The sequence below is a fragment of the Dermacentor andersoni genome, chromosome 1 (assembly GCF_023375885.2).
Source record: "Dermacentor andersoni chromosome 1, qqDerAnde1_hic_scaffold, whole genome shotgun sequence".
Taxonomy (NCBI): domain Eukaryota; kingdom Metazoa; phylum Arthropoda; class Arachnida; order Ixodida; family Ixodidae; genus Dermacentor; species Dermacentor andersoni.
This window is the reverse complement of record NC_092814.1, coordinates 278,825,568-278,936,275: the sequence shown is the minus strand read 5'-3', so window position 1 is coordinate 278,936,275 and position 110,708 is coordinate 278,825,568. Positions and strand designations below refer to the sequence as shown.

Sequence of the window (110,708 nt, the reverse complement as noted above, 5' to 3'; positions counted from 1 at the left end):
ACAGGTAACGGTATAGGCCGATCGCTACAACAATATATGCTGAACTGTAATCTGATAGAAAACAAGAAGAAAAAAAAACGGTGAACACGAAAACGAGACGAAAAAGACGGCGGGACAGGTTGGAACTATCCAATGAGAATTATGGCGGAAGAAGGACAAATATACCTTCCGGCAAAGCACCACAAATTGTACATCAGTCAAGCTTCTGAAATCGCACCGCTCAGGAAACTCGTCTCTTTAATAGTGAGGCTCGGAGAATTAAGTGCCACATGACGTTCTTCTGCCTAATTATGTGGAAGACCTCAGTAATCTCCCTCTCTCTCCTCGCTTTGCCGCTGCCTATAGGACGCTTGCATGTATTATCAAACGCAGGACGGCTAGAATTCTAGCCACCCTATATCTGTGTATTAAATTATGTGGTTTTACGTGCCAAAACCACTTTCTGATTATGAGGCACGCCGTAGTGGAGGACTGCGGAATTTTGGACCACCTGGGGTTCTTTAACGTGCACATAAATCTAGGTGCACGGGTGTTTTCGCATTTCGCCCTCATTGAAATGCGGCCGCCGTGGCCGGGATTCGATCCCGCGACCTCGTGCTCAGCAGCCTAACACCATAGCCACTGAGCAACCACGGCGGGCCCGGTTAGCTTTGTATCTGTGTACAGCGCAGTAACTGTGCACAGTACAGTCCACAGTACAGTCCACAGTATAGTCACCTATATACTGTGTACAGTGATTTGGCAGGTGAGCTCCGTCAGTCGTGGAACGGAAAGCCTTCTGTTCCACGAGGCGATCATGGATACACCTGAAGATTTTGGCCGGTGCTATTTGCTACGTTTGGCTATCTTTATTTCCTGTCTGCTTGCTAACATATGTACCAACTGGGGCGGTATGCCAATGAGCGAGCACTGAAAGTGAAATCTCCGAAAGTGATCGTCCGAGAATACGTTCCCTGGCCCAGCTCACCACTTTGATATTCGAGTATGTGTTTTGTTTGCTGGATTTATTGTATCGTAAGTTGGTGGTTTTTGTGTTTGCAAGGATACTTATGGAAACTGAGCGGATCGGTCTTTTACATGCATGTTCTTTAAAGTTTTACTGAATTTCTGGCTGGATCAATTTCTCGCGGATTGTACTGGAGATTTTCGCCTGCGCATCTGAATCGTTGAGCGAGAGAGAGGAAAAAAAAGAAGAAAAAGGGAAGAGAAAATGCACGCAGACAGTGCTCTGCATGTAGCCGAACTATAATGAAGTCTGCGAAGGCTGTCATTTAATATAGCTCTCTACGCGCTTAGGAATGCCACAACGGATACTCTGCTGCTGAAATTTACTGCTTTCTGATGTAGCGCCACCGGCGCACTGTTTTTTAATCATGCGTAACTTTTTTTCTTGATCGTGCAGTCAGGTATAGTGCGCGACAACCCGCCTGTCATCGTTCGATGCGAGAGCGTTTACACGGCTCAATACGATACAGCTTGAACCGCTCGGCTAACATTTCATGCGCCGAGGGACAGCAGAGACCTTTGCAAAACGACGAAGAAACGAAGGGGACGCATCCACGCTTATCGGCTCTGCACAGGAGCGAGGTCAGCGTTGTTGCTTCCCGCTGCCGGCTTGGGCGCGCGTTCTCGTCGATCGGCTGTGTGCTGAGCGGACTGCAAACGCTCAGCTAATGAGAGCGCTCTTACACATTCCACGAAATAAGTAAGGTTGAAAATTTTTCTGAGCTTTCACGGCACGACACGTTCAACTATAGCCTTCTGAGTCGTGCAGCTTGGGTAAAAATAAAACGAGTGCACGGATGCCAGTGATTTTGGCAAACGTCTCGAACATGAGAAACCTGCGACACGAAGCCCGTGACGTCCTTGTGCGCGCCACTTATCCGTTTTCACCTGCGCAGCCTCACAATTTGCCCTCCCCCCTCTTTTTCCTATGCTCTTCTAAGGGGAAGGGGTTGAGTGGGTGTTGGCCGTTTTCTCTTTTTAATCATTATTGCCAGGTTTTAGAAGATTATGGGGTTTTACGGGCCAAAACCACGATCTGATTATGAGGCACGCCGTAGTGGGGGACTCCGGATTAATTTCGACCACCTGGGGTTCTTTAACGTGCACCTAAATCTAAGTACACGGGTGTTTTCGCATTTCGCCCCCTTCGAAAGGCGGCCACCGTGGCCGCGATTTCTGATCCCGTGACCTCGTGCTTAATATTTTTTTTTAATTATGGGGTTTTACGTGCCAAAACCACTTTCTGATTATGAGGCACGCCGTAGCGGAGGACTCCGGAAATTTCGACCACCTGGGGTTCTTTAACGTGCACCTAAATCTAAGTACACGGGTGTTTTCGCACTTCGCCCCCATCGAAATGCGGCCGCCGAGGCCGGGATTCGCTCCCGCGACCTAGTGCTCAGCAGCCCAACACCATAGCCACTGAGCAACCACGGCGGGTTCCTCGTGCTTAGCAGTGCAATACCAAAGCCACTAAGCGACTACGGCGGGTTAAGGAGTTGGACGGTGAATAAAGCTTTATTTTCTAGATTATCTTTTCCCCCCGTTCAATGCCCAGATGTTACAGTCGCTTTTCTTCGCCTCAGCTGTGATGAGGCTTAAGAAATCGCACTTTCGTCCGAAAGAGGTAGCAATGTGTTAGACAACACGAAGTAAGGTTCGTAGTTTTTTCGGGCGTATACATTGCAGTAAACATTCGCTTATTACTTAATTAACAAGCGTGGCGTCATGCGTCCACAGGCAAACGCGAACAGATCCCACGCGATGACCGCGAACACGCTGTCACAACGCTGCCAATATGAAGAGCGCAAGCATATATATATATATATATATATATAGGCTGCCAGCGCTTAGTGCTGCCTCTAGTTTCGAACGCTCCTCCGAAACTTGAGATTGCTACACGGGAAGACAGCGCACGTGAAGCCAGCAGCCGTCTCGGCACGCCCAAGCTCTGCACCTTCCAAGATATATGGCGCACGGGCCGCTCTGCCGCGCGGACAGCCACGACCGGGCTGGGGGAGCAGACGCTCACCCTGACCATATATATGTTTATTTAATATATAATAAATTCGACAGGGGGAAAAACATTGAGGCCATGCACTGGAACACCTGCGACAAATGTACCTTGTCGTCGTTTCCTTCCCCGTACATTCTTTTCGACTTTGATGCTCGGTGCAAGCCCGGACGAAGGCAGCAGCGTCACTCGGCTGCCCGGCACTCGGTGCGGCTGCCGGGACTGTCACCTACCCCTTGCCCCGTCCTCGCCTCTTTCGCTTGCCACTCCCTCCTATGCACATTTTGTATAGTGAATGGGAATTAATTTCTGAGGGCAACGCTCCTATATTATTGCCTATAATTCGGCATTTATTTCTATAAAATGAAGAAATGACAATATGGCGAGTTTTACGTGTCACATTTCGTGAACGCCCTATAAGTTGTGCCACTGCAGACTCGATCTGAGCCCACAGTTAGCATGCAGCAAAAATGTTATACACTAAAATGACACAACGTAAACAATGCCCTGCACGATCTATGCTTACACCAAAATATAATTACTATTCCTTATAACCAGAGCCGCTGCTCAGCGGGCTGCACCCGGGGCAATTCATCCCCTCATTCAACCCACTTGCTAATTCCCCCCCCCCTCCCTACACACACACACACGCGCGCGCGCACAAGCGACACCGCTGCATGAAGGTAACCAAACAAAGTGGCATATAATCACATAATGACTTTAAACATTTTTCGAAGTTTCACTCTTCGCATTAGTTTTCATCGATCATTTGAAGAACAGCGCGTCTTATTCTTAGCCGCACCACAATTTTAAAGCTTGGCTGTGGCAGATAGCACAATTCTAACCCTTGAACTAAGTTACTCGATGGCGTGGTCCGGGCCATTACATGTACGAGAAATCGAAAAGCTTAATTGCATGAGTATCACAATTACAGTAACATTTTTTTGTTACTTACATTACGGCACATATTTCAATGTACAAATTGGAATTCGCAAGGCGTATCCACTTGGAACGAATTCTCAGGACTACGCCAGTTTCGAGATATTCATTTTCAAGGTGCCCGACAAAATGCGTTGGCGTTCCAGTTACTTTTGTGCTTCAAGACATTTAAACAGCGTTTTCTTCAAAAAGTAAGCGGAACAGCAGTGCATCTTTACCGCAAGTTTGACGGCGCATATCTCGAAACCGGTGCCATCCTCAGAATCCGTTGTTCCAAGTCGATATGCTATGGATCATACGTATGCCTTGCATACTGACTAGCTGCAGTTATCTGATTGAAATATGTGCAGTAAAGTAATTAATTAAAATATAATTAGCGTGATTCTGTTAATTATTGACTTATGCATTTCGATTTCTCGTAGAACTATAATGGCCCGGCCCCTCATCCAGTCCAGATAAAGGGTTAGAATTGTGCTATCTGCCACGTGCAATATTTAAACATGTGGTACAGATAAGAGTCCCTCCCTACGGCGCACCTCATAATCAAATCGTGATTTTGGCACGTAAGACCCCGGGATTTAATCTAATTTTTCAATTAAGAAAGCACCCTGTATATAGAAAATCGTCAGCAGCGTTGTTCACGACGAGCTGCGGCTGCTCAGCAAGTTCATATTTAGTTGGATGATGTTTAATTTTCGTTTATGCATCGTTCGAGGCAAAGACCTGTCGAACAGTGGGAAGAGGAGGGAGAGGTGTCAGTGATGCTTCAGACGTGTTTAGGTGCGTGTGCTCTAAAAAACGTCGGTGCGCTCGCCGGGTGCGTTTCATAAACAGTCATCTGGGCCTGCTTGAAGTGGCGGGCGTTGCGTTTTACGAGAAATCGCAAGGCACAACTTGATGATTCACAAATGTCCGCAAGGTTTAGACCTTACGGCCATACAGTGCAATTGCACAACCGAAGTCGTTAATTGTTTTGTAGAGGAGACCTAAGGTCAGAACCGGTTTCGCGGTATGCGTTTCCAAAATGAGGCGCAAATACATATTTGTCGTTACACATGTATAATATTCCAGCGGTGCCCTCCCGACGACTGGCCGCAGTAACTCTGATGAGGTCGCGGGACGATTGCCGGACGTGGCCACACGCATTCCGAGTTGAGCGGAATACAAAAAAAAAAAAAAAAAAAAAAACACGCTCGTGAATGTTGAGGAGCTCCAGGTAATCAAAATCAATCCTAGCCCGCTATGGCGTCTCTCATATAGCCCGGGCCATGTATCACTCTGTGACGTAATTATAACCTAAGAAATCATCCTGACCCACTGCGGGACTACTACAGATTAACACGTCAGTCAGTGTATCTCCTGGCACACTTTGACCACGAATACGTATCAAAACTTGATCTCAGGACTCATACTATATGCTGTTCCCTGAATAACCTATTTTAATATTAATTGGTGTATTTCTGCTTATTATCTATCTGCAAGTCGCGCTTCACTTGTAGTGCAAGTAACGTCCACCTTCGCGTAATGAAGCTGTAGAGCGACAAAAAAAAAAAAAAAAAAAAAAGAAGAAGAAGAAGAAGAAAGAAAAAGAAAGGAAAAGAAAAGAGAAAACATTAAAAAAGCAAACTTTATAGCATTTTAAAAAACAAACAGTGATTGCGAAAATGGAACGATAGTGCACGACATAGGCGGCTGTGGTCTACATGAAATGAAATGACAGCTGTTTGCCTTCATGGCAATGGCCTAGACCCGCGGCCGTAGCCTAGTGGCTATGGCGTACGTTGCGCTGCTGCAGAGCTCGAGGTGGCGGGATGTAATTGTGATTTACTTTGCACAAGAGCGAGTCTGCGCTCGGTGGTGCGCCAGACAAAACAGATAGGCAAGAACCCTTGCGCGTGAGCGCCTGTAAGCCTGCTATACAGCGCAGAAAAAAAACACATTAAAACAATTGAACGTATACATAATGTCAGGAGTGAGTGAGTATGCGATGAGTAAGTTCAATACCGGCCCCGGCGGTGGCATTCCGATGCGGGCGGTATGAAATTAAAAAAGAAAGAAAGAAAAAACCGCTCGTGTACCGTGCATGACGGTGCACGTTGAAGAACCCCAGGTGATCAAAATTAATCCGGAGTGCTTTCAAGTGCTTGAGCGTGGAGCTCCTGGGAAAGAATGGAATAAGGGCGCATTGCGCTGCGCTGTTCCGCTCTCATGCGCACGACTGCATATGAGCGTGGCTGCGCTGACAGCGCTTTGATGGCATGTATGACACACAGGCACACAGCTAAGTTCTCTCAATATTGCTTGCTTCGCCCAGATTACCACTGTGGTCAATATACCTATAAGGGGGCGTTTAAATGAACTATCTGTACGTTCTTACACGATATTTTTTTTCTTGAGAAATATTTACATGAGAGACACACAGAGACGTGTTGTACGTGTACATCATCACACCATTCATACACGCGAACTATTTGCTTTAGTATAACGAGCGGCGAACGAACAACAACAACAAACAAACGAACAAACAACACTATGAAAATGAAGAAACTGGGTCGAATCGGTGGGTCGGCCAGCGCAGGAGAAAGAACTAAAGTGCGGAAGGGGAAATAAATTCCCTACCAGTACGTGCAAGCGGAGCAACCAACGGCTAACTGCGCACACCGGTTATCTGCCCTTGTCTTGCGCCTGCTCTATTCGGCCGAGTGTGGTTCGAAACCCGAGATACGTACAATCGCTGAGAACGTTGATACTAAAACGTTTCCCGGGAGGCGGTGGTGTACCACGTGCTATGAGATCATTGCGTTACTTGTATTGATCCTCTCTCCCAGTGACGTCTACTTCGCCTGAAGCGCGCATGCGCGGGTTTGCCACAGCCATTTTGATTTCGGCTTCAGCTGCCGTCACGGCGAAGTCAAGTGAGGGTATCTGTGATGCCTGTGCGGTGCGAGTTTTGCTGAGGGCTCGAACTACCTTTTCATCTGGGGGCCGTGTTCGAAAATGAGCGGCAACGACGGCATGGAAAGCCTAATTCCTATCGTAAACAGGCTGCAAGACGCCTACACTCAACTTGGAGCGAGCCTCACGCTAGACTTGCCTCAGATCGCCGTGGTCGGCGGACAGAGCGCAGGAAAAAGCAGTGTGCTGGAGAATTTCGTTGGCAGGTAGGTTAAGCACTGATTATTTCAGTCTTCCACTCCTCCGTCGATCTCCTATGGGATGCTTGCAACGCAATGTAGGTTTTGTTCCACTGGATGCCCCTGCGAGACAACGGTCAAGCGACCGCGTCGGCGTCGTCGGGCGGCCGCGAAGCGGGTAGTGGAAGGGTGGTCTGTTACTGCGTTGAGTGCATTTTTCGAGAAGAGTTGTATATGTGAACGATATTCCCCTGCAAAGCGATCGGACGCACCCCGCCTTTGCCGCAGTCATACCCGTGAAGCGAACCGTCACTGGCATGATGTTGACAGCGGAGGCGGTGGTTGCGCCGATGTTCCGACGCGAGAAACAAATAGGCCTACTACTTAAAGTGAACAGTAATCGATTTTAATTACTTTCGGAACGCCAGTCTATTGTACTTAATGTGTTTTTGGGCATTGTGCAGCGCATCTGATGCTACTACTCAGTAGAATTTGATGGTAGTGAGTCTTAAACCTGTAGTTGAATTCCGGTTTCGGTAGAGGTGGGTCCGAGTAGCCGATTATGAGGTTTTTCCTGGAAACACCCCCAAGGCTGCGTAAGCTGGTCGTATTGGAACAAAAATATTTGTCTAGCACAGTTGTTTTGATGTGAGTGCTGATACTTTCTCAATATTGTGTACCGCCTTGAAAGTGCTCCTTACACACTTTATTCGCTGAAGCGGCTTACTGTAGCGCTGCCGGCGTGATAATGCTTGTCAAGTTCGGAGGCAGCCTTTGTCCTAAAGGTATTGCGATAACGGTGAAAGTCGCAGAGTGAACAAACCTTGAACGGTATATCGATGTCAGGGGCGTATTATTGCGGCATACATGATCGAGAGCAGCGACTATCGGCATTTGCGGAACTTGCGTAACGATGTAAGAGCGCAAAACGCTTCACTTCGGACGGCTCACTTGTTTCCTTAATTATAATGGCTAAGCATGTGCCGTCGTTTCCAATAATACTAATAGAACTTTAGAAGATCGCTTAAGTACAGATGGCTGGTTGGCAGCGAACCTCTGAATTAGGCAAACTTTTCACATTCTCCTGTTTCATAAGGTTTTGGTCAGGAGGAAAGAGTTTGCATTCTTCATAAAAAAGGTGAAAAGTATTCGTTTAGACCTTGTTTTCGTACTTCAAAAGTCATCTTTGAAGGGCAACTGCTATGCATTCATTTGGCACTTGTCCTTACCTTTAAGGTAGTTCGGAAATCGCATGTTCTATTACTTTGGTAGGATTCAGACAGTCAAGAGGTCCAAGGTAATATGCTAAGTTCATTGTAACTCATCATTGGTGCGCATGCTTTTGATGTAGAACCTTAAACATAGGTACTCAGTAGTTGGAGCGAGCTTGCGAAATACCATGTCACTTTTTCAGCTCTAAGTATTGTCAGAAGCACCAGTTTGGAGGTGGGTTTTTGTTTAGCATTGTAACTGCTTATTACATGTAACAAAATAATCATGAGTGTTGAATCTTGTCTCAGAAAGATGGTTGGGGTTTTACTCCCCTGAGCAAAAGTATACGGAAAGGGTATTCTGCGATGAAGCCATTTTTTTTCTCTGCATATGAATGTAATTTGAAATTGAGGACTGCAGTCGAAACCTGACATTGTGAACTTTCCAGTGCACTCGCCAATTTCAGTTTGTGCGTTTGAATTACGAATAAATTACGTTTTTACGACAAGCCTGTGGTTCGTATACTATTGCTTGCAGCTGTACATATTTGTTTACTATACAACATCAAAGAACCCTCTGAAGATAGCACAGGAATATGTGTTCAGTCGCAACAGTCATGAGTTTCGAGCTTATGACTGTATGAGTGAATAAAGAAATGTTGAATGGGGGATACATGGGAATATTGTTTGTATTAACTTGTATTGCTACACACATGCTATACAGTGAAGTATCTGCTGATCACACATCACTTGAAGATTTTGCAGATGAACTGACAAAATTTCACGTGCTAATAGCAAACCCATTCACTTATGTTTCACTTGAATGAAGAACTAACACATTCTTGAGGTTCCTTTAAATTCCAAGTTTTACTGTATTGAGCGCCACAAGGGAGGCAATACACATCAATTGCCTGAAGACGGAATATCGTAATCTATCTAGATCAATGCAGTTGAAACGAAGAAACCTTTATTTAATCATCGGTATTGGTGATAATTGGTGCCATATTGGAGGTGACTATGGGAGGCTCCGGGGCCCGAGCTCTCTTAGTTTTCCAGGAGGGGGCAGAGCAACCCCCCTCCCCCCCCTGAAATGCCAAAGCCTACCCCCTCCCCACCACCACCTAAAGTGTCATCACTAGAGCTTTGTCACCCACGTCATTAGACGTTTCTTTTGAGTTGCCTCTACCTTTTCACTTAAAATTTTATTGTGGCTAAAAGCTTTTTGCATCATTGTTGGTGGGGAGGTGCATGGCTTTTAATTCATACTTTCGCTTTATTTCTGCAAATCCTGACAATAGGAGAAGCACATTAGAAGCACCAGCAGTGGCTACTTCATCTGTATTTTTTCACTAACATAAAAAAAAAAAAAAATCTACTGTAAACACCATGCACAGACACAGTACATTTAAATATATATGCAGGACAAAGTTAATATTTTTTTTAGATGGAGGTAGTCAACTAAAAATTACTTCTAATGGGATGTATACCCTATGCCTAGAGAATGAATATGTTGCATGGTCACCTCGCTTCAAATTGCTTTGCGTGATTTTTTGACACTTAAATGACTCCTTCGGCAGAGTCCTTTATCAACGACATAGGAAATGCATGTGAATGATACATATCAATATTGCTTCTCTTTCCAATAGTAAATGCTCAGTTGCATGCAGAGGTCATAAATATTTGATTCTCAGTAACCAAACTGAGGCCAAGCCGGATTCACTCAAGATCAGAATCAATAGCAGTCAAGCGCAACAGTGCTTAGATGGGGACTCGCAGTAAAAAAGAAAGAGAGGCTGCACTTTTGCTAGAAAGGCGAAGCAGTGTTAGCAATAGCAAAGGAAGATTACACCGCCAAGAGACGCCAGGTTCCTTGTGGTGCGAGGGGAATCGGGCTATGAAATTGAACTGGCTCCTACTATGAGGTCTTGTAAATAACTCGTATAAGGCCATCACTTCGGTGCACAATTCTTCTAGGTCACACGAAGTTTCTTCAAATGCAACTGTTATTTAAGGTAATACATATCTATAAGTGGCGTTCGGAAAGCTGGTTGGGCCCCAGCACCCTCCCCCCCACCGCTGGAAAAATGAAACCTTTCCGCCTATGATTGAAGGTTTTCGTCATTGCAAAACAAATTCACTTGGCGCAACATGTACATTTGTCATGGCTTGCATTCATTGCAAAGTGGTGTTCTCCTGGAAACACTAGCCAAAGACACTGCTCTGTTCTTTGGCAATATTAACTTCATTATGACTGTCTCTTTAGATTTGTTGTTAGTTTCTATAGTACTGTACCGTTGTGATACTCCACTAGAAATTTTCAGGACTACTTGTAGTGAGTGCTTCACATTAATTTATGTCAGTGCATTGCAGTGGCCTCGGCATTCAGCTAGCTGCTGAGCACGAGGTTGAGGTTCATTCTTGGCTGCGGTAGCCACGTCCTGATGGGGGTGGAATGCAAAAATGCTCGCATACTGAGCACTGAATGCACATTATAAATGACTTCCACTGGGCCAAAATTACTTCAAAGCCCTCCTTTTTACATCTCTCGCAGTTGCTGTGTCATTTTGAGATGCTGTTCTCAATTCCCAGCTTGTTAAAATTTATTACCTCTGTTATGGTACCTGCTGTGGTTGCTCAGTGGCTATATAGTGTTGGGCTGCTGAGCACTAGGTCGCAGGATCGAATCCCAGCCACGGCGGCCGCATTTCGATGGGGGCAAAATGCGAAAACACCCGTGTAGTTAGATTTAGGTGCACGTTAAAGAACCCCAGGTGGTCGAAATTTCCGGAGTCCTCCACTACGGCGTGCCTCATAATCAGAAAGTGGTTTTGCCACGTAAAACCCCATAATTTAATTAATTTTAATTAACCTCCATTATGGTGTTTGCACGGCCCAGTGACAGCTTCAGGATATAAAGGTCAGCCAGAATTTAGTTTCCTTTAGAACATGGAGTAAATCAATAGTAATGTTGTACTTGCCATTGTAACCTAATATGTTCAACCTATGGCTGAAGATAATAGGAACTATAATGGTGTGAAGTTTATGTTTATTCTCATTACAGTACATGGAAAGGGACCTTAGAACAAGAAAGATGCGAAATGGGGCTTGAAAGTATTTGAGGCCAGACAACAGGCACAGCAAATGGCAGCACAGCATTAAGTGTACCAGCACTCATGAAAAAAAAGAGAGTTGGCTCTGTATCATCACACAAATGAGGGCACAGATGGCATCTTACAGGCAAAATAGACAAACTATATGCAGACAGCTTATACAGACAAGGAAGACACTTGTATATTTCAACATTAATTGTTAGGCATTTGATGTTGCAGAAAGGAGAGAAAAAACTACAGAGTTGCATGGCTAGTACTAACGAAATATTATAGAAAATTGCACTGCATGGCACAAGTTTTGCTACAGTGTGAAAAAAAAAAAGTTTAAAGTGCTTTCGGGGCAATGTGAGAATGCTTGTAGGCTCCTAGAATAGAATAAGTCTTCTATTGAAGCATTATCTGCTCCAAAGTTGATACCATAAGTCATATTTGTGTTTTACTTCATTTGTACACATGCATACAATTATTGTTTTTACTAATTTGGGGTTGGGACATCGGAAGTTATTTTTTATGCCTTATGCCCGTTCTAATAGGAATTTTGACACCTTAGTATGTAATTTCTCTTTCAATGCTGGAAATCTTGACCAGCAGTTTTCTGGCAGGATTTCATTGTCTGTTGAAAGAACAGTTCTGAATTAGGGTGTATCACATTATTTCTACTTTGAAATGAGCATTGAAAAGCTGCTGTGCACAGATCTTTTCTGTGGCCTAACCGAGTACAACAGGGGTCTCATACCATGGGACTGCTGTCAGCCTGCAAAGCCATTCGGTGTGGCATGGTCAGTCCCTGAGCTTTCGGCCTTCATACTTTAATTACCTAATACCCCTGACACAAAGGAAAACTAAAGTCCTTTGAATGAAACCCTTTTTTTATACTCTGAAGCATCCCTTACCAAAGGCAGTTTTACTGGCGGCACACAGGATGGTGCCCTTAAAATGATTCTATATGCTATACAGGACAAAACAGTGGCGCTGCTTGTTTAAACGGAATTTTGATAGAAGTCCTTAAAATTTAATTGCGTGTCTGGTCAAAGCAAAGTATAAAGAAAAAGGGTGAATTGTATTTTAAAGACTCGTTGCAGCATTACAATATGCTTATTTGTGAAATGTTGTCGCTTTCCATTTGTGTGTTGGTGTGTTATCAGTCATGGGGCACTGCCGCTGCCAGATATGGTGTGTTTATGATGCACAGGAATCCATGATGCACAGGCATCTGCTTACATGAAGGGGGAGCTAAAACTAGACCACGTTAATCGCATTGCCCTGGCAGAGTCGTACTTGTAAGGAGCCACAAAGTGATGAAGCTGCCAGAGGGCAATTTGGAAGTGTGGCAGTGACTACAGTGGCGGCAACTACAGTGGTGTCTGTTGCTCGTGTTTGAAAGTAGCTGCAGCAAAAGTTTCACTGCCAGACAAATTGCTTGACTACTAACTATTGAAACATTTTTAATATTTACAAGCAATATAATTGTCAAATAAGGCACCATTATGTTTCATCATGTTATCTGTTGAACTGCACAAGAGGTTACCCCTTTACTCATAAAGGAGTTTGAACGTATCCCCTTCTGCAAAGGGCCCCCACCAAAAAAGAGGTACTCCCTGCATTAATGCCTTTCTAGTAGATGTGCCTAGTCCCATGTGATGTAGTCCACGTAGTGTCTATGTGACGGGGTATAGGCAATTATCATGGTTCCTCCTCTGTGCGTGTGACACTGTAGCTTGTGGGGAGTAATGTACAAAGGCCTGATGCGAGTTAGAGAAGTGTCTGGTACAGTCTTAGGTAGGAAGTTCAATTTGTGCATGCCTCCTGATAGAACATTCTCATGTGGTTAATTTTAAAGTTGTTAGTAAAAGTTGTGAACTATGAACATGCTCCTTGTGACACTGTTAATTTTGAGTGTCAGACATGCACAGCTCTTAAGTATTCTTTTCTCCATTAAATATGCAAGCAAAATGGGCAGTAGCTGCTAATCTGTAGCAATATGTAAATAGGGGCCTTCGCTTGTGGCTTGTATGTTTTTTATAATTTGGGGTGGGGGGTGGTAAAAATCTAATGTTATTTTAAGGAGTCAAACCGAGGAGAAATCAGGCTCTTTGTTGTCTGGCAGGGAAATCGGAGGTTTTGTTGTCTGGGAGCCTGATGTTTGAGATTTTCCCATAACCTTTACAAATGATCAACACAAGCAGTGGTCTCCTTTCGGACACAAACATTCTGCTTAAACAAGTGAAATCACTCGCAGGAACGTGTAATGGCAAATAAAGGTGATCACAAATGATGCGACGATCTTACCTCTACAAACCCTCATTGTCAGGCATTATTACTACATTTAAAGGAACCCACATTAAAGAAAGCAACAAATAGTGACTGGTCTGGTGATCCCTTCTTTACTCTTTTCCTCTGCACTTTTTTGACAAAGGAAAAAAGTACAAAAAGTAGTGTACACGGGCATGCTTCACAGGAGGTGTGATGCTTTTCCTTATGTTTTGCAAGCCCTTGGATACATACACTATCATATGTATTGAGAGAATTTCTGTGTCCTTCCTAGACCTGTCGAGCTTTTCGTCCTTGCATGTTGTCATCCTGTTTTACTGGTTCCCAATATATGCTCTTGCAACAAAACTAATATAATTACCCTTCTTTGAACGTAATGTAGTTGGGTAAACATCTTCATGTCACGGCTACAGTCTGTAATGCAGTGAATTACTGCCCTTTACATGTATGTGACGTGCAAGAAGTGTGTTGCAATGCGTCATTGTCGTAGTCAATTGGACACAGATACTAAAAAAAGCAACAAGCTTTCGTTCGCTCAATGTTCGTAGATGCTGAATATATTATATTTTTATATATGCTGGTTATTGCTTGAGTGTTACGCGAGAATGAGGCATACACATTATTTATTAATGTTATAATATTACAATACATTCAAACTACTTGTTCACAAGAGGTGGGCAGTGCTCATGACTTTAACACTTGCATTTATTATTATTATTATTATTATTATTATTATTATTATTATTATTATTTAAAGAAGGGCAAACTTCGAGGAGGAATTGTGTTTAGCCCGATTTTCATAAATTTTGTTTGGGGTGCAAAAATCTGTCCTTATCGGGTTTTCTCTGTAAACAAAGGAGCCTAAATATAAATTATTAATGCATACTTCAATTTTCACAATGCATGGTGATCAGGTTGACTGAGCATGATTGCTAGCTTATAATTAGCAGCATTACATTGGGAAGCATGTGATAACTATAGTGTAGCAAATATGACAGTGCTGTGTAAAATATTGTATTAACTTTGCGGAGGAATTCAGCGACGGGCCCTAACCAGGATTTTCATATCTTTAAGTGCAAATTAAGAAGGACGCTGAAAAAGAAGCAGTACCTGTGAAATTGGTGGTCACCACAATTGATTTGAACTGTCAAAACTTGTTTATCACAGAAATGAGTGGGAGTACCGATGTGGCACTGGAAGCATCAATTTGTGTAGTGGGACAAATTTACAGTGCACGTCCTTGAGGTGCATGGTCCTCGGCACACCACTTCACTGTGTTCACCTGGGCATGTCTGTGTTCGACATCAACAGCTGGGCTTGGGCAAAGTGGTCTATTAAAAACGATTTAAAAAAAATTGGGGATAATAGCACACAAAACTTGCTGCAGGTCTCAAGTGTCATTTGCTTCTTCAGAGATTGTCCACATCTGAAATGTTCTGATTGGCGATCCAAGCAAGCGTATTATGCTGATGTTAATGCTTTCTGTGCTTGAGGGGTCTTAACACCTTTAGTACAAATGATATGAAAAGTGAGATCAGTACAGTAGACATCCATTAATTCGATTCCGGTTAATTTGATTTTCAGGTTAATTCTGTTTTGACTGAAGATCCCGGCTGGTGCCCATGCATTTTTGTGGGCCCAAACTTCAGTTATCTTGATCCTAAAATTGGCCTTTGCTAAATAATTTGAACTTGACATGGCGGCATGAACGTGCCTGACCCCTTTGGTGTGGCGGCATCTGTCTCGGTGGAGTTTAGGAGACAGTGAGTGCATTGAACACACGTCATCTCCTGTCGAAAATGCCTATTTTCTGCCCTAAGAAGATTTTCAAGCAATAACCGAAGCTCGCTGTATCTCGTTATGATATTTACCTGATTCTAACGCATACCTTTATTTTTTGAAGAAAATTGGGCCGGAAATTGTCGGCACGGTGCAAACGGATACGAAACCAAAACCCCCTTCCCGGCTTTTGTATGCTTTACTGCATAACTGGTGTATTGCGGCAAAATTGACTTGAAAATATGCGAGGATATACGCGCACTTTATATAAGTTGTGAATTAAACACCGCTGAGTGGCCCTTTGGGTTAGGAACTCCTTGCGGGCAAGCGAGCATGTTGAGACGCTTGGCATATTTTGATTTGGCCTTTCCGAGGCGCAGTTAGAACACAGGCGAGAGCTTGCATGGACAAGGAACGTGCAGATAACACAGGCTTCTGAGAGCGAGGGTGACGTGGCGTCACGACGATGCCCTCTCCCCTCATGCGACACTTTGCATGCTACTGCGGTAGCAGGTGTACCCTTTTGCAGCGCGCTCATGCCATGGCGTCCCAGCCAATGGGAACTCCATCGCGGCCGGCTCGTCACGTGGTGGCGCAGCCAAAGGGGATTTAGGTGCCATTTCGCAGCTACAGATGCTGGCTTTTTTGCTCAATTAGACATTTGAAACTTTTGCATCAAGAACTTTGCATGAAAACTGACTTTTAAGAAAACAGCCGCCATTGTGGAACACAAATTAGACCCACGCCCATTTTTCTTGCTAAAAAAATTGGGTGCATGTTAGATTTCTAAATTGTCTAGGAGCTTTAATGCAATTTCTACATTAGTTTTCTGCTTTGGACACATAGAAAGTGGGTGCACGTTTGATTCGGGAGCAGTTTAGTTTCGGGCAAATGTGGCCAAATGAATCGGCAGTGTGTTTTGGCATTTTGTTTTGAATCTTGTTTAATTCGACCTGCCAGATAATTAGATTGCTTTTGTCAGTTCCATCAGGGTCGAATTAACAGAAGTCGACTGTACAAGGTGCGCACACCACTATGTAGTTTTCAGCCAGGTTGACTGCTGTATGGGGGGGGCTTCAGGTGCCATGTGCACATTTATACACATAGTTAGGTTGCCCCACCTACGGCTTTCACCAATGTATCACAAAAATGTTACACCTGAAATGAGCCTGAACAGTAATCTTGAGCTGCAAGGTATGTGCTTCAGCCATGATGCACCTCAAGAAACAGAGCTTGCAAAGCACTTAATGCACTAATGCATAAAATGTGCAGGTATCCATAGTTTCTGCCTTTTTCTGCTATAACTTGCCGCACAAAGGCTAAACTGCACCAATGATCACCAAAGGACTGAATGTACAAATGTGGCAATTGTGTCTTGGAACCACTGGTAGGTATGAAGAGTGAAGAGTAAAGGCATAAAAAGTTGCAAGTACAGTTGTGCACATAGCCACTGGATGGGATGCATTGCTGCCATTCTTAAGGTTTACTCTACTGTGTTGTTTCATATTGGTCACTATATATATAGAATTGTGACGAAGTTAATATTGTGTGCACCATTCCTAGGGACTTCTTGCCAAGAGGATCTGGAATTGTCACTCGTCGACCACTGGTGCTACAACTGATTAACTGCAATACAGGTAACAAACAGTCATAGTAATATTTCAATTTTCTTGCCTGCAATGTTGTAATTGTAACAAGTTTTTCAGATGTCACTGCCGTTTGCTAGATACTGACTGATTCTCTTCTCTCTCTTTTCAGAGTATGGAGAGTTCCTGCACTGCCGTGGCAAGAAATTCACAGATTTCGATGCAATCCGTAAGGAAATCGAGGATGAAACAGATCGGGTGACAGGCAGCAACAAGGGCATTTCAAGCGTGCCAATCAATCTCAGGGTCTACTCACCGCTTGGTAAGAAAGTGGATAGATTTTGTGTGAAGTTTCTTGAATAAGAACAAAGAGCATAATCGGCAATGTTAACTGCTAACACATGTGGAGCTAGTCAATACAGAAGATCCTTATAGGGCACCTACAAGAGCATTTTAGTGGCTCATGTAATTGTAGGAGCTTTCGTTCTAGTTGACCCGCCGCAGTTGCTTAGTGGCTATGGTGTTGGGCTACTAAGCATGAGGTCGCGGGATCAAATCCTGGCCACAGCAGCCGCATTTCGTTAGGGGCAAAATGCGAAAACACCCGTGTACTTAGATTTATGTGCACGTTAAAGAAACCCAGGTGGTCCACATTTCTGGAGCCCCCACTGCGGCATGCCTCATAATCGGGATTGTGGTTTTGGCACGTAAAACCCCATAATTCAATTTTTTTCATTCAAGTTGTACATGTGGCAGATGTCTAATTTTTTGTCTTTTGATGCAATGAATGTCAGCAAGAAAATTTTAAGACTTGGCTTGTGTTAAGACCCATATCGAACATTAGGTTAGTATATGACCCTTGCGTTTTAGACTTGTATGAAGCTGCTGTAATGCTACTTTCCATAAAACCAAATGGTTATTGCTTTACCTTAGTTGCGAGTGAAATTATGTTCCTCATTGAGACATATTTCTGCTTTTAGGAATTTCATTGCTTGTCACCTTGCTAATCATTCAGTGTCCCACTAACCATAAATGTCCTGCACTTCTTCCTGCACCTCCCATCTCCTTGCTCTTGTGCCCTGTGTTGGCCTCCCTTAGTGCTGAACCTGACCCTGGTCGACCTTCCGGGGTTGACTAAGGTCCCCGTCGGTGATCAGCCTGCGGACATTGAGAGTCAGATCCGGGAAATGATTCTCCAGTTCATTCGCAAGGAGAACTGCCTTATACTGGCAGTCACATCGGCCAATCAAGATCTGGCTACTTCAGATGCCCTGAAGATTGCCAAGGAAGTTGACCCAGAAGGTATCAGGCTGTTGAAATATTTAACTCTTCTTTTTTCTCTTTCCTCTTTTGGCCTTGGGCAGTGCTGAACCTGACCTTGATTGACCTTCCGGGGCTGACTAAGGTTCCAGTTGGGAGTCAGCCCCCAGACATCGAAATGCGAGTGCGGGACTTGATTCTGAGCTATGCCTCTCGGGAGAACACAATCCTGTTGGCTGTGACACCGGCTAATCAGGACTTGGCCACCTCAGATGCGATAAAACTGGCTTTGGAGGTAGACCCGTCAGGTTAGCTCAACCATGCCAATCTTGGCATGGTGTGTGCACAGGTTGGAGTGGCTTGGTTTGTGCTAATACTAACCTTTGTTGCTCAAGTAGTAGTTAAACTGCAACATGCAAGGCATGTAACTAGTTTTAAAAGTTTAATGAGGTCAGCATTTGCAACCAGTAGCTGTAGTAGCCACAATGTCTAGATGCAGGCAGGCATTTGACATGCTAGGAAATGACTGAAGTGTGTGTACACCACATACACGTATCTGGGCCTTAAGGCCCAGATACCTGGAGGTGACCCACAATATGTCTGCCATAATTGAGTAGTAATCATAGCGCTGGTATAAAACACTTCATATGGATTTGTTGTGAGTTGCTAGTGCGAACAAGACTACGGAAAGAAAGGGGGGACAGAACAGAGCGCTAGACTTCAACTGACAAGCTTTATTCAGAAAAACATGCAAAGAGGCCACCGTATGCTCACATATTGGCTATAGTGGACAAACAAGCAGGTGCCTGAATGACTGGCTTAGGAGTACCAGAACACTGTAAATGCTCTAGCAGGTGCTGGCAACTTGGCTGACCACTCCCCAAGATGTACTTGTAAACTCTCCCCGTGTGTTCATAACACGCAAGTGCTCAGACGTTTCACCAGGCAGTTAGATAGGGAAATATTTGAGGTGTTTTGCATTTCAAAAGCTGCTGATGAATGTGCAAGTGCTCCACCAGTGGCACTCACTGATAAAGAAGTGTTGTACTTCGAGAAGAACCTGGTGTATGCTTTGTAATGGCTTATTGTGGGTGCTTATTGGCTTTGTTGCACATTTGGTTGTCTCCTATGTGGCACATTAGTTTATGCATCTGTCTGCGCATTTGTTTGAGCATACGGTGGCCTCCTTGCATATTTTTCTGAATAAAGCTTGTTAGTTGAAGTCTAGCGCTCTGGCCTGTCCCATAATTTTTTCCGTAGTCTTGTTCGCGCTAGTAACTATATCATAGCAGATGCATCAACACCAACTAGCCCAACTTTCTATGTTAATCACTTGATATGGAAAGTAAGGAGAAAAGGACAACATCTTGGTGTCATTGAGGATGGTTTTTGATAACTTCGTTGAAATGGCTGCCATCACTTTAGAGTGGCTTGTACAACACTAGTTTGCTCATCAGTGTAATCAAGCTGGATGCATAAGAGTAAAATAGCCTTAACGCATTAAGAAACTGATCTACATTATGAACCAATATTTTCTCTTTTGTCGGTTTCATGTTGTCATTATTTGGCACCTGACGAATATAACAATGTATATGTAAAGAATTCAAAGTGAGTGTCCTCTCCTGTGAGTTGTCTGGGCAGATGTATAAGCGGGAGGAGAGTGGACTTGCTGTGTTATTCTTTTGTATAAGCGTTAAGTACCATTTAGCTTATTTCGGCTCTGTGGGAGCCACTTTTATTGCCTTGTGCATTTATATGTGGACGCATTTCAACTTATTATTTCTTTGAGGAAAATGTTGCGTAATTTATTTTAGGAAAAATTATTTCTGTTGCAGTTCTAGCATAATGGAACATTTTCTTGTACCCAAAGGATACTTAACTACAAATTGTGGACACCTTGAGTCTGCAGCTGGTTATCTTGCTCAAACTTTTAGAATCAAGGTCATGGCTTTTGTAGTTTCATAAGTACATTTTTATCTATTCTCAGAGCGTGCCTTTCAGTACTTCTGTTGCAGCAGCTGTTAGCTCTTATGTACAACAAAAGATGCAGTATTGGTTCAGCTTACCTCTCCTTTATATTTCAGACTTTTGCAGGGTGTAATACTTCAGTTAGCAAGGTGAATTTTAAACCATAGTTGAGTGTAAGAAAGAGATGGCGACACATGATGCACATTTTCTCACAAAATGCATGTATTTGGAGCGGAGGCTATTTAAAGTTTTTCATGGGATTCTGGGTGCGTGCTTTTTTATTTCATCAGGTTATTGCATCCTAAGGTTACAGCTACAAAACGGATACTTTTCAGTGGATGTATCAGGCAGAGTTAACGAAAATGATATTGTTTTGACGTGTTCATTAGAGCTGTGGGTGCACCTTGCATGTTTGGTATTTTATTTACATTCACAGCTAATGGAGTGTATTACTCTACTAACCTTGTCATTTTCTCTTTTTTAATGCATGAATACATGCTTTTTCATTTCACTTTTTTTTGCCCTGCTCAGTAAAGATTATGTAAAGATGTAAGATTATGGTGGAAAGTTGTATGTCAAAGTGGAGACATTATTGTGACATTAATGGGCTGGGTATAGACAGTGTGCCTAAGCATTTTAACTACAGTTGTCTCTAACATTGCCGCATTTAATGCTTTTTTTTTTATATAGTATCATGCAATATTTCATACAGAATGAAGTGTTGAAGATATAAGGATGACAGTATATCATTCTTTTGGGTTAAGCAGCATTTATAAATTTTACATAGCAATATAGCTAAAACATTTTCTAATTTCATATACACTGATCTTTCTTCTAAAGCAAGAAAATATAGTGGGTACAATCATTACTTTTATAAAGAAAGGTACGTACTGGAGGACCAAATTTCAAGCTTTTTTCTGGCAAGGATGGCATGGACTTTCTTTTCTGGCATTATTTCCTTTTCTATCATTATGATAACTGATCTTAAGGATGGCATGCCTGTGCCATTTTTAAGGCTTCTGGTGTGCATATTAGCATGCCATATGGTGGATATTGTGACGATGTAGGATCTGCACTGGAGTTTAATTAAATGCAACCGTGAGTGCTCTGAACCACAGTATTGGAAAACGGTCGATCTCGTCTTTTTTCGTTCTCGCACTGCCGGCACATCATACTGTAACATAAATCCCCGGGGGCAAAAGCGCCGTCCTGGTGCTGCCTAAGGTATATGGTGATATTCCAAGTGGTAGGGCTTGAGCCTTGATATGTGTACAAGTTCTGTAGCCGAGGCCGCAGACACGGTGGAGGCAAACACAGGTAGATCTCGTAGGTCAAGTGAGTCACTTGGCGCACCACACAATAGGGTCCAACATAACGGGGCACCAGCTTTTCGCAGAGGCCCATGCGACGTGAAGGCCACCAGAGGAGGACCTGTGAACCAGGATCAAAGTGGGCATCTCGGTAGTGGTGATCGTAAAGCGTTTTATGAGCAGTCTGAGATTCTCCAAGAGTGTCACAGGCAATGCGGCGGGCAGATTCGGTGCGGGGAATGGCATCTAGGGCGTAGGAGCAAGTCGCAGATGAATCTGTGGGAAGCAAGAAATCAAATGGCAGGAGTCAGTTGCGGCCATACCAAAGATAGAAAGGTGAATAACCCGCAGTGTCATGGTGACCAATGGCAATGCACAGACCCAATCCCGATGATCTTCCCACACATACTGTGGGGGTCTATCCCATGCTCTTGGTACAAAGGAACGACAACACAGTGGTGCAAACAGTCACAAGGTCATTTATTGTACCTTTCATACACTAATGTTTGCTAGCCAAGTTGCTATCCACAAAACATGCCGATGGGCACACGACAAATCGAGGAAGTCCGACTCACCGTGACTGGATAGCGAGTGAATATGTTCGTCCCATGCTGGACACTTACGCCTGGTCGTTTGTGCATACGGTCATGCGAACGGTGGCACATTCAAACGATCGTGTTCGTCCATTCCGGTGTAGGCCTCGCAAGATGGTCTTGCAGAAGCATGGATTGGCGCACGCGCAGAATGTCCGCTCTGCTTGCCAACCCGGTTCTAAAGAGAGAGAGCCTACTCCCTGTCGTGCCAGACTAACCCCGCGGTTAGATCGCGTTAGCAGCGCAACACTAGCGCCATCTCTCGTGATGCGCTGCAACCAGATCGACCGCCGCCGGCTCTAAGCTATGCGGAGAAGCCGGATTACAGGAGACGCGAGCTGTGCTAGAAAAACAGCATATCTGGATGCACGACTCTCGCGCATCCCCACAATACATACTGAGCATGTCGGTAAGCGTGCTCAGGCGCTCAGTCAATCCATTTGTTTGGGGATGGTAAGCTGTTATTAACTGGTGATGAGGGGAGCAGGATTGTAGAAGATCGTCAATGATTTTGGCAAGGAAGCAACGGCCGCCATCTGTTAGGAGCTGACAAGGAGCACTGTGTTGCAGAATAACATCTTGAAGGAGAAAATCGGCGACATCAGTGATACAGCTCGTGGGTAGAGCTTGTCTGATAACGAAGCGAGTCGCATAATCCGTGGTGACCGCAATTTATCGGTTGCCAAGTGCTGACACAGGAAAAGGTCCAAGTAGGTCCTTGCCGACACAATAAAATGGCTTGCTGGGAATGTCGATTAGCTGGAGTAGTCCAGCTGGACGCAACGAGGGTCTCTTGCGGTGTTGACAGCTCTCGCAGGTTGCAACGTATCGTCAAACGGAACGGTGAAGGGCAGGCCAGAAGAAGCGCCGATGGACGCGGTCATAAGTGTGAGCGATGCCCAAGTGCCCAGTGGTGGGGGCATCGTGAAGCTGCGCGAGCATTTCCAAGTGTAGGTGCTCCTGAATGACAACTAGAAGCTTGACGCTGTTGCAATCAAAGTTGCGCCTGTACAACATACTGTCTTCTAAAACGAAAAGCCAGAGTGGGGGGTCCGAGGGTTGTGCAATGAGGCGATCAATAATAGATCGTAAGGAGGGGTCACGACGCTGCTCGATGGCGATGTTGAGAAAGTCTGTAATGGGTAGAACACAGGGATCAGTTTCGTCGTCGGGGAGATCAGGGGGGCAAGCCAGATGTCTAGACAGGCAGTAGGCGTCCTGGTGCAGTCATCCTGATTTGTGTCGCAGAAAAGGAGTATTCCTGTAACCATAATGCCTTGCAGCTGAGGCGTCCCGTGGGGCCTTTCATCAAAGATAGCCAATAGAGGACATGGTAATCTGTAACAGAGAAGTGTTGCCTGTAAAGGTAGGGGCGAAACTTTGCCATGGCCCACACAAGCGCGAGACATTCACGTTCAGTTATGGAGTAATTCTGCTTAGAACAAGAAAGGAGTCGGCTAGTATAGGCAATAACGCGGGACAAGCAATTCTGTCGTTTGGCAAAAATGGCGCCAATGCCATGACCACTCGCATCTGTACGAACTTCGGTTTTGGTGGCCGGATCGAAATGAGCCAATATGGGTGGATTCACGAGTCTAGTAATAAGTTCGGAAAAGGCGACGGCTTGATCAGGTCCCCACAAAAAAGAAACGCCGTTCTTGAGAAAACCAGTCAAGCAGCAGGTGATGTCCGCAAAGTTAATGATGAAGCGTCGAAAGTAGGAACATAGTCCTATAAAGCTACAGGCATCGTTTGACGAGCATGGAAGCGAGAATTCTTTTACAGCATGGCACCTTGTCAGGATCAGGCTGTATCATGCTGGCAGTGTCGACAAGGTGGCCAAGGACTTCAATGTGACGGCGCCCGGAATGGCATTTAGCAGAGTTGTGCTGTAGACTGGCATTTTGGGAAACGGCAACAACAGCGGAGAGGCGATGGAGATGGCTTTCGAAGTTGGGCAAATAAACAAGAATGTCGTCAAGGTAGCAGAGGCATATCGACCACATAAGGCCTCGAAGAAGAGTCCATCATGTGTTCGAAGGTGGCAAGGTCATTGCAGAGCCCGAACGGCGTGACCTTAAATTGGTAGAGGCCATCAGGTGTAACGAAGGCTGCTTTCTTGAGATTGTGTTCGTCCACAGCAATTTACCAGTACCCAGAGCCGAGGTCAATGGAGGAAAAGTAACTGGCACCCTGCGAACAGTCTTAACGCGTCATCGATCCGTGGAAGAGGGTAGATGTCCTTCTTAGTGTTCTTGTTGAGATGGCAATAATACATGCAGAACCTCCAGGTGTTGTCCTTTTTCTTCATCAATAAGACTGGGGAGGCCCAAGGACTGGAGGAAGGCTCTACAATGTTCTTCTCAAGCATTTTGTCGACCTCGTTTTGTATGATGGATTGTTCGGTGCTGACAGACGATAAGGTCTCCTGTGAATGGGAAGGGCATCGCCTGTGTTTATGCGATGCGAAACCAGGGTGGAACCAGGGTTCGACGTAATGGGTCCTCACAAGTCGACTGTGCAGCAGTCAAGTCAAGCTGAGGATCAGTAGCCAGTGCTGAAACAGTAAAGTGCTGCAAGGAATGCAGGGTCGCTAAGGAAATATCCAGCAGAAGAATTTGCGTCAGTGAACTGAAGTTCAGAATGGGAAGGCATGCTTGAATATTTTAAACTGTAACAATGGTGTTGGGCAGCGTAACATGGTGGGTTAAGAGAACGTCCAGAACAGGATGTGCCATCTAGTCTCTGTCAGGGAGAGCAGGGTAGGGCACCATTGAGACGTATGTTGCGGGATGGGGTGGCAGACGAACGAATTTGCCACATATAAGGTGGGGCTCGTCTGCGGCATCGTCGCCTGTACATTGGGTTAGACCTAAGCGCAGAACGCCGGAAGAGCAGTCGATAAGCACAGAGTGCAGTGCCAAAAAGTCACTACCTAGAATCGGATCATGAGGGCAGCGGTTGATGATGCCAAAGACGACAGGCGTAACACGACCGGCAATGTTAATATGGGCAGTACATAGTCCGAGCACAACAGTACTCGAACGGCAGGGGAGGCGGCAAGTGTGAACACTTTCTTAAGACGTCGGCAGAGGGCAGAGCTCATTACGGATATCTGGGCACCTGTGTCTATTACAGCGATTATGGACAGACCGTCAATGAGAACTTCGATACGGTTGCGTCGAGGAGCAGAGGTCAAGAGAGGATGTTCGGTCCAGGTCGTCAGTGGAGCATCACCTGCGGGCGCTGCATTATTTAGTTTTCTGAGTTGCGACGGGGGTACGATGGAGATGGCGAATGTTGACAAGGCAGTGAGTGGGATTGTCAAGCTTTAGCTGAGGGTGAACGGCTGGGATTATACGACGGAGCCGGGACGTCATCACTTGGAGGATTGGAGGAAGCATAAAATTGGCCGCGTGAGTTATATGCCGAGCTGCAATCAAAAGTGACATTGGGACGTGGAGATGAGTACCAGCTGCTGCAGCAGTACCGAGAGATGTGGCCGACGCGACAGCATGTGAAACAGATGGGCCGGTCGTCTGTTGTTCGCCATTCAGCTGGGTTTTCATAATGCACTGGTGGGTACTGCAGACTCGGTGCAGCTGAAGCGACCACTGGAGCATTTGGGAGCGGACTGCTGCTTCCTTGACTGGGGTGACCCATGCCGGCAATCTCTTGTTGGACGACAGACTGAATGAGTGATAGGGTCGTCACGTCATTGTCGACTGGTCAAGAATAACGGATCGCTGGAGTTATAGCCTCTAGTTCTTGACGGATGGTCTCTGTCACGGTAGGTGTACTTGACAACTGACAAAACGCTGGAGCGTCGATGCAGGAGGAAGTAGCCGCGGTGTTTTGCAGGTGATCGAATCACTGAGCAATGCGTCGGCTTTTAGCTTGTTCGGAGCATCAGCACACCGCAAGGATGGCATCGGCTGTCGCACAATCCTTGCACAAAAGCAAATTGAATGCACCATTTGCAGTTCCCTTTAGCACATGGCTGACTTTATCCGATTCTGACATGTCTTTGTCCTTGCTTTTTTGCAAAGAGCCAGCATGTCCTGTATATAGAAAATACGACTGAGCCCATGTCGCAAGCTCTTGTCTGGCTGATTGCTGACGTCCGGCAGGTTTTGCAAATACATCACGCATCTTTTGTTTGCGGACTTCCTAGCTAGTCAGGTCTTCTTTGTGTGCGTCATACCACACGCAAACCATGCCTTGGAGGTAGAAGATTGTGTTGATAAGCATGTGTTGCGTCCCATCTGTTATGGTCATTGACATGTTCATACCGGGTGAGCTAGTCTTCCACATTGGGGCCATTTGTGCCGGTGAAAATCCCTAGGTCACGAGGGTGCGATAGCACTAGATGTGATGAAGCCTGTGTGGATGTGGACGGGGCATCGTCGTTTGAGGACATCGTGACGGAACCAATGTGGCGTCCACTATGGAGATCCAGCGCAGTGTTGTAGCGAGCGTACCCTGCACCTCCACCAAATCGTGCGCTGCCAGCACATACCATATGTAATAGTGCTTGCCAGGAATGGCTTCATAGTTTGCGCACGCACGCACGCACACACACACACACACACACACACACACACACACACACACACACACACACACTTGGCTGATTTTCCCCTCCATTCCACCTTAAAGCATGATTAATCATTGCCTGCTTAAATTTGAAGCATTTAAGTTGCATAACAAATTCCATATGCATCTGGGAATGACAATTACTTAGGGTTTGCGAAATGTTTTATTTGCTTTTTTGGTGGGGATTTCGGCATTTACTGTCCTTTTTTTGGACCGTGCGTCACATGTTTGAGGAGTCACTTCAAATCCAGGACTCATTTGACCACTCTAAACTTGACCCAGTGGGTAGTGGTCAGGCCATAACTTTGCTGCTGGAGAAGTCTGGAATTTGGGTTCCCGAGTGCTTGTACCCTCACAGTGGACTTTAAAACAGCAAATGCACTTTATATGCTTGTGGTATGAATACAGTCAAATTATGTAAATGAACTTAAAGATCTGGTGGATGGGCTATACTAAAGGTGTCACTTATCAGGCCATCACATATTCCAATCTCTGGTTCACTTTGGCCAGACCTTCATGAATTATGATATCTTAAGTTTTCTGCAGTAAGGCCAGCACAATTCAAGAATAGTGCCGAGTATGTTGTTAAACTTTCAGAACCTCTTTGAACAATGTGCAGGTATGCATAACTGATTGATGTAGCATTCTTTTCTGGCATATTCAAGTACTCTATAAGTGTGGAAAAAATGGTGGGAATCTATATCTCGACCAAATATTTGACATAATTGACCAAGGTAGCACATGTAGTGTGCCTGTGCAATGTGTACTAACCTGGTTCCATGTGTTGCAGCATGTTTTGCTTGACATATTTTGGCTCTTTCACATGTACTCACTGAAGTTGCTTCTGCACCATTTCATTTGGCACATTCGCTGGATTTCTGAATTGTAGGTCTGCGCACCATAGGTGTGATCACCAAGCTGGACCTTATGGATGAAGGAACTGATGCCAGGGACATTCTAGAAAACAAGTTACTGCCATTGAGAAGAGGTAAAAAGGCATATATTATTATTAAAACAGGAGTGTTTTTCAATGAGGAGTATCGTACTTATTCTGTGGTCTCCACTTTTTCAGGATACGTGGGTGTAGTGAATAGGAGCCAGAAAGACATAGAAGGCAAGAAAGACATCAAGGCAGCCATGGAAGCAGAACGGAAGTTTTTCCTTAGTCATCCTGCATACAGGTCAGTTAAAGCATACTGGTGGGGCTATGTTGCATGGCATTGTGGAGGCTACGTTTGGCTTTACAAGTAATCATTGTGTGCAATTTTTTTCAAAGGCGCTCACTAAGCATCTGGCCTTGGACTGGGTTCTGCTTTCTACTGTTCTGTATTGTGCTAAGCATCCTTACCCGCTATTGTAATTCGGTGGTCGTGGCATTCTGTTGGTGAGCACAGCACCGCAGGTTTAATTCTTGATTCCTAGTGACGTCCACCACATTCCGATGGAGGCTGAAAGCAAAAATGCCTGTGTTATTAGTACGGAGCACGTCGTTAAAGAATCGCAAGTGGTTGAAATTAATCCGGAGCCTTCCACTACAGTGTCTATCTTGGCTAGTGTGTTGCATTAGGACTTTGAGATAAACCCAAGAATTTAATTCCATAAATATTTGAGCATTTTACCCGCCGTGGTTGGTTAGTGGCTATGTTGTCCAGCTGCTACCACGAGGTCGTGGGATCGAATCCCAGCCATGGCGGCTGCATTTTGATGGGGGTGAAATGCGAGTACACCCATGTACTTTTATTTAGGTGTATGCATACCTGCCAACCCTTCCGATTCGCCCAGGAGATTCCCGATTTTTTACTGAACTTTCCGCTTGTACGATCACTGTCTTATATCTCCCGAAAAGTGGTCTCTGTTCGCGCAATGTTTTTTGCGAAACCGGCACCGCGAAATCTACAGCCACATTGTAATCGTCAGCATCACCAACAACGGTTGCACTAGCACCATCGGTATCATCGCATAAGCAGCTGACTACGGTGCCTAGTAAGCCGACCAAAGCTGGAGTCAATGTAGCCCTTGCATTTCATGCATGCCTTCCTCCATGGTGCATCTTGTTGCTGTTGCTTGTGTGTTTGATTAGTGTTGGCTAGGCAGTGTGTGTGCAGTGCACCATGTAAAGCTAGAATCCTCGTGTGCTTGATGCAATGGCGCTATCAAAGCCCTAGAAAAGGTATTTGCAGAAGTTTTTGCGATCTTATACTTCTGAATGGTTGTGCTTTTTGGCATCAAGAAAAGAACATTTTGCATTTTGTACAACATGCGGATGCGACGTCAGCGTGTCTCACGGTGACAAAGGTGACTTGAAACTGCACATTTCCACTGCGAAGCATCAAAGCTATGTTTGCACCGCTGAGCAGCAAGACAACATAGTGAACTTTCTCCGGAACAACTGCTACGACAGTGTCATACTTGTGGAGTGCCTGTTTACAGGATTCCTCGTCAAACACAACCTACCCCTTAGTGTCAGCGACCACGTTGGGCCTCTTCTACTGAAAATGTTTCGGAAATGCGACGAGGGGAAGCGTTATGGATGTCGACGCAACTCTGAAACACAATTCAAGAATTCGGACGTGGCCAACCTAAAATTAATTGCATAGGCATCGCTTTCGAGTCTTCGTTTCTTTATTCAGTTTCCCTTAGCTGCTGCCCCGAGATTCCAACGAATCTGCAGAAGACGCTTTAGCTGCTCTCGAAGCTGAGTTTGCCACACTACAGGCGTAGTCTTCCAGAGGACATTCTTTTTTTAATTTTTTTTTATTTACATTACCCCTAAGCCCTCATGCGAGAGTATTACATGCCTGAATGAACAAAGGTGGGACGTGCAGTGGTCTATGGTTGGAAAAATGAAAAACACCGATGGAAAACATGTTTCACCGAGTTGCTAAGGTGATGCTGGATTTACTCGTGATACCGCATAGCAACGCAGAGTGAGAGATGATTTTTAGCACGGCGCGATAAACTAGCACTGAATTCCACTAGCCAATGGGCAACACAACCCTCCAACACCTGCTGCTAGTGAAGGGACGTCAGTCTTGACCATGATTTGAGCAAAGCTACTCAGACAAGTTTTGGAAGTGAGCAAAGTCTGCTACTGCAAGGTCCCTGCAAAAGGACTCAACAAACACTGCCTGAAAGTTTGACCGAAACCCCCTCCCCCCCCAACCACCTGTCCCACCGAAAGTTGAAACAGTTGAACCCCCCCCCCCCCCCCCTTTGTTGGCGCGAATAAAAAGTATTCCGATGTTTGATTGCCAGGTGGCCCCAAGTAAAGAAACCAGGTGGTCCAAATTATTCCAGAGTCCCCCACTACGGTGTGCCTCAAAACCCGATTGTGGTTTTGGCATGGAAAATCCCACAATTTAATTTGAGCATTTTAATAATGTGAACCTAGTAACCTAACAACTTAACCTAACAACTTTGGTTAGTGAGCTTGGCTGTTAGAAACTGTGCTACAGTTTGCAAGTAGGTGCATATTTTAAAGGAATTCTTACACATGCATTTTAAAGTTGTAGAAACTCTACCGCGTGCTTCTCGCATGTAAAAGGATGACAACGTTATGAAATATTTATGAGGTATTTTCAGATGATACTAATACTAAAGTTGGTTTCAAAACACCGGGCCGGGCATCATTATCACAATGTCATGACACAGAGCGATATGTATTTGTGTAAAATGTGATGCAAGTACTCCTGCTGACATGACATTCCTGCCGTGATATTGCTGTTGCTGTACAGGCACATGGCTGATCGCATGGGTACACCATACCTCCAACGGGTACTGAACCAGCAGCTGACCAACCACATTCGAGACACCCTTCCAGGTCTTCGGGACAAGCTGCAAAAGCAACTCATTTCCATGGAGAAGGAGGTGGAAGAGTACAAGAACTTTCGCCCTGATGACCCATCCCGCAAAACCAAGGCTATGCTTCAGTCAGTGCCAGCATTTTTTTGTTTGCCTATTTTGAATCTCCCATTTCGGATCTCCTTCCAACATATTCCTAATATGTATGGTAGCCACAATAGCCACTTGTTCATTTTGTTGTTGTTCTCTTGGACTGTTTCATCTCACCTTCCAGTTTCTACATTATGAAACATTGTGTGGGAAAATAGATTTGTACTTGTCATAATTTAAAATTAACTATGCAGCTATTGTTGCCTTCATGACTCTCGTTCCAGTATCTTGCATGTTAATTCTCTGGGGCTTTCTCTTTTCGGTTACCCACTGGGTTAAGAAGTAGTACGCATCTCTCTCCAGGGTGACCAGGCACACCAAAGCCAGCAAGTGGCTAGGTGAGCACGAGGTCGCGGGATTGAATCCCGGCCACGGCGGCCGCATTTCGATGGGGGCGAAATGCGAAAACACCCGTGTGCTTAGATTTAGGTGCATGTTAAAGAACCCCAGGTGGTCGAAATTTCCGGAGTCCCCCACTACGGCGTGCCTCATAATCAGAAAGTGGTTTTGGCACGTAAAACCCCATAATTTAATTTTTTTTTAAGTGGCTAGGTGACTCAAGCCCAAAGTGGCGTTGCATATACAAAAGCAGCCCCAAACCAAGTGCCAAATTTCATCTGGCCAGTTTAATACATAATGTGACAGAATCCCCATAACTGTGTACTCTAAAATTCTCACTTGTGTTTGAAAAGCTCTCTCAATGTATTTATAACAGTGAAGAAAAATGCTTCAGAATCATTTTTGTTGAGTGCCATCTTGGGCTATGCAATAACCGTACTGGTGCTTTCTTCGTTTTTCCTGAGATAAATGTGTAAAAGTGAGTTTACTATTTGTAAGCCACCTAAAAAAGCTGTTAAGCAAGAGGATTTGTGAATCTAACAATAAAACTGTATATAGAAATAAAGTGAACTGGCCCAAAGAATGGTAACACATGACGGGGTAATTTTGCAAGGAACTGGAGGACTACGACTCACTTGAGCTAATCTGCTTGTAACAAGTGGGTCTGGCCTTGCTATATCGTGTGTTCTCGTAGAAAAGCACCTGCTACATTACAAGAATTCTGTTTCAGAATGATTCAGCAGCTTCAGACAGACTTTGAACGGAACATTGAAGGTTCTGGCTCTGCTGCTATCAACACATCAGAGCTCTCAGGGGGCGCCCGCATCAACAGATTGTTTCACGAAAGATTTCCTTTTGAAATTGTCAAGGTAGGCAGGGTTGGCTAAGTTCTGTTCTTTGTTGATTCATTTTTTTAACTGGATTCGACTCGAGTTACGATTTGCTTACTATCGATATCATGCGATTGCTTTTCAGATGGAATTTGATGAGAAAGAGCTACGTAAAGAGATTGCCTTTGCAATTCGTAACACACACGGCATTCGGGTCGGGCTGTTTACTCCAGATATGGCCTTTGAGGCTATAGTGAAGAAGCAGATTGCCAAGTTGAAGGAGCCTTCCATCAAGTGTGTAGATCTTGTCGTGGCTGAACTGGGAAATGTGATTCGGCGATGTGCTGAAAAGGTGCGTTTGTTTACTTACCACTGCTACTTTGAAGTATCTAATCTAAGTATCACTGTGGTGTGACGTTATCATGGAAATTTGAATCATTGTTAGCTGACAGATACTCCTGCTTAAAGGGCCACTGAAACACATGTTATTAAAGTAATGAAATGCATCTGAAATTAAAATAGACTATTTTAGAAATACTTTGCAGCAAAAAGTACTTTTCAATGCATTTAGTAGAGGCGGAGTTATAGGGAATCAAAAATCACCTGTGATCCTCTTAGCGGTGCTCGCGTTCCTACTGCAATGCCTTACACTGCAAAGGCTACAGCTGAGTGGGGCGGGACCCACAACGGTCTGTCTACTGAATGTCACCATGGTGCGTAGTTCAAATTTGAATTTCGATGTTCACGTGCATGCCACTACTTCCGATATTGGCACCTACAATGCACCGAACTCTTAGGCTATCATTCAACTTGCGGTTGAGTTCATTGTGCCTCCATGGGTGCTTCATGCCTTTGCTGTGTTGCACTGTATGGGATAGCTATGTGCAGCTGTGTTTTTTTGCGTCAAGTGACATGAGTAGCACATTTGCTTTTGCATTTATCTCTGTGGCTATCACACAATTTCTGAGGGTCGAAGGTGTAAAGATGGGTTTGTGCAAGGCTCACCCTACGAGCGACGGTCAGGAAAGGGCATGACGCTCCTCCACTCCGCAACGCACAAAGGCGCTACGGCAGGGTTCGTTGACTCTCCGACGCAGTGCAGAGAAGGCTCCAGAGTCGCATTGCCAACAAACGCGGATTTAATCACCCAAGATACAGCACAGTGCGACAGTCATGGCGCTCACGGGCAAAGGCGCACCGCAAGACCAAACGAGTATGTGCGCCCGCTGCGCTAGGGCTGACTGGTAAGCGGTCCGCCAAGCGCGACAATGAGGAGTCGCAGGAGCAAAGGGCCCATGTAGTGAACTCATTGTGGGCCTGTGAGCATCTGCCGCGGCGATGAAGCTCTCAGCGGAAGAGAGCTCGGGTGGAGAAGGCGCCCGGGGGCCGCCACACAGGAGGCCAATCAGTGCGCGTCCCGGTCACACTTGCTCGTGTGGTGACTCGAGCCCGGGAGAGAGAAGCACGGTTTGCACGTTAAGTTAGCTCCGGCACACTAGCCGTGTCTGCCATGTTGCTGTTACGGTGGCAGTTCCCGGAGATCGAGCTAAGCACAACTCGCAAGCTGGGGGATGAGGCATAGGGAGGTACCTCGATCCCCACGAAGTAAACATTGTCTTGGGCTAGTACTTGGGCTAGTACGTCAGCAACATGCACGTCAGGTTAAAGGTGCAGATATATGCCGGCAATAGTCAGTCTGGAGCATGTCTTGCATTTTGGCTGTGATCCGGTGTAAAATGCGGACGTGCTCCATGCACTGCGCACTTCGCTATGTTGACATAAATTCAGTATCTAGATTTGGTGCAGTCAGCATTACCAACAGCGCTTGGTGCACTTCGGCGTGGCTGGCATGGGAATAGAACATGTCTTACCTCATGCCAGAGCCACTAGACCAGAGTGCATCATGCGCTAGTTTGGCTGGCTGGCACCATGCTGGCTGGCCTATGGCCTACAGTTCGGGTGCACTGAAGCGAGTGTGCTGAGTTAGCGCTTTCGTCATCCTGCTGTTGCCGGCGTGACTTATCCAAGTTTGCTGGCCGTTGCCTGGCACGTTGGATACGCTGGACTACAGTCAAACTCACTTATAACAAAATTCAAGTGCCATGAAAATTCCATTGTTATAATCGATAGTTATGACCAGGTTGCTTGAAAAAAATCAAAATAGGGGGATGGCAGAGCTGATGTGAAATGGCGGAGAGGTCAGTGCCCCTCCCCACCACCTTCCTTCATCCGGCTGCTGATTGTGTTCCCTTGTTTAACTGCTCTCCAATCGCGTGTAAGAAGCTGCGGCTGTCGGTGTTTAAGAATGGCACTCCGATAACAACTGCAAAGAGGGGTCACGGGCGGCAAGCAATATGCAAGATCTGCCGAGGCATTGCTTTGGTGGCCCAAAAGGGGCCTTTTAAAAATGTGAGAAGGTTGCCATGGCAGCTTGTTAGCTTGCAAAATCCTGAAGAAACGGTGAGGCGAGATTGTCACAAGCATCTTGCCACGTACTTCTCATGGGCTTGCACAGAAAAACCCCATGTCCGTCAGCCTTGGATGCTTTACGTGAAGCTTGCCAACATCCTTCTCCAAGGCATCCAGGTGCTCCACGTAGTGCAGCGGAAGGTTCCTCGCGAGAATGACGCCCTGGAAGGACTAAATCATCTGCCGGGCCTCCTGCGAGGACAATATTGAGGAAGCCTGCCCTACTGCTTCATCGCTGCCGTCGTCGCCATTGCTATCCAATGAAAGCATGTTTGCGACAATCGCCTCATCGGTTAGAAGCACTTGTTTTCCAAATCTATAGCTGTGCGCTTTCTTTTCACTGGCAACGTTGTGCATTGCCGATGATCAGCAGGTGGATCTGCCATCTTCCGTTTTGGCAGCGAGTCAAACGAGGCTGTGAAACCACGTAGCTAGGGAAGATTTCGACACAACCAGCAAAAATGAACATGAGCGATTAAGCTGTTTGCGCAACTGCGCTGAACGAGGAGCCAGCGAGGAATCTAGGAGCAGCGCAGTTAGCGCGATCCATTTGTGTTTCGGAGGGTGGCGCGGCTTAGAGCTATGGGCGCAGCCTATTTGTGTTCGGAGGGGTGGAAGGACGACGGGAGAGAGGTGCATGGAGAAGGCTAAAAAATGAGTGCGTGCTGGCTGTTGGGGCAGTGGGCCATCGTGCAGTGACTCGAATTTCTTATTTTCTTTTTTCTTTTCAAGGATTTCGCATTTCGCTTCCTTTCGGCACAGACAGCCAGCAGCCAGACTTTATTGTTATAACCGATGATGCAGCATTGGGGCATTGTAGTAAGCGGGTAATTTCACCATGGAAAACGTGCAAAAGTTGACGGCGCAGCAACTTCTCATTGTTCTAACCGATATATTGTGAAAACCGGTGTTGTTCTAAGTGGGTTCGACTGTATATCTGTGCCTTAAGCAATGGATGCCACACTTCAGACTTGCGTTCATTACGAGCTTCGACCATGATGGCAACACACCTCGAAGGTGTGCAACTCGGGAGACAGACAACCTGTTCGTTAGATGTTGGCGCTCGGGCTGGCTCGCCAAGCGTCTGGTGTAGTACTCTTGCCTGCAGCCACACCCACAGACACCAATCGGAGCATACTGTTGTCCTCGCCGAGTGACCTCGTCACGGCAACTCGTCGTAGCCTCGGTAGCTATGCTATGCAGCAGATACAGCTACATGCAACTGTAGTGGCTAACTACAAGTGTGTATGGCAGGGCTGGAGTGTGCGTGCTCGCGCTCATGTGCTCCAGTCCGACCGTGCTACATGGTGTGGACCGGCTTTGCCTTGCATCAGCTTTACCAACAGATAGTAGCCACATCCTGAAATTTGAAGTGCTATCAATGGCTCATTACCAAATGATGTTTGCCAAGCCAAGAGCGGCCAGGAGCGTGCGCGCGCTGTCAAGTGTATGTGTAGTCTGATCTTAAGTTTTGCGTGGTTAGAGGTAGTTGAGTGTTCAAAACTAATAGAAATTAGTGAGACCTCGGGCCTATGCCACTGAAAAACATTGTGGCCAAAGTTTCATTCCTATGTGGGTGTATGCAGCCGATCGTGAGCAGACACTAGTCGGCTTCTTCCGGAAGTACGTAACTCTTAATCATCATCATCATCATCATCATCATCATCATCATCATCCTATTTTATGTCCACTGCAGGATGAAGGCCTCTTCCTGCGATCTCCAATTACCCCTGTCCTGTGCCAACGGACTCCAACTAGCACCCGCAAATTTCCTAATTTCGTCGCACCACCTAGTCTTCTGCCGTCCTCTACTGCACTTCCCTTCTCTTGGTACCCATTCTGTCACCCTAATGATCCAATGGTTATCTAATCTGCGCTTTACATGACCTGCCCAGCGCCATTTTTTTCTCTTAATGTCTATTAGAATATTGTCTATACCCATTTGCTCTCTGATCCAAACTGCTCTCTTTCTGTCTCTTAAAGTTATGCCTAGCATTCTTCGTTCCATCGCTCTTTGCACAGTCCTTAATTTGCTCTCAAGTTTCTTTGTCAGTCTCCAAGTCTCTGCCCCATATGGGAGCACTGGTAAAATGCACTGATTGTACACCTTCCTTTTCAATGGTAATGGTAAGCTTCCAGTCGGGAGCTGGCAATGTCTGCCGTATGCGATCCAGCCCATTTTTATTCTTCTGAGAATTTCCTTCTCACGGTGAGGGTTCCCTGTGATTAGTTGACCTAGGTAAACATACTCCTTCAGACTCTAGAGGCCCACTGGTGCTCCTGAATTCTTGTTCCCTTGCCCGGTTATTTATCATTATCTTTGTCTTCTGCATATTGATCTTCAACCCCACTCTTACTCGCCCTGTTAAGGTGCTCAATCATTTGTTGTAACTCGTCCGCAGTGTTGCTGAACAGATCAATGTCATCGGCAAACCGAAGGTTGCTGATGTATTTGCTGTCGATCCTTACTCCTAAACCTTCCCAGTTTAATAGCTTGAATACTTCTTTCAAGCACGCAGTGAATAGCATTGGAGAGATTGTGTATCCTTGTCTGACCATTTTCTTACTAGGTATCTTCTTGCGTTGTTTGTGTAGAATTAAGGTGGCTGTGGAATCTCTGTAGATATTTTCCCGGGTATTTATGTAAGCAGTCTGTACTTCATGATTACGCAATGCCTCTATGACTGCTGGTATCTCTACTGAATCAAATGCTTTTTCGTAATCTACGAAAGCCATACTGAGAGGCTTATTGTGCTCCGCAGATTTCTCGATAACCTGATTGTTGACATGGCTGTGGTCCGTTGTAGAGTATCTCTTCCTGAAGCCAGCTTGATCCCTTGGTTGACTTATTTCCAGTGTTGACCTTATTCTGTTGGAGATTATTTTGGTAAATATTTTATATAATACTGGGAGTAAGCTAATGGGCCTATAATTTTTCAGTTCTTTAACGTCTCCCTTTTTGTAGATTAGTATGTTTGCATTCTTCCAGTTTTCTGGAACTGCTTCTCGCTTATCCAGCGAGCAGGAAACTTCACCTTTCTTTTTAGTGTAGACATCAAGTTTCTTGGTTTCTTGAACAATGGTGTCTTTCTCAGACTGACACAGATTCTGTTTACCAAATATGACTGTTGAGAAACAGCTAAAAGATACTTTCATTTAACTCATTCGGTGGGTCAAAAGATCCTTTCACTCATTCAGGGGGTCTCTGAAAGACCTTTGATTGAGTTGAGGGGTGTGTGACAGTGACAGCTACATGTTTGTGGACCACTAACATATAGATCACATACATTGTGCTATGACCTTTAGTTTGTTTTTGATGCTTGTTATCTCATTTTAAATAGCCTGATTTTCTGATAATGTAATTGGGATACATTTTGTCTTGTAGATGAGTCGTTATCCACGACTTCGGGAGGAAACAGAACGCATTATCACCTCACATGTGCGTGAGCGGGAGCAGACATCTAAGCACCAAATCTCTCTGCTGGTTGAGGTGGAGCTTGCATACATGAATACGAATCATGAAGACTTTATCGGATTCACAAAGTAAGTTCAACTTATCTTGAGCTCCACTTCCTTTTCGTCAACTGTGTGTTGAACTGTTTTGTCTTTCATATTGCAAGATATTACTATGCATGATATGTTAAGCACTGTTATGCCTTGATTATGTGCACATGTTCTGTGCCAGTGAGTGCTCTATATGAATCTTCTTTTACTCTGGTTGCTTTGTCCAGTAGCATGTGTGTGTGTGTGTCTGTGTATATGTGTGTACACTCTTTGTTTTTATTATTTTGTGATTATTATAGGTTACTGCTACTTGGAACTCTGGCCATATTGCTTTTGGCGCTCCTAGTGAGGCTAACTGAAGCCTATTCATGTTATACTCCTGTTTTGCAGTTTGCATGATATGAAATAACCTGGAATGCTTATTGCATGCTCTGTTTTTGGATCTAGGTTCATGTTTTTGGACGTTTGCTACGAAGCAGCTTCTTATTTGTGAATGCTGTAAGCAGAGTTGTTCAAGTATCATATCCTGTGTTTGGCTTTTTGTTTTATTTCTACAGCTATATTTTCAGCACATCCACTTTTGACCTGTGCTTCTTGGCTGCAAAAAATTTTTCGGGTATCTTCGGAAAACAGTTGTGGATTATTGGTGCTGTGCCGCATTGCAGATCCTCTTGTGCTTACCTCCTTCAGTCAGATCACACAGATTTCCCTCTCCCAATTCTTCCTTTTGTCACAGGCAGCTTTTTCCATTGAGCTAATTTGTTCTTTGTATGAAAACAGTGTATGGAACCAAAGCAGTCTTCCTTCTCATAATATTTCCAGCATTGCTATGCCTTATATTGTTAACAAGTGTCTTTTTATCTGCATCTTATCCTTGATGCTGCTTTCCTCCATGCTTTTGCTTTGTGCTTCTGTAGGTAGTCTTTCATTCCGTGTGTTGCGGCTGTCCCCTGATGCTACCTTAGTCTTACTCTGGTTTAATAGAATAGTGCTTGCTAGTGGCACACTAGTTTTGTGCTTGTTCCTGGTTGCTTCACACTTTGTTGTAGTAGCTGCTGTGGGACTTCAGTGGCTCTGTTTCTTCCGTTTTGTTCACGCTTGGTTCTTTCCCCCCATTGTTCTCTTGGCTCCTTGCAACTCCCCCTTCATGACGGTTCATCTTGTGTTCGTCTGCGTGTGTGTCTGGGCAAAATGTTGCACTCGCAGGGACGATTATCACTCTGGGTGAGTTGGACACATGTTCTAGCGTCTGCTTTTTTGAACAGAGCACGCACCAACAAGGTGGTCATTGGAAGCCACGCGTGTGCGGCCATCATTTGGGGCTCCAAGATGTGAAGGGAGGTACCTCTAAGTGCAGGTACTTTCCTAAGCAGGTGATCTAGAACGTGATCTGCCGATTATGTGCCTACTTTGCAGTTAAGTCTGGTACGTAAAGCCAGTGACAAGGCTTACCTTGTGGGCATTTCAGTATATTGGTGCCTTGGAATGCATACTTGGAAACTTGCTTCACATTTACCTACATTTGCACAATTTATGCTTTCTAAAATGTTTCTCAGCAATATTGTATTGCGCATTATTTCAAAACAAAATGAAGAAGCTAGATATTTTTGATTACTTCTGCTCTCTGGTAAAAAGTGTGACAGAGTGACAAAGTTTGGGAAGTTCTGTGTGTGTTTGTGTGCTATATATCTAATTAAAAGTTGGCACATTGTCTGGATCTGGCAAAGGGTGCACTCTGGTGGTCCATACATCTGCATCTGTGGACCTCGTTTAACCCTTTGCAGTCATTCAAGAGTTCTTTTTCGGACACTCTGCAGTGGTACCATTTTTATGCAGAGTTTGCAAGAAATGGTTTTATTTCTGCAACATTGCTGAATAATGTCATCCATTACAGTATCTATTTAACCCAGTGTACTAAGTCATTGCCCTGGCTTAGTGCTGTGGCATTTGGTCGGGGGACACAAGATTGTGGGTTTGATTCCCAGCAATGGTAGCTTCATTTCAATGGTGCCAGAATGCAAAAACATGAGTGCACCAAGCTTTAAAGGAAAAATAAAGAACCTCCGCAATAGCTTGGTGGTTATGGCATTGAGCTGCTGAGCATAAGGTCGTGGGTTCAATGCCGGCCTAGGCGGCTGATGGGCATGGAATGCGGAAACTTAGCTGGTCAAAATTAATCTGGAACCCTCCACTACGACATCTTATAGCCCCTGTGTTGTTAAACCCAAATTCCATTCTAGTGCCCATAAGGGGTACTTTACTGTGGTGTGGTAATGCTCATTTTATCCTCCTGGCTGGAGAGTGGGCTTTATGCTGCAGACCCTACAATAAAATAGTCTCTGCTATTTTACTAAAGAGGTAGACTTACATTATTTTTTGTAAAAATCCTCTGGCTTGCTCATCTCATGATTCTCTGTAAAACAAGTGGAGTAAGCTAGCCATGTAATGGGTGTCTTAGCCCTTTCAGGGTCAATGACATAAATATACGGCGCCGTGAACAAGTTCAAAATGGACGGTGCAGTATATTTACAGCGCTGTCTGTACGTTTAAAAAGCATGCCAATTTTCTAACTTTTTCTTTTCTGTCATGTGCTGCCACTATGTGGGAATACAGAATTTTTTTCGGTTGCCTCCCTCTGTTTTCATTCTATGGTTTGTTGTAGAGCTAGTTTGCTCCCACGTGTCTATATACTACCGCGCGCGCGGTGATTTCAGTTTTGTTCCGTGGGCGGTTTCGGCTTCTTGCGCTTGCAGAACTGATGGCTATCTCGCTACTAATCGCTCAAAGGGCGACTGCTTGTTTCTCGCTCGTTTAGTGCTCACAAAGGTGCGCATAGGAAGGATGTCGCCGTGCATGCTTTCCGTTGCTTCTTCTTCTTCTTCTTCTTTTTTTTTTTTTTGAGACTCGCGATAACTAATTGCCTCTGGTTGGCGATAAGATAAAGGTTAGCGGAAGTTTGTGACACGTTTTGCTTTTTTGACGGGCACAAAACCTCACAGTTTTCTTGAGTAAGTACACCTTTGCAGTTGGATTACACTATGGATATACATATTAGTGTAAGAGCAGGAACATTTGAGTCTTGCGAAATATTCTCGTGTGCGCATTTTCAAAGCCTTGAACTATGTGTATAACAATGCATCAAATTTTTTATTCTTACAAGTTTATTTTCTTTTTTATTGTTATTCATGAATGAAAAGTACATATATACCAACACAGAATATTTTTTTCTCAATTTACGGTCACCCTAGAAAAAGTATGGTAAATTTTTTTCGAGAAGTCCCTAAGAAGAATTGGAATCTGGAATAAAAAAAAATCGACCTTGGCCAGTTGCATATGGCGAAAAAAAATTGACCCTCAAAGGGTTAGGCTAGGAAAAACATGCCTGCAGTATGTAGGACATGCAAGTACATTGGTCAAACGTTGAAAACTGTTGACAGCTGCTGACGTTATCCAAGAAAAATGTCTGCTAGCATGCTCATTTAGGTGCACTCATACTTGTCGGGCGCCTGACAAAAGCTGACTTTCACTGCTGTTAGATGCGGACTGACATTTAACTGCAAAGAGTTAAAAATGGCATGGACCTAGCGTTACTGCTTTACTATCGGTTCTATCTGTGCTGCCTTTTTACACATACAAAAAAGAAAACATTGCGACATTTTCCATCTGTATAGGTAGGCTTTGCTCTTCCCATGACTGAATTTAGATTGGTATGCATTAACTGGACTGCCTTAGCAATGTGAATACTTTCATACATATTTATGCTAGCTTTGAGCTGGCAAATTGGCTGGAAAAGCCATTGACTCTTTTTCAGATTTGAATTGGAATTTTTGCATTTGTAAAGCTTTGTTGATGGTCGCAAGCATTTTGTTTTAGCAACTTTGTGACACAGTTTGACAATTTTGAAGTGTGCGATATTGTGAAGTGACTAGTATCTAATGAACTTAAAGGGACATTAAAGGCACATACTAACTCAACGTGGACTGTTTAAATACCATCCCAGAAACCTCGTAATGCTTGTTTTGTGCTAAGAAAAGACTTAGTTTACGAGCAAATTGCATCTGAAGGGTCCGAATGCCTTTTTTGAAATTCAAATCTCCCGCCAACGGGGGGAATGGTGACGTTGCATGTGCCATCACCACCCCTTGCTGCCTGCTGTCGGTGAGTAAAACACTGCCCGACAGACGACGGTACAGAGTCAAGACAGAGTGGTGGACTCGCCGCTGCAGCTGATTTTTGGCCAAGTGGCGTGGACCGTTCGGGCATCCCGCGACATCACATGGAAGTTGAATTCTCTGCTACTTGCAGTTTGTGCTCATTTCACGAGCCAGCAAAACCAGCACAGGACTACGCGATCAGGAAAGTGCTGAAAAGCGAAAGCGTGGGTGGCACAGTGTCGAGCGTAAACGAAACCTTTTGACCGCCCACGTCATTGTCAACGGCAATGTCAGTGAGTTCTTTTTTCTAAAGAATGAAATAGTACTGGACAAGTAGCATTTTATTTCATCTTATAATACAACACAAGGATGTTTCTTTGCAATGAGCAGTTGAGCACTAGTGACAGAATTTAACTGAGGAGTGCTTTCGTCATCAGGCAAGTGCTTGAATGTCCCGGGGGAGTCTCAAATCATGCCCTGCATTTACCTCAATTTCTCGATTATTAAGGCTCTGTTTGCGATAATATTGACACCTTAGAGATTCTCGAGCACTAATCTATCACTTTAGCTTGACTTAGTATTTGCCTTTAGTGTCCCTTTAAGCGAGGGGAAGTTATTAATAGCTGTGGGACCAGTTCCATGTAGCTTTTCCATGCTTGTTTTTCATAGCCATTAGTCACCGGTGCACTCCTTTGTAGTTGTGCTTGGTGTCACAGCAGCTAGTAGCAGTTAGTTGCTTATGAACTTAAAATATGCCAGCAGAAACTGTTGAAAATATTTGGGCATCACATTGGTGCAGTGATGGAACAGCTGTGCCACTTGTGCTAAACAAACCTTTGGACCACCTCGCACCGAAACAGCATTTAATTAAGTAGGAAATTGCGTCAAACATGTGCTAATTGAAGCTCTCGTAAAAGCAAGCTGCAGTTCTTCGTACCTCTGTGCTTAAATAAAATCAAATTATGAAGTTGTTTTAGCCAAGGGTGGCAAAGCAGCAAAGACCATATTAAAGATCGGTACCAGCACAATAAAAACTTGCAACATTGCATAAGCTAAGCCAGCATTGCAGTGTACATCCACATTAACTAATGGATATGCATGCACGCACTGTGACTGTTGCTGATTTGTTATTTGAATGTAAAGGCCAAGTGCTCAGTATATTTAGCCACAAAAAATGAAGAATTTGATAACTAATTAATTAGCATTGAGTTGTTGTGACTAATATAAAGCTTACTTTTGAAGTGCGCTGCCTTAACCTTAAGTGAAGTTTTGGAGCAACTTGCAGCTGTCTTGTTGCACAGCAGTTCATTGGTCGAAGTACATTTCACCCCTAAAATATCTACTATTTTGCGCCTAGTAAGCAACTGATTTAGTAACAAAGGCAACCATTTTGTGGCAGTGGGTTGCAGTGGTCACCATATTCAAGCACTGCTAGCATTTTAAAAAGCTGCTTCATAATCCGATCTGTGTATGTTAATTTTCTGTTCAGTAGCTCTGTGTAGGCTTCAAGTGGAGTTTCATTCTGGTGATTGTGATGTCACATGAAAGCCAAGAAAATGATTTAAGAGGGCTTGTTAGAATACTTAATAACTGAAAAGGAAAACTTCTAGCTTGTTTTCTTCTTTCATTGCTCCAAATCACTTTGATGGAGGGGCATTGGAAGATTACAAACATGGCAGATGTACTGTCTGTGGCGAATGCAACAGCAGAGTGCATTTTGTTCCATTTATCGCTGCTAGTATGTCACTTGTGGCGAGTCCCTAAGCCTCCTACTTACCTTTCCTGACCTCACATGCTTGCTCTTAAGGATAGTCTAGTGTTTTTGCTATAATTTTGGTCACGGTTAGTCCTAGCACCCCGCCATGCCATATTTATCGCCCCAATCGTTTGGCCCCACTCAATAGAATTTCACAGAGAAAGCATGTGGCAACCATGAAGCAGCTATTGATAGCTGATTAGTCACTGAAAACATGTGAAGCAAGGAGGTAGCTTTTCTCAGAATCGCTGAGTGTTGTGATGCTCGTGGCACTTTAGTGCAGTGGGTTGAAATGATAATTCAGTGAAATATGCAGATATTTTGGGGTAGAAATACAGGAGCATATGTATGGTTTAACAATGTGGAGGCTACTGCGACAATGGAACATGATGCTATTGTGCCTTTGGCCATATGCTCCATTGTTTGCATTTCATTTTCCAGTGATGTAACAATGCTAGTAGGCAGCAAAGCTTGTAGAAATCTTCTTAAAATGTTTAATCGAAAATGACAGTGAGGCTCTTAATCTTAACTCTTTCATGACCATGGGAAAATTGGTCAATTCTTGAAGGTTTGTAGTAATTTTTTAGTGTTATCATGGTTACAGTGTCAAGATATTTTATCAATCGAAAGCTAAATAATTTTCTTTCTAAAGATTCTAATTTTAAAACAAATGTTAGGGTGTAACATGTAATATTACTTGTGAAAAACAACTTATTAAAATATGGGTAAATATTTTCATTGTTGCATTGATAACATAAAAATGAAACAAAGGAGAAAAAATATACAAAATGTTTTCGCATCAATTGTCTATAACACATTAAAGGTTTACTGTTTTAGGTCAAAGGAACAGGAGCTGCAAAAATTTCTTTCCACTTCATAGAAACTGCCTAGTGATTCTGAGGGTCTCCTTCGTTGTCCGAACTAAAATCTGATAAACTCCATTCATCCTAAGAGTCACTGCTGCTAGATGCATTGAAACAATCACTTGAGGACTCAACAGAATTGCGAGAATGTTATTCACACTAAAGTCTGGTGACTGAAGCGTCCGACATCATTGCGATCAAATGATACGAACCACTCTTCGTACTGCTGTTAAAGCTCGCCGCCGTTTGGGGGGGAAAAAGAAAAAGGAAAAAAAAAAAAACACCCAAGAAATGAAACTTCAGTTCTTGGACAATAAAATAGATAATGGAACAAGTTTGTAGAAGTGCCAGTAGATTTTAATTATTGCATATATAACCCACGCTTCATGGGCGTGGTAAGAAAAGAGTTGATGAGGTACGCTGCACTATCCTCATTAACCTGAGCTGTTAAACTTCAGGCCACATTTTTTGTGGGAGACACTTTTCCTGATGTGCCAGAAATCAGAAATGCTTGTGGTTGTGCGAAATTCACTTTTTACTTAGAACATCTATGCCAAAAGGCAAAATAGCTGTTCCATCACTGTTCGTGCTAGTTGGTATTGCTGAGGGATATACTATTGCATGCTATACATGGGGATAGGGTTTGGAGGCAATGCTGGAATCTTAGTTGGAGCTCGGAGTGTAGGCTGCATAATATTTAAGTAAAGAAAAAAAGTGAATGGCTGGTGTGCCAGTTTTGTATCGACAGAGGCAGTAATTAATGTGTGTTGCTTTGTTATTACTGCTTTGTAACACAAATATTTTTTTCTGGCTTCCACTGACTGTCTTTTGGTTTCCCTATATGTTGCATTGTTTGTTGTGTTTGTGCTGTTTGGTGTGTCAACTGTCCCGATGAAATGATTTGGCCTTACTTTATTGTTCACTGAATCAATTTCATCAATTCAGTAATAAGTTGTGGCTTAAGCTGAGAAATTATTCTTAACCACCTGACTTTTGTTTTCTTCTCCAGTGCACAACAAACAGCAGACGTGTCGTCAGCTGGTAAAAGGAAACTAGGCAACCAGGTTAGTGAATTGTATGTTCTTAGTAGTGCATTGTAAGTCACTTTATGAAGAATTCTCCTAGTTATAAGTGCTCTTGGGAAACAAGTGAGGGCTGGTAATGTACTGCAGCATGTAGCTGGTGTTGGCATCCAGATGGAACCACAACAAGTTTGCATTTAATATTAAATGGCACAAATGGATTTATTCATGGTCAGGTCTTGTATGAGAGCATTTTCAATTAAGTCTCCTTGATCAAGCTGGTTAGCCGGAACTACTCTGTCCATTGCAGTGGTTTTGTAACTAATGCTGCAATGCTACGTGATAGGAATGACTGTGCTAGGGGTTCAGGCTCATCAGTTAGGTGTACAGCTTGTCATGCTAGATTCTGTTTTCTCTCTGGAGTGTGCAGTATTAGGTCAGTACATTTTGTGTCAGTGCCATTTTAACTTTTTTGCTTAACCAGGTGTACCCATGTTATATGTAGTTGGCCGCCTCTGGAACTTGCTCTGAGGGTGCTTTGGCAGCACAGATACCATATGGTTGCGCAGTGCCATGCTTAATTAGTTTTTCTGACCTTTACTGCTCAAAGCAACAGCTGTGAAATACTTGTGCTTCATTTGAAACAGTAACCTAGAGAAAAATAAATTTGTTTCGTGAAAGGGCTTAGAGATATTGAGGTATTCATATGTAAAATTATTTGTGTTAAAAGTACACTTATCATCTGGCTTATGGTTGCATCATTTTGTTTACATGACTGGACCAGCTGCTGTTAAAATAATTTGAGTTCATTATCCTCTGCTGCTCTAATATGGGTCTTTCATCTGACTGTGTCGGCTCATAAGCTAGAGAGACACCTTCTGATGTGTCAAACTACATTAGTACACCACTGATAACGCTATTTTTGTTTGCTTTATTGAAGAATGCCATTGCACCATAACAGAAAGTGCCAGTATGGCCAGCATTGCAATAAGGTGGCCTTCTTTGATTTTTGCTGATGGTCATATTATATTGTTCATACTGCACACAAATGTCTGGTCTTAGCTTATGTATTTCAATTAAATAAAAACTTAAGTGTTTCATGATATATTTGAAATCCTCAGATTGTTGACGTTTGCACTTTTTCCTTGGCAATAAACGGTGCAGGTATAACAGCACCACTGCATCCTTTGTTCATCTCTGTGTCTGGTTTCACACTCTGAAAAAGTGAAGATGAAAAAGTTAAGTGTAGTAACTTCCATGACTGGCTGTGAGGGCTAGCTTCTGTATGGAAATGGTAATGTAATGCATCTTGTAAACGGTAATCCACAAACCTTTTTTAACATATTTTTAGTTTGCTATGCAAACTTATTGATGCATATAATTTCATAGCGCCCAATGCAGATTCGTTAGTGGTCAAAACTGAAATTACTTGACATTTTCTTTTAATGAAGTAGCTCTCCTTTGCATGTTTAACAGTGAATAGTTGCTTGTTTAGTGATTAGTGCCAAGCTTATCTGTCCATCCGTTGCCTCACATCAGGGGCATTGTAAGCGGTGTGGCACCACTGCTGCACGCTTCCAGTAGTTGTTGGCTACACCGGGCAATGGTCCTACACACATTGGAATTGCATGGGGGCTATATAGAGGTGACAGCACAGCTAGCATACACTGCATTCAAAGGGTTATGCTATAGCATAAATGGAATAGTGGCACATCACCGTTTGTGCATCACCTTTTGTGGACTGTAGCTGTGGAGGAGCAGTGCAAAAGTATCACATTGGCAATTGTGCATATTGTGTAAATGGCTGCATCAAGGAAGTTTTTGTTGCTCGAAGGGATAGCGTGCTGTAAGGTGAAGAAAGCTGTGGATTAGACCAATCAAGCTTGTTTGAGGGAAGAGGACATTGCTGTTTGTGATGTGTAGTTAGTAAAAATTTCTCAAATCACCAGTCCTTATAATTTCTTCCTGTACAAGTGACACAAGAACAAAAGCATGGCTCTGCTGTAAAGTGCACAGATGTGCAACTTTGCACCCAAAAAGTTAACTTGGCCATGTGTGTGCATGAGTGTGCTATGATAGCATGTGAACACACTGCACCATTTCATCTGCACAGTATTCTCTGTTGTAGTTACCATCACTCTGTGCTTCACGTCTGTCTGGTTCCACTTCCACTTTGGTGCTAGAACAGTCTTATGGTGATATGGGTGATAACTGGGTTATGACAGGTTGAAAACAGTGCGACAATGGTCTGCACAGAATCAAGAAGACATGCTTGTTTGTAACCTGCAAGCGAACCTTAGTTTAATAACTTTAGATTGGATAAAGTTAATGAAACTTTTTAATTTGCCTGGAGTGCTTTCATAGTATGAACTACATTGTTTGTCTGTTTAGTGAAATAATTTTGCACTACTGTTTCAATTTATTGTAGCCTTTGTGCATCACACAGTCACTTGGCAGTCTCTGTTAAGGTGAACCATGTTAAAAGGAATGATCTGTTCGCTGACTGAGTGTATTTTTGGTGCCTGACAGAGGAGCTGTGACACACTTGTTCACCAGTCTGACCTCTTCAGTGTGTCTGTGTTCCTGAAAAATTCTGTGGTTCATAATCTGAGGGCTGTGAGCATTTACAGGCAGCTTTTTTCACTTAACTTGTTTGTATTGGACACAGAAAAAAACCTGTGGCTTTCTCGCACTAATGTGTGATGAAATGAACTGATGATAATGACTTGAAATTTGTGTGTACTGCTGCAGTCAACCTTCTAAGAGCTTTGATTGCATTTTAAATATTGGACAAATGCATAAAGCCATTCGAAAGGAACTCATAGTTGAATTGTTTGTGGCCAGGTATGTTTCAAACGGTACTGGCTTGAGGAAGGCAACAGCTCGCTATGCTGCAAATGTGTACATGCAACATAGCAAATTTGTGCGGAAGGATGAGCAGTTGATTGCGTGCATGCACATTATGAGTAGTTGGACCATGTGGGCATTGAGAAGCCTGCACACTGCGCAGTTAAATGCGCATCCTGTTTGGTGTTCCGCTGTAGCAGCCGCATGGGGAGAAAATGGTGTGTATTGTGTGGTATCACGCTGCAGAAAAGCATGCATGCAGGCAAGGTGTGTCAAGTAAGAGGAAGCACGTTGATTTAACAAAAGTCCATGGGCACAGAACTTACTGGGTGGCTCCAGAGCTTTGCAAACCAAAGGGTGCAAGTGTCACTGATCCTGTGCAGATGCAAACACATGCAGACAAGGAAAATGAGCGAACGTCAAGTTAGGCACGTAAATGCATCATGAGTGAGGCAATGAAATGTGGATGGATGCCTCCACAAGCTTGCGATGAAGTGCTCTGTGTAGGTTCTTGCTTATGAAAAAAAGTGCTCTTAGTGAGGCATGCACATTGCCTCTGCTTTGGACTGATATGAACTTCGGCTAAAATATGATAGCACAGTCTCATGTGAGAAGCCTTGAAGTTACTAGTCATATGCATCTATTCTGAAATCAAGTTTAAATAGTTAGGCTTTGACTTTGGAACAAGTACTTCAATTATGTGAACCCATCCTTTAAAAGTGTCCCTTTGACATGCAATTTCAAGGTCTCTAAATTGGTAGGTGAATTGGCAAGGTGGTTCTGTTGTACACCATTCTGCAAAGGTTTGATGGCTGACATCTTCGCGACTGGGCCTTGAGGAGCACATGCAGCGGTAACTAGAGTTGAAGCATGAGGCATTTACACATGCATACCTGCCAATCCTCCCAAATTATTTGTAAATTTTACGAATTTGTGCTCGTTTTACAACTTTACAAAGGCTGTGTCAGGTGTTATGAAAAATAAATTCTGTTTGGGAAAAAGATTCACTCATCAGTCTCGGAACTTTCCATTGGACGTTTTTTTTTTATGGTGAAAGAATGCCAGAAGGCTACTTGCTCTGAGCAAGCTCCTGAAGCAGGTGAAATCTAGGTGAAAAACTAGGTGAAACTGCCCCACCCCCTTTCACTCCTTCCTTCCTTGGTGTCATGTCCAGGGATATTTCGAATTTCGATGTTCACAGGTTGGCAGGTAGGCACGTGCTGTAACAGCTAAAAAACAACCTCACATTTGTTTTTTTGCTGTAAAGAGGAACGACAGCCTCTGAATAAAATTTGATTGCATGCTATTGTGTCAGTTGATTGCCTCAGAAATTGCAGTGGAAGTAAACCAATTCATGCAATTATCAGTTAAAAAATTATTTAGCAAAGGTAAGTCATTAGCATTATTACCAGTGTGTAACAATTGCATCTTTTATGATTTTACTGGCACTTCTGAAATATTGTTCCTGCTTGCAGAGCTTTCAGCCAACTCAATTCTGATGCTTTATTGCACTGATTTGACGTGTAAATTTGAACTTCTCTTGTAGCAGCCTCACTAGGGAGAAGCTTGCACAGGGAAAATCTTTGTCTGCAGGGATACTCCAATGCTTGCAGTCAATGAACACACCACTCGCTTGTTGAGCTTACGCATTTGCATTTTAAAATCCTTGACGATTTTTAACCATTCGTGAGATGCTGTGCAAAGAGCCTTTTAAAACCTGGTGCTAGCTGTGCATTTAAAAAAATTACCATAACAGTTTTCTTAGAAGTGATTTGGAAAATTTTTACTGCTATTTCCTCTTGTACTTAAACTAAGCTGTGCAACCAGGCATGTTTGTGCAGCATAAAAAGAAGCTGACGGAAGACTAAATAAATTTCAAATTTAGTTTCAATACATACAGATACCTACAATTCCGATTACTTGCAATCTGACTGGCCTGTAATCTGTTTGTTTTAGCTAATTCTAATGACCTTTTTCTGTCGCAGTTTTTTGTCATAGCATAATTTATGTTGCTATTGTTCATTGACAGTATGAAGCTGTATTTTGTAACAATCATTTTCCATTATTTTTGCCCTTTGTCATTGACTCAGACACTGCCACACAGCCATTATTGCTGGGATTGGCCACTTGACAAGGCACATGATAAGAATGGAAAAGGAAACAGTGTTAGAAACTGTGGTTCCTGCTCCCAATTATATATTGAAAATGAACCCTGCAAGAGAACGTGTTTTCTGCGACATTCAGAAGCATTATTTTCTAAACTAATATGAAATAGATTGAGCACATTGAATATATTCAGATGCACCTTAATTTGAACTGGTTTCAAATTTGTCCTTTTTTGACTTTGTTTCCCTGCAATGAATAGAATATTTGAATTTGTTTTCTTGCTTGCAAAGTGTCATGCATGGCTCAATGAAAGTGTTTTACTAACATGTTGCATGACTTGCTTAATTATGCTTTGCATTCCATTTTCTTTGCTAGCATGTGCAACTAAAACTATTCTTCTTATTCATTGAGATATGCACATAACGCTCTTGCACTTGACAAGCATTTGCCTAATGTCTGCATGAAAGCATTACTTTATCAGATTCTTTTTGCTTTGTGATGGTGTGAAAGAGTACACTAAAGAGCTTGTTATTTTGTCTTATTTTGCATATTTGGGTTTCCAAGTTGGCAAGAGTTATGTTTCCTCCCATTTTGTCCCTTTGGTGTTTCCTAGTCGGTTTTCGCCGTAAGTCACGGTCATTCTATTGTATCTCTTTACCTTCTTGCTTTGCAGTTTCTTGTATTTTTAGTTCTCTGCAGCTCGGTTTTGACAGATTCCCCGCAGCCACTTAAAAAGAATTCTGTGCTACTTAAAAAAAAAGTGCATGTTGTAGACTTTAATTAACTGCTTTAGGATGTTGAAGTTGCAATTTGTGTTTGCATGAAGAAACTGATCTGTCCTGGAATGGCTGAGCTAATTGTGTTTCAGGGCAGAGCTTGCTTAAGTCTAAAAGTGGCATGTACGGTTGCGACTGGGGGCATAAGTCAAAGCATTGAGCTGCCTCTTGGTGTGGTGGTGATCGGTGTGCTGCAGAGGGCTAGGAGCGCTTCTTGGTGCATTGTTCAGAAGGCAAAATAAGGGCTTGAAAGGCCAACTGCAATGAAATTTCACTGTGGGTCTAAATTGGTTATTATAGATGAGCAGTATAAATTATTGAAACAATTTTGGCAAAGCTGCTTGGCTGGCACATGTTGAATTTTCTTATTAACAATCTTTAAATAGTGCCTAAGCAGACGCATGCACCTGGTGCTTATCACATATGATGCAAGTCCCAGGAGATTGCATTTAAGAGTTTGTGTGCTGTAGACACTGCCTTATCTCTGAGGTTATGCCAAGGAGCCACACTGCTTCTCTACATTCTGGGTCCTGCATCATTTCTGGTAAACGGTAACAGTGGCATTATTTTCAGTATCTATATGAAAAATGTATATTTTTGAAAGATTCTGTTGGGCATCCACTTGTATTTCAAAGGTTAAATTTTTTCATGGAAGGTGCTTTATGTCCAAGTTATCTGGAGCTAGGCTTTTTATATGGTCTAAAATTTCATTGCAGAGTGCCTTTAATATCCCTGCTTATTACTGGGCTCCTAGGGAAGTGGCTTGGGAGCAACTTGTGTTGTGAATATCTGTTTGCATGTTGCAAGAGTGCTGGCGGCCGTGTGGCCATTGGCCATTGATCGTTATGCATCTTTGATCTCTTTAGTGGTTGACACATCTTCTTACTCAGTGACTCCTAGTGCTTACTTTAAATCCTTTAAAACACACGCACGCACACACACACATATACTGAAGCAGAAGCGAGGGATGGGCGAGAAATTTTGTGAAACTGAAACTAGGGAAAGTGTGCGGCGCATTGTGGCCTAAGATGCCGCTGTGCCAGAAAAACCCAACTGCTACTACTACTAGGAAAACTGCAGGAAGCACACATTTTAATTGCTTGAAAAAGTCTTTAAAATGTGCACTTGCCATTTTTGGGAACAGTAATTTCAGAAAGTACGAGCTTTACTTCATAAATATTGTAAATTTAGTTCACTCACCATTTTTTTTTTCAACTTCCTCATTTTCGCAGTCTATAGGTGGCATACATAGCTTTTTTTCCCCCTTTTTAGGAATTACCGATTTGTAAATGTTGACAGAGCAATGAAAGCACCATTACATGACAAAATAGTTCAGCTGAAGCTTTCCTGCGAGGCCTGTATGTTTGTTCTTGTGTTCTACTGTAGTGAATTATGCTGTTACTCTATTGAAAGCACCAATCATATATATATATATATATATATATATATATATATATATAGATAATTTTTTTTTTAGCTGCACCGAATATTTAAAACTAAGTCAACATAAATTGCGGTGACATTATTTTGACCATTCAAATGTCTGGATTGGCAGCTTCTAGATAAGTAGCAAGTTGTGCAGTTATGTACATAATTAATAATGGCATGTTCATTAACTATTATCGATTGATCTTGGGTGGCTAAAACAAATAATCAGTTTAGAGCCTGTCCACAACATTTGAGTGAAGCAGTGGCTTGTGTATGCATATGCATGCGTGTTTGAGAGAAGTACATTTATATTTGTACGCATACCAGTAACATTTTAGTCAGTTGTCTGCTTATGCAAATGTGACTTAACCCTTTAGGTACCTGCTGAGATTGTCAAGCTGGTTGGTTAGCTTGTAAAGCATCTTGCCAATTGTTTCGCTGTCCAGGGTTTAAAAAATAAAAGTTAATATAACCTTAACTAATAAACGCAGAAACTTTTTTTCATGGTATGTTAAAATTCATTAAGCTTTTTACTCTGTTGACATTGGCATTTCGTTGTATGTACGTACATCTATAACTTTGAGCCTTTGGTCTTCTATTGTTTGTGTGGTTCTAACGTTGCGAGTGTACACTGGCATTAATACTATAGTGGACCACAGTGAAGCGACGTGAAAAATTCTATTTCATTCTTCTATTTCTAAAGTTCTATTTCATTTATTCTTGGGAGTTTGATACATCAACATTGGCAGCTGCAGTATGTGTGGGAGTGTGTGGAACATTTTTTAGGAAGGTAACAAGCAGCTGCTTATATATTTTGCGACTGTGTACACTTCCTGTTCCTGTTGTAGCAATTTGGAATAGCAGTGCTGTGGTCATTCTTGATATTTAGCTTCATTTTCAAGAGTCCCTTGTCAGAAGTGGAAGTAATTCCTTTAGTGTGGCCCTGCAGCACTTCTTGAATAAGCTATACCATATGCAAGACAATGCGATTCTTAACACTTGAGCTAAATATTTCTTGGAATAAACTATGCCATATGCTAGACAATGCTGCTGTTAACACTTTTGAGCCAAATAGCATCACTCGCTTGCATGCAGCAGGGAATTTACAATTTTGCTCTAAAGATAGCTCATGCACTCTTGTGATTTCAAATCCTCTCAGTTCTTCAGTGGGTCCTAATGACAGATTATGGACACTGCCACTATTGGCCAGGTATCTGAATACATAGCAAAAAGACCATTCCTTTGGTAAAAGTGAGAAAGTTGTCCACGATGCTATCATTTATATCAGTTTGCTTCATAAGACATAAAAAGTTAGTTGACAAGAGCAACAAATTCAGTTTTGTACTTTCGATCTTTGGCAACTGTCATCTGCTCAAGTTAAGCTGTCCCTTTGTAGTGCAAAATCATGACATCGATAGTTTCATTGAACACCTCGTCTAAATTACTCTAGTGGGCTGTAGTGTACATTTGGGCTTGTGTATCTGAGAATCTGCAGCTGTCTAAAGGATGCTTCAGTGTTGGTTATTTCAAGTGTGTTGTTCTAGGGCACGGATAATGCGCATACAGGATTACTTTTTGGCTCTGTTGTTCATGATGTCATTGGCACAATTGCTGCATTACTCTTGTTCTTGACTTGCACGGAAATAGGATGACATTTCCAGCAAGTTGTGTGTATTTAGGGCTTGTTGATGCATGCAGTCCACAATGAATAGCAAGCATGGAATTGCACATGCTCTTGTATTATGCTTGTGTAAACAAACACAGTTATCCCTTTGTAAATGCATGACATATAATCCTCGATCAGCCATGAAACGGGACATCTCAGAGTTGCAGCATGTTCTACAAAAAGCTCCTTCCTTTACTTGCTACACTATACAGGGTTTTTTTTAGACTATATTTTTTTATAAAAAGGCATTAAGTGCAGTGAACAGGATGTTTTTGCAGACGAGTTCCTAGGCCAGGTGGACATACTTTGCTGCTAATAATGTGAGCTTCTGACAACCAATTAACAAAAATTGATTAACTTTCTTATTAGTGCCTTAGGGACAGTGTTTAAATGGCGAAGTTGAAGGTAGTCACATTTTAATGTGCCCTCATTTTTTAAACATCTTGAAAGTAGCACCTAATTCCAAGATATTTATCAGCGAATTTAAATGGTAAATCCACGAAATATTGAAACTGAGCGCTGCGGGGTCACCGAAAAGGTGGCCCCGCTATCATATTAGACTGAAACGCCCCATGACCAGAACGAGGAAGTTTGAAACCGGACGTCTTGGCCATTCGCAGCAGCTACTGATGTGTTGCGCTTTGCCTGGCAAGCATGTGCGGCCTCGTCGGAGTCAGGATTCACTGCTGCATGCTATCATTCAAACTTCACCCCACACTTCTTTACGGGGTGTTGCTCTCTGATGCACGCAACGGGACATGCTCAGTCTTGATATTGCCTCGATTAAGCCTTGGAATTTCATGAGACTATCTCAAATTAGGTGTGATTTTCAAAATATTTGAAAGATGGGTCTGCATGAAAATGTCACTGCCTCCAAATTCACCATTTAAACAACTGCCCCAAGGCACTAATGAAAAGTTAATTAATCAACTCATAATTAGTTTTCCGATGCTCAAATTATTAACAGCAAAGTATGTCCGCCTCGCCTAGGAAATCGTCTGCAAAGACATCACTTTTGCTTCACTCATTACTTTTTCATAAAAAATCAGTATGGTCTAAAAGAAAGCACCCTGTATATTAGAGCTACTGTAAACTAGGGAAAATTGGTGCTCAATGCAGAAGTAGATGTGTGCAAAATACCTCTAGTAGTGACTCAAATGTAAAGCTAGTGGGAATCTCATGGTTTGGTAACGTTGCCAGTGTCAAAACTGTGACGTAGTGGAAGGGATGTTATTAGTGAAAAACAATAGAAAAGCATCATATCATAGTGGTGTAGTGAGCAGAGCACTGTGTGCAACACCACACACTGCTGTAGCCTTCAGCATGCATGGAATTGGAGGAGTTGAGGCACAATCTCTTATTTCATTCGAACACTGTGCAAGTAAATACTTAATGCAAGAGGAACATTGGAAATTGATGCTATTTAGTGCAAAATGCATTTCAAAACTTGTAAGTGTTGCTGGCCCCCTTCGATTGGATCGTGGAACATCTTAGAAAGATGTGAAATATGTTTTTAAAGGGCATCAGATTGCTATCTTTTCTAGCTAAAAGGCTATGAATGCATAGCGTCTTAGTCAAGTCATTAGGAATCAAATGTTGCTTCTGCTATGCTTGTGCTGCCTTCCCGTCCTAATTTAACTAGTGTTCCGCCCTGTTCACACCCTTTGGTATTGGCACATCAGTATTGACCTTGTGAATAGATTCCACCACATGATGATTGCTTTGTTTTTTAAAGCCTTGCTGCAGCTGTTGGTACATTTTGGCCAATTTTGAATAAAACACGATTGCTGTTGCTAAATGAGGTAGGCAAGATGCCACATTCCTAATTTTTGCCAGTGTTTAATTCAACCACATGCAAACAGCATTGCTCAGTGAACAAAAACATTGCTGAGGATGTTTTGGCTTTTGCCAGAGGTAAATCTGGCAAATAGCCATTCGGTTTAGTGTACCTGCGCAATAAGCACAAAAGGCGGTGAAAATTGAAGGAGAGGGAAGGCAGGCACCTTTTGAATGGAATTGTAGGTCTGTTGATGCATGTATATGATTATGATTACTCTTTGGCTCAGCTGTTTGTGATGTCATTCTCTTGCAACTGGGCAAACGTTTTGCCTTGATCAAAAAGTTTTTCAAGGTGATTTTAAAACATACTTCAAGAACTTTTACTGTTTGCGCATAAATGGTGCTCAGGTTTCTTACACTTTTACAGGGGACCAATGTGGTTGTAGGGCCTTTAGTGAGGAATGTCATCTGGCTTTATGAAGTCCTTGAGTGTAAATTTGCACATTCAGTCATGCTCTGCATCACATTTGATTTTTCAATTGTACATCCTCTTAAAATTAAGGGGCAAAATGTGAAGGCATTGTCATTAAACCTTTCAACGTTTTTTTTTTTTTTTAAGTTCTGCACAACCAGCATTGGGGCATTTTCTCTCGGATATTATAAAATGAAGGCCACAGTTTATTTTTGGTTTGACAAATGAGAAAATATGTCGCGAATAATGGCAAATGCATTCTTAGTATGTTCCTCGCATTCTTATTTTCATTTTCTGTCTCCTACCTAGTTTTGATCTGATGCTTTCGCATTAGCACTTTTCTGTCGGGGTAAAGAGAGAACTTTCTGTAAATGTGCAACAGATGGCAGAAACACGCAACAGTAGTGGCCCTGCCTTATGACACGAATATTTGAACGGAGAATTGCCGCGGTAGCGGGCAAAGTTTGGGATTTCGGTGCGCGCTCTGCGCAGTGCAGCCATGCCTATGAAGGGGTGTGTCCTGCAGTACACTGACAACAATTCGGATTGAGAAAACCCAAAAAGATAAGAAAATATGCTTCTATAAATATACAACAAATGGTGGAACTACCTCGGAGCTTGCCAACATTCTGTTGCTGCGCACATTTGACTGGAGAGAGTAGAGAATGTACGGGTACATCAGTGACATGGTGGAGCAGGAATGTGGAATTCTACCATACGTCAGTGACACTAAAAGGGTTAAACTTCTCTACATTGAGTCTAGAAAACTACTAGTTGTATTAGCTGAGAATATAAAATGGTAGACACTTGTCGTAATGTTTTGGGCAATTAAAATTTCAGAAGTGATGCTGCATAGACTTGGCAAGGTCTGCTGGTATGATGAGTCAGGTTTCTTGGTGTATATAATGTGGTCAGATGCATGCATTTTTGCTGTGGCCAAGATAAACTGACTACATAACTTTTCTCTGAAAATTACATAAGATAGAAAGTGGCAGAAGTTAGGGACATTGCAACACATTTCATTAATGCTGGGGGATCACTTGAATAACCTTGCAAATAATGTCTTAATTGCAATTACTTTTTAAGCCAGTTGAAAAACAAATTGTAATCGGCCAAGTGTCCTCTTTACAGTGCGGGTAGGCTGCTTTGAAACTCTTCTTCTGTTTAAATAATTAGGCTTTGTAGTATCATTATATCTATGCCGCTGGTTATTTTGCCGGCAGCTTGCTCAAAAAGCCTGGTGATAAAATGTTGAGGCCGAAGTGCTAGCAAAGGAAAATAACGTAATTACTTTGTAAGCTCTGCCTTCTGTGCAGTGTCGATATAAACTCTGCAAATTCAGGCTGGTCTATCAACTTTTTCCCTTGGCACTGAATCCTCTCAACTCTACAATGTTCCTAACCTGAGATTGGAAAACAATGGCATAATGCAAAATAAGTACTCTGTCCTTTGTTTACATGTCATAAATCGACGCACTGAGCTAATTGATGAAAGGCTTTCAATTAACCAAGCTTGAACCAAAATGCACCCACTGGAGATTTTTTTGATGCAGTATGGGGACTTCCAAGAAATGTCAAAGAATTCTGGTGGTCGGGAGAGAAGTGCAGTTCATAAGAACTGAAATTTTCTTTCAGTTTTCTCTAAAGTTTTGCTTGCTTAATGTTGAAAAGGCATTTCAGTGCTTCATGAATGTACACCCTTGCAACTTTTTAATTGTGCGCAAGTGTCAACTGCACAGAATGTCAGTGCCTCAAAACGGCTAAAACAGTATGCCCAATTGCACAAAGCACTCCAGCGCAAGTATTGTCTGCTGCGCTGTTGCATCAGGAAGACTCATGCCCTGCCAGGGTTATCTTCTGTGCAGCCGTGGTTGCGAAAATCTGGTGCAAGAACAGGTCTAGATTAAGACGTTTCATCTGCAATGCCCCCCCCCCCCCCTTTTTTTTCCATACAACTGGAAGCCACGCATATGCCAGGGAATAAAGATTAAAAAAAGGGTAATTTATGAGAACGTGCGAGGTATTGTCTTAAAGAAAGGAGCAGAAATGATGATTGCAAATAAGTGTAGCTTTGTGGCTTGGCAATTTTTGGCCGTGCACGATGGGGCTTTGCGGATATCAAAGGCAGGGCTGCGTGCAATCCTGAAGCAAACAGTGTATCTGATGGCATTTGAACTGTAAATTTGCTTTGCTGCATACTGTTGCCAATCTTACTGTTTTAAGGTGCTGACATGCTGTGCGGTTCACGCTAGCACAATTTTATTTGAAAATGTAAGGGTGTAAACACAAAAAGCAAGGTGTTTGCTATTGGACTATAAGCATTTAGCGTTGCCACAGCCATGTAAGCAATACTTTGTAAAACAACATAAACAGTTGCCTAACCCCTTCTTTTTGCTTGCCATGTTCAGGATTCTCAAAAAAGGCCCATGCTTTAAAAATGCCATATAACTTTCAAAGATTCAAGCCAATTTTATCTCTTTCAAGTGTGAAATATGCAAGTAACACTGGTTATTGATATAGCAAAATATATCTGAAATGTTGCCTTTGCTGTGACATTTTGCTTGCATTTTCGTAACATGCCATATGCACTGCCAGTAAGCTTTTATGTCTAATCTGCATCAGTCAAAGGCCCTATGGGTGGTGTTCTGCACTGTTCAGGTATGGTTGTCCTTTTAGAGGCAAGATTCTGGCATTGGTGTCAGTCTTCTATGCACTGCCTGTCTTTCCAAGAAATTTACGTTTAACCAAGTTCCACACACTCTCAGGCACACTGTAAACTGGTATATCAGCAAAGTAATACTGCCATGGCTTTAAAGCTGTGTTGAAATGGTTCCACATAGCTTGCAGGCCTTTTTGGACATTTTTTATTTTCAGAGTTAAGGCCTGTTGCAAATTTGAAATGCATACTTTTTGTCTTTTGTTTTTTCTATCCAGTGTATAGATCCTAAGTCCTATCGCAACTGCAGAACAAATGTGTAACTGGTACAAAGTGCTGTTTCCCAAAACTGTTGTAGCTTGTGCAAGTGTCAGCTGAATCATTGTTGTGACATCCTACTGCCGGGAGCCCATGTTGAAAGCGACAGTGGCGCATTCTTGTTGTGATTGCAGGGATCCCTTTAGATTGTGTGATACATTGGAAGCAGGGACATGGGACTCTAGAAAAAAATGAGGACAAGCGCTTTTCTTGCGTCTCTTGTCCCTGCTTCGTGCTGTACCACACAATCTAAAAATAAAAAACCAACTAGCCCAAACCATCACCCTTCTAAATCCCTTTAGAGCTCAGTACACATGTGCTGCTTATCACTGTAAATGGCAATTGGTGCTACCACCATGCTTGTCTTGATCGCACGCCTTCACAGAATGGGCTTTCTATTGAAACTCTATGTGAAATTACCAGATTTCATACCATTTCTGTATAGTGAGCATTTTTCTGCTGTATGCTTTGCTATCATTGGTTTTCAAATACAATAGGCAGCAGTTTAAGTGCCATGAAATAGCACTTCAGTGGTATTGTTTCAAAAAGAAACTATTCAAGTGGTTTTGTACATACAAATTAACTTTTTGAACCTGTTTAAATATTCGAATTTGAGTTGGAAGGCCTATTAGTACATGCTTAAATTTATCAACGCTGACCCTATCATGGTACAAAGAAGTTGATGTGGTTTTTGAGTCATGCATATCAGGCCCAGTGAAAACATAAGAGTAATGAAAATTGAAGGTCTCTCTGACTTGGCTATTCTGTCTGAATCACTTGTTGAAAATTCCATGCGTGGTGCCGCATGAGTTTATGTGCAAGTGTGGTGCTGCACCTTTGCACCTTGTAACCCATGTAAATCAAGGAGAAAATTGCAGCAATAAATGAGTTGCGGGGTGTGCTCAGGGTGGTTAAGCCACCCAGACCACACTGACTTTCTAATTTTTTCGTTTTGCGTGAAAAAGTTGCTTCAACAAAAAAAATATTTAAATTGCCACATTACAAACCCACACTGTGTTCTGATAACAATTCAGCCACTGAACTTGTAACTCTCCTCCTTATGCCTGCAACGAGGGGGAATCGGAAAGTGCTTGCCCCTATTTTTTATTAGCCAAAATAAGTTACATACAGGTAATTAAGAATATCCATACTATTCTGTGTACCTTGCACTAATTTTCTGCATAGTCCCCACACCGGTTCAGACATTTGTCCCATCGCAGCACTAAACTTGAGATGCTCCTGTACCATCTTGTTGTCAGTCAGCGACACACACTGCCTCCCCGAATGCTCATTGTCATTGTCAGTCTGCATGGCCTTTTGCGAACTTGCAATGCCATCAGCTCACACTTCTCAAAGTGAGACGCCTTTCCCCATATGTGAGCTGCATTTCCCTGTGGATTTTGATGGGCATTCGTCCCTTTCTCCCTAGAAAACGAATCGCACTTCATTGCTCGTATGCCGTGGACATGTGAAGCACAACCACCATCTTCAACTGACAGCAGCGCTGTGCAGCGGAGCTAGCAGTAGATAAGGCCGGGCTAGTCCAAGAAAGGTCCACCGATTGGAATCGATATGTTGACTTCTCATTTACAGCCTTAATTTGGCTAAAAAAACTATGTGCAAAGACTTTCTGATTTGGCCTCGTGGATTGATTGTTACCAAATGGCACTTTCATCTGCGCACCACTGATAAGCTAGCGCTGCATTATGTATTTGTTACTGAGAGCTTGTATGTTGCCTTCACTTCCAAAGTAGCAGGTACAAAATAACCATGAGAAAGTGCTGAACTGGCTCCTGCACAACTCCAAATCATTGAGTGAGGTGCACGAGGGATGTGCTGCAATATTAATGAGAGGACGAAAGTGCTGCGCTTCCTGAAATAGTACAGAAAGGGCAGCCAAATCGAAGACATCTGATATGCAGACCTCGTACACAGTATTATCAGCAGCGTGTCATGAGAAGGCAAGGAAACGCTACTGCTATAGACACGACTGCAGTTGTGGGCAAACAATATAACTAAGTTCAAGGTGCGGGATGGCACGTTTCTGCTATTTCTGAAAAATAAACACCATGCAAATTTGTCAAGCGGGCAACTTAGCAGGGTGTGTAGAAGCAGAGGTGCATTAATTAAAGTGCACCACAGAGTCTAGATGATGCTACAGAAGCGGTTGCATGTCAAATCGGCACTTCTGAGCCCACTGCGGTAGCTTTGCAGCTATGGCATTGCTCGAGGTCGTGAGTTTGATCCTGACCGTGGCAGCTGCATTTCGATGGGGATGAAATAAACGCTTGTGCAGTTAGATTTAGGCACATGTTAGGGAACTCCACGGTGTCAAAATTAATCTAGAGTCCGCCACTATGGCATGCCTCATAATCTGATTGTGGTTTTGGAACATACAGCGCCATAATTCAATTAAAGTTTAATATTTCTGCCCTGATGTGATGTGCCATGTGAGGCAATGATAATGTTCAACTTTCTCGGAGGTTACGAAGTATGGCACAAAACGTCTCAAGCAAAACACCTCTCCCTGTGTGTTCTGTGTACTATGCAGACAAACAGCAGTGGTGCACACAAGGTATTGTTTAACATCAACTCACCACTCTCGTGTTGTACTAAAAGTTGAATCATCACAATTGATATATCACAGTTAATTATCGTCAGTCAAAACAAACAGCACAGAAAGCTTCGCTTGCATAGATTCCCACAGTCCGTGGGTTCTGCATATTTTTTGGTGATGTTTGTTATCCAGTTTTTTCCACACAAGAAACAATTATGAATCATCACCAGCCTGAACCCATTTGCTATTATTGAGGATACCTTAGTAGAAGGCTCTGGAGTTCTTTGAAATATCTCTAGATGGACATTTTTGCATTCTGCCTCCATAGGAGTGAGGCCACTGTGCTTTGGACTTATTTTGCAATGTTGCGTTCTAAATGTCATAACCACTGCGTGACCACACTGGCTGTTCTATGACTACTTAAAATGATTTCCACACTGGAAGAAATTTTAGCCAGACTGCATTTGTTATTCAAGATATGTGGTTAGAATTGTCTTCTTGTTGGCTTTAGTTGTGATTTCTTTATGCCTTCTCTGGTCATTGTGGCTGTGCAGTGTACCTTAGGAAAGGTCAACCATAGAGCACTGTGTATGAATATTACTTCGAACTGCTGCTTTTCTGCATTTGTGTAGCAGTTTAATAGCATAGATCATCAATGATGTGCTCCCCACAAGAGGAGAGAAAAACTTGGCACAATGTGTCGAATTTTGTATGGTGATGTGCTCTGCAAAGTTCTTCTGCTTGCGGCCCCCGAAATAGATGAGTGTGATAGAGATAAGCAAAGCAGCGCCTTTTGCCAGGTTTTGTGGGATAAGCAGCCTGTCATTTTTAACATGCAGGACAGGAATGCCTCCAAGCACAGAATCACATGCATGTGCTAGTGCTTGTCTTCACAGCAGGCACTTGGCTATTGACAGCACAGTTTTGAATTTCTGCTTACACTTGTACACCTTGCAAAATTTTTGGTTTTAACAGCACCTCTAGGCTTATTCTTAAAAACAGTGCTGCTGCTGTACCTGGTTGCAGCTGAAGTTCGGAAACTGCTCCTTATACCTGTGCCTTAGTAGCTGCTGAGTGTATTGAAATAAAAGATTGACTGACTGAAAAAAAAGAATATATATATATATATTGTACTGTAAAATAAGGAGCAGTGGGGCTGTGCCTAGGAGAGAGACAGCGACGACGAGAAAGAACAACCTTGTTTCGGTGCTCGGTCGGCTACGCTACCTCTCGCTGCTTCAGCGTTCTAGTCGCGAACGCTTTCTGTTCAAAGTGCTTCGCGACATTTGGTGGAAGGTGCTGGACTTATTGCAAACCTGGAACTCCGAAGCCGGACGATCCCTCTCACATCTCCCATGCCTGAGGAGACTAGTACTACCGCGCCACCCATGGCACCGCCTCCAGTCGTCTGTCCTGGTGCGCCACGCCAACGGGATCCTCCCATATTCAATGGCACTGACGATCATGACGTAGAGGACTGGCTGTCATCATACAACCGAGTGAGTGCACACAACAAATGGTCTGAAGCTGACAAGCTTGGCTACGTACCATTCTATCTTTCCGGGGTCGCCCATCTTTGGTTCCGCAACCATGAGGCTGACTTTTCCACCTGGTCAGCATTCCGAACGGCACTTCAGGAAGTATTCGGTCGCCCTGCTGTGCGCAAACTTCGGGCTGAACAACAGCTTCGCTGTCGTGCCCAACAAAAGGGCGAAACCTTTACGAGCTACATTGAAGATGTAGTTGACATCTGCCGGCGTATAGACCCAGATATGACCGAAGATGCCAAGGTCAAGAACATCTTGAAAGGCATAGAAGATGACGCCTTCCAAATGCTCTTGGCAAGGAATCCTCAGACGGTCAACGACATCATAACGCTTTGCCAGAGCTATGAGGAGCTGCGCAAACAACGGCTTTCTACGCGCCAAGCACTCGCTCCGGACGTCGCGCTTTCAGCTCTGAGTGATGGTGTCACCTCTACTCCTTGCAGTCCAGAAATTTTTGACAGAATCAAGCAATTTGTACGAGAAGAAGTGGCGCGCCAACTCTCTCTTCTGCCAGTCGCTCCAGCCTCAGAGCATCGCTTGTCTCCAGATCTCCGTCACATGATACAAGAACAAGTCGCTAACGCAGTACCACTTGCTCATCAACCGCCTCCTACGCCTGTGCCACTTACGTACGCTGCCGTTGTCGCTAATCCAAGGCCTCCTTCTGCAGGTAATCAATCCAGGCTTACCAGCGCCTTTCCCTCACCTCCGCAAGCAGCTGCAACATATTCTCCTGCCCCCCCAAGCAGCTACTGGTCGCCACAGCAGCCCGTGCGCCCACCTCGCCAATATTTCCAACAGTCTCCGCCCGCTGTTCTCAATCCATGGCGCACCCATGACAATCGGCCTATCTGCTATTCGTGCGGCCTACCTGGGCATGTAGCACGGCTTTGCCGTCGGCGTGGATGGTATCCTTCGGATTCTCCGAGGGCACAAAGTAACGGTTTCGACTCTCCGTCCCGTTCTGCTACTGCCGCTCAGCCCTTCGAAGCCTCGTCTCCTCTTTCCCGACCCTTCAATACCCGTCGGTCTCAGTCTCCCCGTCGGCGTTCTCTGTCGCCGCTTATCCGTCGTCCTGAAGCTATCCGAGAGGAAAACTAAGGACCGCAGTTCCGGAGGCAAGAACTGCGATCTTAGCGAACTCCTCAAGACCTCATTTATTTCCTGCGAATGTCCTTGAAGTTTATGCAGAAGACATTGCCGTTCATGCGCTTGTAGACACGGGAGCAGCAATATCAGTGATTTCGGACCAGCTTCGTCTTACCCTTAGAAAAGTAGCGACGACTTATTCAGCCATTTCATTACGTACAGCAAGCGCTGCGCCGATTGAACCCTTAGGGAAGTGTACCGTGCGTGTTGTTATAAGCGGCGCTTTATACCATATTGAGTTCGTTGTTCTGCCTCGCTGCTCCCATGCCATGATTTTAGGATGGGACTTTCTGTCCTCTCATCATGCCGTTATAGATTGTGCCCGTGCTGAACTCGCGCTGTCGCCATTCGGCACCAACGTTTTTGAAGATACTGATGACACTTCCGGTCGTGTGTTCGTCACCGCCGACACCGAGATTCCTCCATACTCTGCCGCACTTGTACCCGTTTCCTGCGTTGGGTTTTCCGACTCCACAGTTTTTTTTCACGCCGTCTAAGCTTGTTACTCGCCGCCATCCTTTCTTGCTTCCTTTTGCCCTTCTTGCCATTCGACAAGGTTCGAGCGCACTTTATGTATCAAACCTGTTTCCTTGCCCTGCTAGGCTGCTCCACAATGAGTGTCTTGGTTATGCCGACGGAATCGAAGCAAGTTTCCTTTACGATGTGCCTGACGACCCGGCTTCTCCTCCGGTTGACACTCTGGGCCTTCAAGTTTCTCCTCCCACGCCGCCGTGTGACCCAACATTTTACCAGAGTATTGATCCCAACCTCACTCCAGCGCAGCACGCCCAGATCGTCCATCTTCTAGACCGCTTTCGCACGTCATTCGACCTACAACAATCTCGCTTAGGCCGCACTTCTACTGTTGTCCATCACATCGACACCGGCAACCATGCGCCTTTACGCCACAGGCCGTATCGTGTATCCGCCACGGAGCGAAGCGTGATCGCTGAGCAAGTTGCAGACATGCTCGAACGCGGTGTCATACAACCTTCGCACAGTCCCTGGGCTTCTCCTGTAGTGCTGGTAAAAAAGAAAGATGGCACAATTCGCTTTTGCGTGGACTACCGGCGACTTAATAAGATCACACGCAAGGACGTTTATCCGCTACCCCGTATTGACGACGCGCTAGACTGCCTCCAAGGCGCTGAATTCTACTCATCCTTAGACTTACGATCCGGGTACTGGAAAGTGCCAGTGGCTGAGTCAGACCGTCCGAAAACGGCCTTCATCACACCTGACGGTTTATTTGAATTCACCGTGATGTCATTTGGCCTGTGTAATGCGCCTGCCACATTTGAAAGAATGATGGACAACATTTTGCGCGGCCTCAAATGGCAGATATGCCTATGTTATCTGGACGACATCGTTATCTTTTCACCGGACTTTCCTTCCCACTTACTTCGACTTGAACGCGTCCTAAAGTGCATCGCCGATGCTGGCCTCCAGCTTAACTTGAAGAAGTGTCACTTCGCTGCCCGCCAGCTGGTCATCCTCGGCCATGTCGTGTCGAAAGAAGGTGTACTCCCTGATCCGGCGAAACTGCAAGCTGTTGCCCAGTTTCCCCGACCAACGACTTTGAAACAACTGCGCAGCTTCATTGGATTAGCGTCATACTTTCGCCGTTTCATCCGCAATTTTGCCTCTATAATAGCACCTTTAACGCAGCTTCTTCATGGTGGCCACAACCTTTCAGCCTGGTCACCGGATTGCGATGCCGCCTTCACGAAGGTGCGTCGTCTCTTGACGTCACCACCAATCCTGCGCCATTTCGACCCAAGTGCTCCAACTGAAATACACACGGATGCCAGTGGCGTTGGCCTTGGGGCCGTTCTCGCTCAGAGAAAGGCTGGCTTCGATGAGTACGTCGTTGCATTCGCCAGTCGTGCACTCACTAAACCTGAATCGAACTATTCAGTCACAGAAAAGGAATGCCTGGCTATAATTTGGGCCATAACCAAATTCCGTCCGTATCTTTATGGCCGCCCGTTTGACGTCATAACTGATCACCATTCGCTGTGCTGGCTGTCGTCCTTAAAAGAACCGTCCGGTCGTCTTGCTCGATGGGCCCTTCGACTGCAGGAGTACGACATTCGCGTGCTGTATCGTTCTGGCCGAAAACATTCGGATGCGGATGCCTTGTCTCGTTCGCCGCTAACAGACGAGGCTAGCTTCCCGAAGGCTTCATTGTCCGAGTCTTCCCTTGCTGCCACGGACATTCTTCTGGAGCAGAAGAAAGACCCATGGATTGTGTCCATGCTGTGTTTTTTGTCTAGCCCATCGACACCCACTACCGATCGCGCATTACGTCGCCAAGCACATCACTTCTCCATTCGCGACGGGCTCTTGTACCGTCGCAACTACCTCCCGGACGGCCGCAAATGGTTGCTTGTCATCCCGCGACACCTGCGTTCGGATATTTGCGCAGCGTTCCACGACGATCCCCAGTGCGCGCATGCAGGGGTACTGAAGACATACGCGCGTCTACGCCTTCGTTACTACTGGCGGGGGATGTATCGATTCATCCATCATTATGTCCGCTCCTGTCTGGTTTGCCAACGCCGTAAAGATCCCCCTCGTCGTTCAACCGCGCCATTGCAGCCTTTGCCTTGCCCAGCACGTGCTTTTGATCGAGTAGGCATCGACATTTATGGACCTCTGCCAACCACATCAGATGGCAATCGCTGGGTAATCGTGGCCATCGACCATCTTACGCGCTATGCGGAAACTTCCCCTTTGTCCAGCGCTTCTGCACGTGACGTCGCCTGGTTCCTCCTGCGCCACATCATCCTTCGCCACGGAGCTCCCAGGGAACTACTCAGTGACAGAGGCCGCGTCTTCCTCTCCGACGTCATCGAGGCTCTCCTCAAAGAATGCCGCATCATTCATCGCACCACTACTGCGTATCATCCGCAGACTAATGGCATGACCGAGCGCTTTAATCGCACTCTTGGTGACATGCTGGCCATGTACGTTGCATCCGACCAAACCAAATGGGACCATGTTCTACCTTTCCTGACCTACGCTTACAACACCGCCACGCAGACTACCACGGGATTTTCGCCCTTCTTTCTCCTGTACGGACGCGAACCTTTTTCCACAATGGATACTATCCTTCCGTACCGCCCTGACTCCACGGAAACGACTACCCTATCCGAAGCTGCTGCACACGCAGAAGAGTGTCGCAAGCTTTCCCGTATATTTACGTCAGAAGACCAGCAACGCCAGAAGCACCATCGCGAAAGTTCAAATGCTCCTGTATCGTATGCTCCTGGCTCGCTAGTGTGGCTTTGGGTTCCAGCCTCTACCACCGGACTGTCACCGAAACTCGCGTCGAAGTACCAAGGCCCATACCGCGTAATCAACCAAACGTCTCCAGTCAACTATATTGTGGAACCCCTCGAGCTACCTTTGGATCATCGCCGTCGTGGACGCGAAATTGTGCATGCCCAGCGTCTCAAGCCCTACTATGATCCGCCTGTGCTGTCCTACCCGTAGGTCGCCGGGACGGCTTCCTTTTCCGCGGGGGAGATAACTGTACTGTAAAATAAGGAGCAGTGGGGCTGTGCCTAGGAGAGAGACAGCGACGACGAGAAAGAACAACCTTGTTTCGGTGCTCGGTCGGCTACACTACCTCTCGCTGCTTCAGCGTTCTAGTCGCGAACGCTTTCTGTTCAAAGTGCTTCGCGACAATATATATATTATAAAGTAGTATCACGTTAATTTGAACATGCTTAATTGGAACTTCTGGTTTATTCGAACTGACACTGTAGTCCTGTCAACGAGATGTGTATTTCAGTGTGCAACAATGCTCGGTAATTCAAATGCGTAAGCATTTGTGAAGGCAAATTTGAACATACCGCGCCGCTGATTGTGGTCTCAACAGCACTCGCAACTCGCGAGGCGGTGCATCCAACCCGGCAATGTGGCTGTACACCGGCTGCTGCTCTCATTTTATGTTGCAAGTACTCTATTTTGGCACATATAAGCCTCACCAAAATTTTTTTAAGTTTAACAGTAAGCTCGGGTTGCAGGTTATATGCAAATTTTGCCTTGAGGTGTGGCTTCACAGCCGTGAAAATTTTGGCCAGAAGTGTGGCTTCACGGCAAATGAGCCACGCTGCTGTGAAGTTGCACTTTCGATGTGAGCCCAGTGCACATGCACTGCCTAACGCAGCGCTGTGCACAAGTCCTCCATTCAATGAGCTTTCTTTAATTTGAAGGCCATTTAATTGTAACACGTTTTTGAAACTCTTTGAGCACAAATTATCGAAATTCGACTGTAGTAGCAGTCTTGGGCACTCTAACTGCTGAGGTAGTGTTGAATTTTGTCACCATTGCTCAGGATAATTTGTGTGCTTTTGTATTTAACAGAAACAACTCCAGTTCTTAAGGATTCGTTTTTTGTAGTCAACTTCTTTTTTCTAAAGTAGGAACATTATATTCTACATGAGTGAGTACACCTTTGTAAATTGGATTCACTAGATTGCTACACAGATTGCTGATCTTGTAGGGCTTAATTTTGTTTAAACAAATTTCTTTTAGTGTGTCTGGGTTCTCTTAGCCCCAGTGTAAAGAAAGCAATTGGACGGGTTGTTCTTAGCATGTTGCTTAGGGCCCAACATTGTTTTGAAAGCTATATTGCTGATATCTGGTTAAGTTAAAGAAGACAATAAAGTTTTCTTCAGTAATTTGTCATGCATTTATTTCAGGTGATTCGCAAGGGGTGGATGTGCATCCATAACTTGGGCATCATGAAGGGTGGCTCTAGAGACTACTGGTTTGTGCTCACATCAGAGTCCATCTCATGGTACAAGGACGAAGAGGCAAGCAGATCTGTCTGTTCTTTATAATTGAAGTTTAATTTACCTCAAGTACGTTAAGCACATGCTGAAATTCTCGGCTTCTTTAGGTCAGACTTTGTCACATTTTAGAGTTTCCATCAAATTCAACATTCATAGCACACATTTCTAAGTACATCACTTGTACAGGCATGTCAGCTACTGGTGTTTCTACTTTTTCAGCAGTTTTAGCCCTTCGGTTTGGAGAATTGCTCATGGTTATTTACCCATTGTAAAGCAAACCCACTATAGAAATGAAACTGTTGTCATGAAGACAACCAAGCAAATAAGTTGTGCTTTTTCATTTTATTAGGACTTCGGAAGAAGCTATGCTCCATATTGATGCCAGGCATGGAAAAAGAAAACAATTTTGGTGCCATATTCGGAAAGGCATGGCTGTTCCAATAATTTTTTTCGGAAAGAAAATGACTCAACTTTGCTGAGCACTGTGCAGAACATGCTTTCTGCGTATTTAGTCAAGGGTTTCCAGAATCTAATTTGTCACCATGGAGAATAGTAGCTAATAAACATTGAAGTTTCTAGTCAGCTTACTCTTGATGTTTGGATTAAAATTTGGATCTATTAATGAAAGGAAATGTGCAGTGTTCACTGAAGCACATGTTGAAACACTGGCTGCACTGCCAGCTGAAAAAGAATAGGAGGAGGTGGGAGTATATTTTTTAAGCACAATGAAATAGAAGTTTGTTGCTTAGTCACTGTTCAGGATGTAGCTGCCTGCCTTATATAGCCATGACTATACATAATGTAATTCTAGAACCTTCTGCATAAACTGAATTTCTGATATTGTCACATACTATTGACGGGGAAGAACACATTACCAAAACTGTGAATGACGAAACTAAGTATTTGTTAGACGAACCTGTGCCCACAAAAACAGGCTACGCTAAAAGCACAGTGATAGTGGCGAACACAGTTGGTGATGGTCGAAATCTGATCTGCGGGTCAAGTGCTTCGTCTTTTATACATCATTCATCGAAGGTTCCAGTGTAATGGATGGTGCCTATGTGGTTTCCAGAAACAGCTACGCAATTTTTGTTGCACATACAACCCGATTATACAAGGTTTGGCGAGGACATACACAATAGATGGAATCAACGATAACATTTGCATAAGTTCCAAATCATGCATGCGCGTCTTGTGCTGAGCAATAACATTTAACAATTGTTAGTTGGTGAAAAGCAATCACCAGAGAAAGGTAAACAAGTACAGATGTGAATATTAGAATTGCCATACCTCTCAGAAAAGTCTTTCTTCAGAAATATAACTGATTAGTTTGTTAATGCAGAATGTTTAATATCAGTGTCTAACCAACTGCCTAATGCAACAGACATCTTAATAATATGCTGTTTTTATGGTGCTTACAGTGGTTTATTTTGGTGTAAACATATATTATGCCAATGGGCCCTTTGCATAAAAATCCTTTGTTTGTGGGTTTTTGAACTTTGTTGAAACTTTGGCATTATATTATGTAGAATACATTCAACTCTTTTGTGCCATATTTACTTGCGTAATGAACACACTCGCATAATGAATGCACCCCCAACTTTAGTCGTCAAAATTTATATTTTTTTCTCCAGCGTAATAAACGCACCCCCAACTTTGATCCCCTGCAGTCCCGCAAGTGGCTGTGCTGTAGCTCTCCCACTTCACTCGATCCGGCTGATGTCATGGCAACAGGAGCAGCAGCCGTGTGGCGCCTCCTTGCCTTAGCGCTCTTCTTCTCTTTTTTTCTCTTCTTTTTTTCTTTTTTTAAATTATGCCAATCCTCTTTGCCAATTATGCCAACCCCCCTCCCCCCTCCGCCGCCCTGCTACGCGCATTGTTTTTAGTTTGCTTTCCTTTTTACCTCTGCGCGGCATGTACTTGTTTTTGAAGTATTTGTGCACCATAGCACGATTTACGAACAGTGCGAGTGTAAAGACATCACGGCACACAAACACACAGCAAGCGAAGATCATGAAACTGCCCACGCCAGCCAACGGTCGCTTCCCGCGAATACGAAACTTTAAGTAGCCGGCACCGCCTTGCTGGCGTCACCGTGCTGGCTCTTTTTCCATCTTTTTTTCTTTTTCTCTTGAGCATACTCGTGTCGTTGCCCCAGCGCACGATGCGTGACCGGTAAGAGTCATGAGACATTCTTTAAACAGCAGCAAGCAATGAACAGCACCATCCATTGCCAATTAAGGCTTCTTTACTTCTCCCTTCGGTTGCATCAGGTGCAACACTATAGGATGCACACAACACTGAAGGGACTGCCATGCACACCGCATACAGAAAGCGAAGCGTGAGTCTGCCCATGCTGGCAACCACTCATTGGTAAGAAAACAAAACCGCGAAACGCAGCAGAAGACCTGGCTCTGACGGAATGGTTCAGCACAGCTCACTGAGCAAGCACGAACTGGCTTCCTCTCTCCAAAAGAACCGTCACTCACTTTTACTGAACCACGGCTCACTTTATTGGACCGAAGACCAGAAAGTATTGGTGTGGAAGAAGAGGTCCTAGAATACGTCCGGGACCTACGAAAGGAAGGCTGTGTCGTTTCACACGAAATGATCAGGATACATGCGCGAGCCACAGCCAGGAAGCATGGCATTGCGAACACCGCTTTCAAAGCGAGTAATGGGTGGACGACACGATTCATACGGTGCAATGGACTGTACTTGAGGAGGTACACATCACTTTGTCAGCGACTGCCTCCTTGCTATAAAGAGAAGGTAGTGGACTTTCACAAGTTTGTGATACGCCTGCGGCAGGACCAAGAATTTATTCTCGAAGATCGGACCCGCCGTGGTTGCATAGTGGCTGTGGTGCTGAGCTGCTCTGCACGAGGTCACGGGATCGAATCCCGGCCATGGCATCCGCATTTCGATGGGTGCGAAATGCGAAAACACTTGTGTACTTAGATTTAGGTGCACATTACCCCAGGTGGTCGAAATTTCCGGAGTCCTCCACTACAGCGTGCCTCATAATCAGAAAGTGGTTTTGGCACGTAAAACCCCATAATTTAAGTTCTCGCAAATCGAGAACACCGACCAGATGCTCGTCAACTTTGACATGCCAATGAGCAGGACGGGCAATGAAAGAGGAGCACGGAGTGTGCTTGTCAAAACGACAGGCACCGAGAAGCAGCATTTGACGGTAATGCTGGCTACCATGGCAGATGGCAGGAAGTTGCAAAACTGTGCCCAAGGCCAACTTCCCAGCCGGCACGCACGTACAAGCCCAAGAGGAAGGTTGGATGTTGGCCGACCTAATGGCTGGTTGGGTCCGGACTGTCGGGACAGCGACCTGGCACCCTGCTTCTCCCGTCTCTCCTCGTGCTCGACAGAGGGAATGTACGCCGGCAACTAACGGAACTGTGTACCAAGATCGCCATCATTCTGGGTGGATTCTCTTCGGTGCTGCAGCCCCTTGATGTTTGTGTGAACAAACCGTTTAGACAGTATGTGGCGCTTGTACACAGACTGGATGGCCCAGGGAGGGCGCACCCTGACACCGACCGGCAAGGTGAAAAGTCCGTCCATCGAGCTGCTATGCTCCTAGATCTTAGACGCATGGCACTCGCTGCCAGCTGACTTGATCTCAGAGTTTCAAGAAGACTCTAATCGCAAATGGGCTAGACGGCAGCGAGGTCGACCAGTTGTGGGAGCACTATGTGGAAGTGGCCAGCGACCTGGACAACAGGTTTAGTGATTCTGACGAAGAGTGAAGCATAGAGAAACGAAGATGAGCAAAGTGCAACAAGAAAAGCTGTTTGCAAATCATGTAAGCATATATTTGCCGCAAAAGGTAAGCTATATAAAAATTTTTTTTTTGCATTACTGCATTTTTTGTTCATCCTTAAAAAGTTTTCAAAAAATTTACCCCCCACAACAAACGCACCCCCAACTCTGCAACTGTTTTTCAGAAAAAAAAAAAAGGTGTCTTCATTACGCAAATAAATACAGCAGTTTTGTTTTATTTTAGTTTCTTAAAGTGCAGCTTTCACAGGCCTTTGTTGTAAGTGGCATTGCATCGTTTCGTAATGCTCACTGGTTTGTTAAAATACTGGTTGAGTTGCACAGTGACCAGTTTACAGACCAAAATTATATTCATACTAGTCTATTCTTTTTTGCATTTTCCAACATTTTAGGAGAAGGACAAGAAATACATGCTCCCTCTGGATGGCCTAAAAATTAAGGACATTGAAGCTGGTTTCATGTCTCGAAGAAACACATTTGCACTTTTCAACCCTGACCAAAGGTACCTTTTCTTTACTTTCCTGTGATGTTTCTTTACATTCAAGAAAGTTTCTTTGCAGCTTTTCATGCAGTGCATGATTAAAAATTGAAGTCTCAAATGCAATACATAAATATTTTCCCGGTAATCCAGTTTTGGATATGAAGTACATACTTTCATGGGCATTTTTAACAGTGCCGCTGGTTTCTGTACTTGTGGGACTCCTAACAGTAGTGAGTTTAATAGCATACTTCTCTGGTCTTAAAGACTTTGATGTTTCAATGGTGTGCTCACCAACAGCTCTCTTCAGTCCTTGCATTTTTAAAATTTGTATGACCTAGAGTTTGACCTATATCTAAGTCCCCCCCCCTCCCACCCCTTTCCGCTGTTTCTTATAGTTGATGCCAAAATAATGCACACTTTTTTTTTTTACTGTTGCAATGTAGTGGGGCTAACAAAGTTGGGGATATAATACTAATGTGAAGTAATCCTGCTTGCTGGATGCTTAGGTTCAGGAGATACAGATTAATGACAACAAAATATTTCTCCAGTGGTAACTTATAAAAACTCAAGTGTTACAAGAATTCAATATGACTCCACTAGAGCATTTGCAGTTCAATGTCAAGCCTGTTCTTGGCAACTTGCTGCTTTGGAAAACTGTCCACTGCATTCCCTTTTGTAATTTCCAAAAATATGCAATTATCTGACAAAAGCTCGATGAACATATACCCCTGCTTATGGCGCCACATGGAACCACAGTTAAGAAGTGCATATTTGGTTGTACTCCTAATGTGTGACTGTTTCGTTCATGTAAGTGTTTTGTTGGGGGGGGGGGGGGGGTGTTCTATCAGTGCTTTCATATAGTATGTGGTCCCTGTTAGGAAAGCTGCATTTTGGCAAGCTAGCTATGCAGTACTCCTTAGATATTGTTTGTGTGGCTAGGTGATGCAAAATTTACCTCACATTGTTTTTCCTACTGGCTTATATTTGACCTGGTGTTATCTAGTGTTCACATGTTTCGTGAACTTGTGTTTCAATTGTTGGCTAATGGACAGGCAGTATTTCGAAAGATAAACTTTATTCTTCGCTTAGTGTTTATGACAAATTAAGCAATTGGCTATGAAGCAACAGCTGTCATGCTACACCTTGCATTGATGTAGGAAAATAAAGAAGCAATCCTCATTGCAATTTGCAAGGTGTAGGGTTGTGTTATGGCTATTTTAAGTGAGCTGGGCTATGAGAGAGCAGCCTGTGATCAAAAGACTGTTCATGACTCCCACTGGAGGAACGTGTACAAGGACTACAAACAGCTGGAGCTATCGTGCGAGAGCCAGGAGGAGGTGGACTCGTGGAAGGCATCGTTCCTGCGAGCCGGCGTGTATCCAGAGCGGGCACAGAGCGCCGCAGGTGATGGTGAGGGGGGCTCAGATGGTTCGGGTTCGGAGGGCGGTGGATCATCCATGGATCCGCAGCTTGAACGCCAGGTGGAGACCATCCGCAACCTGGTAGACTCCTACATGCGCATTATCACGAAGACCTTCCGTGACCTGGTGCCTAAGATCATCATGCACCTCACCATCAACAATGTGAGAATCCATGCTTCTTGCTTCTGTATGGCAATATCGGCCTATTTTGTGGCCAGTTTGTTGCCTTGAGCTTTCAAACTAGTGACAGCTGTTATGCTCATTGTAATGTATTCCTTGGGCTGGATAATGCTTGCATAGAGCTTGTGATTACTTTGAATTGTGTTTGTCTTATTTGTAACTTCACAAGATAGTGACACTTCATGCCTCTAGTATGTACAAGCTGCAGTTTGTGGTTGCTCTGTGGGTCAAGTGTCGAGCTTTCAATAATTGGTTGTAAAGAGTAAAGTTAAGACATTGACTTGCTTTCAAGTGTTGTTTTTATTTATTCTGGCAGAGGGTATTGCAATATATTCAAATATTCTTTATGGAGCTTGGTTCTTACTTTTCCTATAATGAATGGTATTTTTAGGCACGAAATGTTTGCCGGGTAATATACATGGTATAGTGGGCCTGAAAGACAGTTTACTTAAGCTTGTGCTTTTGTTTTCTTGTGCAGACTAAAGAATTCATCTATTCAGAACTACTAGCAGCACTTTATGCTTCAGGTGATCAGGTAAGAAATAATTTACTCTTGGAATTTTCAACTATAACATTGTTCCGCATCATATAGTGCCAGCATTTTTACATTTTAGTACTGCTTAGTGCCGTGCTATGTAGATACATTTCATCTGCATTTTCTTTTCTTTAGAGTTTAGTCTTGGGTTGGCAAGTGTGCAAACATGCTGAAAAGTTCTTGACCCTGCCAAGAAGGAAATCAAAGTTCTAGGAAGCTTGCAGCTTGTTCAGTGTACTCGCTAGTATTCTGGTAGCACAATTTTGAATAATTCTTTATAGTATAAAGTATCAAATACTGAGCCCAATACTGCAAAAATCTGGAAATGCCTGCTCTGGTCTAAAATTACTGAAAACATGGTGCACATTGATTACAGTGCCCTTAAAGCACTACCCCCATTCTGCCACTCATGGAAGTTGCTTAAGAGGAAGCTTTAGCTCGGGTGTTCCTATCTAAATACACGTAAAAGGAGAATTCGTTTTTCTCGGCAACCACTGCACCAAATTTGACGAGGTCTATTGCATTTAAAAAAAAAAATATCTAGTGACGGTTGGTTTCGGATCTTTGATTTAGGTCATCAATTTTTTATTAAAAATTGACAAACATCAAACATTTTAAGAAAAGAAATTATCAAGTTTACAACTCTAACTCGGCAATAAAAAATGACATCACAAGTCTGTGAATTGCATCTAATAGTACATCCAAAGCGGACAAAATTAATATGTTGCACATAAATCCTAAAAATTTAGTAATATTGAAATACAGCTTTTGCAAAACCCTTGTACGCAACATAACAAATTCACGTAAGATATAATTTAACATATCAAATTTGTCTGCTTTGAATGATCTAATGGATGCCGTTTACAGAACTGCGATATCTGTTCTTGATGCATTTGTAAACTTTGTGCTTATATTCTCTTTAACTTTTGAATTTTTGAAAATTCTTTTTACAAAATTCAGGGCCTAAATCGAAGTCCTGCTTCCAACAGTCACTAGAATTTACCTTTATCTCTCAAATGCGACAAATTTCATTAAAATTGGTCCAAGGGTAATCTCGGAAAAGCGTTTTTGCGTTTTACATGTATTTGAATAGGCTATGGCAGAGTTGGGCCCAAGCTAAAGCTTCCTCTTACGCAGATGCAGTAGGCTCTGCTATCATTGCCAGCTCACAGAAAAATACACATCTCTGATAGCCTTGCGAATGTGAATAGAGTACATATAGTTAAGGCACTGCAGAAGTAGTGATGTGGTTGGCAGGTTGATTTTGCTTGATTTTTTTCTTGTGCGGATAACTGATGAACTCTGCATCAGCCTGTTGGTTTGCTTCTATCTGAAGCTGTGTATGTACATATGTGATGTATGGAGACATTTAAGTTGTAGTGTGGATGTATAGTGCCAAATTGAGAAAAGCATGATTTTGAATGAAGGGGAGATAGGGAGACAATTTTTTTACTTCATTAAGAAGGGATTTGTTATTTTGAGGTTTGACTGCATTATTCCAGTGCTTATTAGTGTGAAACATTTAAAGAGTGAAGTTCTTTTGCAGGGTTACTGCAAGGGACGATACTTCGCTATCAAATGAATGTGTTGCATGTAAAATTGAATGTGAGGGATTTCCTAATATTACCTGTATACACTACAAAAGGTGGGTGCTTTACATAGCTATAAAGCCTTCCTCACACTCAAAGCACTGGCAAAACGGTGGGAGCGCACCCCTCCTGAAGTTGCAGTTTCGGGCTAAGATGCCCACTACCAGCTTGAGGCTCTGAAGTGACACATAGCTCGTCCTCACTTTGCGATGCATAAAAGGGGTGCTTTATGTGTGCGTTGACTCACTATCAAGGCATAGAGATGATAACAGCACTTCAGTCAATGAAGGGAATTATTTCCTTATATGTACAAAAGGCAGGGATGACCAACGACTTCAGCATTCTTTGGAAGTTCTGGTCTATGGGTGAAAGTGCCCAGGAAGTCCGTTCAGCTGCATGTGGCTATGGCTATAGTGAGCTAGGTCAGGGCACCACCTTGTTCTTTGGGGTATGGGATGAGGTGCATCCGAGTGTTAGATATCCAAGAGCACCAAATATAAATTTACCGGGTGACATTCGCTCGGTACTCCTTGTACACTGCAGGAGAAAAATGCCAAGGCAAGGGTAAGAGGGGCTTGCTGCTCGGGCCTTGTTTGTGTGCGTGGTACATGGTATAACATGAGCTGTGCAAGTGGGCAGCAGGCTGTACATTGTGCCGGTGGCCCAGTTAGTTTGACTGCAATGCAATTTAGGATCGTGTAAAAAGCCTAGTTTCAGATAGCGTAAATATAAAGCGGCCTCTGTGCAAAATGTTACGTTTGAAATGAGAGTGGATGTGTTGGGAAAAGTTAGCAAAATTAGATGTTTTTCATACCGAAACTTCAAAAGAAAGTTACTGCTTGCCAGAAGTGACGCATGACTCGGAATGCACAACTCCTCGGCATGGCCTCCTAGATTAGGCACTGCCCACGGTTGCCTACGGCGTTCTGAAAAATCTCAGAAGTGATGTGCTGGGACTGACATCATATCCACTAAGTGCCGGGTGCATGTGTCATCTGCGTGTGCCATTTAAAGGCTTCCAATATGAAAATTAGACAATTACCAGTGCTGCAGCTTTGCCAGAAGTCCTTCAATAGTAGGTACTACTACTCGCTGAATGCCAATTTTAGCCAAAGGGAAATTTCATTGCAGTTCGCCTTTCAGGCCAAAATGGCACTTCTCCAGCGGTTGCTTAGGGTGTATGGCCCAAATCACATTTATACCAGAGATGTGGCTACAAGACCTTTTTTGTAGTAAAATTCCCAGTTGGTTTCTATGAGTTTCACTTGGTCTCAGCTTGTTCGAATTGGTGATTTTGCCATAGCCAGTTAGATATGTTGATCATATGTACACATTTTCTTTTTGAGAACTTTGAACCCTTGGCCATGTGTAAAAATTTTTATTGTGATTACTATTGTTGAGTTAATGCTTGCTTCTCACTTCAAGCTCTGCCCAAGCTTTCTCGGTGACTTAATAGTGGATTTTAGGGAAAGCAGATTGCAGAATTTCCCATGTGTATTGTAGCAAAACATGCAAAAGACAGTGATTATACTAGAAAGTGAATGAAGGTGCTTCACTACAGGATGGAGAAAGAGAAAAGGGTGTGACTGAGCAAAATGGAATGGCAGGAGGGGACAATAAAATTCACACAAAAGTGCAGAAGGCAGCAAAGAGCATGAGTCTTTTGGGGTATTTACTAAAATTGAGAAGTATGGGGGAGTATGTGAATGTACATCTGTCTAAGAGCTTGTTTTTCTACTTCTAACTGCAATTTCAGCTCTCCCAAGAAGTCCGCAGTTTGATGGGGGCAAAATGCAGACACCCATGTACTTCGATTTAGGTGCGTGTTAAAGAACCCCAGGTGGTCAAAATTAATCTGGAATCTCCCACTAAAGCTTGCCCTATAATCATAGTGTGATTTTGGCATGTTAAACCCCAGAATTCAAATTATTTAGCTGCCGCAGAAAGTGCAGAAGTTTATTGCTTCGCTTGCTCTGCATAGCTAACCTGACATGTTAGCATGCCAATTACAGGTGCTATACCTGCAATGTTCTGTGCAGTCTGACATTTCTGGCTTTTTTGGTCCCTGTGGAGATTGACAGCATTGGCATGTGTTGTGCAGACGCAGCTCATGGAAGAGAGTCCTGAAGAGGCACAGAAGCGAGATGAGATGCTACGCATGTACCATGCCTGCAAAGAAGCCCTGCGTATCATTGGCGACGTGTCCATGCAGACATCTTATCAGCCAACACCACCGCCTGTCAAGGATGACTGGCTCAAAATGCAACCCCCTGATTCTCCACGGTGAGCACAGCTAGCAGGCACTATTTTTGTCATGTGTGCTTTGAAGCTTAATCTCCGACTCTGTGCATTCTTACTTTATGGTAACCTTTGAAATTTCATTCATCATTATTCTGACTTTCTCCAGGAGGTGAGCATGTCGACCAGGGGCAAAATCTCAAGGGGGGCAGAGTGTCTACCAACCGGGAAAACTGGGAATTCTCAGGGATTTTGAATAGTCTGGAAATACTCAGGGAAAACTCAGGGAATTTATGCTTCTATCAGGGAAAATTAGCTGTAATTTTATTGAAAGGGAAAGAAAGTAGCACTAATGCTGGCACGCGTAACAGAGAGGGATCATAATGAATCGTCTTTTGACGCCGTGTTGTCGGCTGGAGGAGTTTACAGTCAGTGGCAGACTTTCCGGACGCCCGACGGCTCCGCGGCACTATCACGTACCCCATAGAATCAATGTCTAAGAACGTCTGAAATTTCGGACGCAAGAGCCCTTCGCCGTCCGATTTTCCAGACTTTCTGCCGTGACCGCAGGTCCGAAATGGCATTAATGAAAGCCACGATTGCCGCCGTTTTGATTACCTTGCCACCGTGGCAAATGCTAGGCCTAGCTGCTGCAACGTTCGTTATAAAGGTTCTTGCCGTTCGGCGCCGTGTTTTTCATTGAAAGAATTTGCCGCTGTAAGCAGTGGCACTGACTCGGTTTTTGTGGTCTTCGATTGGCTTCGAAGCTCGGAAAGTACGGCGCGCTGCATAATGCCGGTTCCCAAAAGTCAGCTTTGCCTAATACAAAAGTGCTACGCGGTGAAGCATAACAAGCATGGGAAGGGGCAATTGTCACGGGAGACAGAATCTATTCCTTAATTATACACGCGTCCATCCACCATCTCCTGTCACAGTAAGGGCACCGATATGCCTAATAAGCGTGATGATAGGCATTTTCGGATGTGCCTGTGGCGATTTGAGCCTTCACTGGCAGTAAAAGACACGCATTCATTTTTACGGTGTGCCCGATTTTACGGACGTTTTCGCAGCCCTTAGGGAGTCCGAAAAATTGGACGTTGACTGTACAGCTGACGAAGAGGATGCTTCGATGCGATGCGAAGACGGCGAAAGCGCGCTAGGAGGAGGACGAGAACAGAAAGGACCTACGCATTGAGGAATGAACGGGGAATGAAGCCTGCCGCCGCTTTTTTTTCAAGGAGTTTGAGCTCAAAAAGCAGTGTTGGCTGACCCTGGAATGCAGGTGTTCCTCATCCAAACCGAAATAAACTCGCTAAAGCAGTGAAATGCAACACTGAGGTGTTGTGCACGAGCTGAGAGTATGTCAGGAGAGTTGAGGTTGACACACCAGCTGTTGAGAATCTCATTTGTGACAAAGTTCGGGCCTCACACCAATGAGCGTGCTATAAATTGATAAAAGTAGCTCATATCACTTTCAGTCACGGCGTGCACATTTGTAGAAGCGACCTATTTTTGCCATTTCTGTGCAGTGGTAGAAAAGACTAGAGCATGAACAGCTTATGGCAAATTGAACATTCTGTTAACCTAAATTACTTCCATTTTGCTACTGAGTGATATGTATCATTACAGAGTATCGCTTTGGTGAAGGCACTACCATGTTTTACGTGACACTTGATGTAGGGCATCTCGGTAGCAACCTTGAAATATATAAATTTTTTTCTTTCTTGAAATGCTTGAGGCTAATGAATAACTTGTGCATATATAGTTCAAGCAGGGGATTTAATCCTTTTTATGAAGAAGAGTAGCATGACTGACTTTACAATATTCAAATATTTAGTTACTCTATAATGACTCATCATAAAATGCTCAAGTCATTCTATCACCTTGATATGCTTTCAGTGGAGACTCAAGCACCACCTGTTTCACACATATGTATCGACAGTTGATCATGATTCGTTACTGAAGTGGATATTCGAAAACATTTGTTTATGTATGCATATAATTTTTATTCATATTTGAGAATGTTCCACTCGATTCAATTAGCTTTACCATTTTTTTTTTCATAGTTGTCTTATTTGTTTTGCATTTTACTAACCCCTCGCTACAGATTTTTTAAAATATAAAATAAATTATGCTCTTTACTATTCAAACTGGATTAAGTCATTTCTTAGCATGCTTACTAGAGAGTGACAGCATCAGGCGACATAGTGTCAGCCTGTCTTGATGTAAAAAGTTTTGTGTCACTCAGGGAATTTTGCAAAGGCACTCAGGGAAAACCTGGAAAACTCAGGGAATTTGTAAATGTCAACTTGGTAGACACCCTGGGGGCACATCTGGTGTTGTCTAGTTTAAGAGAAAATCAAATCCTTCTCTATTGGAGAGAACATTAGCCTATTAAAGGTACACTAAGAAGAAAACTAGAGCAAATTGAGTTAAGCTGTATTGATAAATCCCGCTTCTACAATACCAACAAATCTACTGTTGCCACTTTTCTGTCTTGGTAAGATAAAAAACATATAAAAATGAGATGGGTTGTGACACAGCCTTGAAGTTCCCTTACCAGCTCGCTGTGAAGTCATGGATTTTGATGGTGTCTGCTCTGGGCCTAAATTATTGTTTATCGGTAACGATGGTCAAACATTTACATTCTCTTTCAGTTGTGTAGCAAGGCAGAATCACCTGTCACATGACTACTATGTGCAAGTGTGTGGGGGGGGGGGGGGTACACGACTGCCTGGAGATACGAAAATTCTTTAGTAGTGCCTGTGGCAGCTTAGGTGGAGCATCATGATCATGACAAGTCGCTGATGTGCAGGCCGGCCCCTCCCTCCCCGGGGGGTCCCCGGAGGAATGTGGGATCTTCCCGGGCACCCCCCCCAGTCCCAGCGGCGGCCAGCCGGCCAGCCCCAGTGATCCCATCGCGGCCCGATGCAGCGGGCAGGCCACCCCCGGCAGCCCCACCCAGGCCTATCAGTGCCGCTTTCCAGGCACCCCTTGTGCCTTCGTAAGTATAATGCCTCCAGCTTTTTATCTTCCCCCTTACATATGCTCACCTGCGTACTAGCCCACTACCAGCACTACTTGGTTTGGTTCTTGCAGCCTGCATAAGTCCATTTGGCAGTGTGCAGGGTTCAAGTGTGTGTGCTCATGTTGAGTGTATTAGGCTCAAAAGTAGCCTTGTGCTTTTTGGTTCTCTCAAAAAAATTGTGCATATCTTGAGTCATGAAATCTCTGCTGCAGCAAGTGGGCTAAAGGCGAATATATTGCATCTCTAAGCTACTGAGTAGTACAATCATGAGAAGCCAACAAACAGACACCAAGGAAAACATAGGAGAAATTACTTGTACTTACTAATTGAATTAAATGATAAATTAACGTCAATGAAAGTGGATTGAAAAACAACTTGCCGCAGGTGGGGAACAATCCCACATCTTCGCATTACGCGTGCGATGCAACACCAAATGTGCCCCCCTTCTGATTTTGCCCCTTGTCAACATGCTCACCTCCTGGAGAAATGCGTAATGCGAAGACGTGGGATCGTTCCCCACCTGCGGCAAGTTGTTTTTTCATCCAATTTCATTGCCATTAATTTATCATTTCTTTAATTCAATTGGTAAGTACAAGTAATTTCCCCTATGTTTTCCTTGGTGTCTGTTTGTTGGCTTCTCATGATATGATTAATAAAAATCGGGCCCCTCGGTTAACCACCCTTTCTTCTCGTGAGTAGTACAATGGTATATTGAGGGGAACTGCAATGCAGTCAACTACAGTTGATTTCGAATATACTTAACCCAGATATATTGTTACGGAAGGATGAAAGAAGAGGAAGAAGATGGTGGGACGCAGGCTGCTGCGTGTTGTTGGTGGTCAGCCATCTTAACTGTGCAGACTCATTTTGTATGTATATTGTAAATACAATCTTCTATACTCCCAACATCCCTGTAACATATTGGTGAGAGGTGCGAGGTATCACGGCTGAAAACCAAGCTCCGCAGTGGACATCTCATCACTGTCCGCACCATGAATGACGGTGAGCACTCGAGATCAACCTCGTTGCCACCTCCTACGTCACCGTTGCATGCACCGTCGCTGTCACCTTCGATTGTTGTTGTGCAACCCAACAACCCTGGAACTCTGCGGGGCCGATGGTGCCGACGTAGAAGAGTGGGTGGCCATGTACGAACGCGTGAGGGGAATCAACAGATGGTTCCCTACGCTTATGCTAGCTAACCTGTTGTTCTACCCAAGAGGCACGGCAAAGGTGTGGTACGAAAACCATGAAGAGGAGCTAACCAGCTGGGACCAATGCAAAAAGAAATTGAGAGTTGTTTGGCAAACCAGCTGGCCGTAAAATTCCCGCAAAGCAGGATCCCCCACGGAGTCCTATGTCTCGTACATCCAGGACGGGCTGGCACTTTGTCGTAAAGCCGATCACGACATGACAGAAGCTAAGACGGTCGGGCATGTGCTTAAGGCCATTGCTGATGATGCGTTTAAGCTGCTAATGGGCAAAATCTGCTCTACAGTTGATGCAATCATTAACCCTTTGAGGGTCGAATTATTTTGAAAAAAACTTTCCCAGGTGGTCAAATTACTTTATTGCGGATCTTGAATGTACAAAATGTATAAAGTCGAGAATAAATAGTCAAAAATAATTAGGAACAGTATTTTGGTGTCGGCATCACTCGGAACTGCAAAATGTTCAATAGTATTTCCGGGCGTGGTACTCCTTGAAACACGGGTCTACGCACAGCGCCTTATCGCAGTTTGCACACCTAAAATGCATGTCTGTACTCTTGGAGCGAGGTGTTGGTGCACACATGACATCTCTGCGTGCGGCTGCCTTGGGCAGAGGTCTGAGGCACCCTCTCGCGTAAGCGCGTTGCCGCGGAGAGCGAGAATACCTCGTGAGCAGTGGTGATAAACAAGCTAAGAGCAGTGCCATTCAAGATAGAAATCAACTTCCGCCGCCCCTGCGAGAGCGTGCCGAGAAAGAGAAAAACCACGTTTTGCGCGCCTCTGTTGCGATCACGCGGCGGAACCAAAACCGCGAAGGCGCGTTGCCACTGAGAGCGAGAATACCTCGCAAACGTCGCTGATAAGCAAGCTAAGAGCAGCGCCAATCAAGATAGAAATCAACTTCCACCGCCCTGCAAGAGAGTGCTGACAAAGAAAAAAATGAGGTTTCGCGCTCCTCCGTTGTGATCACGCGGCGAAACCGAAACTGCCAAAGGGGCGTTGCCGCAGTCTGAGCGACGCGCTGAAGCTAGCAATCAGCTCTGTTTATCTCCCCAAGAAGGTAACACCAGTTTTAAACGCATCTTGTAAGTGCCAAGAGGTGGCAGCACCTCCCGGAGAACACGCATCGTCATTATGGCGCGAAATTTCAAACTGAGGGTCGGAACCGTACCCGTACAGCAAAGACCTTGCGGGACAGAAAACCGCCGCCGTACATGTACGGCGAAAACCTTCAAAGGGTTAAAGAGTGCCGACAATTCGAGCAGGCCAAAAGCCGACGCGTCTTGCAACCATTGGCCAGACTTCCCAATGCTGCCGCAACGTCGACGTGTCAAGATCAACCCGCACAGCGGGTTGATCTTCACATCTTCACGTGGTGCGAATCGTTAGTCGTGAACTGGATATGATGGTGCCCGCAGATTTCTGTTCGCTTAACCCTGATGCTACCACATCTTCAGTTCCCCACGTACAAGCCATTGTTTGCCAGGAATTTGAAAACATTGGTTTACATTCTGTGTGGGTTGTTGCCAATCCCAGAGCTAACAAACACCCTTCTACTATTTTCACTCCACCCTGACGCTTCTCTCCGCGTTATTGCAACCCGACTGAGTGGAGAACTCGTGGCCCTCAACACCTCGCACGCCGACCAAGCTGAGCCGTTTTGATAGAAATGCCCGCAGTGTTATGCCCACGGCCGAGTCTAACAGCGCTGGCAACTCTGCTAGGAACACATACAGCTGCTCACCATCGCCGCGCGGACATCAGTCTCGTTCACCGCTAACACGTAGCCTTTGGTCCCCTGTGGCTTTCGGCCGCACCCTTTCGGAAAACTAGGTGATGCAGCCCTCGGACGTGGTGCTGCATTGCCGACTACTGCAGCAAATCCTCTGTCTGTGCCCACAAGAAGTGTAATTGACGTTAAAATAGACGGCGTACCTGTTCAAGCACTCGTTGACACTGGAGCCCACGTATCTGTGACGAGTGCTAGCCTACGTAGACGTTTAAAAAAGGTTCTCACCCCAGCGGTTGCCCGAGTGCTTGGTATGGCCGACGGCGGCGTGCTGGTTGTTCTTGGAATGTGTACTGCGCGTTTAAGTATAGCCAGCCGCCCTACTTCTGTTCTCTTTGCCGTGATCGACAACTGTCCTCATAATGTTATCGTTGGATTGGACTTTTTATTCATTCATTCTGCTCTCATCGACTGCGCGACCGGCGTTCTTCAGTTAGAACTGCCTCAACTCGCCGATGCTCCGAGCACCGCCCCACCACACTTGTGCTCGCTTCATGATGTGCGTCTGTCACCCGAAGCAGTTACTTGCATCACTTTGACTGCCCAGCCACAGGTTCCTGACGGTGAATATGTGCTTCGCCCCATCATAGACTTGCTTTTGAACCGGAACATTGGTGTTCCGCATACGCTGGTCACGGTTACTAATAACGACGTCGTTCTACCGCTTCTGAATTTCAGCCTGTGCCCTCAAGTGATTCCGGCCGGCATGTTTTGGCCAGTGTTTCTAATGGTTCCGAATTTGACATTGAGGGTCTGAATGCTGAGAGTGGTTTATTAGCACCAATTGCAGCCCACAGCTCTGGTTCCTTACCGGATGACTTCACGAAAATGATTTGCACCTGACCTCACCTCTGCACAGGCCACGGACATACGTCTCCTGCTTGATTCGTACAGTCACATCTTTGATTTTGGCGACAGGCCTTTAGGCCAAACATCTGTTGTTCAGCACCGTATAAACACTGGAGACATGAATCCTATTCGTCAAGAGTCCCTATCATGTATTGCATGCTGAACATCGAGTCATCCAATCAGAAGGGGACAAAATGCTCCGCAATGGGGTCATCGTGCCATCAGCCAGTCCTTGGGCTTCGCCTGTCGTCCTTGTGAAGAAAGATGGTACCTGGCATTTTTGCGTCGATTATCGCCACTTAAACAAGATCACGCGAAAAGACGTCTACCCACTACTACGCGTCGATGATGCCTTGGACTGCTTGCACGGAGCTAAATACTTCTCGTCCATCGATCTTCGATCCGGCTACTGGCAGATTTCAGTTGATGAAATGGACTTCGAGAAGACGGCCTTCATGACGCCGGATGGCTTATATCAGTTCAAAGTCATGCCCTTTGGCCTATGCAATGCTCCTGCGACATTTCAACGTATTATGGACTCTCTTCTGCGAGGCTACAAATGGACCACCTGTCTCTGTTACCTTGACAATGTTGTTTTTTCTCCCACATTCAGCAGCCACCTTACCTGACTCGCTGCCATTCTTGCGGTCTTCTGAAAAGCTGGCCTCCAACTGAACCCCACGAAGTGTCAATTTGGGTTCCATCAGATTACCGTGTTGAGACACCGACGCATTCGGTGTCCAACCAGATCCGGAAAACTTTTGCGCTCTACGCAGTTTCCCTGTGCCATGTTCTGCTTCTGACGTGCGCTGCTTCGTCGGCCTGTGTTCTTACTTTGGCCGTTTCGTCAAAAACTTCACCGATGTTGCTCGGCCTTTGACAAATCTTCTAAAGAAGAACAAGCTGTTCTCATGGTGCCCAAAGCAGGCTCACGCGTTCGCCGCTCTCATCGGGTTTCTGGCCACCCCTCCCATACTTGCCCACTTTGATCCATCTGCACCAACCGAAGTCCACACTGACGCAAGCAGCCACGGCATTGGCGCTGTTCTCGCCCAACAGCAGAATGGTACTGAGTGTTTGATAGCTTACGCCAGCCGCCTGCTGTCACGTGTTGAGAGAAATTACTCCATCACCCAGCGGGAGTGCTTGGCTTTAGTTTGGGCTGTCACCAAGTTTCGGCCATGTTTGCATGGCCGCACGTTTTCGGTCGTTACAGACCACCACACACTCCGCTGGCTGTCTTCCCTCTGGGACCCGACAGGCCGGCTTGGTCGCTGGGCTTTGCGGCCCAGGAATTTTCGTTTGTTGTCAACTGTAAGTCTGGACGTCTGCACAAGGACGCTGACTGCCTTTCTCGTCACCCCGTGGATCCCCCTGATCCTGCTGCACATGATCCGGTGACCTGCATGATGGCTTTTACTGACATGACCGACATGCGCGCTGAACAACAACACGATAAATCCTTACAGTCCATCATCGCCAGAGTGCAATCTGGCAGCACTGACGCCACATGGCATCCTCTACCGCCACAACATCAACCCTGACGGCCCTGAGTTGCTCCTTGTCCTTCCTCGTCATCTGCGATCCGTCACTCTTGAACAACTTCACGATGCACCGATGGCGGGACACTTTGGCGTTTTGCATACATACGACCGCGTACGACGTTGTTTCTTCTGGCCAGGTCTCTACCGCTCCGTGTGTCGTGATGTCGCAACTTGCAAATTGTGTCAGCGCCGGAAGAAACCTCCCCTGGCACCTGTCGGACGACTCCATCCAATTGAAGTTCCCTCTGAACCGTTCTTCCGCGTAGGCCTTGACCTGCTTGGCCCTTTTCCGACGATGACTAGAGGGAATAAGTGGATCGCCGTCGCTACTGATTTTGCGACACGATATGCGATAACAAAGGCATTGCCGACTAGTTGCACAAGAGACGTCGCAGATTTTCTCCTCCACGACGTCATTCTCCACCACGGTGTACCTCGACAGTTACTTACAGACCGCGGCCGCTCGTTCTTGTCTCGAGTTGTCGACGACCTCCTCCGCTCTTGTGCCACTGAGCACAAGCTGCGCGCCTACCACCCACAAACGAACGGTCTTGCGGAACGTCTCAGCTGAACAATCAGAGATGCTGTCGATGTACGTCTCAACAATCACCGCAACTGGGACGCCGCACTGGCCTACGTGACGCTCACGTATAACTCATCCCGACATGACACCACAGGATATTCACCCTTTTATCTTGTGTATGGTCGCGACCCCACATTGCCGTTTGACAGCATCCTTCCTTCTGTGCCATGTGTTGCAACTGAGTATGCTCGTGAAGTCATCGATCGCGCTCACATGGCACGTCAAGTCGCCCAATCTCGTTTATTAGCCTCGCAGCATATACAAAAAGAACGTTATGACTGGTGCCATCGCGATGCTAAGTTCGCGCCAGGTGCTTGGGTGCTCCTTTGGTCACCATGTTGTCGGGTTGGCCTCTCCCAGAAGCTTCTTTCTCGCTACACAGGGCCTTATAAAGTCGTATGTCAAGTTAACGACATGAATTACGAGATAGCGCCACTACAGTTGATGCATCTTCAAGTCCAACGCCTGTTGACGTCTACGTTTTGCTGCTGAAGCCATACTTAGCTTGCAATTCTTTGCCTACTATGCGCCGAGACGGCGCTTCACCACCCGGGGGTCTTGTTACGGAAAGATGAAAGAAGAGAGGAAGAAGATCGCGGGACGCTGGCTGCTGCATGTTGTTGGTGGTCAGCCATCTTGACTATGCTGACTTATTTTGTATATATATTGTAAATACGATCTTCTATACTCCCAACATCCCCGTAACAATATCTAATCATTGTCTGTATCGAACATTCGTGACATCCCCTTGAAGATCCCATGCTAAAGTATAGCGCTGTACTACGCATGTATCAAACTTGCCTTCACCACCACATTTGATATATTAAACACGGCACCGTGCTGCACGCCTGCAAGTGTGCTTCTCCAAATGGGAATGTGATTACTTCTTGCACTGGCGGAAATATTCAGTGCCGGTGAAATGGCACTGTTTTGGCAGATGCTATCAAACAATACGTTGTATCTGAAGGGCTGTATATGGCATGAAGGAACAATGAGCTAGTGCTTGTCTTGTTGTCGTTCGTTAGTTCGTTATGAGCAAGGGTAGATTGCAGCACGGCATCAAGAATGTGAAAGACCTCCTGTTTTGTTACGTGTTCCACTATAAAGTGTGGATGACCTTTGATCTTTTCAATGAGTGGCTCTGGTCATGGGATACTGAACTGAAGAAGTCAGCACCGCCAGGTTTGTCTTCTTATAGGCCAGGGGTTTCTGTTAATGGCATTTTAGAATTTCGAAAGCGACCAAAACAAATTGAAGCCCAACTCCAACTTGGGCATATTCACATTAGTTTGGATAACAAAACCACTGCATGCTGCATTCATAAATCGTAGAAAGACGACCATTGCAGCAACACTAAAGACTCATCGCTGTGCGATTTGTGGGTCTACAGTCTGCTGAATGTGTTTCATTCATGCTCACAGGGTTACGGGTGAGTGGGAATGAACTATGATGTTCTGTAAACTGAAAGCCACTTTCTAATCTAACAGTGTCTACTTGGTCATCCTGTTGCCTACTTATGATGACTGAGCGTTGAAACCACTTTTGACGCTGTTGTAACGAACACATAGGGGCTCACTCATGTGTGATTTGCAGTACAAGTGCACCAATGGCTGCACATTGCCATACATGCCGATTTGCTTCCTCACAGTGTACATGTCTACATTATCCTGAATAAAACTGTGCAGCAAACACTTCAACTTGCGCGAGGCCCACCACGATATTTTGGCTGAGCGACACATGCTTTTAGGGTTTGCGTTGCGATCACATGGGACTCTTTCGATGGTAATTGAGCCTGATTGGGATTGAATTTTCAAACCATGATTGACTTCATTCTGCAGCTTGTGCAAACGAGCCAGTCAAGAACTTGGATTCCAATCCCAATATGGCTCGGTTGCACTTAAAATTACCCAGTGTGACTATAGGGTATCAAAGGCCATTTTTTGCAGCGTAAGTAACGTGCAAGGTTTGTGTGCAGAAAATAAGTAAATTTTTGTGCGTTTGACATGGCCTTGGGGAAACAAATCAGTAAATTCCAACTTTCCACAGTCCCTGGGAAATTGTCCGAGATGTGCGGAGTTTTTACACTAACTTCGGATAGGCATATTTTATGTTTCACATTATCAATAAATTCAACTATTTCGGGATCCGCTTTGAGATTGATATATCTGGGATGGCCTGTACTGGTACCTACTTGAATCTAATGCACACTTTCTCTTGTAAAAAAAAAAAAAAATGGCATGCACTGAAATCCAGTGTGGAAAAAAGGCTCAACCACCATAAACACTGTTGTCCATGGTATCAAGCCTGCCTTGCATGGTGTTTTCTGCATCATTGCACGAAAAAAAAACCAAAAAGGTTGTATGCACCTTTGCACATGCCACTATGGCTTCATGCAACAGGGATGTTTATTCATCCCAAATGACAGTGCGAAGTCAAAGCATAGTCAAAGCCCAGCTGCAGTGGCTACTTCTTTCACTGAGCACCACAAATAGCATGTTGGTAAAAGTAAGTGAATTAAGTAAGTGAAAGTAAAGCAAAAGTTACAAAATTCCACGGTTGGTTATTATCCAGGTAGTACAGTAGCCATGACAGGTCCCTGCTTCAGATTTGTGGATTTGAATGACCTACACACGACTTTGGAAGCCAGTCAACTGGTGCGTTTTGATGCACTTGCATAACACCTTTTATATCTTTCTAGGCTAGAAGCTGCTGCTGCTGCTGACAGGAAAATGCACAGGTCTATATAAAAACTTCACTTCTGTGCGTAATCAAAGAACTGAAGAAAGTGAAAAAAAACAGAGATTTAGCTAAATATGTGATAATTGCTAAATATGAGCTAATTCAACTCCAAGTGAAGCCCATTCATTCACAGTGGGACTTTCAGCACAGCAGTTATCACTGTCTTAGATGTCAGTTAATAAAGTATTGTCATCATGCTATTGTTGTTGACGTCGTCCTCGTACCACTATCATTGTCGTGCCATTGTTATCGTGCCGCTGCTGCCGTGCTGTCATCGTGTGGTTGTCACAAAGTTTTCGTTATCATTACCTACTGTCTTTGTTGTTATGTCTTCGTTGTCGTGCGGTCATCCTTGTTATTTTCGTTATGCAGCAGTTGTCATCAGCATTGGGCTGTCTTGGTTGTCCTTCCCCCTCCCCCTCATTGTCATTGTGTTGTTGTGCCAGTAAATGCTTTGCACAGTAAAGGACTTAAGGTTGCCGAAAGTGTCACTGTTTTTCATAGAGGAGAGGATACTAAATGTTCCTTCATCAGAGGGTGGGGCCAAATAGGTCTTCCCAGACCCTGTTGGGGCGTTGAGGATGAGGTGCTGCAGTTGGATGACTTCCTTTGAATCTAAGTTTTCAGTCAAGACTGATGTGGTGCTGCACAAAGCACTTTGTAAAGGTATGAATACTCAAGTATTAAATGGTTATGACTTGTGTAGTCAAAGCTTTTATGGCTTACAGTGGCTTATTATCAATGAAAGTTGTATAGCTGCTATTAGTGAACAGCAAGCTGTCAGTCTAAATTTTTGCTAAAGGTTTCATTAATATGTTGCTCCTGTGCACAGCGCTGTTAAGGTATTACGTATATTATATACATATCTTTAACACATTTTGTAGGGCCTTTGGGGTGCTTATCTTGTGCTTCTGGTAAAGCTATTGCTATTCTTACTCATCTTTTTGCTCCTAGGAAAGTATTTTCTGTGTTCTATCTTGTGAAAAAAGAAAAGTTTGGGACTCTGCTGGTGAAAGGACTACAGAATCATGACATTGTGGCCCATTCTTCTTATCATTCTTCATGGCATGAATTTGCACCTTCGCAGACGCATTGAGACTGCTAAACTAATGCCACTTTCTTGTCTTGTTTTATAAAGTTTCCATGGCAATTTATTTGCCTTGTGTCTGCCTGTATTACAATTTTTTAGTATGGCTTATTGTTTAATAGGAAATTTTATTAAAACATGTGCAACTTCCCCTTTTTGATGCAGTTTGTATTTACTAAAATGTGAAAAGCATTTAGTTCACTTAGTTTGTGACATCATTTGCTGATGCTATAGGATTTGAGTATTGCCTTTAATTTGCCATGTTTTCTCTGTTCATAGAGGTAATGAATGGAAGGTTTCATGTTAAACTTCTTAATATGTTGTTATGTACCATAGGGCTATGATGGAGCAATTTGACCAAACCACGCCCGCCACGGTAGCTTAGGCTATGGTGTTGTGCTGCTGAGCTCCAAGTCGTGGTTCAATCCCAGCCATGGCTGTTGCATTTTGATAGGGGCGAAATGGAAAAAAATACTCTTGTATTAGATTAGGTGCGCGGTAAAGAACCCCAGGTGGTCAAATATAATCAGCAGTCCCCCACTATGTGTGCCTCATTATCAATTGTAGTTTTGGCACGTAAAACTGCATGATTTTCAGGATTCAGTTTTTAAAATTTGAAATCTGGAAACAAAAAGTACTTGAATTAAATAGATTTTTTATCTTCCTTTCTGAAAAAAAAAGGCATGAGTGCATTTGACATGCACAACTGCTTATTTAAAGAACCCCCTTATTTTTAAATGAGAAGTGGGACATTTGGAGGAGGGGAAGGGGTAGGGGTGGAGAGAAGTCTTGCAGAAAGGTGCAGCATACAAGCTGGCTGCTTTGTTGCTTGATTACAGTGCTTTGGGGCTCACTGTCCAAATCTGAAGACATAAAGACAGCGTGGTCATATGGTCTCGTATAGATGTACCAATGCTGCTCTGAAATTATGGGCACAATACAGCATATGTGGCTGTCGCTCCATGACTCTAGAGCAGGCTAGAGTGGACTTGTCATTGTCACTACCATTGTCAGTTACTGCACATTATCTCGTTGCCTTTAATTTGTTCAGAGACTGCCTGCATGCTTCTCTCCTTTGTTCAAATATGGCTGGAAAAGTAATTGTACTCGTAACCACCTCCACTGAAGTTTTTGACATCCTCATATAGCTTCTCTCTGGTACGAGTCTGCAGGCCACATATATGAACTTTGTCGTAATAGACATATAGCCAAGCAGACAGCCAATTTTTTTCATGCTTAATCATTTTCCACATTGTGGTGAGAATGCACATTGCAAGTTATACAGGGTGTCCCACATAACTTGAGCCAAGAATTTCAAAATGAAAGGTGCGTCAGAAGCGAATTGAACTGAACGCATGCTATTCGCAATAGCCTATAGTAAATCAGACAATTTTTTGTTTTCCCATTAACTCACTATTTAGTTAAGTTTAATTATTGGCTGAGGACCTCAAGTATGATACGCAGATTTGTAGAGCACCTTCAGAAACCACCAATCGAATTTGTTCCCTTACTATACGCCTCACGTAGTCCTTTTTTTCCAGGTCGCAAAGAAATCCCACGAAATATGAAAAAAGCCGCGTGATTGAGCGCTTCCACAGTGGTATCGTGCTGCTCTCAAGCGTGCGTTCGGTAAACAAGCTCGGCTGCATCGTGACTGGCGACGGTGAAGCGGCAGGACTTTATCTCATTGGCAGCGCTCGGCCAGAAGCATGCACTTTCGCCATCTTCTGACGGGAGCCGACCTTGTTCACCAAACGCATGCTCGAGAGCAGCACGATCCCACTGCACAAGTGCTCTGCCACGTGGCTTTTTGATATTTTGCTGGCTTTCTTTGCAACCCGGAAAAAAGGACTATGGGAGACAGAAAGGAAACAACTCGATCGTTGATTTCTGAAGGTGCTCTACAAATCTGCGTATCATACTTGGGGTCCTCGGCCAATAATTAAATGGTTGGGTAATTAAACTTAATTAATTAGTGATTTATGGGGAAAACAAAGAAAATGTCTGAGTTACTATAGGCTATTGCGAATAGTATGCGTTCGGTTCAATTCGCTTCTGACGCGCCTTTCATAATTCAATTCTTGGCTCAAGTTATGTGGGGCACCTTGTATAGTGAAACCTTGTTATAATGAAGTAGCATTTGACATGAAAATTCGTCCGGTGTATAACAGTATTTGTTATGTGCATATAGTTGGATCTTGATATGTCGAATCTCAATTTAACAAAATTTTGGATATAACAAACTATTTCCACTTCCCGATCTTAGTTCCATTGAAAACTGCATATTTATTTTTGCAATTTAATGAAGTAATTTCATGACATGGGGTTTCGATATAACAAATTTTTCGCCTATTAAAAATATGCACTTGGAGCTTGTATTGCTTGTAAATCTAGCAAAAGACTATAAAAATTTCAGCCAAGGTACAGTTACTTACAAGCGTCATCCACAAGAAAACTTTAGTGGCAAAAACGCCGTCAAGTGCACGCGCCGGGACACGGCATGCAGGAAACACTGCTACACATTTGTCGCTTTGGTAAATGACTTGTGGAGGTCGCAGGGCGTGTGGCAGCTTGGAGTGCTTGTAGAAATATGAGCTGACGATTCCTTCACCCAAGGAGGGTGGGGAAAGGGTAAACATGTACCGTGATCAGGCAAGCATTAGGGTATGGTAAAATGGTAGGGTGCCAGCTTCGTATGTGGAAGGTTCTGTGTTCAAACCCTGGTGCTGCCAGAAACACACTGGTTTATCTAATGGGTCCTAGAGATGTACCATGACCCAGTGCTAGGTTGTTTATATGGGTTCTCATCTCGAAAGGGGGCCCCTGTAGAGATATGCGAAGGTCTCTGGGCACACCTTGTCCCACCACAGCTTTCGTGAAATAGTCGAGCATCTGCTGCTGCCAAATACCTACCAGTAAAATAGGTACAAGTGCTCTCCTGGCCTGGCGCTTGGCCACTACAGTAGCTCCAGATGCTTGAAAAGGACACCCACATATTGGGAAGTTGGTCGAATGGGACCGCCAGACTCCTTTTCCGAGGCGCTGTGTAAAGTGTTTGCTCGCACTGTGACAGCGAGTTTTTTAAATCCTGGAGTAGGATATGTTCAAGTTTGCCCGGGCATGCATGACACAGATAGAACTATAAACCTTACTTTGTGTAGTTGTCTCTTTGCTACTTCCATCAGTGCTCCACCTTTCTGGCAAAACTGCAACATTTTATTTTCTTGGGAGGAATATCCATATTATTTTGCACTTTTGTATTTAATTTGTGGGTGCCATTTGATGACAGCTGCCAGCACTAGGTGTAGTTAGCCATGGTGTCCAAGATTTACGGTGCCGCACGATGCAACACACACAAATCTTGGACGCTGTGAGCCATGCCAATGCATTGCTCTCTGCACGATCTACACTGCTTGCGCTGGCAGTCGTAACCACATTATTATGGCCTGACCTTGTTGCAATTTGTTTTTAAGTGCCTACTGACAAGATCCTATCCATCAGAAATGTTCTTAAAATTTGTTAAATTCTTTTTCTGTTGAAAATTTAAAACCTCGAATTAACGATATTAGCGATTTACCAGATGTTTTTCACTGGAAGCACAACTCCGGGTATCGAGGTTTGACTGCACATCAGTATGAGCAAGCAACAGTTTCGATTTACTTCAAATTATATTTTATAATTTGTTATATTGAGGTTCAGCTGTATGCCAAAGTGTCCATATTTCATTTCATTTCTCCTCAAAGGCCTAAAGCCATCGTATAAGGGGGACATAAAGACATGTGAACGTTAATCATTTGAACAAAAATGCAAAAAATACAGCAGAAATACAGTCAGTGAAGTAAAAAATACAATTGATAATACATTGAAAATATACGGATTAGAAACTATAATATCAAATTTACTATCGTCAAGGCTTGTATACCAACTACTCTGGAAAGGTAAACAGTAGACAAAAAGAAATATTGGAGCAGGCAAATATTAAGATGTGTTAGTGTAGGGAACATTGCTTGTCTGAGGCTGCATAGTGCATTCTTAGTTTTTCGCGGAATTCTTCGCGTTCGGTGTATGCCACTGTGTTCTGGGAGGGAATTCCACAACACTATTCCAGTAGGAAAAAAAGATGAGTTCATATATGCTGTGTGGCCGTTTACACGTGCTATTGCATTTAGTAGTGCGTCATGCTATTTTTTGTATATTGCTTATTTAGATAATTAGTCAAGAATGATCAACTTCTGCCACAACGAAGTTAACCGAAAAATTCCAATTGGAAAGTTGTCGAGCACTTTGCGAAACATCCGATTAGGCAGTGTCTAACTTTCTGTCTATTAAGTATTAGTGTTTTTCAGCTTACTGCGGATGCCCATGAAATACAAAAAAATACCACGTGACATACCCGCTTGCACGCCGTGATTGCAGCGCTCCCAAACTGTCCGCATACAAATGAACATAGCATCTAGCAGGGCATGCTGCTGCTTAAAAGGCGACAGAGCAATGACGAAGGTGTTGGCTGTGCAATTTGCGCCAGCGATGTGCTTCCCTCGCAGTGGTTCATGATAGTGATAAGCAGATGCAGCAGCAGCACATCTGGCTAAATGCTATGTTCATTTGTGCGTGGAACGCTTGGAAGCAGTGCAATCACGACGCGTAAGCGGGCATGTCACCTGGTGTTTTTTTTTTATTTAGCGGGCATCCTCAGTAAGCTGAAATATACTTTTCAGACGTTTTACAAACTGCACTGCAACTTTCTAATTAGAATTTTTTTCTGGCTTTGTTGCTTCTGAAGTTGGTTAATTAATTTTGACTAATTATCTAATTAAGCAAAATACAATAATACTGTGACACACTACACACAAAAGAGAGCAACATGCATTTGGTCGCGTTGTCTTGGAGCGCATCGGCATATTTTTAAGCTCTGGCCAAAGTTCGCGGAAACACCCTGTTGATCACCCTAGCTACATAGTACAAGGAGGCAAACGGAGGGACCATATGAACTTGGACAAGATTAACCGTAACATTCGTCGCCGACTCACAAATTCATCAAAATAAATTGTGTTCTCATTCAAATTTGCTTTTTTCAAGTGCCCTATAATTAGGACAATTCTGCAGCCCCTTTCCGTAAGGAAAATAGATAGGCGCTGGACTTTAAAAGGTCTAATTTCAATACAAAGACATTTCTATATAACGAAGCCAATTGCCTATTTTACCTACTTGGTTATATCGTGGTTTAACTGTACATCTCTCTTGCTACGGTGCGAAGTAAGACAAAAACACCTCAGACATTCAGTGTGTGTGTTTTATTATTCCTCTAAACATTAAGTTGTCTATTGAACCAACAGATTATACAAATAACAGATGTTGCCTTGAATAATTCTCGAAGTCACATGCCACTATAAGTGACGTCGCAGCACAAACACGGGTACGTAGGTGCACTAGCAGGTATACGTCACCCTCCGGCTTGGAGCGACGAGCCTGTGAGGAGAAGGGCAAATGGCGTTCGGTTTGAAATTTCAGCTCTTTCCGCGGCATGTAGCGATGTAATACTTAGCAGACACGATCGTTAGCGCGCATTGTATGAACTGTGTTTGTCCACTCAAAATGGCCAGACCTGGTGAGGGGTCTTTTAAAGGGTTTTAAAGCGTGAGCTAATGTGAGAGTGAGTAACACTATATCTATGGCTGCGTTTCATAACTAGCGCTGAAAGTATATGTGTACCATGTACTGTGTGTACTGAAAGTACTGTGTGTGAATTTTCTATGAAAGAGGTTGATAATTCAGTGCCCTCACACGAGTTGCACCCTTTACAGCATTAGTGCAATGAACGACAAGTGCCATACTTTTTATTAAAGTACGTGCAAAAGCTTTGTGTTTTGTGACTGCTGTGTGTATTGCTGGTTGTTGCCCTCTGCAACGCTAACTGTTCTTTTCTTTGCTCCTTTTCTTCCTGACCTCTTTCCTTTCCTGCCCACCTCACCACTTAAATTTGGCTCCTTTCTTTCTTGCTTTGTTGATGCTGTAACAAATTTTGCACTTGCTTTATATAACCCACTCTTCCCTTTCACTTTTCTTTCGATGACTCTTTCCCTCATAATCTGGGGTTCCTGTGTGTCGTTTGCTTTTGTCCCCCTTTCTGTTTGTCCACTCCCCTGTGGACTGGTTTACACACGTGGCAGGCGTGGCTCATTGCCGAGCGTGCCGCCACGCGTCGCTCAGGGGGCCGCGGATATGGTGCTGGACGCATTCGGCATGCCCATGAGCAAGTGAAGAGCCCCAGCGGGCAGGGTGCAGCGGGAGCCGTTCGCTTCTGTGGCTCCAACTGCTTTGTCCTGGGCTGCCCGCTCTGCAGCACTTCTTCCCGCACCTTGGGCCATGGCAACCTGTCTACAGTGGGGCGCTGCCCCGGCTGCTGCACCTGCTGCTCCCTGTGCTCGAGGGTGGCCAGCAGCCACCATGCCCACCACCCTTCCTCTTCCTCATCCTCTTGACAACACCCCATTCTCTCTCATGCATAGCATTTCTTGTTGACCTGCAAGGCATGGCTCCACAGGGCTCAGTGTTTCCACCTTGCTTACTTGCCATTGTCTAGATTGACAGTGTTCTGGGGGAGGGAAGCATTGCGAGTACACCAGCAAGGGCAGCAGAAAAACGCAGAAGGCTGCGTGGCTTATCTGGGAGGGCAATTTGAGGATCTCAGAATTGCGAAAGAAGTGCAGAAATGTGGCTTCGCCTTCTTTCTCCTGGAAAGTCATTCACTCTGCTTGGGAGAGGGCGTGTAAAAAATAAGATACTGCCATGGTATGCCTTGTGCGTCAGCTTAGAAGTCTGGCTGAAGTTCAAGTAATATTTGAGGCATGCAGCCTATGCACTTCGCAACAGTAGGACATTCTGCTATGATGTTCACCTGCAGTGCTGTTTGCGCCATTGCATCCAGTAGCTGCAGCTGGCAGGCAGTTGTTGGTTGCCAAAAGTTAATTTCAGGGCTTGGGCAGAAATCTGCCATTGGATTGAGGAAAATTAGTGCTTTGTCACTGTGTTGGGAATCTGCATTTCTCGTCATGCTTCTACTTCAGCCAGGCCCTAGGTGAAATCGAGTAGAGCTTGCCTGTTCAGAATTGTGGCCTTTAATTGGACTTCATCTTGTAGCCAGGAGGGAGTGCTACTACTAATATGTTGACAAGCACAGGTTGTGGTTACTTGAGGAACTGGCTATATGCAGGCTGGTATTACAATGGTAGCTGGTTTATTTTTGTTGCTTCCTTTGAAGATTATGGTGCATTTCTTGAGATCAAGAATTGCCAGAGTAAAATATTGATCATATAGGCTTTGGTCAGTGCTGTGACATTTCTTAACTTGGAACACTTCTTCCAAAGGCTTGCGGTCCTTTGATGGGTGCAGCAACACAATATCGATTGTGATAAGCTTTGGTTTTATGCTTAATTGTGCAAAATTTTCATTCTGTATAAAAATATTAGTGGAAGTTCAGCGCTTGTCTTTGTCCCACCTTGTTTGGTGCACTGGTATGCCACCAAAATGCAGCAACCTTGCATAACCAGTCTCATTGTGCCATGCTGGCCTAAGATTTAAGTTGTGTTGAAATATCTTAGCACCATTCCTTGCACATTTCTTGCATTGCACAGTGCCTTCTAGAGCTCTGAAGCATGTGCATGGCAGCTGGTGTTAAGTTTTATTCGGATCGCATGCTCCCGTCATCTTGTAACACATAACATGCACATATTTCTGCCTAATGCATCTGAAAAGTGAATGAGCAAAAGTTTAAGATTACAATCTTCCACAAAATACTAAACCAAGCTATGTTATGGTGTGAAACTGTTCATGGAGTGAGTGAAAAAATAACATTGCACATTCATGGTGATGTGCACTGATAGCTGTGCTGCTCTTCAGTTCAGGAACAAACTTTATGGTTGCCGTATATACTAGATGTTTAAAGCACATTTGAAGACTTTCTGTTTCAGCTGTTCATTTGTGCTGCCTTCTGTGTACCCCTTTCCCCCTTTAAAAGTAAGCCTGCCGAATTTTTAAAGAGCCAGCATGGCCAGCTGCTTGCACTCCATAGCAGTGCTTCTCTTAAACTGGCTGCCAGCAATTATCCCCATGGAAGTATACAGGCTTGCCCATAAATGCAACACGTTGCCTGTTAGAGCACACCAGTACATTTGTGTTAATGTTTGTGTTCAGCTTATGTTTCAAATCAAGGGCATGGATTAATTGCAAATTGCTTATTGTTATTGCAAGCTGTGGAATGCATCGCTAAAAGGAACTTAATGTAGCCAAACCATGAAGGAACATTGCCAAATTTATGGAACTGCTTAGTCGACCATGGAGCTCAGCTTACGAGGATATCGCTGTCAGTGTATTTTGATTGGCTAAGCCAGGGGGTAGAATACCCATAGCTCCAGTGAGGTGTATCACACTAAAGCAAAAGTATGTGCGAAAGTTACCAATTGAGAATACAGCCGCAGCACTACTGTGACATGAAAGTGGGAGGCTGCATTGGGCTTTTGTGCATTTTTTTGGTTTTTCTTATGTGGGTTCTGTAGCCCAGCAAAGGCTACATCTAAAAGAAAGCAACTTAAGATGGGCAGCTCACTGGAAGTACCACAGGGGTTGCCTTTTTAAAATTTCCTTTTAATAAATGCTTCTCTCCTTACTGGGAAAAAGGCTACACAGTAGGTAGCAAGGCAAAAACAGCTGAAACTTGTGTTTTCAAATGTACAATAAAAATGTATTGATGTTGTGGCTCTAAAGTGAACAATTGAAAACTAATGAGTGATATTTACATTAAAAAAAATATACAGGAGGCTTCAATGGCTGCTGAGATAATAAATTGTTTTTATGCGACTAAAAGGCCTTGCTTAAAAAAAAGAAAGAAGTAAAAATTTAAAAAACTTTGCGGCTTGCTAGCTGCAAAATCTTCTTTAGTACAACATGTCGACGAAACGAGCGAGAATACACATATAATCGCATAGGTCACATTTCAGTGCAAATTGCTGTCTGCAAGGCATTTGCAGTCAACATGACATATCCCTGCTACTTGTCTGCCTGTATTGGCTAAAGTGATGCCATGGAACATGACAGAACCATGATTGTGCTGTTTGCAGTTTAATTTCCCACCTTTACTTACACTGAATACTCGTTTACTAATAGTTGTATGCAATGAAAGGAAAGAAGAATTATATGTAGTCTCTGATGACTGAGAAAAATGGAGCCAGGCAAGCAGCAGGGATTGTCAAGCTTGAATTGAAGAGCCTAGCGCACAATTGGTGCTTGAATGTGCACATCATGTATGTGTGTATTTTCCTGTTTCACTGCAAAACTTCATCATATGGAGCTGCCCACCCAAGTGGTCACTGCTTCCTTATTGTTGTAATATTATACAGTAGTACTTTCTATGTAAGCTCAGTTGGATCTCTTCAAGAAGACTAGTATTAAGTCAGCATTTATCCAACATTGTCTTTCTTTAAAAAAAGTGCATATTTATTCTGTCGCACATCGAATTTTCCCTGATTTATATCTTCATTTTATGTTAGAGATACTAGCAGCACTGTATCACTTTTTTCTTTCATTATTCACACGCCTTTGCTGCTTGTGTAAAGGCAAATGGCTGCATCAGTGGCTTTCATTATTTAATTGTGGTCAACTCTCATTGAACCAAACTCCTTTATGCCATATATCTTTGTTTGAATTACCCATGATTACTGAAAGAAGACATGCACACAATTTAATTGTATATATGCAAACCCATGTATGATGAGTTCATTATACTTGGGTAAAACAGCTGTGCGACAGTGCTGAAACACCCCATGGTGACCTAACTGTCGTAGCAGCCTGTGTAAGTAACACAACAAACAACAGGATCTAGCTCTCTATCAGGTTATGCATCATAATGCACCCTACCTGCTCATGTCCAAACATGCTGACAAGCATGTTTGGACACAGGTTGTAGGCACTCGGAGTTGGATATATCCAATGTCCAGTTCACTTTAAGGGATTTGTAGTATGTGAATATCGCTTGAAAAGCTTTGCATATTTGATATAACGCATAAATTACTATACCCAAGTTACAACCAGGTGTGTCAGTGTACTGTATCAAGTTCCAAGTTGAGAAAATTTGTCTATTTTATATGTTTCTCTTGGTGTTACACATAGGATATATTTAACTTTATGTTCACTGAAATTCTTAATGCACATCAGGATGCACTGCGTTTCTTGGGGCTGTTCATTTTATACACAGAATTTTTCGGTTTGGAGTGCCTAAACCTGCAATGAACTACTCCCCTACAGAAATATATCATACGAATGCTGTGAGCTGTTGTAAACAATAAACCAAGTCATGATGATTGTGCAAGACTTTGATTACAAGACTTGGTTTGCTTTGTAATACCGTGAAGCACAAGTTTGCGTTGTATTTTGACAGGTGTGCTATAACATGCCAGTGTAGGCTGTGCTGTGCTCTTGATTTGACAGTTTGGTGCGATGTCACATTGCAAAAATGGCTTGTTGAAGAGCTGTTTTTATGGATTGTGGCATTTTGTGTTTAAGTATATATCCCTCCATGTATGTTGTGAGGCTAACAGCATGGGGAAACACAAACTATTTCTTGAAGTGCTTTGTTTGGATCTGACTGAAGCTGTTGTCAAGTCTTGATCTTAAATGTTGCAAATGTTGCACACACATGTAGGGACAGTGATCAGATCAGTTATTCATGAAAGTCTGAGGGAACAACAGAACAATGCATGAAGCATGGGAGAAACAAGGCCCTTTTCCCTTCTTGTCCTCATCCTACCTGTCCTCGCCATTGTGCATGTAATGTGGTAGTCACCCCAAGGCAGAGCGGGTACAGCTTTCCTGTGGTAGCGCTTGTGTTGCTAGTTGTGATCGCAACTATAGGTGTGAGGCTGCAGAACTCGACGTCCGTGTAATGCACTAGGGTATTTTTGGAAGCCAAGGTCTGTTTTTAAGTTGTCTAAGCATGGTGGGTCTGCCTTGCAGTATTGGAATACGTCTTTCAGTTGAAAAATCCTTGTTCTGTATCTGGAATCAACGTTAGTCTTGCACACTAAATGAATACATCAATTGGTATTTAATGTAGGTGCTCAAGGCAGACTGGCAGCAGCAGGAAGTTCAAATGGCCAAGCTTTGTGCGGGAGCTTTCCACTTTGTCTTGCTTTGACAATGCCATGTTAATACGTGAGCTTTAGCAGACCTTCTTGGTTTTGCTGACATACGGGAAAGGGGCTCTTATTAGTATTGATGTTTCCAATTTCTTTTCATTAATAATGTTTAAGTTCCATGTGCATTCTAAGCTATCACTGGAGTTTTAATTTGATTGATGTCCTGTCTGCAATCTCATTTGAACATAGAGACAACCAGGAAATTTCTGGCATGCAGGGAAGGTGCACAAATTCCCACCATGAAAATAGATGCAAAGCAACATAAGATTTAGATTTGATGGTAAAATGCATACAAGGGCATCAAAGATCTTGTCAGTCCATAATTATATTAGCTTATGCTGAGGAAGTGACATTAGCTGTTTTTGCAAAGCCTTTTGTCAATTATTGCTTTACTAAGGCTGGCAGCAAATTATAGGTCCATTCTAATGGGAAATGGAGCTATTTAAAAGCTAAACTCAGTGTTATAATGCTGCTTTGCTGGTAATTCACTGGTGCCTGCCTGTTCACTTGAGATTGCTCTTATTGCTCTTATACTTTTAATGTTACAGCTGCTAGGTGATAGCAGCTGTTTGCTAGTAGTTGTAGCCTGTCACTCGTTGGCACTTTCCTGGTGTCATAATTTTAATATTAATTTATACATTTCACTTGCATAAATTTAGGTAATATTTAGCCTAGTATAAAGCAGTGATCCTTAATCATTTAATAGAAAAGCTGTCTAGCCTATAGATTTGGGCACTACATTATCAAAGACCTGGAACAGATGTTGCTATGTAATTTTATGCATGATGTGCTAGGTGGCAACTCTCCTGTGGTTTTTCCTGATGCATGTATCCCACAGTTACTTCTCTGTATGTTTTGCATAGCTCTTGCTGCTTTTATTTCACTACAAGTGTTGAGTGGGGCAGCTCTGTGCCCATAGGCTTGAAAGGCTTGCAGAATTGACAGCAATCCAACATTGTCTCGGTACTTGTGCTTTCATTTCTAAAGTTTACTCTGTTCATGCATTGTTGGATATATTGAAGCAGTTCTTGTGGTTAAACTGCACTGTTGCGAATACCCCCTGTGCTTGCTCTTTGGAGAAAAATAGCTGTCTTCCAAGTACAGCCACCCTATCTGCAGTCTTGTTGTTAGGCTCTTTGGCACACTGATAAGGGGTAATAAACTGGTTGTGAAGGAGGGAATATTATTTGCAGTCATTAAATGAATGTTTTCGAAACATTGAACAGGGCTTCTGTGTGTTGGCTTGTTTAGCTCTTTCTTTTGCAATCTCTTTGGTTTATAAATGGCTAGAACGCTTAGCAAAGGGTTTGTACTATTCGAGTTCTGGTTTCTGTCATGCATGAAGCACATTTATGCTTGTACACCTATGCATGTTTTGCTAATGTATGTACAAGTATGTTTTCATGCATACTCATGTACTTAAGTTCATACACAATGCATGTTCACATACATATGAGTATGCTTTCATCTTTGCTGATAATGAAAAGAAAACTGTTACTTGTCATGCTTGACGTGCATTCTGAGGCATTGCATGATATTGGGAGATATTGGGAGAACTTCGGTATGTGCTGAAATATGCAAGGGTTTAGATATCTGTGTGTGGAATGAGTTCATTAGTGCCTCATTCTCAGAGCCAAAACTGCTGGGGTGGCATTCAGCCACTACTGCTTCAGTGCTTGAAGTGTTAAGCTTCCTGCTCCAGAAGCATTGTTGTTTCTGCAACATTGTTTCTTGTTTGAAAGTTTGTCGTTGAAGAAACATAGCTGCCGCTAGCAGGTTGCCATTCTTGTCAAATGCAATGCTCCTTCTTCATATGTCTCGACATGCTGCTGTTCACCTGGCAACACACCTTAGCAGGTATTTATGCGCTGAGACAAGCTTGAATTATGCTTGACTTTTTAGTGTTGACCATAAACCACTGATAAGTCGAACATGGCAGGTGCATAAGTTACTAAGATCATCAATGGGTCTCGAATGAATACTGCTCCTAGAGCTGATGACAAATTGCTGTTGCTGAAAAACTGTTGCATTGCTACTGTGCTGTCCTGTTCTGGGCCGTAAATACACAACTTCTTTGTGCTACCCACTTCCTTGGGATGTGTGTGTAGCATGCATGCAACAAGGTTTGCTTTTCGTAGCTAAAAGGAAGTGTGGCACATTGACATTTTGAGTCTTATTTAGTGCTAGTGGTCTCATCTACATTTTTTTATTTTCTGTTTAGCGTCACTTCTGCTCATATTTCTTACTGACCTCTTTGTTGCACTCCACCCTTGTGCCCTGAGCTGCTTAAATTCTGCTCAAATAGTTTTTGCTCTTTGTATTGGCAGTAAGATGAGTTGCTTTTTATTTTTTTAGTGCAGGTGCACAAAAAAGTTAGTTTTATCAGATTTTATTACCACAATAGAGGTCTCTTCATGTGGCCATTCATTTGACGAAGGAACGTTGCTTGGCAAGTCGCGTTTCAGGCAGACAATCATCCATCACTGTCCGGAAACACTGCTTTGTAATTGTTGTGAAGTTGCCCTAAACTTGAGTTTGACCTTTTGCTGTTGGTGAGAGGTGGGGAGTGCATGCTTGCTGACGACCATATTTTTTCTGGCTTGCATCTTCTAGGAGTTGTGTGGTAGGAGAAGCTTAATCTGCCTCTAAGGACAAAGAAAAAGCTGGAACTTTTGGCTGCATTGCTATATGTGCAACCCCTGCGTGCATTGTGGGATCAACCTTTTGTGTGTACCTGCTTGTAGTTCTTATTAGCCAGGATTTGCTCTTAAGTGCAAGTCATAATTTAAAGGTATGCCCATTAACTGTAAAATTCCACGTCTGTCATTGCAAATTGTAACCATGTGTGACATGTAACAGTACTAGATGTGTACTGTATGTACTAGTGACTGTATGCGTCAGTGGCCATAGAAACTTGGAAGCTTGTTCGCACAAGCTAAATGTGAAAGTTTGTGTGGACATTAGGAAAAAAAAGATTAATATGGCAGTTTGTTGCACTGTTACTGTAGAAAACAAAATTTATTACATATCCATTGTTTCAGTAATATGCAACAAAATTTACAATGTTGGTATTTAGATATTTTCAAATTTTGTTTTGTTTGTGTTGGTGCAGTTGCTAGTCAAGCATATGTAGTTCTGACTGTTATGCAGTCATTTGTGGGTTCAGCCATAGTAGACTTTTGCCTTGGGAAATGGTGTTGATATTTTAAAACATTATTGGCTCTTGGTGAATGGTTTTGAGTGAAAGTATGGTAATTAGTGTGATTACTGCTAACTGCATCTGCCAAACTTCTGCTTGTGTAAACCACTGTTTAAATATGTAGGCTGTTCTGCAGCATTGTCTAGTACTTGTGTCAACAGCAAATAGTAACTACATGCTATCTCATTAATTAGCAGACATTAGTGGAGGGTTGTAACTGCAGGAAAAAAAATGAAGGAAAAAAAGAAACTTGGTGGCCTGGTACATAATGCTATAAGAAGCATGAGAAATGAAACAAGCAAAAGGGCCTAGCATAGTGAATCGGTTCTGTTATACACTGTAGCCATGCTACCATAGTTTTCTCCCATACTTCCCCAGCAGTCCTGTGACACTGTGAACTAGCCCACCGTTTTGCCACTTGCTTAGTTCTTAATGCAAGCCTCTTAATGCATCCTCCCCCGCGTAGAAAAGTTCTTGCTTGATTTATAAAAATGTTACGCAGCTGTTGTATCAGAGCTTTATTCCTGCTTTATTACACCTGGTCTGCATGCATGAGGAAACTGCAACTGAGCCTAATAGCATAGCTAGCAGCTTTCTTAACATGCTACATTTGCAACCACTTGTATGGAAGGCTGCATTTTGGCTTTGGTGTTTAGTGGGAGAAACAATGTGTATTCACAGTGGTTGCTGACTAATAACCGCTTAAGTAGTCTGTACCTCACCAAGCACTATTTCTGCATGTTTTACTGGCAGAAAGTTCACTACACATATTGAAAATATTCATTGTGCATAGTGTGGCTTGGCGTATTTTGTGAAGCCAAGAGACAGGATTGGGTCAGTTTATGCAGTGTATTCATGGTAGACTTGCAGCTCTTCTGCATTTTCTTGTTGAGCTATTAGTCCTTCCCATTAAGCCAGGAAGAGTTTAGGCTATTTCGCTTGTGCTTGTTGCTCCTGCCACCTTATATGGTTACTGCATTCCAGCTGTTCGAAATCCGAGAAGCTCTGCTTTATTTTAAGTGTACAACTTTTTGTTTTCTATAGCTTTTCAAGAAACCATTACACATTGATTTGTGAAGCACTGCTCTCTGACTGAGAGGCATATCACTTTGGTCTGTTTTCCTTTGTTTTATGGCATTGTAATCATACACTGACACCAAACGGAAAAGTTGAAGCTTTACTGTGTTTTATTTTTCCCAAGAGATTTTTGTACAGCAAAGCTAGGTATTACTTTTTGTTCCCAGTTATCTTTAGTTTATGATGTTCCCTTTTGTTTGTGCACAACATTTAATGTTTCACACTATTACTGTTTGTTTTACTTTGCAAAAACAGGCGCCCTGTTCCATCAGTCCCTCCCAGAATCCCCGACCGGCCGCAGGTTTCATCTTCACAATGGCCCTACTGAGTTTTCCATCCTTGTGTTCTGTGGAGGACGACCAGCCCAAGAGACTGATTAGAACAGAGAGCACTGTGAGAAAGGGCCCGGTGAAGCTGAGATGTGGTCCAAAGGCAGGCCATGGGAGGAGGCTCGGTGGCACGAGGTGAAAATGTGGGGGAGGACCGAAAGAGAAGCATTCCAAGCAGCAGCGTGGCGCATAGGGCAGCCAACCGCCTGTGATCCCTTGGCAGGGATGTCCCTGTCTACGTCACCAGAGGTTAGGCGAAAATCCAGTGCCCTGCTAGTCCCGACTCTGCCTCACGTTTGTTTGGACTGTGTAAGTTTTGTAATGTAATTTCCTGTGATTGATTTCTTGGTCACTGTGAATTGCTCTTTCTTTGTGCCACTCGTATTTTTTTATGTGCTCACTCAATCTGCCTGACCAGTATACAGAGACATGTGGGTACAGTGTATTCCCCCCAGCCTGTCACTTGCTGATGGGCTGCCCATAACGAGCACCATGCCATCTGCTATGGTTGCTTCACTTAGCCATGGTCCTTCATGTTACCTACCTGTGTGTCCTCATTTCACCAGTTCCCCCCCCCCCCCCCTTCCCTGAGGCAGTTCAGCCATGTTTTTCTTGTGCTGACTTTTGTGGTTATGTTTGAAGAGAAGGTATTTATTTGGCAAGGCGCATTCTCAAGGAAAGGCTCCATGCAAAATTGCAAAGCTGCGTGAATCCCAGTATGTGTGCCCCAATATGCCCTCACATAGTGACTTGGCAATTTAAAACTGCTTTTTGCAGTACCGTGTTGACTTTTTTTGTGTATTTTGTAGGTACAAATGGCTTTTGATTTTCAAAATTTGATACCGAAGCTTATTTGCAGGTAAGAGCAAAGAGGATTCACAGGTTCCTCAACTGGTGTTCACATTCAGCACTGGTGGTGGGGAAGCCATTATGTTATCCTCTTTTTGAGCAAGTGGAAGTGCTTATTTGAAATGTTTGGTTTTGAATGAGTATCTAGCCCTATGCTTGGTTGAAGGGTATTTATTTCATTGCTGCACAGTCTATTTGCCTTACTTTATACAAGCAGGGCAAAGTTTAAAGAGATTGCTTCTCTTGCTATGTAAACTTGCATGTCATTAATGTACCGGTTATGCTTGCATAGTGAGCACACATGTATTGGCATTGATGTCTGAAAAAAAAAGATATTTTTTGTGTGTGTATCCAGAGTGCAGCATAGAATATGAAGCTTGCCTACTATTTTCTTGGAAGATATGTCAAGTTGCAGTAAAGACAAAGTGAGTTTTCTCCTTCAGGGTGTCTAGGACGCAATTGTAGTCTGTGTGCTCTGTAGGCTCAGATAGCATTCTAGCAGAGCGATGCCCCAAACTGTTCCCACATGCTAATTATAAAATACCCGAGTAATCATCAGCAGCATGAATGTCTCAGTACAGCCGGGCGCGCACATTATGCTTGCAAAAGGAAGTACATACTGTAAGAATGTATGATATGACGACAGTCTGGGGACCCTCACACCAGTGGTGTACACAGGTGCAGCAATGTGTGTTTGAAGTTGTAAATTAAAGTATCAATGTTGGCGAACTTTCGTGTGCTTTCTATTGACACTTTTGTAATGCATGCTCCTTGGCTTATGAACTGGTCTGGCAGTATACTGTAGATCCTCTTCGGGCCATTGCTTGAGTAACTATGCTTTCTATATCTTTTTTACTTTCACAAAGAAAAATTTTAAATGGGCGAGTGTGTACAGTTAGATACCTAGTGAATGCCTGTGCTCAAATAGGCAGTGACTTCCCATTTGAAGTAAAAAGTAGGGGTTTTCAAATATTCGAATTTTCTAATCAAATTGAATACAGATTGGACACAAATTCTAAAGCACAAAGTGGGGAACCATTCGAGAAATCTGCCTGTGTGGACATTGCAGCATTACATTGATGGCAAATACATGCAGCCAGGGCACAGCCTATCCAACAAACTCGATGCAAGCATGTGCAAGCCTGTGTGGTTGCGTTTTTGGTGTTTTCTTCTACCTCGTCATTATTTTCAGAAATCTTGCTTTGAACTCGAAGCAGTGGTTTC

General features: G+C 43.8%; 1 protein-coding gene across 8 annotated transcripts; it reads left to right on the top strand.

Annotated features, from left to right (window-relative positions):
* Nucleotides 1–6,816: 6,816 nt before the first annotated feature.
* shi (dynamin-1 shibire) lies at nt 6,817–110,213 on the top strand. Of its 8 annotated transcripts, none has more exons than XM_055063183.2 (20): nt 6,817–7,119; nt 17,027–17,100; nt 17,222–17,371; nt 18,148–18,351; nt 27,666–27,764; nt 27,849–27,957; nt 30,511–30,705; nt 31,797–31,935; nt 32,042–32,248; nt 37,751–37,908; nt 39,076–39,093; nt 45,652–45,706; nt 51,231–51,242; nt 69,677–69,790; nt 73,960–74,069; nt 75,271–75,631; nt 76,128–76,184; nt 79,875–80,056; nt 82,827–83,015; nt 99,012–110,213. In XM_055063183.2, the coding sequence occupies exons 1-20, from the start codon at nt 6,956–6,958 to the stop codon at nt 99,100–99,102; spliced, it is 2,688 nt and encodes an 895-aa protein (XP_054919158.1). In that variant the 5' UTR covers nt 6,817–6,955; the 3' UTR covers nt 99,103–110,213. The 8 variants fall into 8 exon arrangements, with proteins under 8 accessions (XP_054919158.1, XP_054919159.1, XP_054919163.1 ...); XM_055063188.2 differs by having other exon boundaries at nt 6,818–7,119; nt 75,331–75,631; XM_055063186.2 differs by having other exon boundaries at nt 6,819–7,119; nt 108,562–110,213.
* The last annotated feature ends 495 nt before the right edge of the window (nt 110,214–110,708 follow it).

Coding starts and splice junctions, on each gene's coding strand:
- shi (XM_055063183.2), top strand. CDS start 6,956: ATGAGCGGCAACGACGGCATGGAAAGCCTAATTCCTATCGTAAACAGG. Junction 30,706..31,796: donor AAAACCAAGGCTATGCTTCA/GTCAGTGCCAGC, acceptor ATTCTGTTTCAG/AATGATTCAGCAGCTTCAGA. Junction 31,936..32,041: donor TTCCTTTTGAAATTGTCAAG/GTAGGCAGGGTT, acceptor ATTGCTTTTCAG/ATGGAATTTGATGAGAAAGA.